The sequence below is a fragment of the Camelina sativa genome, chromosome 8 (genome assembly GCF_000633955.1).
Source record: "Camelina sativa cultivar DH55 chromosome 8, Cs, whole genome shotgun sequence".
Lineage (NCBI taxonomy): Eukaryota > Viridiplantae > Streptophyta > Magnoliopsida > Brassicales > Brassicaceae > Camelina > Camelina sativa.
Genome location: NC_025692.1, coordinates 16,947,299 through 17,091,477, shown reverse-complemented (window position 1 = coordinate 17,091,477; position 144,179 = coordinate 16,947,299). Strand labels below are relative to the sequence as shown.

At 37.4% G+C, this 144,179-nt stretch overlaps 9 protein-coding genes and 5 pseudogenes across 10 annotated transcripts in view; 5 read left to right on the top strand and 9 right to left on the bottom strand.

The window, feature by feature from the left end:
* Positions 1 to 3,233, bottom strand: part of LOC109125951 — a 9,118-nt gene extending 5,885 nt beyond the window's left edge. Inside the window, exons 1-3 of the mRNA XM_019228769.1 lie at positions 3,143 to 3,233; positions 2,402 to 2,591; positions 1,770 to 1,900 (exon numbers count right to left, since the gene is read on the bottom strand). Of these exons, the coding sequence (XP_019084314.1) occupies positions 1,770 to 1,900; positions 2,402 to 2,591; positions 3,143 to 3,233 (412 nt within the window). The remainder of the gene's footprint in view (positions 1 to 1,769; positions 1,901 to 2,401; positions 2,592 to 3,142) is intronic.
* LOC104709625 lies at positions 13,713 to 16,161 on the top strand (annotated as a pseudogene).
* Positions 18,134 to 22,083, top strand: LOC104709624 (annotated as a pseudogene).
* Positions 22,747 to 26,657, top strand: LOC109125185 (annotated as a pseudogene).
* LOC104707338 (subtilisin-like protease SBT3.10) lies at positions 27,596 to 30,801 on the bottom strand. The gene is made up of 10 exons (XM_010423665.2): positions 30,698 to 30,801; positions 30,501 to 30,592; positions 30,303 to 30,400; positions 30,060 to 30,215; positions 29,316 to 29,983; positions 29,137 to 29,207; positions 28,806 to 29,042; positions 28,616 to 28,730; positions 28,345 to 28,537; positions 27,596 to 28,254 (listed from the first exon to the last, which is right to left on the bottom strand). The coding sequence occupies exons 1-10, from the start codon at positions 30,779 to 30,781 to the stop codon at positions 27,683 to 27,685; spliced, it is 2,286 nt and encodes a 761-aa protein (XP_010421967.1). The 5' UTR covers positions 30,782 to 30,801; the 3' UTR covers positions 27,596 to 27,682.
* Positions 32,413 to 36,458, bottom strand: LOC104707339 (annotated as a pseudogene).
* On the bottom strand, positions 48,278 to 51,907 carry LOC104707340 (subtilisin-like protease SBT3.9). 2 transcript variants are annotated; one of them, XM_019228511.1, is made up of 11 exons: positions 51,748 to 51,907; positions 51,572 to 51,663; positions 51,085 to 51,182; positions 50,833 to 50,988; positions 50,393 to 50,761; positions 50,097 to 50,251; positions 49,933 to 50,003; positions 49,590 to 49,841; positions 49,377 to 49,491; positions 49,133 to 49,304; positions 48,460 to 49,031 (listed from the first exon to the last, which is right to left on the bottom strand). In XM_019228511.1, exons 1-11 carry the CDS (start codon positions 51,832 to 51,834, stop codon positions 48,460 to 48,462), a joined length of 2,139 nt encoding a protein of 712 aa, XP_019084056.1. In that variant the 5' UTR covers positions 51,835 to 51,907. The 2 variants fall into 2 exon arrangements, with proteins under 2 accessions (XP_010421968.1, XP_019084056.1); XM_010423666.2 differs by having other exon boundaries at positions 48,278 to 49,031; positions 50,097 to 50,761; positions 51,748 to 51,834.
* LOC104707337 (subtilisin-like protease SBT3.9) lies at positions 56,449 to 60,515 on the bottom strand. The gene is made up of 10 exons (XM_010423664.2): positions 60,405 to 60,515; positions 60,226 to 60,317; positions 60,030 to 60,127; positions 59,784 to 59,939; positions 59,024 to 59,685; positions 58,850 to 58,920; positions 58,536 to 58,781; positions 58,324 to 58,438; positions 57,204 to 57,396; positions 56,449 to 57,115 (listed from the first exon to the last, which is right to left on the bottom strand). Exons 1-10 carry the CDS (start codon positions 60,486 to 60,488, stop codon positions 56,544 to 56,546), a joined length of 2,289 nt encoding a protein of 762 aa, XP_010421966.1. The 5' UTR covers positions 60,489 to 60,515; the 3' UTR covers positions 56,449 to 56,543.
* LOC104709622 (subtilisin-like protease SBT3.8) lies at positions 98,142 to 101,914 on the bottom strand. Its single transcript, XM_010426203.1, has 3 exons — positions 101,891 to 101,914; positions 98,797 to 98,911; positions 98,142 to 98,718 (listed from the first exon to the last, which is right to left on the bottom strand). Exons 1-3 carry the CDS (start codon positions 101,912 to 101,914, stop codon positions 98,477 to 98,479), a joined length of 381 nt encoding a protein of 126 aa, XP_010424505.1. The 3' UTR covers positions 98,142 to 98,476.
* LOC109125950 lies at positions 104,189 to 106,137 on the top strand (annotated as a pseudogene).
* Positions 108,137 to 109,633, bottom strand: LOC104707336 (protein DMR6-LIKE OXYGENASE 1-like). The gene is made up of 3 exons (XM_010423663.1): positions 109,377 to 109,633; positions 108,678 to 109,247; positions 108,137 to 108,579 (listed from the first exon to the last, which is right to left on the bottom strand). The coding sequence occupies exons 1-3, from the start codon at positions 109,602 to 109,604 to the stop codon at positions 108,325 to 108,327; spliced, it is 1,053 nt and encodes a 350-aa protein (XP_010421965.1). The 5' UTR covers positions 109,605 to 109,633; the 3' UTR covers positions 108,137 to 108,324.
* Positions 115,899 to 116,312, bottom strand: LOC109126084 (RNA-directed DNA polymerase homolog; the record flags this gene model as incomplete). The annotated part of the gene is made up of 1 exon (XM_019229168.1): positions 115,899 to 116,312. A coding segment is annotated over one exon (414 nt), but the record flags the coding sequence as incomplete, so codon positions are not given.
* On the top strand, positions 136,522 to 137,808 carry LOC104707335 (nascent polypeptide-associated complex subunit alpha-like protein 4). The gene is made up of 4 exons (XM_010423661.2): positions 136,522 to 136,688; positions 136,797 to 136,884; positions 137,076 to 137,200; positions 137,277 to 137,808. Exons 1-4 carry the CDS (start codon positions 136,614 to 136,616, stop codon positions 137,625 to 137,627), a joined length of 639 nt encoding a protein of 212 aa, XP_010421963.1. The 5' UTR covers positions 136,522 to 136,613; the 3' UTR covers positions 137,628 to 137,808.
* The window catches only part of LOC104709620 (putative protease Do-like 11, mitochondrial), a 2,606-nt gene continuing 1,092 nt past the window's right edge, over positions 142,666 to 144,179 (bottom strand). Inside the window, exons 3-8 of the mRNA XM_019228768.1 lie at positions 144,169 to 144,179; positions 143,790 to 144,049; positions 143,585 to 143,712; positions 143,309 to 143,491; positions 143,034 to 143,084; positions 142,666 to 142,959 (exon numbers count right to left, since the gene is read on the bottom strand). The exon at positions 144,169 to 144,179 is cut by the window's right edge and continues 182 nt beyond it. Coding sequence (XP_019084313.1) covers positions 142,666 to 142,959; positions 143,034 to 143,084; positions 143,309 to 143,491; positions 143,585 to 143,712; positions 143,790 to 144,049; positions 144,169 to 144,179 — 927 coding nt within the window. The remainder of the gene's footprint in view (positions 142,960 to 143,033; positions 143,085 to 143,308; positions 143,492 to 143,584; positions 143,713 to 143,789; positions 144,050 to 144,168) is intronic.

The following is a 144,179-nucleotide window of genomic DNA, read 5'->3' as shown; positions in this document are numbered from 1 at the left end:
AAAACTTGATACACAGAGTTTTAAACCCTATTTTCCTACTGCAAGTGCACAGCAAAGAAGTAGTACTTAGGGGTCGAATCCCACGAAGACCAAGTTTTACTCTATGGTTCTATTGGTTCAATTTCAAGCTAAGACAATTCAAAGTTGGGTTTGTTTGGTAACAGTAACGCGATTAAAACGGTATAAAAAGGCAATAAGCAAAACACTAGATCAGGGGTAATTCTCGAGAATTTCAGAGATAGCAACTAAACAACTATTCAGGGCATAGATTAAGTACCAGTCTAGAACTCAAACATAAATATAAACTGATCCACTGTCGTGGTATCAATAACTCTATCTGATCGATTCTGTGCGGAAACGCGGAGCACGTGCTCAGACATCCGGAGCACATGCTCGGCGGTCCATAAACCCTAAACTGTCGTTTGAGCCCAGAATCGCAGACAAGCATTAAAGAACAGGAATGATAAGTTCACAAATCACCTACACATCAACTTTCGCAGGTCTAGGATAATTTGCCCACTAATGTCTTTTCTAGCAACCTATTACACTTTTGATGAATAGATAAACCTAGAATCATAGATTGGGTGATCAAATCAACCTAAGCATTAAGTCTAACAATAGTGAAGACAATCGATTATATAAAGCCCTATTTGTGTTCTGTTGCTAACCCATGAAACCCCTTTTGAAACCCCTAATCTAGCAAAGAAAACTACTCAGACATAGAGAAATGAATAACCAACATAGATGAGAAATTCAATAGCATAAAAATATAAAAATCACAAGGGTTCAGAATCGCTTCTCTAACGTAGCCGCTCTTCCTCTCCCTCACAAAACGTCGCTCCCCCAAAAACCAAAAGAAAAGGTAAGTATCTCTCCCCTAAAACCCTAGGTTAAATAGCATACAAGTAGAGAAAAATAAGGAAAGATTCCAAATTCAAATCTCCCTATTAAAAAGCGATCTCAGCCCTCTTTCTCTCACAAAGGATCGCCTAAAATAAGGGGAATTAGGCAGGGAATCGGCGCCTAGATGCTTGCCACGTGTCGTCATGAAACCATAGAGTTGGGAGCATGTGCTCGGAAATCGGGAGCATGTGCTCCTGGGTCTAAAATCAGCTTTTCTGCTCCAATTCAACTCCTTTCTGCTCCGATTGTTCCTGCTGTTCTAATCCTTGCTTTTAGCTTCCTAGCCTCTTATTATAACCTGAAAAGGACTCAAACAACTACAAAACTATCAAATAAACGGGGTCAAAGTGAGTCAAAACCGTAACATATCACGTAGGTCGAGAGGGAGATCTCGCGTTTTGAAGTTTCTGCATCACCTGCACATACCTCTTCTGCGTCAGACAGCTGCTCAAACTCCTCTGGTTCATCCGTTTCTCTGTGGGAGTCTAGCATATTCTTGTAAGAAGTGGTCTCCTCATTCAGGAACCCTTCTTCTCCATCCTTGGTTAGAGCAGTTTTGAGATGATCCTCCTCAGCTAGATCCTCCAACAACTCATCAGCCAACTTATCCATCTCTTCAATGTAGAAGACTTGTTCTCCTATTGTTGGCTTCTTCAAAGTATCCTTGATGTCAAATTTCATAATGAAGTCATCGCCCATGTTGAGATCAATCTTGTCATTTCTGACATCAATGATGGCTCCAGCAGTCACCAGGAACGGTCTTCCTAAGATCAGAGGATCTTTCGGTTCTTCATCCATCTCCAGAACCACGAAGTCGGTTGGCACGTCCACATCTCTGATCCTGACAGGAAAGTCCTCTAAAATACCATGTGGGAGTCTCACTGATCTATCTGCAAGGATGAGGGAGATGTCGCAACCCTTAAACCTTGTGAAACCCAACTTCTTAGCCACAGAGAATGGCATTAGATTAACTGAAGCGCCCAGATCACATAAGCACCTATCAAAAGACATAGGTCCAATGGAGCAGGGTAGAGTGAATGATCCGGGATCTTTGAGCTTCTTGGGTACAACCTTCCTCTAGATGATTGCACTGCACTCAAGACTTAGTACCACCATGCCTTGAACTTCTTTTGATCTCTCCATCACAAAGTCCTTGAGGAGTTTCTGGTAGTGAGGAACAAGTGCGAATGCATCCAGCAATGGCATCCTCAACTCAATCTCCTTGACTTGTTTTTCGAACAAGGCTTTGTACTTCTCAGTAAGCTGCTTCTTGAACCTCACTGGAAATGGTAGAGGAGGCTTGTACGGTGGAGGGATGAATCTCGCACATTTGTCATCAGGAATAGCAGGTTCCTTAACAGCTTCAGGTTCGGACTACTTCACTGGCTCGATTGGATCTTTGACTGCTTTGACTTGGTTCTCCATCTGAGCGCCATCCTGAGAAAAACCCTCCCTATCTAATTCTTCACTGTCTGCAGTGACGTCTGGAACTCATTGCCTGGGAGGCAATGCTTTCCCACTTCTCAGCGTAATGGCATTGGCGAACTCCTTGGGGTTCAGAACAGCCTTTCCTGGGAATTGTCCAGTTTTGGTGCAGAAGTAGAAGCGGATTAGCCTTCCATGTACCTTATCTTCGAATTCAGAGCTTCGAATTTGACGTTCAGGTCGTTGTAGGAACATTCCATCCTCTGAGTAAGGTCAGCAAACTTCTTAGCAGTATCCATAGAATCACTAGCTTGACCCTGAAGAAGTTGCTGCATCATTTGTTTCATTTCTTGATTTGGGGCTGGAGTAGGCTGAACTAGTTGAGGGCAGAATCCTGGTGGTGGTCCTGAGGGAGCCTGGTAACCTTGTTGGAATTGTTGTTTAGGAACGAATCCCCGATTGTAATGCATAAAAGGTTTTTGTTGACCTTTCTGTTGTTGTTGAGGCGGATACACCTGATCTTGTGGATTGGCAACATTGTTACTTTGGTAAGATAAATTTGGGTTTTCCTTGTATTGGTTGTAACCTCTGTTGTACCCACCCTGATTCTGGACATAGCTGATCTCCTCAGTCTACTCACCCTCCCCATCTGGAATTTGTAAAGGATCATCGTCAGATACAAAGTGGATGCTCCGCTGCTGGCTTAGCAAGATATGGTCAAGTTTCTCATTGACATTCTTGAGGTCCTTCTTGTACTTCTCCTCAGACCCAGCGTCGCCTCTAACTGTGCGGTCATAGTCTTCATTGTAGTTACCGTCAGACTGGGCGAGATTTTCAACCAGTTGCCAACCTTCATCTACGTCCTTGTTCAGGAAGTTACCGTTAGAAGCAGTGTCAAGCAACATATGTGATACTAGGATTTTTGTGTCTCTCCTAATCCTAGCAGGTTCAATTATCCTTATGCATTGTAGTACTTAAGGTGTCAATCCAAATGGGATTATGCTAATCACAAAAGATGCAATCAAGATAGTACAAGTTAAGCCAATTCAGAAATGGGGTGGTATTCTATCAACCTAATGAAACAGAAATGTAAAATGCAAAATGTAAAGTACTTAAACAGAAACTAAATGCAAGATAAATAAATGAAAGCAGTGCAAAATATAAAGAAGCAAGAGTAACAAAAAACAGTAAATAAACAGGATGAAAACTAAATTAAACAGGAAATAAACAAGAGCAAAATAGAAAAGAACAGAGCATAAATACGAAAATAAACTGGAGCTCGACCTAGCACTCGATCGAGCATGGTATGAACCAAGGTCGAGTGCATGGACGAGTGATGCAGAACAGAAGATTAAACTTAAAACTAAAAGCAGAAACAATAAAGCAGAAAAAGACAAGTAATTAAATGCAAGAAACAAAAGCAAACAAGTAGCAAATAGATCCTAAGGATGGGAATTATTGGTTGGTATTAAACTTAATCTAGCTAGGTTGCTTAACAAAACTCAATCAACAAAGAGCTAATCCTTAGATAATGATCTCAAGGGCTTACCAATCCACTCTCATGAAAGAGGTAATCAAGTTTAGTAACATCCTAACCCAACTCTCATTGGTGAAACCATACTAAACAAGCTTTAAGAATCAGATCATTAATGTCAAAATTCACTTTAAACATCTAATCTCTTAGCATGCTTCATGATAATCTCTAGACTTAGCCTTATCTAGCAACTTAGACATTGGTGTGATGCTAAGAAGCTTAAGATCTATCCTTACCTTCTCAGTATAAGAATAGCATAGAGCATATCTAATCTAGAAAGGATTTTATGGAATTCAAGCTTAAACAATCCTAAACAAACTAAGTTCTCTACCAACCTAACCCATCCTTAAGAATCTATCTCTACTCAGAATCTAATAAATGAGATGTAAGAACACAAACCCAGAAAATGATGAAACAGACATAATCATAAAGATGATGATAAAATAAGCAACTTTGTAGAAGAAATCAAATGAAAATACTTAAAGGATCAAAAGTTATGAAGATTACAATTTTTGGTGGCTAGACCTAAAAAAACGAGGTTGTTTTGTGGCCAGAGTTAAGAGACCTATTTATAGAAAAGAAGGGAAGCCCTAGTTAGCTAGGAGACAAAATAGAGAGGCAGCTCACAACTCGATCATGTGCTCGATAGAGTGCATGGTCGAGTGACCTTTTCTTCTGCTTTTTCCAACGGTCGAGTCCTCGATCTGGGATAATATCTGTTCAGTAAATTCCGGATAACTTTTGCATCATAACTCCGATCGGCCTGAGACCACCGGCATTGGAAATCTAACTCGGTTGTCTACAATTGACAACGGAAGATCTTTATTCGGGTCGATCTTTGAGGGACTTGTTTTGAATCCGACCGAGTGTGTGCTCTACTCCATTGTCGAGTGATTGCTTTCCTCCTCTTTTGAGCCTTATCCCTTGCTAGATGTCCCTTTTTGATCACAACTTCTCCTTTGTGCTTCCAAAATACGTAATTCACCTGTTTATGCACACAAATATGCAAATGCAATGCAAATTCTATCCAAATGCATAAACTGAGAATAAAAGACATAAATGTGCTAAAACTAACTCTAAACAATGCAAAACAGGAGATAAATGCATGCTAAAAGATGGTAAAATATAGAGTTATCAATACGTATCGTTGGTAGTACATCACGGTAGAGAGTGTTCAGCAGTGACTCGTTGCTGAATTCATGGTGCGGACACTAGTTATGGTAACCCTTGAAACGCTCCCAGACTTCACAGAATGATTCTGAGCTCTTCTGAGTAAAGATAGAAATCTCATTCCTGAGACGGGCTGTTCTGGAGTTGGAGAAGAATTTGGCCAAGAATGCTTTCTTGCAACCATCCCAAGTTGTGATTGATCCCTTGGGAAGGTTTTTCTCCCAGTGATGAGCTTTGTCTCCCAGGGAGAACGGGAAGAGGCGCAACTTGAAACCATCCTCACTCACGCCGTTGATCTTGGTGAGACTACACAGACGGTCGAACTCGTCCAAATGGTCTGGTGGATCCTCCATAGGTAACCTATGAAACTTGTTCCCCTGGATCATGGAGATCAGACTGCCTTTGATTTCGAAGTTTTTGTTCTGCACGGTGGGAGGGACGATACCAGCATGCTGAGTATGAGTATTGGGGCATCCCCAGCACTAATGTTTCGCGGTCTCGGATTTGGTTCATTCTGTTGTTCCATATTGACTGGTAAGGGATGATCAGTGAGTTGACGAGCTTGTCGTTGTCGTTGTAACCGATTGATGTCGTCGATAACAGGAAGGAGATTCTGATGCCCTCTTGATCTGGTGTCCATGTAAGGTTGCAATCAACAGGTTCCTGAGATGCAGAACAAACAAGCAGACAACCAAAACAAGTCAGTACTCAGAATGAGAAGTGTAACAGAACTTAATCTTGCAAGACTTGAAATCTTAAATGTAGCAAAACGAATCCCAAATGGCAATAACGCCAAATTGATACTAAGATTTTTGTGTGTCTATCCTAGCAGGTTCAATTAACCTTATGCAGTTGTAATACTTAAGGTGTCAATCCAGAAGTCAAGCCAATTCAAAGAGAGTGTTTGTCTAACAGTCCTAGAATGATGACAATACAAAACGAAAATGAGTCACAGAACGAGAAACGAGAATGCATGACAAGAAGCAAAAATGAATAAAAACATAAACGAGTCTAAGCAAGAACTAAAAAGGCAAGAAACGAAACAGTCTCAGGAATGTAATAAAAATCAGAAATAAAGAGGTCCTAAGGATGGGAGTAATTGATGTCGGCGGAGTATCCTAGTCTATAGAGTATTTAACATGTCACAAGAAAACCATCCCTAAACAATGAACATCACTTCTTAGCTAATCCAATCTCTTGACAGAAGCTACTCAAACTCAACCACTTCCAAACCTAGCTCTTGCTAGAGAAACATGATCAAGCATGGCATGAAAAACAAGTTCATTCACGTCAACAAACATCCTAGACAACTAATCTCTTAGGCTAGGAACGTAAGTTTCTAGCACTAGTTGGTCAGACATTTCATCGAACACCTTTTGGATGCGGAAATGTCTAAAACTCAGTTCCAATTGATCAGAGAGAAACTAGTATTTCTAACTCTAGCCCAGAAGGGAATCATACAATCAAAGCTTAAACACTCTACATCCTAAGATCCTCCTCCTAATCTATCCCTTCCTCAAGAACTACCACACTACTCAGATCCGAAAATCATCATCAAGGATGCAAACATAGAAAACATTGAAACAAGCATTATTAGGTAGATAAAAATAAGATGAACGACTTTGTAGAAGGAATCCAATGCAAAAATTGAATAATCTCAAAGATATCGGAATACAAAGTCTTAGAACGTATTTGGTGGCTAGGTTAACCTTAAGGAAAAGAAAACAATACGAGATAAAAGATGTCTTTGACAAAGACTTAACAAAATGTATTTATAGTAAAAACATGTGAACCCCTAAAACTCAAAACGACAAGATGGAGCGTCGGTTCGGAAATCTCCTGAAGCGTGTAAGATGGAGTGCCTTCCTGACATGCTTGATTTGGTCGGTGTACAACCAGTAGCTGGAGTGCGTGGCGAGTGAGAGTGGCTCGGTCGGACCGCTGGGGTGCATGGCGAGTGAGAGTGGCTAGGTCGGACCGCTGGGGTGCGTGGCGAGTGAGAGTGGCTCGGTCAGACCGTTGTGGTGCGTGGCGAGTGAGAGTGGCTTGGTCGGACCGCTGGGGTGCGTGGCGAGTGAGAGTGGCTCGGTCGGACCGCTAGGGTGTGTGGCGAGTGAGAGTGGCTCGGTTGGACCGCTGGAGTGTGTGGCGAGTGAGAGGTGCTCGGTCGGATGCGCTTCCAACGTCTCCTAAATACCTGAAATACTCGGAAATGCACAATGTATGCAAGAATGATGCAAGAACTACCTAGACATGCAAAGTGTATAGAAAAGACTAGAAAATGATGTAAACCAATGAGTTATCCTAGCTAAATGAATGATAAATATATGCTAAGGAGAGACAAAATATAGACATGATTACTTTAACATAGTTTGACTCAACAAAAGTTATCATATAAGAAAGAAAACAAAGTTTCAAAACCGATTCAAACACAATATATCATCTTTTAGCCATCATTGTAAATAAAAAACTTGAATAATGTTAAAGCTATTAAACACATTGAAAATGAATTTAAGAGAAACAATACTTGGAAGGAAAAAATCATATATAAACTTTTTGTGGTTAAAATGTTGGGAAAAGGTGTGTTGAGTACTTAATTTTTGGTCTAATTTGTTTTATATTTTATTGTAGTACTCTTAATCTGTCTCCAATTAATATATTAATCATGTTATCTTTGTCATCAATAAAAATGCCTACTTTTGGTAAACTTTTATCTCTTAGTTACAATTTTAAAATGAAATAAAATTTATGGGAGTTCTAATTTTCTAATTGTAGGGTTTAGAAGACAATCTTTGTGAAATGAACTTCATGATTGTTGGTACCAAACATAGTATCACTCCTATCCTAGTAGATGTAAATGCTGGAATCTCAATAGATGTTATATGTCAAGCTTTGACTTATAGAGGTGAAACACATGTTAAATTTATTTAAGTGATATATGATGGTTCATTGTATTAGCCTACTTCAAATAATAAGAGCTGATCAAGCAGTGTTAGAAAAGTGAATTAAGTACGGCATAAATGTGGTTTGTTAATTAGAAACACATCATATGATACAAATTCAGTTCGTGCGGAACGAGCTGTTCAAGATAATGTTGAATAGTGAAAAAAAACATACAGTGTGGTACAAATGTTTGAATCATGATTGTGTAAAAGTATGGTTTCATTATCTCTTTGTTGGTGTATTTGGTATTTTAAATAATATTTACTTTTCATTATATAATTAGTTAGTGAATGGTAACACCATTAAGTGCGGTATTCAAACAAAAAATAGAAAACCACTAATATGTCACCATTCACAATTTCATTTATCAATTTGCGTTTTGTTTCATTAAATAAATTGTACAGTGTGCGTTATGCATAATTACACCTAAAATATCAAAAACGCACTTCAATTTTTTAATGTAGACAATACCATGTGTTTTTAGCAAATCTGCACCCATAGTTAATAATATCATTTAATAATAATAAAACATGTATATAAAATTAAACATACAACACAAAAATATTATCATACACAATTTCTTTTATATCACTTAAAAAAGTTGGTGTTTTTTTTCCTTTTTTCATTCAAGTATCCATTATTATTTGAAAGTATTTTTTATAGTTGACTTATTATTATTATTAGTTCAAAAGATTATGAGTTTAAATGTGTAATTATGTAATTAAGTTATGTTTTAGCAAATAAATTTTATTTTTTGACAAGTTTTAGCAAATAACTAATAAATGCAATTTAATTATTTGAAACAAACAATGAATAGCTCATTAGATTAGATTTATAATTAATATTATTATTATGATTTTTCAGTAATATGTAAATTTTATCATAAATACAAAATTATGTGCAAATATAATCAATTTAGCAATATATCATGAGCCGCAATTACATTTTTTACCAGTCAAACATTCTATTGTAAACCATAAATAGTTTTTTTCACCAATCAATTTTTATTATGTACCGTTTATTTTGTATAAATCGCACTTGTTCCGCAAACCGCATGTACCGCAGTTGATCCGTACCGCACTCTAAAACCAGTTTCCCCGCACAATCAAATACGCAGTCACCATTCGGACCTTTAGTCCATTCTTTAAATAAACATTTTACTACTACTGAATTGTACCTAAAAATACATTAATTTTGAATTGATTATTTTAGTATTTTCCATTAATTTTCATTTAAACACTTTATAAATTATAGTGTAACTCCAATAATGAAATTATTTTAGAAACATAACATCACTTTTTATCTTATAAATAACTATTCTCACATTCTCCTAGCTTCCACCATATCTCCAATCTTAAAAAGATTTTTTTTTTCTTTCTAATGTACTTGCATAAAAACTCAATTAAGTTATCACTGTAAGAATTTTATTATATATATTGTTTGAAATATATGTTCGATTGCACTTCATATGATTTTATAGAAAATGTATTTAATTTGTTGCTTAAAAAGTAATTTGGATTTTTAATTGTTAAGTACTTTCGTTTATGTGTTAGTTTATATGAATTATGAACAACTCTTATTAAATGTTTAATAGCATAATTAATGAAAAAAAAAATTTATCATTAATAATGTTTCTTTACCCCGAATGCTCAAAAATATTAAAGAAAATTACTATAAAAGTAGAAGAGCCATTAGGAAGTTATGATTAAGTCGGTCGCGTTGGCTCTCCCAGCCCATGTTATGTCTTGTTATAAATTACCACAGGAGTTAACGTCTAAACTAACGAGTGTTATCTCAAGGTTTTGGTGGAAGTCTAACAATAAGACACGAGGATTGTACTGAGTAGCTTGGGATAAGATGTGCAAGAGCAAATGTGACGATGGTTTGGGTTTTTGTACATTGGATCAATTCAATGATGCAATGCTGGCTAAACAATTTTGGCGGCTATTCATTACCTGGATTCCCTAATGGCTCGGGTAATGCGAGGTAGATACTTTCGGAATAAACATCTTTTACATGCAAAGAAGCCTTATTCCCCTTCGTTTGCTTGGAGGAGTATTTATTCAACTAAAAGTTTGGTGGAACACGGTGCAAGGTGGGCGATAGGTTCGGGCTGTCATGTTTCGGTATGGCGGGACCCCTGGATTCCAGATATTCAGCCAAGACCCGTTAATGGCCGTGGGAGATTGTTACAGCCCAACTTGATGGTTAATCATTTGATTAATCCTAGTAATAAAGAGTGGCATATGCCAATTCTTCAGGAGTTTATGGACCCGGCAGATATCCAGATCATTCAAACTATGGAGATCAGTAAATTCAGCAAACCAGATAAGTTGATTTGGCACTATACTAAATCAGGAAAATACTCGGTCAAGTCGGGTTATCGGCTCGCATGGGAATTAATTACAGAAGTTGAATATGAACCATCTTGCACGGCCCTTAGGGCACAGGCCTGGAAACTTGAGGTCCCCTCGAAGGTTCAACATTTTTTCTGGCAGATTGCTTCTGGTTCCCTTCCGGTGATGGAACGACTTGCTCATCGGGGTGTTCGGTGCAATACCCTATGTAAACGCTGTGATTTGGAGGTTGAGACTATAAATCACGCACTTTTTGAGTGTTCCCATTCCCGTCGAATCTGGGACTTATCTTCCATTGACTTAAGTTCCGGGGGCTTTCCCTCTAGGTCCATATACACGAACCTTGATTTTCTTTTTTGGCGGGTGCCATCCCAAGCCGACGTCTCGAATATTCGTCTTCGTTTACCATGGATTTTCTGGTCAATTTGGAAGGATAGGAATAAAAAAGTTTTTCAGGGAATCGAGGTTATTAATCAGGCGGACAGTGATAAATTGTTATGGGAAGAGGCTAAATCCTTTTATTCGGCTACCCTAGATCCCTTGACTGTGGAAACTCGGGATTCTGCTCCCCGGTGTCAGGTTGACGGTTTTTGGAAGGCTTCAGATCCTCTTGTACGTTTGGGATGGTGGTTTTGTAATAGTGAGGATTCCACGCTGGAACACGGAGTCAACGTCGCAGTCCTTCCCTTCTACACTCGGAGTTTCAGGTTTTGATTTGGGCGATGGATTCCTTATTGGCGACTGGTGTGGACTGTCAGAGTTTTGAGACGGACAGCGCAGAATTAGTGGCGATGGTGCAGAATCCTAAGGAGTGGTCCGCCGGTTTGGGCAACCAATTTTGGAGTTATTTTCTAGATTAATGTTTGGTGGAAAAAAAAAAGTAGAAGAGTCAAAAAATACAAGAGAAATATATGTACAATTATATTTAAATAAATTACATATTTTGATATTGTATAATTGGAATAAATAAAAATATAAAAAATGATATTGATATTTAGAAATTTTATTTGTTCAATATTTTTTTATGATTGTTAAATAAATTAAATTTAATTAACAGAAATGGTTATACAACAACTGTTGTATATACACAGGCTATTACCTAGTGCTAAAATATAACAAGCGATTCTGGACATAAACTTTATTAAATGTTTTACAAACTGAAATGGACTAGTGAATTTTAATATAGTATTTATTTTTGATATTTAACTGATAAATAAATTATAAGCATGGGTACTAATTTTATAAGGCTGCACAAGAAAAATAGATGAATGATATTACTATAACATTAAAATTTAACATGTTAATTCGATGTGTAATTTAGGATAACAAGATTTTTATATATTATCTATGGTTCATAAATACAGAATTTATTAAAATGTGCAAATCATCTTCTAGTTATACTATTATACATATATATATATACTAGAATATGACCTGTGCTAGAGCACGGGTTGAAATTTTTTTTGTTTTTTTTGTAATTTTTATTCAAAACATCATATATGTACTTTTTCTTTTTAAGTGTTTTTTTGAATGGAATAATATGCCATAAAATCATATGCTGAACATGACTTATGAAATAACATCTTTTTGTAAGATCTATTCTAATAGATCTAGATATCGCGGGTTAAGTTGTGTGATAAAAAAAAAATTGTTTGTTAATTTTATTTGATTTGGTTAGTGTTTAAAATTATATATTGTATTTTGATTGTTAATTCTATGACTTAACCCATAGTTTACGACATATTAGTTTTGGGACCAAATATGTAATGTATGTTTGTGAAATTCATCTTGACCGAGAAAGACTACCAAACAACATTATTCCAAACTTTAATTTAAACCTGTGCTATAGCAAGAAAACATATTTCTTGAAATTTTTAATATTATAGTGACATTATTGATCTGTGCTATAACAAATCAAATTAGAGTGTTTATAATTTTTACCTTTTTGATCTATCATATATTTATGATATTCTTAAAGATATCAAATTAAACTATTTTAAAATATTTCAAATTAAATTATTTAAAAAGTTTATTAGAGTATAAAAAACTATACAATTCAACAATAGAAATATATGAAATTGAATTTAAATATTCAAATTTTGACCTGTTACTCAGTCAAAATTTTAGTTGAATAGATATTTTGTAAAAGAGAATAAATAAAATTCGGGAGATTTTATTTTATTTCTTTAATCGCCTAACAATATATATGGTTGTTTAAATATACTCTATTAGACGTGTTTAATAGAGAAAATTTTTGTTAAAGATTTGTTTATAGTGTTTCATTTGTTTCCATATTTTATTTCTCTAAGTTGTATTATTCTTTGGGATATCCTCTTTCAGTGTATTCATTGCAAGTAATTAATAATAATGCAGGTAAAGTAATTATTTTAATCCCTAAATCTCGGTATGACTAACGAAACCAATCTATATAACCTATTTTGTAACCAACTAATAAATCAAATAATAATTATAACTTTATAACCTATAACTATTATATAGTCTACCAAAAAGAAGTTGTGTACTTCAGAAATATTAAATTGGGGATGTTAAAGCTGTGAAAAGTAAAAAGGACATTGACATCATAAAATTTAAGACTGATAACATTCAACTGTTTTGGCAAAAAAAATATCTCTTCTATCAATTTACTTGATTGTGCATATGTCAGTCTGCTTTAATGTCAATTACCCCAAAAAATTCAATGCTGATAAAACTAAATTTATTGCTTCGGTAAAAAAAACAGATATCTTTCATATCAACTTTGAAAAGCTGATCGTTCAAATGCTTTAGCGAGAAGAAAATATCTCTCTCATCACTCGGATCATTTCTTTCAACATCTCTATGGATTTTGATTTGGAGTCGAAACTCATATCACTCATTACTCAACTATTATTCGAAACGCAAGTAGGTTGTGATGGGCATTGGTATTCCAAGGCAGCGTCAGTTACTACTCAAATAATCTCTTTAGTCAGCACAATGGATTTGCATTCACAGCCTAAGATGACGGAGTCCGAGCTGATTCCACTCATTACTCAAACAGTCTCTGTCTTCAACTCTATGGATTTAGATTCCCAGCCGAAGCCGCTAACGGAGTTCATATCACTCTATTCTCGGAAAATCTCTCTCCGTAACTCTACCGATCCGGATACAAGTAGTAAGCTGGATTTGGATCTCGTGGCACTCTGTGGTGAAATGGTGACTATCGAACCGGAGCCGGAACTCATGTCATCCATCTATAAGATATTCTCCTTCGTCATTTCTATGAACTCAAAGTCGGGGAAATTTATTTCTTTTTGTCCTGAGGTACAAGTAAGATTAGGAAAAGGTCAAATAAAATTTCACGTGTGTGAAGAAGCGTTTAGGGACCGTTAAGGCAAGTGGAGGTGTATCGGTGGAGAGTGGCTTAAAGTCAATATTTCAGGAGAAGAAGACGCTACTACTTATTTTTGCTGCAAAGGTTGCAAAGGCAAAAACCATGAAGAATATAAGAAAGCTCCGGTTGAGGTCAAACACTATCTTCATCGTAAACATTCTCTCCAGCTTGTGTTTTTAGTTGAGGACAGCGAGACCAGGAAGTGTTATTGTTGTGATGAGTATCTCGACGATGTATTTTATTATTGCATGTCTTGCGATTTTGCTATGAATATGGCTTGTGTGAAGAGACCACCGAGCCATTGGAACGTCGTCAAGTCTATGGACTCCGAGTCGGAGCTCATTTCACTCATTTCTCAACTATTATTTATCCCCTGGATTATTGGGACAAGTATATGGGATTCAGTTATGGACTCGAAAGCTATCTCAGTCATTAATCAAATACACATTCTGGTCAGCTCCATGGACTTGGATTCGCAGCCGAAGCCGGAGTCGAAGGTTATGTCACTCATTACTCAAACAATCTCTCTTGTCAGCTCAATGGATTTGAGTTCCCAGTCGGAGTCATTGTTAAAGCTCACACTACTCCTTCAAAACTCTATGGATTCGGATTCTATTACGGAGCTAAAGTCACTATTACCTAAGACATTGAGTCTCGAGCCGGAGCCTGAGCTCATCTCCCTCATCAATCAAGTAATCTCATGTATCATCTCTATGAAGTCAAATTCGAAGAAGTTTATTTCCCTGTGGCCTCAGGTAAACCTAAGCTTTGAGAATGGCAAATTTTATGCGTGTGAAACAAGTATGTGTAGTAACAATGTAAAGTGGGATTGTCTCCCTGGAAACTGGGTGAAATACAATTTCCCAGGAGAAGATGCTACTTATTTTCGCTGCTTAGGTTGTAATGGCAAGCATCATGAAGAATATAACAAGGCTCCAGTTGAGCTCAAACATCATCTTCATCGAAGACATTCTCTTCAGCTAGCCTCGTTGAGAGAGAACGTCGGAAGAACAAGGCAATGCTATTGTTGTGATAGATATCTCGACTGGACATTCTATTTTTGCTTGTCTTGCGATTTTACTATGAATATGGCTTGTGTGAAGAAACAGCCAGTCTTACATATAGACCGTGCAAGGTGGCATGAGCATACTCTTGCTTCGTTTCCAAGACATGCTTCCTTAACTTGCAACCTATGCGCCTTGGCTGATACGAGCTCCCCTATCTATATGTGTCCCCCTTGTGACTTTGTTGTCCATCTACGATGTATCAACTTACCTCGTGTTATAAGGATATCACGCCATCAACATCGTATCTCTTTTACAACTTCCTTTGACGACCAAGAAGATTTGTTTTGTGGCGTTTGTCGCAAAAGCATCATTAATGATTACGGATTCTATTTTTGCATCAAAAGTGGATGTTTGTATGCAGTTCATTCAAGATGTGCCACACAAGAAAATGTATGGGATTGTAAAGAACTTGAGGGAGAGCCGGAAGAGGATATTGAAGAGGTTGAGCCATTTGTCAAGATAAGCGATGGAATCATAAAGCATATCAGTCACGAAGAACATCATTTGAGACTTGATGATAACTCAAACAGAGACTACGACGAGAACAAGGAGTGTCGAGCATGTACCACGCCAATCTACTTTGGTAAGTTTTATTCCAGTATGCAATGTGATTTCATTCTCCACCAAGACTGTGCAAATCTTTCTCGGAAAATATATCACCCCATACATCCACATCTACTCACTCAACAATATTTCAATGCTTTGGAAGATCCTTTTCTATGTGAAGCTTGTTTCCGGTACTGGGTAGCCGGTTTCTTCTACGAGTGTGTCAAAAAAGAATGTAGTTTCCGTCTACACGTGCAGTGCGCTAAAATTACTGAACCATTAGTCCATGGAAGCCATAGGCATCCTTTGTTCCTAACATCTAAACCAAAAGAGCGAAGAATTTGTTCGATTTGCAAAGCTGCTGAACATGAGACATTCAACTGCATTGTCGAGTGTGACTTTGCTTTGTGTTTTAAATGTGCGACTTTACCTGAAAAGGTGAGGTATAAGCATGATAATCACACGCTCACTCTTTCTTATGGGGATGAAACAAGTACCACCGTGACGTATTGGTGCGAAGTTTGCGAGGGGAAGGTAGATCCCAAAGGACGGTTTTATGTGTGTGATGAGTACTGTTGTGTCACCTTACACATTGACTGTCTGCTTGGACGGGACTTATACATGAAGCCTGGTTCATCTTTGTTTCATTTTGGGGAATTCGAGGAAAAGGTACATGTTCTGCCTAACAACCTTGATATGGATCGATATATTTGCTCTTTTTGTGAGAACCGTTGTCCACACAAGATAGCTTTTCAATGGTCTGGGTCAGTATTTTGTTCCTTAGATTGCACACGTGATTCTAAAGAGCTTGATGGACACTCTGGTTGTGAGAACTAATAAACTTGTATTCGGTTGTATTGATTAACTCAAACACTGATATGTCCAATATTGTTTATGAGACACTTTATGGAAATTTTTACTCAATGAAGTATTTTGCTTTTTGAAACAAGATCAATCGAGCACACTGTCCCTTGATTTTGATTACGATAATAATGTCATGTGTGGTTGAAACCATTAAAAGATTGCAGGCGTTAGATTGAATAAACAAACCAGAATTGCTTCATAAAGAGTTCACATATATCCATGCAAATTCTACTCAAAGAATGAATTCTTTTTTTTTTTGTCCCCTTAAGGATATATCTAGAGAGCTAGACCCTTACCATCATTTCCCAAACCCTCTCCTAGGGATCCCTTTGTTCAGGAAGTAACATGACTTTTTCTCAAAGAATTCGAAACATATACAGGTCAGAAGAAGACTTTTCTGCAAATTGCGGTGAATAAAAAAGTGTAATATATGATTACTTGTTTTCCAAGGAAGCTAATTAGGGAAACAAATAAAAAGGTAATGGCATAGTTGTGTGATCCTCTCAAGAAGTCACATAGGACTAAGAAACCGTACCAGCGCCCGACCGCTTAATACAACATAACCGTATAACATTATCCTTTAAGCGTCCACTAGGATTACAAGCTCACGTTACCAAGCTCGGCGACAGATGATGCCTCTTCTCTGTATATATTTAGAACTAATGACGAGTGTAAAATAATTATCAATTGAAAATCAAGTTTTATATTAAATGTACTTCTAAACTTGATAATGAACCAAAGAAACAGTGTAGCTTCCAGTTTTTTTATTGAATTTTGTCCGCTCAAATCTGATGTAAAATTAAATCACATTCACTTTCATTCAATATAATATGTTAGTACAAACTCCACAACAAGATACAAATGGTTAGTATTTTGTTTTTTTGTTTGTTTAATTCTCATCTTAGTAGTAAGGCAGAATTTGCGTTCTCACAGACAAAGGAATGGTGACATTGTGCTCAGAGTCACTCCAAGTCAAGCTTCCAAAGTAGTAACCTGTGTTGATTTTGTGTGTGGTCGAAACTCTGAGTTTAAAAAAGCCCGTATGGTTGTAGAGTTGAACACCAGCGTCTCCGGGGTCACAGTCACTTGGATGCCCAATGGTGGTTCAACCATTACTTTATAAAAAAAGGAATGGTACAAGTTGTGTTCGGCTGAACTAGTCACATTAGACTCCGTAGCAGAGCTGGCTAGACGCATATCCATCGCCAGGCACACAACTACAACTAGAGAACTCGATTCCAGAACCCGACCACTTGAAACGAATTTACCGTACCAATACCCTTAAAGCCTCCACTCGGATTACGAGCTCACGTTACCAAGCTCGGCAACAGATCATGCCTCTTCTCTCTATATATGTAGCTCTGTTTTTTTGGGCGTCTTTCGATGTGGGACATGTATAAGTTTTTCATAGCACAATTAATTTCCCATTCATATTATATATTATACATTTAAATGGAACATGGTTACATATGGGACATGGATTTCTTTTGTTCATAAGTGACGGGAGCAGCCACGACAACATGATGAATCCTTGCTCGTTCAAAGTTTTATAATTTATTGGTGGACCGTGGATGGAGCCGCCAATATGCTCACTCCTGGTGCTGCTATATAAGGGGCTGCATTGCAACACTATGTAGGCTCAGTCCATTATGTATGTTCGTAAGCGTACAATTGGGTCATAAAAGCCCATTATAAATTTAATAAGTCAAGCCCAATAAACAACAAACATTCTGATTTCTGACAACGATTCATCTCTTCTTTTCTCACCGTCGTAGTTCCCATTATTTCCGGCGCTGAAATTCATCGGCCACCGAAGAAGACTCAAGTCTTGATCCTTTGTTTCTAGCTAAAGATTTTTTCTGATTTGTCAAGAAAGCTGATTATTGAAGAGAGCATTGTGAAGCTATGTTTTGGCTTGGAACACCAGAAACAGCATGAAACATACCAAGTAAAGCTCTAAAATTAGCCAAAGAAGCGACATTGAGCAAGAATCATACCCTAGGGGGAGGCTTACTTGTTCTGTTGTTGAGGTTAACCATCCATCTCATTTTCTCTGTTTGATTTGTTTATGCTTACATACATTGCAATAAACTATACTTTAGTTGACTTAGCCACACACAGACACATCCTGATATATTCTTTTAATTATAAACTATGATGAAACTTGGGAACAATTCCAAGAAAATGGAAACATTCTTGGCCTTAACACGTCTTTTAGGAGATATCTATATAAACGATTTATTCTCTGCTCCTTCATTAGAATTAACATCTCTCTTTGACTTTGTGATTTGGAATGAGGAATTACAGAACATCTATTGTTGTACTGAGTTTGGTAATATTTCTCAATGTGCAGAGAAATTTTGTGGCACAAGGCAGTGCTGAGAGGAAGGTAGTTGAGGATGATTAAAGATAGTTCTTTTCATCAGAGAACATATAAGAGGAGACCTAACATAGTTCTGTTTCTGATAATCAATAATAGGTTCATATAGTGCATTTGGGTGAGAAGCAGCATGATGATCCGGATTTTGTCACGGAAACTCACCATCAGATGTTATGGTCACTTCTGGGAAGGTATCTAAAGAAAGGGTAGTTTCTCTTTCTCTGGTATAATAATGTCTCAAACAGTTACTCAGATTTCTTGCATTTTGTTCGATGTGAACAGTAAAGAAGATGCACACGATTCAATGGTGTATAGTTACCGACATGGCTTCTCCGGTTTTGCGGCAAAGCTTACCAAGTCCCAAGCCAAGAAGATAGCAGGTACTCATTTTTATTCTCACATTTTGGCATTTCAAGAATCAGACACCTAGGACATAAACTATATGAGATATCAACCGTCTCAACCAGCCTGTCTGATTTTTTTTTTTTTTTTTTTTTTTTTTTTTTTTTTTNGTAACTAATTTGTCAGTCACGGGAACGCAACGCACTGTACTCTGCCACTTCACTGTGTGAGTAAAGTGAGTTTGGGCCTTGAGCTGGGCCGTTAGCAAATGAATATTCACAGCCGCGTGAGATTAGAACTTACCCTATCTATCTCTCTCTCTCTCTCGAAGAAATCGTCAGACTCCTATAAAATGGTCACTTGTTTCGTACGGCCTTTCTTTACTCCCTTTAGAGAGATAGAGAGAGAGAGTGCGTGCGATTATCTTCTCTTTCTTCTTTGATTTATTTTCCTTTTTTTTTTTCTCTTTTTTTTTTTTTTTTTTTTTTTTTTTTTTTCATTGCTGATGCTGTTTGGCAATAGATTTACCTGAAGTTGTTCATGTTATACCGGATAGTTTCTACAAGCTGAAAACAACTCGGACTTGGGATTACTTAGGCCTTTCTGCCGCCAATCCAAGGAATCTTCTAGATGAAACTAATATGGGTGCACAAAGTATCATTGGTGTTATCGACACAGGTATGAGCGTTTACTTGTATATTTCTTTAATCCCCGTGTTGGTTTTATGACTCCTCCTCTTAATGTCTCTATGACTAAAATGTTCTCTTTGGTTGCAGGAGTATGGCCTGAATCTGAAGTATTTAACGACTATGGGATTGGGCCGGTGCCAAGCCACTGGAAAGGAGGATGTGAATCAGGAGAAGCTTTCAACTCTTCTCACTGTAACAAAAAGCTCATAGGAGCCAAGAACTTTATCAATGGTTTTATAGCGGAAAACAAAAGCTTTAACTCCACAAAATCACTTGATTTCATTTCTCCTAGAGATCATGATGGTCATGGCACGCATGTTGCCACCATTGCAGGTGGCTCATACGTGCCCAACATAAGCTACAAGGGCTTAGCTGGAGGGACTGTGAGAGGTGGGGCACCTCGTGCTCGTATAGCAATGTACAAGACTTGTTGGTATCTGGATGATGAAGACATAATGAGTTGTTCATCAGCTGACATCTTAAAAGCTATAGACGAGGCTATGCATGATGGTGTTGATGTTCTGTCAATCTCTCTAGGCTCTGACGTTCCTATGTATGGCGAAACTGATATCCCCGATGGGATAACTACTGGAGCATTCCATGCAGTCTTAAAGGGTATAACTGTTGTTTGTGCCGGTGGTAACTCTGGCCCTGAGGCTCAGACCGTGACAAACACAGCTCCTTGGATTGTGACTGTGGCTGCAACTACTCTAGACCGTTCCTTTGCCACACCTATTACACTTGGCAATAATAAAGCCATATTGGTAACAACAAGATATTCACTCTTTATTAATTGTTCTACTCAGATTACAATTTGTGTCATATTGTGAGTTTGGCCACTATATTGTAGGGTCAAGCAATGTATACAGGTCCAGAAATTGGCTTCACCAGCTTGGTTTATCCAGAGAACCCAGGACAGAGCGACCATAGTTTTTCTGGGTAATGTTCAGTCAGTCTTTCAACATATCTTGTAATATGAATATGATAAATACTCTGACATCCTCTGGTTCTTGTAATGCAGTACTTGTGAGGAACTCTCCGTGAATTCTAATCTTACAATGGTCGGGAAAGTCGTGTTGTGTTTCACAACATCACCTTACAGTGCTTCTGCATCGAGTGCTGCACGTTCGGTGAAGACAGCCGGTGGTATCGGTGTAATCATCGCAAGACAACCAGGTTATGTTATCCGACCATGTCTAGATGATTTTCCTTGTGTTGCTGTTGACTGGGAGCTCGGAACTGATATAGTTCTCTACATACGGTCCAATGGGTATGATACTATATCTTCACCACTTAGAATTTGTAAGAATGTAAGCAACGCCGTATCTGAGACTATGCTTCACCTGAACTGTGGTTTGCAGATTGCCTGTTGTGAAGATACAACCTTCTAGAACACTCACAGGCAACCAGTGGGAACAAAGTTGGCAACGTTCTCATCAAGAGGACCTAATTCGATTGCAGCTGCGATCCTCAAAGTATGCTAGAATCATTCACATGCTCTTTTTTCTTTCATCAAACAATCATATTTTGGACTAATGTTGTATGTAATGCAGCCGGATATAGCAGCACCAGGAGTGAGCATATTGGCGGCTACAACCACTAATACCACTTTCAACGACCGAGGATTCAATATGATGTCAGGAACATCAATGGCGGCTCCTGCAATTTCAGGAGTTGTTGCGCTTCTTAAAGCTTTACACCGTGATTGGTCTCCTGCTGCCATTAGATCAGCCATTGTCACTACAGGTTCTTCTTATCTTCTTCATCTAATCTATCAAGTTACCTCCACAAGAACATACATATCTCAGTAAGCATTTATTTTCTACAGCTTGGAGAACAGATCCGTTTGGAGAGCAGATATTCGCTGAAGGGTCACCTCGGAAGCTAGCTGATCCGTTCGACTATGGTGGAGGTCTTATGAATCCTGAGAAAGCTGCAAAACCAGGTCTTGTATATGACTTGGGACTTGAAGACTATGTTCTCTACATGTGCTCTGCTGGTTACAACGAGTCATCGATCTCTCAGCTTGTCGGTAAAGGAACAGTCTGTTCAAATCCCAAACCATCTGTTCTTGATTTTAACTTGCCTTCCATCACAATCCCAAACCTCAAAGACGAAGTCACTCTCACCAGAACTCTCACTAACGTTGGACCACTCAAATCGGTCTATAGAGTAAAGGTTGAGCCACCATTGGGTTTTCAAGTGACCGTGACACTGAAGACACTAGTGTTTAACTCTAAGACCAAAAGGGTCTCTTTTAAAGTCAGAATCTCAACCACACACAAAATCAACACAGGTTACTACTTTGGAAGCTTGAGTTGGAGTGACAATGTGCATAAGGTTACAATTCCTGTATCTGTAAGGACGCAGATTCTGCAGAACTACTACGATGAAAATTGAACCTATAACAGTGACTAACCATTTGTGAGCTTTTTGTATTTAATACTGTATAATCCACATTTTTGGAGCTCTCTTAATATATTCTTTGAAAGTTACAAATACCATCTCGTGATTTGGTAATGATCAACACAAGATACACATGGATCTATCCCTTCAAGGCAAAGCTACATGTTCGAGACGACGTGACAGTCATGAATCTCATATTTGCTGAAAGCTGATTTAACAGAGCCGAGTTTTTATAGCTCACAAATCACCATTCTGAAACTGGTGATTGTTTCAGAGTTTGACCAAATCTGTATTTCAGTAGACATTTTTCTGATTTCTGTAGAGCTAACGAAACAGCATGAAGCATGGTTAACAACGCGTTTCTTTGGTCAAAATGCATACTAATTCTAGCATGCTTACACCTCAAGTTTAATTGTTTGAGCATGGACAAGAGAGTCAACCCAATCGGTTAATTAGCTGCCTATACCAAGTAAATTTTCTCATTGCTTGCTATATTTTACAATATCTTCATATGATTTGTGTGTTTGATCCATCATTACTTGACTAAGCAACACAGCTTGATATATTCTTTAGATTATCTGTGTAGGTTTTATATTCTGACTATATGATGAAACTTAGGAGATTCAAACAAGCAAAAGTCAGAACAATTCTAAGTAAGGGAAACATTCTTGGTCAAACTCTTCTTGAGTAGAGACATCTATATAAATGCTTCAGCTCCCTTGATATTTATTAGGCTTCAAGTAAAGTACATCTTTTTCTTTGACAACCCATTTCTTCTTGGAATGAAGAGTTCCAGAACCTTAAGTTTTGTGGTACCAAGCCTGGTAATAATTCTCAATGGGCAGAGCACTTTCGTAGCACAAGCCAATGCTGAGAGCAAGGTACTCGACAAATATATAATGTTTTTTCTTTTAGCCACTAAACTGACAAAGTTGGTTCTGTTTCAATAGGTTCATATAGTGTATTTAGGTGAGAAGCAATATGATGATCCTGAGTCTGTCACGGAATCTCATCATTAGATGTTGTGGTCACTTCTTGGAAGGTATGTCAGGAAAATTTATCTTTCTAAAGTTAAATAATAAAGTGTCTCAATTACTCAGATTTCGTTGGTGTGTTCCATGTTACAGTAAAGAGGATGCCCATAATTCTTTGGTGCACAGTTACCGACATGGCTTCTCCGGTTTGCAGCCAAGCTTACCAAGTCCCAAGCCAAGAAGATAGCAGGTTAAGAGTTTATCAAGTCTTTTATTTTCTTGGCGTTAACGGAAACAGAAACATAAGACATTTTTTTACATGATGCTCTTTGAAAACAGATTTTACCTGAAGTTGTTCATGTCACGCCGGATAGTTTCTATGAACTGGCAACAACTCGAACTAGGGACTACTTAGGCCTTTCCGCCGCTAATCCGAAAAATCTTCTAAATGACACTAATATGGGTGAAGACGTTATTATTGGTGTTGTAGACTCAGGTATTTGTGCATATTTGCTACACTGCTTTAAATCTCTTGTTGCTTTTGCTTACTTTATATCTTAGCATCTCAACTAATAAATCATTTTATGAGGTTGCAGGAGTTTGGCCAGAATCTGAAGTATTTAATGACAATGTCATTGGACCGATACCAAGCCACTGGAAAGGAGGCTGTGAAACAGGGGAGATGTTCAACGCCTCTCACTGCAATAAAAAGCTTATAGGAGCCAAGTACTTCATCAATGGTTTCCTTGCGATACACGAAAGCTTCAACTCCACTGAATCACTTGACTTCATTTCCCGTAGAGACCATAGCGGTCATGGCACGCATGTTGCCACCATAGCGGGTGGTTCATACGTCCCACATACAAGCTACAAGGGATTAGCTGGAGGGACTGTGAGAGGTGGGGCACAACGTGCCCGTATAGCAATGTACAAAGCTTGTTGGTATCTTGATGATTTAGACATAAATACTTGTTCATCTGCTGACCTCTTGAAAGCTATGGATGAAGCTATGCATGATGGTGTTGATGTTTTGTCCTTGTCTATCGGCTATCGTCTTCCTTACTACCCTGAAACTGATATTCGCGCTGCCATAGCTACGGGAGCATTCCTCGCCGTTTTAAAGGGTATCACAGTTGTTTGTTCAGGTGGTAACTCCGGACCAGCAGCTCAGACTGTAGGAAACACGGCTCCTTGGATTTTGACAGTGGCTGCAACGACTTTAGACCGGTCCTATCCCACACCTATTATACTTGGCAACAATAAAGCAGTACTGGTAACAACAAGATATACATCATGTATATCTCTACTTAGGTTTGATGTTTTCACAACATAGTATATGATTTTTATGTATCTTATTGTGACCATTGTATTGCAGGGTCAAGCAATGTACACTGGTCCAGAACTTGGCTTCACTAGCTTGGTTTACCCAGAGAATCCAGGGAATAGCAACGAAAGTTTTTTTGGGTAAGATCAAAGTTTTTTAGTATTAACCAAATCTTTCTATACAGAATACATCAGTTTTGTGACATCACACTCTTTGCAGTACCTGTGAGCTTCTATTCTTCAATTCCAATCGTACAATGGCCGGCAAAGTCGTGTTGTGCTTCACAACATCAACACGTTACACCACAGTATCAAGTGCCGTGTCTTATGTCAAGAAAGCTGGTGGTCTTGGCTTAATTGTTGCAAGAAACCCTGGCGACAATCTTTCACCATGTGTAGATGACTTCCCTTGTGTTGCTGTTGACTACGAGATCGGGACAAATATACTTTTCTACATACGTTCCACAACGTATGAAAATATGAACGATGAAAGCGCAACTCTCATTGTGAAGATACAACCTTAATGAACTTGTATACTTTGCAGATTGCCTGTTGTGAAGATACATCCCTCTAAAACACTTGTTGGACAACCAGTAGGTACAAAGGTTGCAGATTTCTCATCAAGAGGTCCTAATACGATCGAGCCTGCCATCCTCAAAGTATGTTCTGTTATTTTTTCAGACCCATTAGATTATTTTGCCTCAAGATGTTTTAAATCATATGAATGTTGCAATGTAGCCGGATATAGCAGCACCAGGAGTGAGCATATTAGCGGCTACATCCACCAATAGAACTTTCAACGACCAAGGATTCATTATATTGTCTGGAACATCAATGGCAGCTCCTGTAATATCAGGAGTTGTTGCACTTCTCAAAGCTCGGCACCGTGATTGGTCTCCTGCCGCCATTAGATCAGCCATTGTCACTACAGGTTCTTACCTTCTTCATCCAATAGTAGAAAAAGAGAGATAAAACACGAACATACTAATCTCCATACTCGTCTTTACTCTGCAGCTTGGAGAACAGATCCATTCCGTGAGCAGATTTTTGCTGAAGGGTCACCTAGGAAGCTAGCTGATCCGTTCGACTATGGTGGAGGTCTTGTGAATCCTGAGAAAGCTGCGAAACCAGGTCTGGTGTATGACCTTGGAATTGAAGACTATGTTCACTACATGTGCTCTGCTGGTTACAACGAGTCATCGATCTCTCAGCTTGTCGGAAAAGGAACAGTCTGTTCCATTCCCAAACCATCTGTTCTTGATTTTAACTTACTTTCCATCACAATCCCAAACCTCAAAGACGTAGTGACTCTCACCAGAACCCTCACTAACGTTGGACCACTAAACTCGATCTATAAAGTAATGGTTGAACCACCATTGGGCATCCAAGTGACTGTGACCCCGGAGACGCTAGTGTTCAACTCTACAACCAAACGGGCTTTTTAAAGTCAGAGTTTCGACCACACACAAAATCAACACGGGTTACTACTTTGGAAGCTTGACTTGGAGTGACTCTGAACATAATGTCACCATTCCTTTGTCTGTGAGAACGCAAACTCTGCCTTACTACTACGATGAGAACTAAACCAACAAAGTAACCATTTGTACACTGAATGAAAGTGAATTTGTGATTTAATTTTACATCAAATTTGAGCGGCCAAAATTCAATACAAAACTGGATCAAGCTACACATATTTTCTTTGGTTCAGTATAAAAATTAGAACTAAAATAAAACTTGATTTTCAAGTGAAAAGTTAATAATTATTTTGTCAATCGTCATTAATTCCCATATATGTAACCATTTCCATTTAAATACATATATATATAATGAATGGGGAAATTAATTTGGTTAATGAAAACTTATATATGTCCCACATCGAAAGAAGCAAAAGACGACACAACTACATATATACAGAGAAGAGGCATCATCTGTCGCCGAGCTTGGTAACGTGAGCTTGTAATCCTAGTGGAGGCTGAAAGGGTATTGTTACGGTAAATTCGGTTCAAGTGGTNTAAACTCGATCTATAAAGTAATGGTTGAACCACCATTGGGCATCCAAGTGACTGTGACCCCGGAGACGCTAGTGTTCAACTCTACAACCAAACGGGCTTTTTAAAGTCAGAGTTTCGACCACACACAAAATCAACACGGGTTACTACTTTGGAAGCTTGACTTGGAGTGACTCTGAACATAATGTCACCATTCCTTTGTCTGTGAGAACGCAAACTCTGCCTTACTACTACGATGAGAACTAAACCAACAAAGTAACCATTTGTACACTGAATGAAAGTGAATTTGTGATTTAATTTTACATCAAATTTGAGCGGCCAAAATTCAATACAAAACTGGATCAAGCTACACATATTTTCTTTGGTTCAGTATAAAAATTAGAACTAAAATAAAACTTGATTTTCAAGTGAAAAGTTAATAATTATTTTGTCAATCGTCATTAATTCCCATATATGTAACCATTTCCATTTAAATACATATATATATAATGAATGGGGAAATTAATTTGGTTAATGAAAACTTATATATGTCCCACATCGAAAGAAGCAAAAGACGACACAACTACATATATACAGAGAAGAGGCATCATCTGTCGCCGAGCTTGGTAACGTGAGCTTGTAATCCTAGTGGAGGCTGAAAGGGTATTGTTACGGTAAATTCGGTTCAAGTGGTCGGGTTCTTGAATAGAGTTCCCTAGTTGCGCTCCCTGCCAGTTGTGTTCTGGCGATGGTTGTGCTTCTGGTGTCAGCTCTTTCAGAATCTAATATGACTACTTCAGCCGAACACAACTTGTACCATAACATTTTTTTTGTATTTTTCATAATTAGCTTCCTTGGCAAGCAAGTAATCAGATATTACACTTTTTTATTCATTGCAGGTTGAAGTCTTCTTCTGATCTGTATATGTTTCTAATTGTTTGAGCTTGGATTTAATTACTGCAGAATTTATGTCACTTCCTGAATCAATAAATAACCTACTTTTAACCCTTTTTAAAAAGAAAAATATTAAACGAATAACTTCTGGGGAACTACTTCGATGAAAACTAAACGTTACTAACCATTCGTATATTTTTCTATGATTCAAAGTAGTTAACTTATGTAACTTCGATTACTAATGGTGAAGTTTCTACTTTGTATTCTTGTATTATTTCTTATCAGATTTTTTCATTAGTTATGTTTTTTTTTTTAATTTCTATTTATTTTCATGCAATCTTCCTTGATCAGTAGTGGTTCTTGATCACCTCATCCGTGAAAGATCTCATTTACCGATTTACTAACAACAAAACTTAGACAATGGTATTATTTATTTATCAATAGTATTCTTTACATATTCTTCAACACTGCAACAGTATTATTTATCAATAGTACTTGGTATTTGTCTTAGTTTTCATCGTAGTATCGTTGCAAGATCTGGGTTCTTACAGATACTGGAATGACTACATTGTGCAAATCGTTAGTCCAAGTCAAGCTTCCAAAATAGTAACCAGTGTTTACTTTGTGTGTGGTCGAGACTCGAACAGTGAAAGATAGCTTTGTATTTGTAGAGTCGAACACTAGTTCCGTTGGCGTTACAGTCACATTAACGCCCGTTGGAGGATCAATTACAACCTTGTATATTGATTTCAGAGGTCCAACGTTAGTGACAGTTCTTTTGAAAGTGACTTCTTCTCTAAGATTTGGGATTGTGATGGAAGGCAAGTTGAGATCAAGAACAGAAGGCTTGGGGTTAGGACAAACTGTTGCTTTCCCGAGGACTCGGGAAATAGAAACGTCACTATATTCAGCAGAGCACAGGTACAAGATGTAGTCATCTGTGGTCATGTCGTAGATGAGACCAGGTTTTACAGCTTTCTCTGGATTTATGAGGCCTCCTCCGTAATCAAACGGATCAGCTAGCTTGCGGCTTGACCCGTCTGCGAAAATTGGCTCTCCTGATGGATCTGTTTTCCAAGCTGCAACGTAAAAATATGTTCTCACGAATCAGTATGTTCTTATTAAATTCGTACTAGTCAATCTAATAACACGTTGAAGATAATAAGAACCTGTAGTGACAATAGCTGATTTAATAGCAGCAGGAGACCAATCAGGGTGTAATGATTTGAGGAGCACTACAACTCCTGAAACAACAGGAGTAGACATTGATGTTCCTGACATCATAGCAAATCCTCCGTCGTTTATAGAACTATTTGGAGAAATAGCTGCTAGTATGTTCACACCAGGTGCTGCTATATCCGGCTGCCATAACAGAGTAGCGGTTATAAAACAGAGAAGCTTTAAGTGGTTAAAAATGTATAGAAAATTGTCTGATGTTACCTTAAGAATCGCCGGAGAAACTGAATTGGGTCCCCTTGATGAGAAAGTTGCTACCTTGGTCGACACGGATCGTGCAACAAGTGTTCTTGAAGCGTCTATCTTTACAATGGGAGATCTAAAGAAAAACAAAACTCAAAATGTTAAGTTGAATATGTTTGTTAAAGAGATTGTGATCATTGCGAAAGTATACCTTGTGGAACGTATATAGAACAAAATGTCGGTCCCGAGCTCAAAGTCTACGGAAACATATGGAAAGTTACGAGTTGGGCTAAGCAAGTGTGTCGGATTTCTTGCAATGATTAACCCGAGGCCACCGGCGTTTCTTACAGCGGTTATAGCAGCATTGGTTGGTTTATTTGCTGCGAAACACAACACAACTTTGCCTTCCATTGCACTGTCGGGATTAGCAGAGAGGTTCTCACAGTCACTGCAAGTTGAAAGCTACATCAGGTCCAAATACGCAATCTCGCGGGTTTAACGTCTTGAACAATCAAAACATGATATATGTTACTCAATTTTACCCTGAAAGTGGTCTCTCTGGGTAAGTAAGACCAACGAAACCGAGTTCTGGACCGCCAAAGATCGCTTGACCCTACATTAAACAAAGAGGAAGTTTTCCGCACAAGTATTAAAACTATAGAAAACATTTTGACTTATAGTATATATTAAAAAAAAAAATAATAGCAGAACATATGTATACCAGTATTGTTATATTGTTCCCAAGTGTTATAGCTGTAGGAAAGGAACGGTCTTGAGTGGTTGCAGCCACCGTCAATATCCACGGAGCTACATTCGAAATAGTCTGAGCCGTGGGGCCAGCATTCCCAGCTGCAGCTACAACAGCAATTCCCTTTGAAACCGCATGGAATGCTCCCACAGAGGTCAGCTCCCTCATATCCGTTTCTGGAAACAAAGGAACACTAGATTGCAAAGAAAGTGACAAAATATCAACACCATCATGGATAGCTTCATCTATTGCTTTTAAGACATCAGCTCCTGTACATGTCCCTGTTTGAAGCCAGCATGCCTTATAAATAGCTATATGAACACCGGGAGCACCGCCTCTTGCAGTGCCTTGTCCGAGGCCTAAGTAGCTTACATTAGGAAGAAAAGAACCACCAATAGTCGAGGCAACATGCGTGCCATGACCGTTAAAGTCTCTCGGGGAAAGATACTCTGGGTTCTCTGTTCTATTCACGACTCCAGCCGCGGCTACAAGGCCATCAACGAAGTATTTGGCTCCTATTAGCTTTTTGTTGCAATGAATCGAGGCGTTGAATGATTCTCCAGATTCGCATCCGCCTTTCCAACGGCTTGGTATAGGTCCATAGCCTTTGTCGTTAAACATTTCAGACTCTGGCCACACTCCTGCATTTCATGGTTTCTATCAATAAACATGTCTCTGAGAGAATTAAAGGAATTGCTCTTGTTCATAGACTCAAACCTGAGTCGATGACTCCAACAATGACCGAATTTCCCATGTTGGCCTTATGTAGAAGACTCTTTGGTGTACCCGGAGACAGGCCCAAGTAATCCCAAGTTCTTGTTGTTGTCATTTCGTATAATGTATTTGGTATGACTTGTACTACTTCAGGCAGTTCTGTTCACGATAAGAGAAGAACAATAATAATGAATATTTGGTTTTAGTCATATCAAGAAACAGAGAAGAGTTCAGCTCTAAAACTACCTGAAATTTGTTGGGCTTGTGACTCTGTCAACTTGGCAGCGAAGCCTGAGAAACCGTGTCTATAACTGTACACTATTGAATCATGGACAGACTCTTTGCTGAAACATGACAATGACTCAAGTAAGTAAACTATCTTCGATCTTTCGACATATGTCTTCAGTCTTCCAAAAGTTGTTAAGTAGAAGTACTAAATCATACCTTCCAAGAAGTGACCACAAGATCTGATGGTGAGATTCAGTGACAGACTCAGGATTGTCATGTTCCTTCTCTCCCAAGTAAACTACATAAACCTATATGATCACAAAGCAAAAAACAATAGTCAGAAACCATACCATACCAAGAGAGATATGGTTATGTTGCCTGATCAAGAGAGATCTCTCATGAATACCATTTACCTTTCTCTCAGCAACGGCGAAACTGATCTGTACATTCAAAACTATAGACAGAAATAAAGCCAAGAGAATTATGGTTTGGCCCATTATTTCTCTTGAATGGAGAAAGAGAGATATATGATTCAATGTCTAAGATTATCAATGATGCAGAAGGCTTTATATAAGGTATAACATTTGAAGACTTCGTCTTCTACGAGGTATATTGTGACATTAGTTTACTCTGTTTTTTAATAGTTGACACCATGTGGTTGCTTGTTTTTTAGAGTCAAGGGTTCAATTTTGACATAGTTCAAATTAAAAAATCTATATTATCTCAAACATTTGATTTTCAATAATAATCAGCTCTGAATAGTTCTCTAATGAGATTAGAAGTGATCAAAATAAGAACACTAAAGTTGTATCTAAATTAAATTAGTTCAAATTTAGAATTCAATAATACTAAGCAACTTTGAATAATTCTCTACTGACATTAAAACTGATTAGGTTAAGAACACTAAATTAGCAATATAGGCAAAGTAACTTCAAATTTTGAATTTTAAAATATCAACTCTGAATGTTAGTTTTAGAACAATAGAGTTGTAAGTATTAAGCAACTCTACCAGAGAAGTATCTTGGCTAAATGACTATACGCGTAACATACCTAGATTAGGATTTGTCAGATTATGAAAACTAGACCAGTTTCTTTGCTAAATTACTTTATACATTCAAGTTATATTGATTTCCCTTTCGAGGAAGATGTAATTTTTTTTACCAGCTACTTTTGGCACAGTCATCATCATCGATACTTACTGTTTTGATTGGGTCTATCAAATTTTGATGTTTTTACATTTTCCAGAAAGAAGAAAAAAACACGAGAATAGTTCTTCATTGGGATTAAAATGATCATATTAAGACACTAGAGTTTTAAGTATTAATCAATGAAGTAGTTTCTTGGCTAGATTTCTTGTAATACAAAGAAACTCTAAATAATTCTCTACCATGGATAAAGAATACTCATATTAAGAAAGTCCAGAAAATACCATGTGAAAATAACTTTATACCAACTACATATTAGAATTGGTCATATTGAGAACAATAAAGTAGTTTTATATTAATATATAATGTCAAGAATTAGTTTCTTTGAGATGGAAACTTGTATATTTGAAAGTAAAAAAACAAATTTGGAAATTTGTATATGAAGAAACAGAGCCGACATCTGTTTTATAGGTTCTTTGTAAACGTGTCGGGCTTTTTAGTACTCATATACATTATTTTTGGCAGTGTAAACTTGTTTATGTGTATCTATTTTGGAACTAAGTTATATTCATAAACTTGGACGTTGTCTTTGGAAGTAAGGAATATTATAAGACAAGTAGTTGTTTTTTATTTTTATTTTTCCATCGACGAAATGGAGAAGCAGTCCTAGCGCTTTAGAAATGTTCAAACTTGCTCAAGAACGGTTGCAACTTAAACTTAACAACACATATTAATCTAAGCTCATTCAGGTAGACAGGTAGAGAACAAGATTGCACTTTGTATAAAAGTTAACATTATAGATTAATTTAGCCAAAAAGCTCTGTTAATGCATTAATGGTGAATAAGTGATAGAGATTAGGTCTCTGTTATCATCAGTTATAACTTTGAAAGCACTACTTGGAGTGAATCTATGTTGTGTCTAATATCATCAGTTACAACTTTGGACCTCGTGTGTGCCTATGACCATTCTATATACGGATAAATAACCAAGACAATAATCCACACAACATTATTATTCATCAGCATTATGCTTTACATATTATTCAACACAACAACATATATAGTACTTGAGCAGAAGATGGTTTTCCCTTATATCAGTTCTCATCGTGGTAACGTTCGAGGATTTGGGTTCTGACAGATACTGGGATGACCACATTGTGCAGATTGTCAGTCCATGTCAAGCTTCCAAAGTAATAGCCAGTATTTACTTTGTGCCTTGTCGAAACTCTCACTTTAAAGGAAACATTTTTGGTCGTAGAGTTAAACTCTAGCGTATCCGGTGTCACGGTCATACTAACGCCGATTGGAGGATCGATCATAACTTTGTATATCGAGTTGAGTGGTCCAACATTAGTGACGGTTCTAGTGAGACTAACTTCGTCTTTGAGGTTCGGTATTGTGATGGATGGCAAGTTTAGATCAAGAACAGAAGGCTTTGGATTAGGACATACTATTTTATTTCCGAGGACTTGGGAAATGGAGACGTCATTGTAATTATAGGTAGAGCATAAGTAGGAGACATAGTCATCAATGGTCATGTCGTATATGAGACCTGGTCTTGCAGCTTTCTCTGGATTTACGAGTCGTCCTCCATAATCAAACGGATCTGCTAGCTTGCGGTTTGACCCGTCTGCGAAAATAGGCTCGCCGGATGGATCAGTTTTCCACGCTGCAATGTAAAATGTGATCCCAAGATCAATATGATATTTTGATCATTCTGACAATGAGTTTGAAGAAGATAAGAACCTGTAGTGACAATAGCTGATTTGATAGCAGAAGGAGACCAATGAGGGTACAATGATTTAAGTAGCACTACAACTCCTGAGACAACAGGAGTAGCCATTGATGTCCCTGACATCATAGCAAATTCTCCGTCGTTTAAAGCACTATTTGGAGAAATAGCTGCTAGTATGTTCACGCCAGGTGCTGCTATATCCGGCTGTAGAAATTAGTTATCAAAAACTTTTAGAATCTATAACACAGGAAATTGGGGTATTGGTAACAGTATAATGTAGCGTTTAATGCCTTTCTGCTATGGTTGACAAACATCTCAGATTTAGATAGCGTTTTCTAAAAAGAAACGCAGTGTAGAAGTGTATATAATACATACCACTGGTAAATTTTGAAACGCAGTGCATATTTATTTTCCCGCTAAAATACTTTAATGAAAAAAAGAAGCGGCTCACAAATTTTCATTTTCCTTCCCACCTTTGTTACCCCTCTCACTACAATGTTGGATCAGTATGGAAAAAAATGATATACCTTAAGAATCGTTGGAGATATCGAATTGGGTCCTCTTGATGAAAAAGATGCTACTTTTGTAGCCACGGGGTGTGAAACAAATGTTCTTGGAGCATGTATCTTTACCATGGGAGATCTAGCAAAACAAAACCCAAAATGTGTGGTAATATATGTTTGGAACCATTATCCATGAAAGTCCACAAAGAAACAGACAAGTTTTGGTGATGATACATTGTGGAGCGTATGTAGAACAGAATGTCAGTTCCGAGCTCAAAGTCTACCATAACACATGGAAAGTTACGAGTTGGAATAAGCGAGTAGGTTGGATTTCTTGCAATAATTACCCCGAGACCACCAGCATTTTTAACTGCGATTCTAGCATTTGTTACAACCGTGGAGCGGGGATTTATATCTGCTGTGAAACATAACACAACTTTTCCTTCCATTGGATTAGCGGAGAGCTTCGCGCAATCACTGCAAGTTGAAGGCATCATGTTCTAAATGTTCAATCTCAGAGGAACATATAGTCAAAACATGAAATAGTGATTCAAAGTTACCCGGAATAAGTAAGACCAACAAAACTGAGTTCTGGACCAGCAAAGATTGCTTGACCCTAAATTAAGCAAAGAAGAAATCATCAGCATTGGGTTTAATTAGATCCTTAGGTAAAGAGTTTGTCTTATAGTTCTTTAATTGGTATGAATATACCAGAGTTGTTATATTGTTCCCAAGTGTGATGGCTGTGGGAAAATAACGGTCTAGAGTAGTTGCAGCGACCGTCAAGATCCAAGGAGTTACATTCGCAATGGTCTGAGCTCCAGGTCCGTCATTACCAGCTGAAGCTACGACATGAATGCCCTTTGCTACCGCATGGAATAATCCCATAGCAGAAAGCCTCACATTAGTTTCTGGTGATAAAGGAACTCTTGGTCCCAAAGAGAATGACAAAACATCAACACCATCATGAATAGCTTCATCAATTGCTTTTATGATATCTGCTCCTGAACATCCCCTTGTAGATCAGCACGCCTTATAAATAGCTATATGAACACCGGGAGCACCGCCTTTTGCAGTTCCTCTTCCAACGCCTAAGTAGCTCACATTAGGCAAAAAAGAACCACCGATGGTTGAGGCACAATGCGTGCCATGACCGTTAAAGTCCCTCGGAGAAATGTACTCACGCTTCTCTGGTTTGTTCAAGTCTCCATATTGGGCAACATAGCCATCAACATAGTATTTCGCTCCGATCAGCTTCTTGTTGCAGTGAATCGAGGCGTTGAATAATTCTCCAGATACACAGCCACCTTTCCAACGGCTAGGAATAGGTCCATAGCCTTTGTCATTAAACATTTCAGACTCTGGCCACACTCCTACATGCATTTGATGGTTTCTATCAATAAACATGTCTCTAAGAGTATTTAAGGTATTGCCTTCATAGACACAAACCTGAATCGATGACTCCAACAATGACCGAACTTCCCATGTTGGCCTTGTGTAGAAGACTCTTTGGAGTACCCGGAGACAGGCCCAAGTAATCCCAAGTTCGAGTTGTAGTCAGTTCGTATAACGTATTTGGTATGACATGTACTACTTCAGGTAGTTCTGTTCTCAAAGGGGAAATGGTATGTTTACTACTTGGGTTATTATGTTAATTAAAAAAAAAAACAGAAGAAGGGTTCGACCTTGCAAGTACCTGAAATTTGCTGGGCAGCAAAACCTGAGAAGCCATGTCGATAACTATACACTACTGAATCATGGACTGCTTTTTTGCTGAAAACAGGACAATTAAGAAACTAAAATACATATTACAAATTTTTTATTTTCAGAATATTTATATCTATCTTTTTACTTTCTTCTGAATATATATATATATAAATTATCTTTGAATGTCCTCGCACAAAATTAACTACTGACAACTATAAATCATAAGGATGATCAATTGACGGAGGTACAATAAAAGACTATATTATATTTGGTACTTTCACACAAATAGACTACTCCATCTGTTTCAATCTAGTTGTCGTTTTAGGTTTTTTTACACAAATTAAAAAAATAATTAAATTTTTCATTTTTCTCCTTTATAAATTATATTTTTTACTTTTATTTTTCAAGATGTTTCAGATAAAATTGGAATGTTTACCAAATATTTATATTAAAAATCTAAAATGATAACTATTATGAAATAAAAAAATAACACTAAAATGACAACTAAAATAAAATGGATGTAGTAATGCAATATCTAGCGTGCACTGAAGATTAATACATAACAATATTATAACCGATCACAAACATATATGAGAGAAACATAAATATATGTTAATTTTAAAAATATTTAATTATGAGGAATCAGTGATATTATTTTTGAATCCAATCCAAATTTTTAGTATTTAAGTTTACAAATCATCATCATTAACTGATAACAATATATTAAACACTTAAAAAGACTGTCTTTTTGGAACAATTTATTTTTTGAATATTTTGTATTAATTCTTGTCTTATGATGGGTTATCAGCTAGTATATATAATCTCATTTGTAGAATTACTTCTAAATCTCACCTTCCCAGAAGTGGCCTCAGTAACTGATGGTGAGATTCAGTGACAGACTCAGGATCATCATGTGTCTCATAAATGCTTAATGTTATATATGCATGGTTATGTTGCTTGATCAAGAAATATATCTCATAAATGCTACTATGCTAAGTACCTTGGTCTCATGAGCGAAGACGGAACTGATCAGAACTAAAGTTAGAACCATCGCGATAATATTTATTTGGCCCATCATATATCTTAAAAGGAGAGATACTGATTACTGAAGCAAATGCATGCCTTTATATACTAGAATGTTCCTTATTGGTTTGCATCATTGAGTGATTGGGTTTGGTCTGTCTTATCTTTTTGGACTTTTGTCTTTCATCTTTATTCTCACGTTTTGCTGGAGTCGATATGGTCAGTCAACCTTCGTATACTTTCCAAGAAACAGTAGTCTTTTTCGTTTTTTTTTTTCTTTTTTCTTTACAGCTCAAGAAAACCTAGTCGATATTATCAACCATTTAACCTTTTATGTCGATACTTAGTCATCAACCAGTTAAAGTTTTTTCTAATAATTAAAAGAGGGTGATCGAGATAAATTCTTACCTTCACCATACTAATCCCCTTAGATTGAGTGTGAGTGTACTTGTAGCCGTTAAGTAATTTGATAACTGGGTTTTCAAATGGATTTAACGTATGATAAAACTAGCTAAATTGGCTACAATGATTAACTCATATAGTACCTTTTTAACTCATATTTTTAACGGCTTTGAAAGCGTTTTATTGTCAATTCTTTATTTTTTTGCCAGAAACTTGTCGATTTCAGATGTTTTTCTGCCACAAAAGCTATATAAATAATTCAAAACAATTTGAAAATGAAATAAAATTTAGCTTTATTTTAAAAATAAATTAGTTAGTAATTTTCTTTTATAATTAATTAGAGAAAGAAATTTTTTTTTGAAAATTAATAATTATTTAAATATTTTTATCTAGTGGACGCGGACGTGGGCGTGGGAGGGGCAGAAGCTCAATGGTTAGTGATACCGTGGATCATAGTGTGACAGTAGAAGACGTCAGTGAGTCGCAGGACTTCCAAGAGGGGTCTGTGAGTGTGGCCGGTGGTGGTGCCGATAGGACCGTAGGCGCTGATGGAGTCTGTGTGGGCGGTGTCGGTGCTGGGTTGGCCAGTGGTGATGGAGTTCTGGGTGCGGGAGTTCCAGTAGGTGGAGCCCCTGGTGGAAGTATTGACCTGCCGGACTTGTTGACGCAGTTGTTGAAGTGGTTATCAGGAGTTGTACCAGCACATTCTCAGATGGTGCCGCCTGTGGTGGTGGAGGTGCAGCAGCCAATGGCTGCGGGTGTAGGAGTTCATTCTCGGTATGTCAGTATGCTGACGGAGATGGTGAGGATCGGTACGGTGCATTTCTTTGGTGGTACCGACCCTACTGCTGCGGATGCGTGGAGGACAAGAGTGGAACACAACTTCGAGTCTCTCAAGTGTCCAGAGGAGTATCAAGTGGACATAGGGGTCCACTACCTGGCAAATGATGCCCACTTGTGATGGAGGTCAATGGCTGCCATGAGAGTGCAGAGGGAGATGACTTGGGTTGATTTCGTGGAGAATTTCAACCGCAAGTACTTTCCCCGTGAGGCAATAGAACGGTTAGAGGTGCGGTTCTTGTAGTTATCTCACGGGACTCGGACAATGCGGGATTTGGACATGGAGTTTAGTCGGCTTATGATGTATGGGGGTATGGTGATGGAGTCCAAGGAAGCACAGGTCCAGACGTTCATGAGGGTCCTTCGTGATGACTTGAGGGTTCACTACAGAAGGCGGAGCTATGCATCAAGAGCAGAGCTGGCTGAGCCCGCAGCTGTGATTGAGGAGGATATCCGGGCACAGGAAGTGACGGTGAGTCCATCGGTCCAGCCTAGGAAGGCTCAGCATCCTGGAGGTTCTGGCAAAGGCGGCAACCCTGCGCATGGAACCAAGAGGAAGTGGGAGGCTACACAGAGGTCAAGTGGTGCCAAGTGCTACGGGTGCGGTAGCATGGACCACAAGGTGGCTAGCTGTCTCAAGAGGAGTGCTATGACGGCAGCGCAAGCAGCGGTTCGTTTCTGCTATCACTGTAGGGAGCCTAGGCACATCAAGCCCAAGTGTCTTAAGTTGCAGCGATGTAGCATAGAGTGCAGCACGGGGTGCAGCCGGTGGTGTAGTTCGAGCAGGCACTGCGGGTGTACACGACCGTAGAGATCGGAGGAACCAGTGTCGGGACGATCACATGTATAATTTATGAGACTCAGACTTTGCGAATTTCAGTAGATTCAGATTTGTGATTAAGTGTTAGGGTTCTTAGCACATGAGGTTTGTGTAGGAACCTTATTAGTGGGCGGGTTTAGGTCCCACGTCATGTTTGACTCTAGAGCAACCCATTGCTTCATTACCCAGAGTTCACTGAGAGCGCCAATATAAGAAGAGATCCCGAGCGAGCGGGAGTTGTCAGAGTTGTGGGAGGCAAGTTTCTGAGAAATCTTGGTCGGGCGAGGAAAGTTGATATTCAGATCGCAGGAGAGTCTAGGCCAGTGGACTTTCTTATCATTCTGGTGGAGTTGTATGATGTTATCCTGGGGATGGATTGGTTGTGTCATCATAGTGTTCATCTAGATTGTAATCGGGGTTAAGTGGAGTTTGATCGTCCATAAGGGACGTTGGTAGTTAAGGGAGTGATACTGACTTCAGGGAGTTTCGTGATCTCGGCCACAGGCCGGGAAGATGATCGAGAAGGGAAGTGAGGCTTACCTGGTTACAATTTCGATGCTGGAGTCAGTGAGGTAGTATATCGTTGGAGGTATAAGGGTTGTAGAGGAGTTTGAGGATGTGTTCCAGTCATTGCAAGGGTTACCACTATCTTGGTCTGATCCCTTCACGATTGAGCTGGAACCAGGGACAATGCCGTTATCAAACGCGCCTTATAGAATTACTCCAACAAAGATTGCAGCTGGAGGATATTTTGGGCAAGGGATTCATCTGTCCTAGCGTGTCACCGTGGGAAGCACTAGTGTTGTTCGTTAAGAAGAAGGACGGGAGTTTCCGCTTTTGCATTGATTACCGGGGTCTGAACCGGGTCACTGTGAATAATAAGTACCCTTTTCCCAGGATCGATGAGTTGTTAGATCAGTTGAGAGGTGCTACAAGATTGACCTGGCATCGAGTTACCATCAGATACCGATAGATGATGCAGATGTGAGGAAGACTGCATTCAGGATGAGGCGTGTTCCAGGAGTTTCTGGACGTGTCTGTTATCATTTTCATTGACGACATCCTGATATATTCTGATATGTATATATTTTACACTCTTTCATCATACATTTGTTATTCATTTTGTTCTCTTAACTCATTGTTTTGCATTGTTTTTAGTCTTTTTTGCATAATATTCATATCTAGGTAGTCTTTGCATTGGTCCTGCATACATCTTGCATATTGGAGTTAATTCAAGTGTTTAGGAGATGTCCAGACTATTGGAACCGAATGGAGGTTGAGACATGCAGCTCGACCAAGCATGCCCGGAATAGACGTCATGCGACTCGAGCGATGCTCTCGAGAGAGAAGCAATGTGACTCGACCGACATGCGACTTGGACGCGCTCCCAGGAAGAAGCACCATCATCCCACTCGATCCATCATGCCTGGAATGGATGTCATCCCGCTCGACCGACAACGCCAGTCATCCGACTTTTTCCACCTCTTTGATCGAGTCGAGTGAAGATTCTTTCTTGGGATACAGCCTTCGACGTCTTCATTAAAGTTGTAGGGAATCGAGTCATCTTTCCAACGCCATTTATTTCAAGCCAATCGGAGGTGTGATTCAAGAGTTATCATCGTTTTAGTGGATGTGTATACACCCAGCTCGAGCCAACACCACTCTGGGTCGAGCCAACATCACTCTGGGTCGAGCCAACACCACTCTAGGTCGAGCCAACACCACCCTGGGTCGAGCCAACACCACTCTGGGTCGAGCCAACACCAGTTGAACCACCAGTCGAGCCACCCAGTCGAACCACCAATCGAACCACCAGTCGAGCCACCCAGTCGAACCACCATTTGAGCCACGTCTCGAGCCACTCATCATGCGCATCACGTAACCTCGCTCGCTCCGCCCTGCTGCACCGACTCGATCGCACAAGTCAGGAAGACGCTCTGTCTCACACGCTTCAGGAGATTCCCAAACCGACTCTTTACCTTGTCGTTTTAAGTTTTAGGGATTTACATGTTTTTACTATAAATACATTTTGTTAAGTTTTGGCCTGAGATATATTTTATCTATTTTGTTCTTTTCCTTAAGGTTTTATCTAGCCACCTAAAACGTTCTCAGACTTTGTAATCCGATATCTTTTGAGTTTATTCAGTTTTTGTATTTGATTTCTTCTACAAAGTTGTTCTTCCCATTTTTATCTATCTAATGATGCTTGATTCAATCTTTTTTGAGTTTGTATCGTTGATGATGATTTCTAGATCCGAGTAGTGTTAGAGTTCTTGAGGATGAGATAAATTAAGTGGAGTATCTTACTATGTAGGGTGTTTAAGCTTAGATTCGTATGATTCCCTTCTGGACTAGAGTTAGAAACACTAGTTTCTCTCTGATCAATTGGAACTAGGTCTTAGACATTTCCACACCCAAAAGGTGGTTGATGAAATGTTTGATCAACTAGTGCCAAAGACTTACGTTCATAGCCTAAGAGATTAGTTGTCTAAGATGTTTGTTGACGTGAATGAACTTGTTTGTCATGCCTGCTTGATCATGTTTCTCTAGCGAGAGCTAGGTTTGGAAGTGGTTGAGTCTGAGTAGCTTCTGTCAAGAGATTGGATTAGCTAAGTTGTGATGTTCATTGTTTAGGGATAGTTTGCTTGTGGCATGTTAAACACTCTGTAGACTAGGATACTCCACCGACATCAATTACTCCCATCCTTAGGATTTCTATCTTTTGATTGATAATACATTCCTGAGACTGTTTCGGTTCTTTTTTCCTAGTTTATGTTTAGAATCGTTTTCGGTTTTACTTATTCTTGTTCGCTTCTTGTCATACATTTCCATTTCTAGTTCTGTGACTCATTTCCGTTTTGCATTATGATTACTCTAGGATTTTTAGACATAAAACAACTCTGGAATTGGCTTGACTTGTGATTTCTTGATTGCATCTTGATTGCTAGTAAAGTTTCCCAACTGGATTGAAACCTTAAGTATTACAACTGCATAAGGTTAATTGAACCTGCTAGGATAGACAAAAAAAAATCCTAGTATCATATTCTAAGAGTCTGAGGAGAATGCAGTGCATCTAAGAGCAATTATGGAGAAGCTGCGAGAGCAGAAGTTGTTTGCTAAGTTGAGCCAGTGTAGTTTCTGGCAGTGGGAGATCGGATTTCTAGATCACATTATGTCTCCAGACTGATCTGTGTTCCCAAGGATGAGGAGTTGATGCAGGAGATCATGAGGGAGGCTCATTCCAGCATGTTCTCTATTCATCCAAGAGTGACCAAGATGTACCTTGACCCCAAGCGGTACTATCACTGGGGTGGGATGAAGAAGGATGTAGCTAGTTGGGTCGCGAAGTGCGATGTCTGCTAGCTAGTGAAATCAGGTTTCGGGCGGCTTGTTGAAGAGTTTGCCCATTTTAGAGTAGAAGTGGGTCATGATCACGATAGACTTTGTGGTAGGATTTCCAATGTCTCGAATCTATGATGCGATTTGGGTCATTGTGGACCGGTTGACTAAGTCGGCACATTTTCTAGCCATCAAGAAGACCGATGGAGCAGCGGTTTTGGCTAAAAAGTATGTGAAGGAGATATTCAGGTTGCACGAGGTGCCAACGAGCATCATGTTTGACAGAGATTCTAAGTTCACTTCATTGGTTTGGAGGGTATTTCAAGCAGAGATGGGCACTAAGGTGCATATGAGTACAACTTACCACCCTCGGACAAATGGGCAGTCGAAGAGGGTAATTCAGAGGTTGGAGGGTTTGCTGAGGATGTGTGTGTTGGACTGAGGTGGCCATTAGGCGGATCACTTGAGCTTGGTAGAGTTTGCTTACAACAACAACTACCAGGCGAGTATGGGGATGGCTCCTTATGAGGCGTTGTATGGGAGGTCATGTCGTACATCGTTATACTGAACAAAGGTGGGGGAGAAGAGCATATATGGTTCGAGTTTTGTTCAGGAGACCTCGGAGATGATTCGGGTTCTAAAGCTGAACATGAAGGAGGCTCAGGATCGGCAGAGGAGTTATGCCGATAGGAGGAGGAGAGATCTTGAGTTTCAGGTGGGAGACAGAGTGTACGTCAAGATGGCCATGTTGCGGGGTCTGAACATGTGGTTGACAGAGGCTAAGTTAAATCTGAGATATATGGGTTCGTTCAGGGTAGTTGAACGGGTGGGACCAGTGACATATAGGCTGGATTTGCCTGATGTTATGCGCGGAAGTGTCTCCGCGAGGTCTTCCATGTGTCGATGCTACGGAAGTGTCTTCGCGAGGATGACCATTTGTTGGCTAAGATTCCTGAGGATCTTCAGCCTAATATGACTCTGGAGGCGAGACCGGTGAGGGTTTTCGAGAAGAGAGTCAAGGGACTTTGGAAGAAGAAGGTTCCTTTGATAAGAGTCATTTGGGACTGTGATGGCGTGTAGGAGCAGACTTGGGAGCCAAAGGCGAGGAAGAAGGCAAGGTTCAAGAAGTGGTTCGAGAAGCAGGCCGCAACTTGAGCTTGTCTAGCATGGTCCTAGTTAGGAGATAAGACTCATACGTGTTTAGAATTCTTTGCTCTAAGGGCAGTTGGTCCTGAATGACTCTTGGAGGACTTTATTTCTCCTAGTACCGTCATATTTTGAGACTTTGTGTCTGAGAGTATAGCTGGTATATCGGAAGACGATCCGAGGGCGCGTTGTAAGGTGGCAACCCGAGAGACGGATATTGGAATTTCCTTATACATTATGGCATGCGGACTTAGTCATGATGAGGAGCCAATATTATGGCATGCAGGCTAAGGCCTAATGAGGAGCCAATAAAAACTCAAGTTAAGACCTATGAGTAAAGGAAAGTCCAAAAGTCGAGAGCAAATAATGCTTGGAATGTAAGTCCACTGCATGAAGGTAACCTTCGTAGATCGGTCGGAGGAGGTGCGTGCCGTAGAGACGGTTGCACGGGAGTCCTTGGTTGATGGTTGTTCGAGATTCGAGAACAAATCTATATTGGTGGAGGAGAATAGTAACATCCGCAATCCGGTTTAGTTGGTTTACGGATGTGTGTCGATCGACAAAGTATGGGCATCGATCGACACAGCCTAAATCAGATGCAATCGGTTTGTTTTAATTGTCGGTTCGATGTGGTTTGGTTTAAGTGGAAATTAAGACGAAGTATTTAAGGCTGGGGACGACCTAGGTCGTGGAGGAGCAGCCTCATTGTTGTTTTTCTGAGAGAATTAGAGAGAAAGAAAGTTCTTGAGAGTTCTTGTGAGTTTTGGGTGATTTCTAGCTGTTCTTGAGAGATCTGAAGCTAAGATCGTGTTGGAAGCTTGCTAGGAGTGTGTATTCTTCCATTTTAGAGTCAGAATCTTCTTTTGTAAAGGTGAGTGCATTACAATGGCTGATCTAAGCTTGGGAATCTCTGTTTTTCGTGTTTATGTGTTATTTGGTTGATTTCTTGGTTTGTTGGAGTGTTTTCATGATACTTGAGGCCTTGTGAGAGTTCTTTGTGGCTTTGGATCGAGTTTGGTGCCTTTAGGGATGGAGATCTAGCGTGGAGCTTCGAGGAAGACGATTTCAATCGACGCAAGGCGTGTATCCATGGATGCATGTGCGAGGACAGCGCGAGAAACGTATGAGCATTGATCGATGCAATTAGGGATTGTGGGAGATATCGAGCATGTGTCGGTCGACGCAAGGTGCCTGCATCGATCGACATAGGGTGTACTGGTCGATGCAACCTTCGTCAGGTGGCCGTTTCGATCAACACCATGAAGGTTTCGGTCGACATAACCTTTTCAATACGTCACTGATGTCTATTTTCCCTGGTTTGATTGTTTATTGTTGTATGTTGGTTGGAGTTTATCAATTTCTTATGTGTATAGCCCAATAGATGGGAGGATTGCCTCACTGAGTGTTTATGACAATACTCATGCATCTCAATTTGTGTTTGCAGTGTAGTAAAGGCAAAGTGTGATCGTGGAATCAAGGCAATGAAAAGGATGATGTTATAGTGGATCGATTGGGTATTGTCTGGCTCCTGTTAGGTTGCTAGAGTTGAGTCATTAGAATGTTGTCTAGAATTGCTGGTTCTTGATTTATGTTGGATTGGTTTATTGGTTCAGTTGTTATGGAATTAATACTTTTTATTTGGTTATTGGTTAATTCACTGGTTTAATTTTTAGTTATTTCCGTTGTTTGCTTTAAATGTGGTTAGGTGATTAGTGAGTATGAGATCACTAAATTATTATTATTATACTAAAAAAAATAGGTCGAGTCGTTTCAGTCGAATTTCTTTTCCATCTTCAATTATAGTGGTGGCTAGAAGAGGAGTTCGAATTTAGAGATTTTCGGGCAACAGATCTTGATCTTGATCTGTCTTATTTCATGGTGGTGGTCAAATCTCCGTTGCGGCGAACTTTACTCTAGTCAGATCTAGATCTTGCTTTTCCACTGTCTCCTTTAAATTTTTTGGATTTGCTTGATTATCTTCCTCAATTACCCTTCAGCCTTTTTATGTCGTAATTTATGTTGTTGGTTTCTTTGATGTCTAGATGATTGAGGAGAAGAGGTGACGAAGAGGAGAAAGAAAAGAATAAAAAGGGGGAAATAATGATGTCTATTATATTTAATCTAATCAACGTTTCATGATAAGCTAAAAGACCAATCTATGTCCCTATGAACTAACCAATGGAAACTCAGTATCTTTTGGTTTATAAATTTTGTAATTTGGAGTATTATTTTGGTATATTATAGGTAGACAAAATATCTTAAAACATATTTTTAAATTCATTAATTTGCTTAACATTTGAATTAAACATATCTTGAACATATATCTAAATTCATAAATTTGCTTAACATTTGAATTAAACATATCTTGAACATATATCTAGATTCATTAATTTGCTTAGTTAAACATATTTAAAAAATAATTATATTCTTTTTGGTTAAATAGCTTTAAAGAATTTTGAATTTTTAAAAATTTTGAAAAGTTTTTTTTTTGTAAGTATTGGATTTAGGTTTACATGAAATTTCTAAGTATTGGACTTTAGAAAATATTTTTAATATTTGAATTTATGATTTAATTTCTAAATTTCAAAGTTTAAAAATTTAAGGTTTAGAATTTATGATTAGGATTTGTACTGGGTTTAAATTTTGGGGTTAATTTTTTTATTTTATGGTTTTTATGATTTAATTTCTATAATTAAACAGTCACAAAACAATCACAAAAGAGTCGTATATATAATTGGGATTTGAGGTTTAGAGATTTAAATTTATAAGTAAATATATAGTATTTTTAAAAGATTGATTCTATGTAAAGTAAAAATATATGTATATTATTTTAAATATTGATTTTATGTATATATAATGTTTAATTTTTGGTTTTATGGTTTATGATTTAATTTCTATGATTAGGATTTTTAAAAGTTTACACTTTAAAGTTTAGAGTTTTTGATTTAGGGTTTTGAGATAGGTTAAGGGTTTGGGGTATAGGATTTAGGATTTATGTTTGGGATGTGAAATTAATATTATTAAACTAACAAAACATAAAAATGTAAAAGTTACTTTTTCTTAATTTGTTTGAAAAAAATTAGAAATTTATTTGATAAACTTTATGAACACTCAAATGTATTTGAATTTTATAAATAGTTTTTTGAATTTTATTTCCTCAATTTGCAATAGATTTGCGATGACTCTCGCAAATTTGCTATGGATACTATCATCGAAAACCTTCGCAAATTTGCAATGGATGAAAACAGATCTGAAGAAGACTTCTCTACAATGAATGAAAAAGTGTAATATTTGATAACTTGCTTTCCAAGGAAGCTAATGAAGAAAAATAAAATAAAAAGGTAATTACAAAGTTGTGTTCGGCTGAAGAAGTCACATTAGGTTCGGTATCGATACCGAGCTCGACCACTTCACCGACCACCCCTGAGTATCAGTTTACCCTTAAAGCCTCCACTCGGATTACAAGCTCACGTTACCAAGCTCGGCAACAGATCATGCCTATCTATCTTAACATTTTTGAAGTACATTTTTGTATCATTCTCTCTTATCTTTGTATCCAAACAAGTCCCAACTAAATTCTCTACAATCCTTACAACCAAACACAATCAGTTCCTTATTTCATAATATTAATTTCCTAAAAACTATCTACCTAATTTAAATCAATATGTTAGTTTAAAATATAATTCTCCTTGCACTTTTATTTAATCTTATATTTAACTTTTTTAATTACTATTTAATACATAAAGTTAATAAAATTTTATATTTTTTTAAGCATATGATGTGATTTGAATTTTTATAAACGGATATATATTTTAAAAATTGTCTTAGGATATTTATAACCAAACAAGTATATCCACATATAGAGCTCGAAATACATTTTTGGAGTACAATAGGGTGCCATCACTTTTTGGTTTTTTGCCAACTTCAGGTCAATTTTTTACTAAAATTATAACCGATTCAATTATCCGGATCTTCCTTAAGATTATCGAATATTTTGAGCCGGTTTTTATTCCACAGCGTACTTATTTACATCTAATTAATGTCAATTAATGCCCATTGTATCTTAGGAAAGATTTAATTTGTATGCCAAATTTTTATGGCTGAGTTTGACAAAAAAAATTGATAACACAAATTCTGTAATCACATCCCTATAATATAACAAATAATTCAAGATGAATACATCTTAGGTAATATCTAATTTTCGTTTAATAAAAGATTACATATTTGGTAAGTTCTTATTAGCTTTAAATGTACACTATTAATCCAATAATATCAATTGAGAAACAAAATAAGAATATGTCATATCATTCATTCCTAAATCATAACTAACCAAATCATAAAATGTATATTCTCAACTTGCGAATCAAGTGTTTTTACAAAACCTACCTACAACCGTTAAAAGTATATATATAGATGCAATTCACCATCGACTATAAACACCACTAAACCATTACAGTATCATATCAACAAAATAATAGACTTGTGGTGAACCACGGGGTAAAACCTAGTTCTATATATATGTAGCTCTGTTTTTTTTTTTGCTTCTCTCGATGTGGGACATGTAAGTAAGTTAATTTTTAATCCCCTATATATTAATAGAGAAGCATTCTCAAGATAATGCTGATGTGTCGTCGTTAGAGAGCTCAAGACACCAATGAATTTATTGCCCTCATTTTTATGGATATTTACACATAATTACTTTTGAATGATTAAGGAATATTCCTTTACAATTAATTTAAAAAATTTAAACATTTCAACTTTAAAGTTTATTTTAATCATTTTATGACATATTTAATTATTAAAATATAAAATCATTAGATCTAAAACGTTTTCAAAACCGGAAATTACTCCCATATTAAAAAAATGATTACTATTCACATATTTAAAGTTTCCAAAATAAAATTATCACAATAATCATTATTATAGGGAATTGACTTATTTAATACCATTGGTATAATATTTCACGGGTGAAATATATTCTTACACAAAATAAATTAAAAAAAAATTAAAAATCTTGCATAGATTAACAAAAAAGCGGGTTATACATTTATTTCGTTGATACATAATAGTTTAAATAAAAAATATTTTCACGGGTTATAGATATATATTTTTAAAACAAATTTTAGATCCTAGAAAATAAATTTACACACAACTCTAATTTTATCTGTATATATTTATTCCGCACATAGTGTGAGTTGATACCTAGTTATACTTGTATTTGCAAATAAATAAGATAAAATAAATAGAGTTATTTTTAGAAAATAAAAGGTTCCGTACTTATTACTTATTAGTGCAAAATAATCGTACGCAAGGTTGTTTTGAAACCGTACCTGTATTGCAAAATAATCAGACCGATTAATATTCAGAGTGCTTATGACAATGTTATTTACGGATGAATTAACAACCGTTTACACAGAATAGTATTATTTATTCATCAGCATTATGCCTTACATACACATCAACACAACAATAAAGTATAGTACTTGTTTTCTCACAAATATGCATTTCGCTTACATCAGTTCTCATCGTAGTATCGCTGGAAGATCTGGGTTCTCACAGATACCGGGATGACCACATTGTGCACACTGTCAGTCCATGTCAAGCTTCCAAAGTAATAGCCAGTATTTACTTTGTGCCTAGTCGAAACTCTCACTTTAAAAGAAACTATTTTGGTCGTAGAGCTAAACTCTAGCGTATCAGGTGTCACGGTCATACTAACGCCGATTGGAGGATCGATCATAACTTTGTATATCGAGTTGAGTGGTCCAACATTAGTGACGGTTCTAGTGAGAGTGACCTCGTCTTTGAGGTTCGGTATTGTGATGGATGGCAAGTTTAGATCAAGAACAGAAGGCTTTGGGTTAGGACATACTGTTTTCTTTTCGAGGACTTGGGAAATGGAGACGTTATTGTAATAAGTAGAGCATAAGTACGAGACATAGTCAGCAATGGTCATGTCGTATATGAGACCTGGTCTTGCAGCTTTTTCTGGATTCACAAGGCCTCCTCCGTAATCAAACGGGTCTGCTAGCTTGCGGCTTGACCCGTCTGCGAAAATGGGCTCCCCGGATGGATCAGTTTTCCATGCTGAAATGTAAAATTGTGATTCCAAGCTCAATATGTTATTTTGATCATTCTAACAATGCATTTGAACAAAGAAAAACAATGCATTTGAAGATTATAGGAACCTGTGGTGACAATAGCTGATCTGACAGCAGCAGGAGACCAATGAGGGTATAATGATTTGAGTAGCACTACAACACCTGTAACAACAGGAGTAGCCATTGATGTTCCTGACCTCATAACAACTCCAGTTCTGTTTGCTGCTACTATGTTCACGCCAGGTGCTGCTATATCTGGCTGTAGTAGGCAGAAGATTAGTCATAAAAAACTTTAAGAATCTCAAGGGGTTGGATAAAATATGTGATATACCTTAAGAATGGCTGGAGATATTGAATTGGGTCCTCTTGATGAGAAAGTTGCTACCTTTGTCGCCACGTGGTGTGAAACAAGTGTTCTTGAAGCATGTATCTTTACAATGGGAGATCTGAGAAAACAAAACCCAAAAAATGTGGTAATATATGTTTGGATCCATGATCCATGAAACTATTGGTCGAAGAGAGGGTGAAAGTTTTGTATTGATACCTAGTGGAGCGTATGTAGAAAAGAATGTCAGTTCCGAGCTCAAAGTCTACCATAACACATGGAAAGTTAGGAGTTGGAATAAGCGAGTAGGTTGGATTTCTTGCAATAATTACCCCGAGACCACCTGCATTACTTACTGCGGTTACAGCATTTACTACAGCCATAGAGGTGGGATTTAAATCTGCTGTGAAACATAACACAACTTTTCCTTGCATTGTTTTATTGGGATTAGCCCGGAGCTCGGCGCAGTCACTGTAAGGTAAAGGCATCATGTTCGGATGTTCCAAATGCACAACTCTCAAGTTTATATAGTCAAAACATGAAAAAGATAATTTGAAGTTACCCGGAAAGTGGTCTCTCTGGGTCAGTAAGATCAACAAAACCGAGTTCTGGACCAGCAAAGATTGCTTGACCCTAAAGTAAGCAAAGACGAAATCTGTAACATTAGGGTTATAAATCTTTAGCAAAAGAGTTTATCTTGTAGTAATTCTTTAGTCATGAATATACCAGTGTTGTTATATTGTTTCCAAGTGTGATGGCTGTGGGAAAGGAACGGTCTAGAGTAGTTGCAGCCACCGTCAAGATCCAAGGAGATACATTGGCAATGGTCTGAGCCGCAGGGCCATTATTACCAGCTGAAGCTACGACATGAATGCCCTTTGCTACCGCGTGGAATAATCCCATAGCAAAAAGGTTCACATCAGTTTCTAGATTTAAAGGAATATTCGGGGATCCCAAAGAGAGTGACAAAACATCAACACCATCATGAATAGCTTGGTCGATTGCTTTTAAGAGATCAGCACCTGAACATCCTATTTGAGACCAGCACGCCTTATAAATAGCTAAATAAACACCCGGAGCACCACCTCTTGCAGTTCCTCTTCCGAGGCCTAAGTAGCTTACATTAGGAAGAAAAGAACCACCAACGGTTGAGGCAACATGCGTGCCATGACCGTTAAAGTCTCTCGGGGAAAGGTACTCTGGGTTCTCTGTTGTGTTCAAGACTCCAATTTCGGCAACAAGGCCATCAACAAAGTATTTTGCTCCTATCAGCTTTTTATTGCAATGAATCGAGGCGTTGAAGAGTTCTCCAGATACACAACCACCTTTCCAACGGCTAGGAATGGGTCCATAGCCTTTGTCATTAAACATTTCAGACTCTGGCCACACTCCTGCATGCATTTGATGGTTTCTATCAATAAATATGTCATTTAAGAGAATCAATAAGATGTTATGCACATACCTGTGTCAATGACTCCAACGATTACTTGGCTTCCCATGTTGGCCTTATGTAGAAGACTCTTTGAAGTGCCCGGAGACAAGCCCAAGTAATCCCAAGTTCTGGTTGTTGTCAGTTCGTATAGTGTATTTGGTATGACATGTACTACTTCAGGCAGTTCTGTTCTCAAAGGGGAAATGGTTTGTTTAGAAAAAATAACTTCTTGGGTTATTATGTCAAGTCAAAAAGCAGAGAAGGGTTCGATTTTGCAAGTACGTGAAATTTGCTGGGCTTGGGACTCTGTAAGCTTGGCAGCAAAACCTGAGAAGCCATGTCGATAACTATACACTACTGAATCATGGACTTCTTTTTTGCTGAAAAACATGACAATTGTAATTATCATCACAAAACTATATCAAACAAACCAGTAATATACAATTCATCATCATTATACAACTACTCCATGCGTTCAAAATATAAAATGTTTTGCAAGTTGTTATGTAATTTTAAATATATATATATATATATATATTTTTTTTTTTTTGACAGATTTTAAATATATTTATTATTTGAAAATTTGTGAACACTACATTATGCAGTTTTGTTCATGATTGGTTGATTTTTTAATTAAATATAAATGATACTTTAAAAAAAATAAGAACAATTAATCTAAATATGTTCTTACCTTAAACATCATATATTTAATTTGAGACGGAGAAAAAAAAAATATCATCTCATTTATAGAATTACTACTTAATCACACCTTCCAAGAAGTGGCCTCAACAACTGATGGTGGGATTCAGTGACAGACTCCGGATGATCATGTGTCTTCTTTCCCAGATAAACCACATAAACCTGTACGTTGGTCACGAGCAATATTACTCAAAGTTGAATATGGTTATGTTGCTTGATGAAATATCTCTCATAAATGCTAAGTACCTTGGTCTCATGAGCAAGGACAAAACTGATTTGCAGATTCAGAACTACAGTTAGAACCATCGTGATGATAATATTTAGCTGGCCCATCCTATATCTTTAAAGGATAGAGGGATACTGATTATAATGAAGCAAATACATGCCTTTATATACTAGAATGTGTAATGTTTCTTATTGGTTTGCGTCACTGAATTGCGTCCTTGGTTTGGTCTGTGTTATCTTAAATGATCCTCCTTCTCACGTTTTGCTAGAGTCAATATATATGGTCAACCTTTATACTATTCAAGAAAAAATAGTCTATATTATCAACCATTCAACCTTTATATTGATGTTTTTTTTTTTTTTTTTGAATAATCCGAGTTCTTACAACCATACTATTCTTTTTAGGTTGAGAATAGCTGTCGAGTAGCTCAATAACTAAGTTTTCAAATGAATTTTAGGATGGGTGATTTTTAAGGAAGTGATAATTTGAAAACAAAACACAGAAAAAAATCTCGTGATGATTTATAGGATAGGTAGAAAAGTATTTAAAACATTCCGGACATAGCGAATCAGCTTACAAATCAAAATGGATCCACGCATCAAAAGAAGACGTGGGGCTTATTAAGAAAATTAGTGGTAGGGAAGTTATAACAACCACAAAACGAAATTTGATAAAATCAAATCCTAATATCAGTTATATATTTAAAAATTATATTAAATAATAAATCGAGACGAAGTAACTTAAATTAAATAAAAATATTTATACTTATCAAGAAAAACTGGAAAAATAATGTTTTGCTTGAAAGAAAAATTTGGAAAAAAATTTCGTAAATAATTGCCAATTTTGATTATCTAGTTTCTAATAAATCCTAAAAAAAATAAAAGATTCAAAAGAAAAGAAATATATAAATGGTCTACTAACTGCCCAAAACAACGATGTGTGCCTAACATGTCACAAATTAACAAAATTTCCATGAGCCACTAATTTTTTTTAAAATTTTGTTTGTTTCGAGCATCAATCAACTAAACTTAACACCTTCAAACATAAACCTTTTTGAACGTTAAATACTACATTTATTCATTTTGTGAGTTCTGGATCAATTTTGAATATTTGTGTAATATGAAAAAGATATTTAGCATTCTTTATCTGATTTGCATGAAATACGATGAAGACATTTAAAAATATATATGTGACAGATAATTTTTGATATATTATTTTTTTATCAGTTTTAAGTCTTTGTTCTCTCTTATTTTATATTTTTTATTAAATCAAATCATGTTTTTGGAGTTTTTTAGTTTTTTTTTTATCTAGTCTTTTCAGGTATTAGGACATTTTGGAAGAAAATGAAAGAAAATGAATCATACTAAATACAAACAAGCATATGAGATGGATGTTAGTTCACGTGAAAACCCGCCAGTGTAAAAGACTCGCTTGGCTAAGCAACAAAGTCTAATTTGGCAAGTTCACGTTAAAATCCGCATGTAACGCCCCGACCGCCACTTTTTAGTGGACCCAATGTCCAATCTCAGTCCATGGGCCCACCATCTTTAATGGGCCTCACGTCCTCTCACTAGGCCCGTGAGCCCATCCATATTCGACGGTCGGCTTGCTACGTTCGGGAGGCTTTAAAGACTTGTTACCATCCCTACAAATCACCACATGATCTTTTCCTGTGTTTTGTCCTCACTCACACAGTTCCGATAGTCACTTCCCGGAAGGTCACCCATCCTGAGACTACTCCAGATCAAGCACGCTTAGCTCTGGAGTTCTCTCAGGACCCTTGACCGAAAAGATAAGTGCACTTTGGTGACATAGATGGTCAAATCAATTGTTTTAAACAGGGGTGTCACAATTCACTCCCACTAACAGATCACAACGTCCTCGTTGCGCACCAAAATCGTCACCCCCAATTGTGTGAGCCCACTTGACTCCACACTCGTCTGGGTTCGGCTCTAATACCACCTGTAACGTCCCGACCGCCACCTCTTAGTGGACCTCATGTCCAATTTCAGTCCATGGGCCCACCATCCTTAATAGGCCTCACATCCTCTCACTAGGCCCTTGAGCCCATCCATATCCGACGGTCGGTTTGCTACGTCCGGGAGGCTTTAAAGACTTGTTACCATCCCTACAAATCACCACATGATCTTTTCCTGTGTTTTGTCCTCACTCACACAGTTCTGACAGTCACTTCCCGGAAGGTCACCCATCTTGAGACTACTCCAGCTCAAGCACACTTAACTCTGGAGTTCTCTCAGGACCCTTGGCTGAAAAGATAAGTGCACTTTGGTGACATAGGTGGCCAAATCAATTCTTTTAAACCTCTCCGCAAATCTCTGAAAACGGGGTGTCACACCGCATATCTGAGAAACCTGTCTAGCTAAGTAACAAAGTCTAAACCAGCAAGTTTCACGTTAAAATCCGCCTATCTGAGAAACGCATTGGGCTAAGCAATGAAGTTTAAACTGACAAGGTTCACGTTAAAACCTGCCTATCTGAGAAACCTGCCTGACTGAGAAAAATAGAAGAAAATGAGCCATTGATATTATTTCTGCATTTTCATCATGTTTTTTTCATCTATGATTACTGCTAATTTTGCTATGTGTGAGTAGTTTTCCAACTGCGTTTTATGGTTCTAAGTAGGAGATTCAATGATTTTATGATTTAATTGGTTTATAGGGAATTCTATTTCTTGTAGTTCTTTGATTCATATGTTCTTAATGCTAGAATATAATTGATCACTTTGTTCTAGATTCTAGGTTTTTCTATGCATCAAAAGTGTTTGATATAATGCCTGAACTAATATGAATAGAGTAATATTTCTCTAACCTGCGAAATTTGATGTTAGAAGATATTGTGAACATAGTGGACTTATTTGATAATGCAAATTTGATTAGAAAATTACAAATGAAAAGTTTAGTAATTGAGTAGTCCAATTTAGTGACTAATTCCTTGAAAGAAGATTAGTCAGATTTTGTGTTCATGTTCAAGAACAGTTGTCAATTGTTGAATTTCTTGTTTCATGTTATCAATTACTCATTTATCTCTGAAATATCCTATGACCCAATGTTTTAATTTTATAAGTTTAATCGTTTTATTATTTGCATTTTTATTTACATGCAAACTTGAAAAATATACAATCTTTCGTTTGGTTTAGCTATTTACGACTCTCACAAATCATTAGTGTACCATGGTCTTTGTGAATTTGACTCTGTATATACTACCTTACGGTTAAGTGTATCGGATAATTACTCGAACAATCAAGTTGGCACCGTTATAAGGGACCAATTGTGTTATCTAGAGATTTATGATTAATTTATAGTCTAGAGCATTTTTATTTGGAAATAAATAAAATAAAATAAATAAGATAAAATAAAATAAAATCTATTATTATGACACAACTTATGTTCCGTAGTTATTAGTGCAAAATAATCGTACGCAAGGTTGTTTTGAAATCGTAATATTTCAAGGAATTAGCTGAAAGATCTCATTCAAAATAACTTCAGAGTGCTTATGATAAATTTATTTACGGATGAATTTAACAACCGATTTCACATAATAGTATTATTATCCCCTTTATAATAAAATGGAAGTACACAACATTGTTTTGTAAACTATATAATTTTAATAAGTTGGTTACAAATAGGTTATACATTAATTATTTGATAGATTAATTAGTTACAGATTAAATAGTGGGTACAACCTTAATTGTTTCCGAAAATATTACATAATATTCCAGATTGATAGATTAAATGGTTACAAGATTAATAGTCGGTTTAACAGAAGAATTATTTTCGGAAGCACTTTGTTTCCAAAAATCTTATAGAGAATAAACAAAATTATTTTTTTGGAAGCACATTGTTTCCAAAAATCTTAGAAAGAATATTTCAAATTTATTTTTGGCAGATTTTTTGCTAGACCATATTTTTAACCAACTTATTAAAGATAATAAAAATATACTATGAAGCATAAAAAGGGAATAAATTCTTCAATTAAAAAAAATTATTAATGAGAATCTTCCAAACTTTCAATATAAATCATCCAGTTCTCCTTTCACCATTATCCATATTGCTTATATTCATACCGAAAACAATCCAAAATAGAAATGACAATCGTTTCTCAGTTAACCATGACAATTATTATTATAATTCACCTCTCATCTTTATATATGAGTATATTTTTGTGAAACAAATAAATTATTATATTTTATATTATAATTAAAAAATAGTTTTAATTTCGGATATACCATAGGCTGTTTTTTTAAAAACAAATATAAATTGTTTAATCTATAAAATATTCAAGCTTTAGTAATATTATTCTTTTAAAATAATATCTATTGAATTAAAAATTTATTGAGTAACGGGTCAAAATTTGAATATTTAGATTCAATTTCATTTTTTTTGTTAAATTGTATACTTTTATATAATATAATAAACTTTAAAAATTTATTTTGAAATATTTTTAAAATATTGAAACTTGATATTTTTTATAAAATACAATTTAACCCGTGTTATAGCATGAGTACTTATCTAGAATCATTAACAATATAAAACTTACGAAATATGTGTTTTTTTCAAGTCATTATATTTAACATATGATTTTATTGTGTAATATTTTATCCAAAATAACTTTTAAAACAATCACATAAATTATATTTTATATAAAAATTACATAATAAATAAAAAGAATTTCAACCCGTGTTAGAGCACGGGTCGTAATCTAGTTATTATTATTAATTCATTAGCAATCTGCTTTACACCTCAACAAGACAATAAAGTATAGTACTTGTCTTTTCACAAATATGCTTTCCCTTACATCAGTTCTCATCGTGGTATCGTTCGAGGATCTGGGTTCTGACAGATACTGGGATGACCACACGGTGCACATTGTCAGTCCATGTCAAGCTTCCAAAGTAATAGCCAGTATTTACTTTGTGCGTTGTCGAAACTGTCACTGTAAAAGAAACTTTTTTGGTCCTAGGATTAAACCTTAGCATATTTGGTTTCACGGTCATTCTAACGCCGGATGGAGGATTGATCAAAACTTTGTATATTGAGTTGGGTGGTCCCACATTAGTGACAGTTCTGGTGAGAGTGACTTTGTCTTTTAGGTTTGGTATTGTGATAGATGGCAAGTTTAGATCAAGAACAGAAGGTTTCGGGTTAGGACATTCTGTTTTCTTTCCGACGACTTGGGAAATGGAGGTGTCATTGTAATCAGTAGAGCATAAGTACAAGACATAGTCATTAGTGTTGATATCGTATATGAGACCTGGTCTTGCAGCTTTATCCGGATTCACTAGGCCTCCTCCGTAATCAAAGGGATCTGCTAGCTTGCGGCCTGACCCGTCTGCGAAAATGGGCTCCCCGGATGGATCAGTTTTCCATGCTGCAATGTGAAATGTGATCCCAAGGTCAATATGTTATTCTTTAATTCTAAAAGTCTATGAAACAAAGATTTGGTCGATAATCATAACCTGTAGTGACAATAGCTGATTTGATAGCAGCAGGTGACCAATCAGGGTGTAATGCTTTGAGGAGGACTACAACTCCTGCAATAATAGGAGTGGCCATTGATGTACCTGACGTCATAGCAAATCCTCCATCACTGATAGAACTATTTAGAGAAGTAGCTGCTAGTATGTTCACACCAGGTGCTGCTATATCCGGCTGCATTACAGATGATTAGTCATCAAAAAAGTTTTTAAAGTATTTTAATAATATCTTTGATATAAATAAATCAGAGAATTATATTTTAAGCTGTAAAAGAATTAAATCAACCATAGACAAGTGAGATGGGATCATGGGAATAAGCTAGTGGTTTATGAGTAGGAGTTCCCATATGTCCAGAACTAGAAGTCAAGTCAAAACCACTAAAAAGACCTTTTATTTGCATTATACTATTTTAGGATCTATTATTCTTAAGTTATTATTAGATCTTCTTTTCTCTACAAAAGATACGAGATTTGACTTTAGAGCATATGCATTCCTAGCAACTGTATGAGCTTTCCAGATATATTATTTTAACAGATTTAATATAATATAATTTTTGTTTTATATTAAAAACTTAAAAGAAATAAAATAAAACAAAAAAAATAGTGTTATGTGTGAGATAAGTTTTCACCCAGTTTCTTATGTGAGAAACTATTTTGTCATTTCTTTCCATTTTTATATTATGTTTATTTTTGATTTTGCTGAAAAACTCCTAATGCAAATGCAGATGGTCTTATACGTCTTGAGTTGTTGTTCAGCTCATACATACTACTTTTTGACTATTATTCCCAAATCAAATGTTTTTATTATTTTGGTTTAATTATTTAATTTCATTATTAATACATTAGGTTTGGGTGTTTTGGTTTTTATATTTAAATTAAATCTAAGTTATATCATGGCCTATATAAATATAAATCCCAACAATTAACCTGAATCTCTAAGAGAAAATCAGGGTGAAGAGAGAGAGCTAAAAGCTTTCATATATTTCATAATTTTCAAGTAAAAGTCTTTCATAACAGAAAGATGATGTTTAATTTGATGTCTTTCTCTCTCACTTTCATTATTGTTCTTTCTAATGTTAAGATATAAAAGGGGTTGATATACCTTAAGAATCGCTGGAGAAATCGAATTGGGTCCTCTTGATGAGAAAGTTGGTACCTTGGTCGCCACGGGGTATGAAACAAGTGTTTTTGAAGCGTCTATCTTTACAATTGGAGATCTTGCAAAATAAAACCCAAAAAGTGTGGTCGGTCAGTAATATATATGTCTGAATCAATCATCCGTCAAAGAGACGGTGAAAGTTTGGTAAAAGTTACCTAGTGGAGCGTATGTAGAAAAGAATGTAAGTTCCGAGCTCAAAGTCTACCATAACACATGGAAAGTCACGAGATGGAATAAGCGAGTAGGTTGGATTTCTTGCAACGATTACCCCGAGACCACCTGCATTTTTTACTGCGAGTATACCATTAACTATAGCCCCAGCGTTTGAATCTGCTGTGAAACATAACACAACTTTTCCTTCCATTGTATGTTTGGGATTACCCGGGAGCTCGGCGCAGTCACTGCAATTAAGTTGAAGGCATGAGAGTCTGTATACAGTCAAAACATGAAATAGTTGATACAAAGTTACCTAGAAAATGGTTTATCTGGGATAGTAAGTTCAACAAAGCCGAGTGCTGGACCAGCAAAGATTGCTTGACCCTAAAGTAAGCAAAGAAGAAAGAAATCTATAACATAAGGGTTATAAATCTTTAGCAAAAGAGTTTCTCTTGTAGTAATTCTTTAGTCATGAATATATATATACCAGTATTGTTATATTGTTCCCAAGTGTGATGATTGTGGGAAAGGAACGGTCTTGAGTGGTTGCAGCCACCGTCAAGATCCAAGGAGCTACATTCGAAATGGTCTGAGCCCCAGGGCCATTATTACCAGCTGAAGCTACAACAGGAATGCCCTTTGCTACTGCATGGAATGCTCCCACAGAGAGCAGTTCCCTCATATCAGTTTCTTGATATAAAGGAACGTTCAATCCAAGAGAGAGTGACAAAACATCAACACCATCATTAATAGCTTCATCGATTGCCTTTAAGACATCTGCTCCTGAACATACTCCATGTAGCCAACACGCCTTATAAATTGCTATATGGACACGAGGAGCACCGCCTCTCACAGTTCCTCTTCCAAGGCCTAAGTAGCTCACATTAGCCACATAAGAACCACCAACGGTAGAGGAGACGTGAGTACCATGACCGTTAAAGTCTCTTGGGGAAATGTACTCAGGTTTCTGTGTTGTGTTCAAGACTTCAAATTCAGAAGAAAAGCCATCGATAAAGAATTTAGCTCCTATCAGCTTTCTGTTACAATTCGAGGGACTGAAGAGATCTCCATATTCACAGGCGCCTTTCCAACGGCTCGGTATAGGTCCATAGCCGTTGTCATTAAACATCTCAGATTCTGGCCACACTCCTGTGGCAGTGATTTGATTGATTCTTCTTTCAATCAATAAACATGTATTTTAAGGTAATCAAATCAAAGATGTTTTCTACAGGTAATTAGGCAAATACCTGTGTCAATGACCCCAACAATGACTGAACTTCCCATGTTGGTCTTATGTAGGAGACTCTGTGGAGTACCCGGAGACAGACCCAAGTAATCCCAAGTTCTAGTTGTTGTCAGTTCGTATATTGTATCCGGTATGACTTGTACTACTTCAGGAAGTTCTGTTCTCAATAGACAAGTCAAGAAAATAACTACTTGGTCCATATCAAGTCAAGTCAAGAAACAGAAAAGAGTTGAACTCTAAGAAGTACCTGAAATTTCTTGGGCTTGGGACTCAGTGAGCTTGGCTGCAAAGCCTGAGAAGCCGTGACGATAACTGTACACTATTGAATCATGGGCAGCCTCTATGCTGAAACATGACAATCAACTAAGTAATGTATCTTCGATCTTTCGACATTTGTATGTCTCCCTAAAGTTCCTATGTAGAGGTACGGTAGTAAATCATACCTTCCAAGAAGTGACCACAACATCTGATGGTGAGAGTCAGTGACAGACTTTATATTAGCATTCTCCTTCTCTCCCAGATAAACTACATAAACCTATTGAACACAAAGAAACGACAGTATTTGATCATATAGTATTATATATATGGCTATCAACAGAGATATCCCATAAATGTGGAGTACCTTGGTCTCAGCAACGACGAAACAGGTCTGCACAATAAGAGCTACAGTCAGAATTAATGGCATGAGAATTATGGTTTTGCACATTTTCTCTCTTGAAATGATAAAGAGATACATCAGTGAAAATTATCAGTGAAGCAAAAGGCTTTATATAAACTATTTTGCGTCTTTCTGTGTATCGGTGGATACCACGTTCTCCTTTTCCTCACGTTTAATGTTTCGAAAAAACAAAATTTTAATATTTGTTTCATGCAATGAATTTTAAATGTTTATTATTCTACTTTGAATTATTGAGATCTGACAAACTAAAATATACGATTTTAATCCACCTTCGCGGCATGGCAAATTTTTTATGCCCTTACAACTAAATCACTTTAATTTGACAAGTTCAACACGCTAACAAAAGAATAAAATGTTTAAATTTATATGAAGCTAGTCTAGAGAAAATTTAAACTTTTTACAAGTTCAAATGTCCATAATATTTTAATGTTTTATAAAATTTAAATAGATCAATAACTATATTTCAAACATTATAAACAATTTAAATTTTTAATCAAAATTTAACTTTATGTGCATGTTCTTGAAGAATCTGTCCTTGCGAGTGAAGATTTGAGGCAAGAAGCATGAGAGAAGCTTAATGTGGTATTGTTTTCATCATGGTTGAGTCAGAATCTTCTTATCTTAAAAGGTTAGTGCACAATCATGGTTTATTCAAGAGATTAAATCTATGTTATATGTTTTTTGTGACTTGGTTGATTGATTACTTGTCCTGTTTGTGTGCTTTCGTGATCCTTGTGGTGTTGCTTGGTTGATGTGGGAGTCATGGTCGAGTAAAAAAGAACAAAGGTTAATATTTATTTCAATCAATAAATTTTAAATGTTGAGCAACTTTGAGTCACCCGAACTAACAAATTAAGTAAATAATCCACTTTTACACATGATAATTATTTGAGATTTGTGACACCAGAACAAAAAAATTAAGTAATAATCCACTCTACACATGACAATTATATTATGCCATTACAAATAAAGCAACTTAGTATGATAAGTCTAATATTCTATTAAAATAATAAAATGATGATACAACACATGCTAATGATATTTTAAATTTATATTAATATTAATTAGAAAGACTCCAAATTGTGGTAGCCCAAGGTCCCAAACTAGAAAAAGAGTTTAAAGCAAGCTTTTACGATTTAAATTTTAGACGATCGTACGAGGCAATCTGTCTTTAGATTCGAAAAACGAGAAATCTTCGACAGGGTAAAGAGTGGAATTAGGACCGAAGCCATTGCAAATCATCTAGAATGTTAGAGAACGCCAGCCAGTCTTCTAGATCTTCGACAATCGCAAGTAATTTTGCACAGTCTGTCTCAAAACTTTGGCCCCACCAACAAGAATACTTTCTATGGCCCAAATCAGTGTTTCTAACTTCGGGTGAAAGGGAGATGGACTTCGTCGGAGGCATTTTGCTTCCAACAATAAGATCTGATAGTCACCGTTACAACACGACCAATTCATTCCCGAATTAAGGTGCACATTTTCCAAGAGCCATCTATTTGACAACAGGAAACTGAACCCTATGGGACATGGATCCACATATTCCGAGGAATCTAAGGTACCCGAGGAATCTGCAACAAGAAGTTTCGCCCTCTCCCATAGTATTTTATCACATAAAGATCAATGGGCTCTACTTGCGTACCTTGAAAAACTTTTTTATTCCTATCTTTCTAGAGCAACCATAAAATCTAGGGTAATTGATGATAATTATCCAGTTCGCCCGACTTAAACAACCCCCTTGAGAATATGAAATCCAAATTTGAATACACTGACTCATATAGAAAACCCTCTCGTAAAACCGAATTTGGAACCAAATCCCAAATTTGGCGCGAGCGAGGATATTCAAACAGAGCATGATTAATCGCCTCAATCGCGGTATCACATCTTTTGCACCGAATATCACACTGAACACCGTAGTGAGCTAAATGGTCCACCACATGGAGGGTACCAGAAGTTATTTGCCAAAAATTTTGGCTGCAACACGAAGTTTCCATGTAATGGCTTTTAAGACTGTGAAAGCTGGACCACAAACTACGTCTTTAACCATTTCTCGTGCAATCCCATACCCCGATTTAACCGAGCACTTACTGGATCTTGTATAGTGCCAGAACAACCGATGAGGCTTGTAAGACTTACTTATGGCCAAGCTAAGAATAATCTGAACGTGATCCATAAATTCCTGGAGGATAGGCAAATGTCACTCCTTAGTGACCGAATTTATTAAGTGATTAACCATAAGATTATAGTGCAGGATCCTCCCCCTCCCATTCGAAAGTCGTGGGTGGTGATCAGGGATCCATGGGTCTCTCCAAACTGAAATATTATACCCAGAGCCTAACGTCCACCGTTCTCCTAGTTCGACTAAACATTTTGTCAAAAAAATACTTCTCCAGCAAAATGATGAAGACGTAGACTTCTTAGTCAACAAAGGATGAGTATTCCAAAAATATCGACCCTTCAACACTCAAGCAAATAAGGAGTTCGGGTATTGAATTAACCGCCAATATTGTTTAGCTAGCATCACATCGTTGAATTTATCTAAGTCACGAAAACCCAACCTTCCGTCACGCTGTTGTCCCAAGCAACCCAATGTAAACTCTGATCTTTATCTTTAGAGCTCCGCCAAAAATTAGAAATAGTGCTTATAAGTTTAGAAGTCAAATCTTGGGGAAGTTTAAAACAAGACATAACATGGGTTGGAAGAGCGAATGCAACTGATTTAATCATAATATCTTTTCATCCTTATGTTAAATACTTTGCTGACCAACCATTCTCCCGGTCAGTTAGCATGTCATGGACATAACTAAAAACTTTATTCCTTGAACCCTCAATGCTTTCAGGTATACCCAAATAGGAGCCCATACCCCCTTCTTTAGAAATACCAATCACAGTTTTTAACTATTCCCAAGACTGGTTTGGTACTTTCTTCCCAAACAGGAAAGAAAATTTTTCTAGATTAACCTCTAGACCCAAAGCTTTTCCATAGTTACCAATAATATCCATGACTGCCTTACATTCAACCTCATCAACTTTAAAAAAGAAAAGGCTATCATCTGCAAATAACATATGCGAAATATGAGGGCAAGCACGCGCTAACTAAATACCCGTTAGTTTTTTCTCCCACTCAGCCTTTTTAATATTAACAATCAAAACCTCCGTACAAAGAATAAACAAGTACGGTGATAAAGGGTCCCCTTTTCGTAAACCCCGTGTTGGGAGAATAGAACCACGAGGCTGACCATTTAATAGGACTTGATAAGAAACCGAACTTACACACCACATAATCCATATAATCTATTTACCGTCAAACCAACTGGCTCAAAACCGCTTCCAAAGAACTCCATTCTACCTGATCATAAGTTTTTCTCATATCCGTCTTAAAAGCTAAGAAGTCTGATTTACAACACGGATTAGTTTTTAAACCAGGAAACAATTCATGAACAATGATAATATTATTCATAATTAACCGTCCTAAAACAAAAGCTGACTAGGTTTCCGAAATAAGGGATGGCAAAATTTTCTTTAGTCGGAAGCAAATAATCTTTGAGATAATTACAAAGCCTAATCGGCCTAAACCCTGCCATTCGTTGAGGTTTATCCACTTTCTAAATTAGACAAATATCTGTCTCATTTAATCTATTATCGAACTTACCAGAGCGAATTTTTTTTTTTTTTTTACCAAAACTACCAGATCTGCTTTTAAAGAGGACCAAAATCTCTGATAAAACATAGTCGTCACCCCATCGAGCCATGGTGTTTTTTTCTGGGTGCATAGACAATAATGCTTTTCGAATCTCTGACTCCGTGATCTCTTTCGTAAACTCCCTATTCATTCGTTCCGTAATGACATGATTTACTTCTTGAACCATCTCTCGGACACCACTCACATTGGTTTTTCTAAACAAATTTGTAAAATATGAATCATTCTATGCATTTTCTTATAAAAATGATATGTAAATTATAACAAATTTGATTTTACTTAATATTATAACAATTGAAAATTAATAAAGCACAACTAGCAAATAAATTATTATCTCACTTATTTGAACAACTAACAATATCTTAAATATATTTGTTTCATATAATGTAATATCATGCGTAATAATTCTACTACATGTCTAACCTACATTGTATTAAATTATACGAACATTATCACAATGAAATGAAAATTCATATAATTTCATTATTTCTTAGAATTAAAATAATTTCATATAATTCATGTAATTTCATTATTTAAACTAATTTATTTGGTCACTTATGTCACCAAACTGCAATTATATTTTTGGATAAAGGTCATGAGAGAACTCTACAGTTAAACTTGCTTATGTTGGAGTAGTTTCAGGATGGATGACTTTCGGAGAAGTGATTGTCAGAACTGTGCGAGTAAGGACAAAGCACAGAGTAAAATCAAGTGGTGTTCTGTAGGATCGGAAAACAAGTCTTTAAAACCTTATGGACGTAGCAAATCGACTGTTGAATATGGGTGGGCCCATGGGCCGGGGAGTGACTATCGAAATGTGCGAGTAAGAAGAAAGCACAAAGAAATGACATGTGGTGATCAATAGGATCAGTGAACAAATCTTTAAAACCTCTTGAATGTACCAAACTTTATACTACTTCAAAGGAATACATGAAAGTTAAAATAGTAAACAATTCTCTATTGAAAATTAAAACTATTCAAATCAAGAATACTATAATAGTTTTCTTTGATAGGTTACTTTAAATGATGTGATTCTCCCAAGGAATCGACGCTCTAAGGTTGGTAGACTGATAATCCTAGAACTTTGAAAGCTCGCGAAGTTGGATGATAAGGTGTGAGATGAACTCGAACATCCTTATGCCTCAAACTCTCTTAAAACAAACCAAACAAAGCAAGGCAGTGGAACTTTAGATAGAAGCTTCGCGGAGACAGATTACAAGGCGTGAGCTGAATCCCGAAAATCCTTGTTCCCTAGGCTCTCTTGTAACGACTCTTTAATGCTCATCTAATGAATGGCAACATCAAGTGCGGCAGAATCACTTGATATACCAAAAATCTTTGATGTAACCCACCAAGGAGAACTCTTTGATGTAACCCACCAAGGAGAAAGAACAAATTACAAAGGAACAAAAAAGTTTACCACTCTCAAATAAAACATAAAAGATTTCTTGATTCATTTTGTTGATCTCAAATGAGATTACATGTGATTATATAGTGATAAAAAACTTGGTAAGAAAGCCAATTATTTCTTGAAAATAAAAAGACAATAAAGATAGTAAGTTTAATGAAGACCCAACTCTTGGTGCATGTTTCCCTTCCCAAGGTGACTTGAACTCAATTTTCGTCATTCTTCTTTGACCACAAAATAAAATGATTATTTTGGGATTTTTCGGGCCTGTATTAGGCTCAAAGTGGACTGGACTTGATAGATATCATTCCCAATAAAATTTCTCATGTTCTCTCTGCTTCAAATATCTTTAAATATCAACTGAACAGCTCCAGCAACCTGTTTGGTCCTTACCCTTGTCATTGGTCCAACAGATATAAGTATAGTATCTTCATAAACAAGCTCTACTTCCACTTGATCTTCCTTGTTGTTTCTCATTATCATATCATTAAACATGTCAGATTAAATATTAACTCATTCAGATTCAGATTCAGAATTAAATGTCAACTCTGAATAATAAATATACGGAGTTCGGAACTGATTAAATTAAGAATACCGAAGTAGTCTCCTTGCTTATAGTTACTTCAAGCCTAGTTAAAACTTATAATATTAATATTAACGAATAGAAAATAGTTATTAACTTTTCACTTGAAAATCAAGTTTTATTTTAGTTTTAATTTTTATTTCAGTTTTGTTTGTTTAATTCTCATCGTAGTAGTAAGGCAGAATTTGCGTTCGGACAGACAAAGGAATGGTTACATTTATGCAGAGAGTCACTCCAAAGTAGTAACCTGTGTTGATTTTGTGTGTTGTCGAGACTCTTACTTTAAAAGAAGCCGTTTGGTTGTAGAGTTGAACACTAGCGTCTCCGGGGTCACAGTAACTTGGACGCCTAAGGGTGGCTCAACCCGTTACTTTATAGACCGAGTTTAGTGGTCCAACCTTAGTGAGGGTTCTGGTGAGAGTCACTACGTCTTTTAGGTTTGGGATTGTGATGGAAGGTAAGTTAAAATCAAGGACAGATGGTTTAGGATTTGAACAGATTGTTCCTTTACCGACAAGCTGGGAGATTGATGTCTCGTTGTAACCAACAGAGCACATGTAGAGAACATAGTCTTCAAATCCCAATTCATAAACAAGACCTGGATTTGCAGCTTTCTCAGGATTCACAAGACCTCCACCATACTTGTAAATCTCAGAGAAAATGTTGTGTTTCTTATTGATAGGTAAAGAGTATATATAGTTACAATAGGCTTGATGAACAAGTATAGAATACTGACTTAATGTATACAGAATAAGACATGGAAAATATCCTTTTCCCTAACACTCCCCCTCAAGGTGGAGCGTGTAAGTTAGGAACGCCCAACTTGGACCGTAAATACTTGAATTGATCACACCCGAGAGCTTTAGTGAAGATGTCAGCCGACTGTTCATCAGTAGAAATGTGAGCAGTAGTAATGGTACCGGAAGTGATCTCATCACGAATAAAATGACAATCACTTTCAATATGCTTTGTTCGTTCATAAAATACGAAATTTGCTGCGATCTGAAGAGCTGCTTGACTATCACTGAACAAACACATGGGCTAAGTATGTTCCACGCCAAGAAACTGCAAAATTTTCTTTAGCCACAAGAGCTCCGTACAAGTCATAGCCATGGCGCGGTATTCTGCTTTGGCCGAGGAAAGAGACACACGACTTTGCTTCTTTGTCTTGCAATTAAGTGGTGAATCGTCAAGCATAACTATATAACCAATAAGAGACCGCCTAGACGCAGGACATGTATTAAAATCAGAATCACAATATGCATTCACTTGAAGAGGAGCTGTGGAAGAAAGCACGACTCCTTGGTCGGGTGAAGACTTTAAGTAACGAACCAAACGCTGAGCAGCATCCCAATGATCCATAAGAGGTGTCTGCATGAACTGTGCAAGAATGTTCACAGCGTAACTTAGCTTAAGACGCGTATTAGTAAGGTAAACAAGACGCCCAACTAGTCGACGATATTGTGCCGGGTCTGGTACGGTTCATTGTTGGAAGTTAACAACTTATGATTTTTTCTCCAAAGGAGTATCAACCAGACAAGAGCCCGAAAAACCACACTCATCAATAATATCAAAGATAGTATTTCCGTTGCGAAAGAAAAATGCCATCATGTCCACGGGCAACCTCAATGCCGAGAAAATATTTCAACATGCCAAGATCCTTATCTTCAAACAGTGACATAAATAGGCGTTAAACAATTTGAGAACCGTAGAGTCAGCACCACAAACGATTACGTCACCCACGTAGACAAGAACGTGAAGAACAACAGCACCACGTCGATAGGTAAATAGAGAGTTGTCCTTGTGAGAACAAATAAATCCATAGTCAAGAAGAGCTGTAGATAACTTGGAAAACCAGCAAAGAGGAGCCTGCCGAAGACCATATATAGACTTTTTAAGTTTGCAGACAAGAGACAGATCAGCTGGAAGAAAACCTGGAGGTGGTTTCATGAAGATATCCTCGTCAATATCGCCATGTAAGAATGCATAGTGAACATCCAACTGATGGAGTTCCCAAATTTTAACCGAAACAAAACCAAGTAAAGTACGAACCGTTTGTAGTTTAGCAACTGGAGCAAATGTTTCAGAAAAATCAACCCCCTCTTTTTGGTGATTACCAAGAGCTACTAACTGCGCCTTATACCGTTCAAGTGTACCAGCCGATACACCCATTTAGAGCCAAGAGCTTTGACGCCAGGTGGTAGACGTTCAAGCTTCCAAGTCTCATTAAGTTCTAATGCGTCGATCTCTTTACGCATAGGATCACGCCATTCCAGTATTTGAACAGCTTGCTTATAAGTAACAGGTTCATCGACCATAGTCACGGCTACAAGAAACTTTTGATGGGCAGAGCTAAAGTTGTCACAGGAGACATAATGTGCTATAGGATAGAAACATGTACCTGAATATGCTGGAGAAGACGTAGGCTTGAGAGAGATGAGGGTTTCATCGCGACGTGCGGAGGAAGTAACATAAGGTTTAAGTCTAGTAGACGACAGATTCTATCGATGACCACGACCAAGCGGTTCGTTACCAACATCAAAGTCATCAGAACTCTCATCAGAGAGAGCAGAAAATTTAGGAAGTAGAACAGCTGGATCATTACTATGAGCCGGAGTAGAGTCAACAACGGTAGTAAGATTAGAATCAACAACCGTAGTAGGAATAGAATCAACAACTGTAGGATTATAGGGGGGGACAAGACTAAGGACTGTAAGGAGGAAGGCTTGGAAAGACTCCCCCTTTTTTCGAGAGTCGGAGGTGGAGTCTCTTCAACTGAGTCATTAGCAGAGATAAGCGTCATTGGCATATCTGGAGAAGCGACATGTTGATCTGAGCCACTAGGCGAACAATATGGAAAGACGTCTTCGTTGAAGATAACATTGCGAGAAACAAAGATATCATGGGTCTCCATGTCATAAACTCGCCAACCCTTTTGGTTATGAGGATAACCGAGAAATATACATTTTTGGCCTCTTTCTTAAAAGTTATCACGGCGAGAGGAAAATCGTTTGGCAAAACACAAGCAACCAAAGACCCGAAGCTGTGCAAAATTCAGAGGAGTGGAATGAAGAAGCTCATGCGGATTTTTGCCTTGCATAAGTGGAGTAGGAGTGCGATTGATGAGATACGCAGCAGTGAGTACACTCTCACCCCAAAACTGAATCGATAAGTTAGCTTGAAAGAGGAAAGAACGTGCCATGTTGAGAATGTGGCGATGTTTGCGCTCAAATCTCCCACTTTGTTGCGGGGTATAAATGCAAGAAGTTTGATGGAGGATGCAATGATCTTTGAAGAAATATCGGAGACCAAGAAACTCACTCCCATTGTCACTACGAATAACTTTGATCTTTTTTCCAAATTGTTGATGAGCCATAACCACAAAGTGTTTGAGATGAGTAGCAACTTCGCTTTGGGCAAGAAGAAGATAGGTCCACACGGCCCGAGAATGGTCATCTACAATAGTAAGAAAATAGTGTGCTCCACACGTAGAAGCAATTTTGTATGGTCTCCAGATATCACAGTGGATCAACGAAAATCATGTGCCGCTTTATTAGTACTTTCAGGAAAAACCAATCGCATTTGATTAGCTTGAATACAAACTTCGCAAAAATCATTATTATCGCTACTATGGTGTGCGCAATCCGGTAAAGTAGATAAAAAAAACTAGAGAAAATCTTCGTAGATGGATGCCTCAAACTCTCATGCCAAAGAGTTCTTGTGGATTTCTTGACATTGTTAACGCATGTTGAAACCGCTCCACGAAAGTGATAAACTCCATCTCTCTCTTCACCTACGTCAATCAGCAACTTGGAAGTGCGGTCCTGTATAACACATAATGTATCAGTGAATAAAGTGTAGCAAGACAGCTCACGACAAAGTCTAGCGAGAGAGATGAGAGTGCAAGAGAGATCAGGAACGTAGAGAACACGATTCAGTGTAACGTGATCTCCAAGAATCAATGTCCCTTCTTTAGTAGCAAAGTGTGTTTCCCATTGGGGAGAACAACAATACTGCAAGGAATGTCATGCGCATTCACAAGGAGATCATCATCACCAGTCATATGATGAGACGCTTCAGAGTCAAGTAAAAACTCAACATAAGAATGCTTACCGGAGAGCTTATCGGGAGTGGATGTTTTGTCAGTTTTTAACAAACTCACAATTGACGACCATGTTGATTTACTGACACCAGGTAAGTCCGGGAGTTCATGTAACATCCGCGAAGATGCAAGGCCGGTCAGGTGTGGACGAGTATAAATTAAACGCAGTGTTTTGGGTTAGGGATAACCCTTAACACGAGATTTTGTCTCATTAGTCGTGTTTATCCGCTTTTGAGAGAAAGAAAAGAGAGAAAAGGTGTTCCTAAGTGTTCTTGAGTGTTCTTGAGGATTTTGGGTGATTTGAGAAGGTTTCGGTAGAGATCTGTAGCTGAGATCGTTGTAGGAGCTTCCTAGGAGCGTTTTCTTGCTTGTTTGTGGTTCAGAATCGTCTAGGCAAAGGTAAGTGCATGACCATGGCTTATCTAAGCTGGAGATTTCTCTGATCTGCTTGTTTATGTGTTGTGTGGTTGTTAGAATGTTATTCGGGACGTTAGGAAGCTTTCTTGTGGCTTGGGATCGAGTTTTTTGGTTGTAGGAACGAAGATCCGGCGAGAAGCTTTGGGGGAAAACGGTGCTCGGCATGTGCATCTATCGGTGCACTTTGTGAGTCGGTCGATGCAAGTGCGAGTACGGTGCGTAAAACTTTAGGGTTTTTTTGCTATGTCGAGCATGCGTCGGTCGATGCAAGTGAACCTTGCGTCGGTCGATGCAACCCCAATTGGTGTCGGTCGATGCAGAGTCCTGGTTTGTTATTGTTGATTGTTGATTGTTGGTTGATGGTTAGAGGTGTCTCTATTGCTTGTGTGTATAGCCCAGTAGATGGGAGGATTGCCTTACTGAGTGTTTATAAAATACTCATGCATTGCAATTTGTGTTTGTGGTACAGGTAAAGGTAAAGTGTGATCGTGGAATCAAGGCAATGAAGAGGAGGATGTTCTAGGGACTCGATTGGTTGTTATCTGGCATTGCTAGGTTACTAGAGTAGGGTCATTAGAAGCATTGCTAGGTTGCTGGTTCTATGATTCATGTTGGTTGGTTTTTTTGGATATTGTTTATGTTATAATTACTCGGTTATTATTGTATATTAATTTGATATTAGTATTGGTTTTTCCTCTGTTGGTTGTGATTGTGGTTAGGTGGCTAGTGGATATGGGACCACTAGTTGTAGTTTATTTATCATTATTATTATTATTATTTATTTATTTAAAAAAAACGGGACGGGTCGTTTCAGTTCATCTTCAGTGGCGACTTAAGCATTGTTTGCAAGATAGGAAGTAGGAGAGGAACTCCCACGACCGCGTCCTCTGTAAGAGCCACGACATCTACCTCGAGTATAATCTGATTGTGATCCTCCTCTAGTATCACCATGTTTCTTGATCCACCAATCGGCCAAGCCATTAAGTTCGAAACATGTATCGAATGAGTGATTGGTACGACCACGGTGAGTACATGGTCCTTAAGTAAGACGTGTAGCGGATGCAATAGCATTGACACCAGCTTTCACAGCAAAGCCAACAGCATCAATACAGTCTTCTTTCGATTTAGCAACAATAAAGTGTCTTTCTTCAGCAATAACTTCAGAATAAACATGATCAAGCATCATGTCGGTGTCGCGGTTCAGAAGACTAAGAATATTGGTATGTATAGTACCAAACCAAGAAGCATTAAGACCCATGAGAAATTGATGAATACGCTCAAGATCTCGACGTGCTTGCTGCTTGAGACGTTGAGGAAAAGACGAAGAATTACAACAACAATCAATAAAGGGCTCGGAGTCATCAAGATCATCCCACATCACCTTGAGTTGGCCGAAATAATGGCCATCTTGAGCGCATCGAGCAATAGAAAACTTGATTTGGTGAACACGAGAAGCATTACCAATAGAGAAACGAACACGCAAATTGTCCCATAGGACCTTTGCATTGTCAACGAAGGAGATTAATTTTTGTACTTGAGGATCTAAGCTTGCATAGAGCCAGCCACATAACATCAAGTTGAATTGAATCCATCGTTGGTAATCCGGAGAATCAGTAGAAGGTTTGAGAAGGGTGCCATAGACAAGACCAAGTTTATGCTTGGCTGCGAGATGGTTACATGCAATCTTAGCCCACTTCTCATAATTTTCACCAGTGAGGAGAAACGGAGTAAGAACTTGATGCGGCTGATCATTGGAGGATATATGGTAAGGAGAAGACGTAATCAATTCCTTAGCAGTAGTAGTAGAAAGAGCAGAAGTTGTAGACATTGTGTAGTTAGGAAGAGATTTGATAGAAAAATAGATTTAGAAAAACCTGTGTTCTTGAAAAAAAGAAACACAAGAAACGGCGGAGAACATCTTTTTTTAGGAATTTAGGGTTTTGTTTCCTGGCTCTGATACCATGTAAAACTCAGAGAAAGTGTTGTGTTTCTTATTGATAGGTAAAGAGTATATATAGTTACAATAGGCTTGATGAACAAGTATAGAATATTATTGACTTAAGATATACATAATAAGACATGGAAAATATCCTTTTCCCTAACAATAGTTGAAGGGATCAGCTAGCTTCCGAGTTGACCCTTCTGTGAATATCTGCTCTCCAAATGGATCTGTTCTCCAAGATGCAGAGTAAAGATGATACCAAGATCAGTGTATGTTTCTCTTTTGTCATATGTACAATGGCTGATGATATGGCAGTGTATGGAAAAAGACAAGAACCTGTAGTAACAATGGCTGATCTTATGGCAGCAGGAGACCAATGGTAGGAGTCGCCATTGATGTCCCTGACAAGAAAATGAATTCTCGGTCGTTGAAAGTGGTATTGGTGGTTGTAGCCGCCAATATGCTCACTCCTGGTGCTGCTATACCCGGCTGCATTCATTTGGTTGACAACATATGAGGTAAGATAATTTGATGAGTTTAAACAAAACAGAACATGTAAGGAGGCCTATTGAACATGGCAAAGTGAAAGAGCCAGGATCCTCCAATTTCTCATTGATCCTCAGTTCAGAGTCTAAACACACTCCACTCCTCAGGATCGCATTCCCAATTTCTTTAACAGCTTCCTTCACTTCAATCTCCAGCTGAGCTGTTTCTTTGACGATTTCCTCTCGAAGAGCGTGTGGAGGCAAGAGTTTAGGAGGTGGGGCTTTTGGTTTGGACATACGCTCTGCAAGCGCCTCTAATTGGATATCAAGAGCTGCTCTGAATCTTTCCTCCAATTGCCCTTCTTCAGCTTCAGGAACTTGTGATTGATCCGTCATCTGAACGTCTACCCGATGGATCGTCCGATCACCATCATCAGGTATGTCATCGGGTTCAGCCTCGAGTGGTACGTCGGTTAGCGAATCTTGAACAAGTGCTCGATCATCAACTCGATCAGTCTCCTTGAGTGAGGGATCGGGTTAATACTCGGATAAGTAGTATTGGTGCTCATACATCCCACTGTGGTCCATAACCTCCCCATCTTGAACATCTCTGTCCTTAGTGACGTAGTCATCAACATCTTCAAGAAAGATGGCCTGGGCAGTAACATAGTCTTTTGGGTTCAAGTCGGGTAGTTCCTCGGTCAGACTGTTCTTCTTGCACGATCACTCTTTCGGGTACATACTCGGATTTTACCTCATTCTTCCCTATTTTGGGCTCTAAAGCACATGTTTTCATCCAAAATACACAAATGCAACAATGCAGCACCCAAAATGGCCTAAATGCAAATTCTTAAAGTTAAGGACCTAAAAATGCTAAGGTTAGGGTATATATAATGCAAAATATGGATAAAAAGGGTGTCTAACACATGTAAATTAGAGAGTTATTAATATGTCTATATTTTTTGTCTTCCTAGCATATATTTATCATGCATTTAGGTAAGATAACTCATTGTTTTGAATCATTTTCTAGTCCTTTCTATACACTTTGCATGTCAAGGTAGTTCTTGCATCATCCTTTCATACATTGTGCATTTTGGAGCATTTCAGGTATCTAGGAGACGTCGGGAATGCATCATTCGAACCACTCTCCAACCTATCGTTCGAGCCACTCTCCAACCTATCGTTCGAGCCACTCTCCAACCTGTCGTTCGAGCCACTCTCCAACCTGTCGTTCGAGCCACCCTGTTCGAACCGTTCCACTCGAGTGGGATTTAGATTTTGACGTCTTCATCAAAGTTGTAGGGGATTGAGTCATCTTTCCAATACCATTTATTTCAAGTCAATCGAAGGCGTGAATCAAGAGTTATCACCGTTTTTTTGGAGACATATACACCCAACTCGAGTCGCATCACCTCCACTCGACCCAGCTCGAGTCGTATCACCTCCACTCGACCCACCTCGAGTCGTATAACCTCGACTCGATCCGTTCCACTCGACCGCACCCCAGGGAGATACGACACGCGACTCGACCGCATATGTTATGAAGAAAGACGTTTGGTTTCACATGCTTCAGGAGATTCCCGAACCGGCGCTCTATCTTGTCGTTTTAAGTTTTAGGGATTCACATGTTTTTACTATATATTCATTTTATTAAGTCTTTGCAGAGACATCTTATCTTTTATCTCGTTTTCTTTTCTAAGGTTTGACCTAGCCACCAAAAAACGCTCTGAGACTTGTAATTTGACATCTCCGAGTTTATTCAGTTTTTGCACTTGATTTCTTCTACAAAGTTGTTCTTCTCATTTCTATCTATCTACTATGCTTTGTTCAATGTTTTCTGAATTTGTATCTTTGGTGATGATTTTCGGATCTGAGTAGTGTTAAGGTTCTTGGGGATGGGATAGACTAGGTGGAGGATCTTAGGATGTAGGGTGTTTAAGCTTTGATTTGTATGATTCCCTTCTGGACTAGTGTTAGAATTACTAGTTTCTCTCTGATCAATTGGAACTAGGTTCGAGACATTTCCACACTCAAAAGGTTTTTGATGAAATGTCTGACCAACTAGTGCCAGAGACTTACGTTTCTAGCCTAAGAGATTAGTTGTCTAGGATGTTTGTTGACGTGAATGAACTTGTTTGTCATGCCTGCTCGACCATGTTTCTCTAGCGAGAGCTAGGTATGGAAGTGGTTGAGTCTGAGTAGCTTTTGCCAAGAGATTGGATTAGCTAAGTTGAGATGTTCATTGTTTAGGGATAGTTTGCTTGTCGTATGTTAAACACTCTGTAGACTAGGATACTCCACCGACATAAATTACTCCCATCCATAGGACTTTTATCTTTTTGATTGATATTACATTCCTGAGACTATTTCGTTTCTTCATGCTTAGAATCGTTTTCGTTTTTTACTTTTGTATACTTCTTGCCATACATTTTCGATTCCAGTTCTGTAGTTCATTTCCGTTTTGCATTTTCATCATTCTAGGATTGTTAGATAAAAACACTCTCTTTGAATTGGCTTGACTTGTGAAATCCTGATTGCATCTTGAGTGGTAGCAACATCCCATTTGGATTGACACCTTAAGTACTACAACTACATAAGGTTAATTGAACCTGCTAGGACACACAAAAAATCTAGTATCAATTTGGCGCCGTTGCCATTTGGGATTCGTTTTGCTACATTTAAGATTTCAAGTCTTGCAAGATTAAGTTCTGTTACACGTATCATTCTGAGTACTGACTTGTTTTGGTTGTCTACTTGTTTGTTTTGCATCTCAGGAACCTGTTGATTGCAACCTTGAATGCACACCAGATCAAGAGGGCATCAGAATCTCCTTCCTGTTATCGATGACATCAATCGGTTACAACGACCACGACAAGCTCGTCAACTCACTGATCATCCCGCACCAGTCAATAATGAACAACAAAATGAACCAAATCCGAGACCGCGAAACATTAGTGTTGGGGATGCCCCAAATACTCATACTCAGCATGTTGGTATCCTCCCTCCTGCCGTGCAGAACAACAACTTCGAAATCAATGGCAGTCTGATCTCCATGATCCAGGGGAACAAGTTTCATGGGTTGCCTATGGAGGATCCACTGGACCATTTGGACGAGTTCGATCGTCTGTGTAGTCTCACCCAGATCAACGGCGTGAGTGAGGACAGTTTCAAGTTGCGCCTCTTCCCGTTCTCCCTAGGAGACAAAGCCTATCAATGGGAGAAAAAATTTCCCAAGGGATCAATCCCCACCTGAGATGGTTGCAAGAAAGCATTCTTGGCCAAGTTCTTCTCCAATTCCAGAACAACACGTCTAAGGAATGAGATTTCTAGCTTCACTCAGAAGAACTCATAATCATTCTGTGAAGCCTGGGAGCGTTTGAAGGGTTACCACAGCCAGTGTCCACACCATGGTTTTAGCAACGAGTCACTGCTGAGCACTCTTCACTGTGGTGTACTACCAAAGATACGTATGCTGCTTGACATTGCTTCTAACGGTAATTTCTTGAACAAAGATGTTGAGGAAGGATGGAAACTGGTGGAGAATCTGACGGTAATTACAATGAGGACTATGACCGCATAGTTCGCGGCGACGCTGGGTCTGAAGAGAAGTACAAGAAAGACCTCAAAAATGTCAATGAGAAGCTTGACCGTATCTTGCTAAGCCAACAGAGGAGCGTCCATTTCATATATGAGGATGACCCTTTCCAAGTTCAAGATGGGGAGGGCGAGCAGACTGAGGAGATCAACTATGTTCAGAATCAGGGTGGATACAACAAAGGTTACAACCCCGACAAGACGAACCCCAATTTGTCTTACCGAAGTAGCAATGTTGCTAATCCACAAGATCAGGTGTACCCGCCTCAACAATAACAGCAAGGTCAACAAAAACCTTTTGTGCCTTACAATCCGGGATTCGTTCCTAAACAACAGTTCCAGCAGGGTTATCAGACTCCCTCAGGACCACCGTCAGGATTCCGCCCTCAACAAGTTCAGCCTACTACAACTCCAAATTAAGAAATGAAGCAAATGATGCAACAACTTCTTCAGGGTCAAGCTAGCGGTTCTATGGATACTGCTAAGAAGTTTGCTGACCTTAGTCAGAGGATGGAATGCTCCTACAATGATCTGAACGTCAAATTTGAAGCCCAGAGTTCGAAGATAAGGTATATGGAAGGCCAATCTGCTTCTACTTCTTCACCAAAGCCTGGCCAATTCCCAAGGAAGGCTGTTCAGAACCCCAAGGAGTTTGCAAACGCAATCACGCTGCGAAGTGGGAAAACATTGCCTCCCAGGCAAGGAGTACCAGACTACACTGAGGACAGTGAGGAATTAGATGGGGAGGATTTTGTTCAGGATGAGGCTCAGATGGAGAACCCAGTCGAAGCAGTCAAGGACCCAGTTGAACCAGTGAAGAAGTCCGAACCTGAAGCTGTTAAGGAATAGGTTCAAGAAGCAGCTTACTGTGAGATTCATCCCTCCACCATACAAGCCTCCTCTACCATTCCCAGTGAGGTTCAAGAAGCAGCTTACTGAGAAATACAAAGCCTTGTTCGAAAAACAAGTCAAGGAGATTGAATTGAGGATGCCATTGCTGGATGCATTCGCACTTGTTCCTCACTACCAGAAATTCCTCGAGGACCTAGTAATGGAGAGATCAAAAGAGGTTCAAGGCATGGTGGTACTGAGTCTCCAATGCAGTGCAATATTTCATAAGAAGATTGTACCCAAGAAGCTCAAAGATCCTGGATCATTCACTCTATCTTGCTCCCTTGGACCTATGTCTTTTGATAGGTGTCTATGTGATCTAGGCGCTTCAGTTAATCTGATTTCCACTCTCTGTTGCTACGAGGTTGGGTTTTACAAGGTTCAAGGGTTGTGACATCTCTCTCATCCTTGCAGATAGATCAGTGAGACTTCCAAATGGTATTTTAGGAGACTTACTCGTCAGGATCAGAGACGTGGAAGTGCCAACCGACTTTGTGGTTCTGCAGATGGATGAAGAACCAAAAGATCCTCTGATCTTAGGAAGACCGTTCCTGGTGACTGCTGGAGCTATCATTGATGTCAGAAATGGCAAGATTGATCTCAATCTGGGCGACGACTTCATTATGAAGTTTGACATCAAGGATACCTTGAAGAAGCCAACGATAGGAGGAAAAGTCTTCTACATTGAAGAGATGGATAAATTGGCTGATGAGTTGTTGGAGGAATTAGCTGAGGAGGATCATCTCAAGACTTCTTTGACCAAGAGTGGAGAAGAAGGGTTCCTGCATGAGGAGACCACTTGTTATAAGAACCTGCATAGAGAAACGGATGGACCAGAGGAATTCGAGCAGCTATTTGACGCAGAGGAGGTATGTGCAGTTGAGACAGAGAGTTCAGAACGTGATATCTCCCACTCGACCAACATCAAGACCCGACTCGAGACACCGACATCCCGCTCGATGGAGTCGCACCCCTCCCACTCGACCGTGATCATTCCAGACTCCCATGCTGACGACTAGTCGGAACTGAAAGCTCCAAAGGTAGAACTCAAAACTCTCCCTTCCGGACTCAGGTACGTTTTTTTGGGAACCAATTCTACTTATCCTGTCATAGTGAATGCTAGGTTGAGTGATGATGAATTGGGGTTGCTAGTGACTGAGCTAAAGAAGTATAGAAAGGCTATAGGGTATTCATTAGATGATATCAAGGGTATTTCGCTTAGCCTTTGCATGCATAGAATAAATCTTGAAAATGAATCTTATGCTAGTATTGAANCACTGAGGACAGTGAGGAATTAGATGGGGAGGATTTTGTTCAGGATGAGGCTCAGATGGAGAACCCAGTCGAAGCAGTCAAGGACCCAGTTGAACCAGTGAAGAAGTCCGAACCTGAAGCTGTTAAGGAATAGGTTCAAGAAGCAGCTTACTGTGAGATTCATCCCTCCACCATACAAGCCTCCTCTACCATTCCCAGTGAGGTTCAAGAAGCAGCTTACTGAGAAATACAAAGCCTTGTTCGAAAAACAAGTCAAGGAGATTGAATTGAGGATGCCATTGCTGGATGCATTCGCACTTGTTCCTCACTACCAGAAATTCCTCGAGGACCTAGTAATGGAGAGATCAAAAGAGGTTCAAGGCATGGTGGTACTGAGTCTCCAATGCAGTGCAATATTTCATAAGAAGATTGTACCCAAGAAGCTCAAAGATCCTGGATCATTCACTCTATCTTGCTCCCTTGGACCTATGTCTTTTGATAGGTGTCTATGTGATCTAGGCGCTTCAGTTAATCTGATTTCCACTCTCTGTTGCTACGAGGTTGGGTTTTACAAGGTTCAAGGGTTGTGACATCTCTCTCATCCTTGCAGATAGATCAGTGAGACTTCCAAATGGTATTTTAGGAGACTTACTCGTCAGGATCAGAGACGTGGAAGTGCCAACCGACTTTGTGGTTCTGCAGATGGATGAAGAACCAAAAGATCCTCTGATCTTAGGAAGACCGTTCCTGGTGACTGCTGGAGCTATCATTGATGTCAGAAATGGCAAGATTGATCTCAATCTGGGCGACGACTTCATTATGAAGTTTGACATCAAGGATACCTTGAAGAAGCCAACGATAGGAGGAAAAGTCTTCTACATTGAAGAGATGGATAAATTGGCTGATGAGTTGTTGGAGGAATTAGCTGAGGAGGATCATCTCAAGACTTCTTTGACCAAGAGTGGAGAAGAAGGGTTCCTGCATGAGGAGACCACTTGTTATAAGAACCTGCATAGAGAAACGGATGGACCAGAGGAATTCGAGCAGCTATTTGACGCAGAGGAGGTATGTGCAGTTGAGACAGAGAGTTCAGAACGTGATATCTCCCACTCGACCAACATCAAGACCCGACTCGAGACACCGACATCCCGCTCGATGGAGTCGCACCCCTCCCACTCGACCGTGATCATTCCAGACTCCCATGCTGACGACTAGTCGGAACTGAAAGCTCCAAAGGTAGAACTCAAAACTCTCCCTTCCGGACTCAGGTACGTTTTTTTGGGAACCAATTCTACTTATCCTGTCATAGTGAATGCTAGGTTGAGTGATGATGAATTGGGGTTGCTAGTGACTGAGCTAAAGAAGTATAGAAAGGCTATAGGGTATTCATTAGATGATATCAAGGGTATTTCGCTTAGCCTTTGCATGCATAGAATAAATCTTGAAAATGAATCTTATGCTAGTATTGAACCCCAAAGAAGATTGAACCTTAATCTGAAAGAGGTAGTGAAGAAGAAAATCCTAAAATTGCTTGATGCTGGAGTTATCTATCCTATCTCTGATAGTACTTGGCTATCTCCATTGCACTGTGTACCTAAAAAAGGAGGCATAACTGTGATCAAAAATGAAAGAAATTATNTTGAAGAGATGGATAAATTGGCTGATGAGTTGTTGGAGGAATTAGCTGAGGAGGATCATCTCAAGACTTCTTTGACCAAGAGTGGAGAAGAAGGGTTCCTGCATGAGGAGACCACTTGTTATAAGAACCTGCATAGAGAAACGGATGGACCAGAGGAATTCGAGCAGCTATTTGACGCAGAGGAGGTATGTGCAGTTGAGACAGAGAGTTCAGAACGTGATATCTCCCACTCGACCAACATCAAGACCCGACTCGAGACACCGACATCCCGCTCGATGGAGTCGCACCCCTCCCACTCGACCGTGATCATTCCAGACTCCCATGCTGACGACTAGTCGGAACTGAAAGCTCCAAAGGTAGAACTCAAAACTCTCCCTTCCGGACTCAGGTACGTTTTTTTGGGAACCAATTCTACTTATCCTGTCATAGTGAATGCTAGGTTGAGTGATGATGAATTGGGGTTGCTAGTGACTGAGCTAAAGAAGTATAGAAAGGCTATAGGGTATTCATTAGATGATATCAAGGGTATTTCGCTTAGCCTTTGCATGCATAGAATAAATCTTGAAAATGAATCTTATGCTAGTATTGAACCCCAAAGAAGATTGAACCTTAATCTGAAAGAGGTAGTGAAGAAGAAAATCCTAAAATTGCTTGATGCTGGAGTTATCTATCCTATCTCTGATAGTACTTGGCTATCTCCATTGCACTGTGTACCTAAAAAAGGAGGCATAACTGTGATCAAAAATGAAAGAAATTATTTAATCCCAACTAGGACCATCACAGGACATAGGATGTGCATTGATTATAGGAAGTTGAATGATGTATCTAGGAAGGATCATTTTCCTCTACCTTTCATTGATTAAATGTTGGAAAGATTAGCTAGTCACCCCTATTATTCTTCCAAATCCCTATCCACCCAAATGATCAGGAAAAGACAACTTTCACTTGTCCTTATGACACTTTTGCCTACAGACGCATGCCATTTGATNTGCAGTTGAGACAGAGAGTTCAGAACGTGATATCTCCCACTCGACCAACATCAAGACCCGACTCGAGACACCGACATCCCGCTCGATGGAGTCGCACCCCTCCCACTCGACCGTGATCATTCCAGACTCCCATGCTGACGACTAGTCGGAACTGAAAGCTCCAAAGGTAGAACTCAAAACTCTCCCTTCCGGACTCAGGTACGTTTTTTTGGGAACCAATTCTACTTATCCTGTCATAGTGAATGCTAGGTTGAGTGATGATGAATTGGGGTTGCTAGTGACTGAGCTAAAGAAGTATAGAAAGGCTATAGGGTATTCATTAGATGATATCAAGGGTATTTCGCTTAGCCTTTGCATGCATAGAATAAATCTTGAAAATGAATCTTATGCTAGTATTGAACCCCAAAGAAGATTGAACCTTAATCTGAAAGAGGTAGTGAAGAAGAAAATCCTAAAATTGCTTGATGCTGGAGTTATCTATCCTATCTCTGATAGTACTTGGCTATCTCCATTGCACTGTGTACCTAAAAAAGGAGGCATAACTGTGATCAAAAATGAAAGAAATTATTTAATCCCAACTAGGACCATCACAGGACATAGGATGTGCATTGATTATAGGAAGTTGAATGATGTATCTAGGAAGGATCATTTTCCTCTACCTTTCATTGATTAAATGTTGGAAAGATTAGCTAGTCACCCCTATTATTCTTCCAAATCCCTATCCACCCAAATGATCAGGAAAAGACAACTTTCACTTGTCCTTATGACACTTTTGCCTACAGACGCATGCCATTTGATTTGTGCAATGCTCCTGCCACCTTTCAAAGGTGCATGACATCAATTTTTTCGGATCTGATTGAGGAGTCAGTGGAAGTGTTTATGGATGATTTCTCTGTATACGGTTCCACTTTCTCCTCCTGTTTGTTGAATCGTTGCAGGGTATTGACGCGATGTGAGGAGACGAACCTGGTGCTGAACTGGGAGAAGTGCCACTTCATGGTTGAAGAAGGGATCGTTCTGGGACACAAGATTTCTGAAAGAGGAATTGAGGTTGACAAAGCAAAAATTGAGGTCATGGTTCAGCTTCAACCGCCAAGGACAGTGAAGGACATCAGAAGTTTTCTGGGACATGCTGGGTTTTACAGAAGATTCATCAAGGACTTCTCAAAAATTGCAAGACCATTAACAAGGTTGCTGTGCAAGGAGGTTGAGTTCGAATTCGATGCAACATGTCTGGAAGCTTTCAGCAAGATCAAGGAGGCGTTGGTTTCAGCACCCATAGTACAACCTCCAAATTGGGATCACCCTTTTGAGATCATGTGTGATGCTTCAGACTTCGCAGTTGGAGCAGTTCTGGGGCAGCGAATTGAATAAATGCTTCATGTAATCTACCACGCCAGTCGCACCTTGGACGAAACTCAAGGAAGATATGCAACCACAGAGAAGGAACTCCTAGCAGTTGTGTTTGCATTCGAAAAATTCAGGGGTTACCTTGTGGGTTCGAAGGTCATAGTGTATACCGACCATGCTGCTCTGAGACACATCTATTCGAAGAAGGATACCAAGTCGAGACTGTTGAGATGGATTCTGCTACTTCAGGAGTTCGACATGGAGATTGGTGACAAGAAAGGCATAGAAAATGGAGTTGCGGACCACCTGTCAAGAATGAGGATTGAAGATGTTGTTCCCATAGATGATTTAATGCCTGAGGAACAACTTCTGGTCGCCCAGGTTTGTGAGCAGATGCATGACACAGAGCTTGACAACCTCATAATAAGATGCATGGCGGTCACTTCTGAGACTGCACCATGGTATGCAGATGTCGTGAATTACAAGGTCTGTGGAGAAGTTCCTGATGATATGGATCCTTACAGGAAGAAGAAGCTTTTTAGAGAGGTCAACCACTACTTCTGGGATGAACCCTATCTGTACAAGAGGGGTTCTGACGGTCTGTTTAGAAGATGCATAGCAGAAGGGGAAGTACAAGGAGTGCTTGAGCACTGTCATGGCTCCACTTATGGAGGTCACTTTGCCATGTTCAAGACAGCTCAGAAAGTTCTTCAAGCGGGTCTCTGGTGGCCAAACTTGTTCAAGGACCCTCACAGTTTCATCACCAAGTGTAATGCTCGTCAGATGATGGGCAACATCACAAGGAGGAACAAGATGCCTCAGAATTTGATGTTTGGGGTATAGATTTCATGGGACCTTTCAACCCTCCATCGAATGGTAATGTCTATATTCTGGTGGTAGTCGATTACGTTTCTAAGTGGGTCGAAGCCATTGCCAGTCCTACCAATGATCACAAGGTTGTTCTGAAACTGTTTAAAAGCATAATTTTTCCAAGGTATGGGATACCCAGAGCAGTGATCAGTGATGGTGGAACTCACTTCGTCAACAAGGTGTTTGAAAGCATGGTTAAGAAATATGGTGTGAAGCACAAGGTGTCTACTGCGTATCACCCTCAGACCAGCGGGCAGGTTGAAGTTTCGAACAAACAAATCAAGGGTATTCTGTCAAGGATTGTTGGAGTTTCGAAGAAAGACTGGTCTGTGAAGTTGGACGAGACTCTCTGGGCGTACAGAACAGCGTTCAAGACGCCAATAGGACGAACACCATTTCAGTTGACCTATGGTAAAGCATGTCATCTCCTTGTTGAGGTTGAGTACAAGGCGTTTTGGGCTATCAAGTTGCTGAACTTGGATATTGATACAGCTCAGGCTAAGAGGACTCTTGATCTACATGAGTTGGAAGAGATCAGACTTGATGCCTATGAGAGTTCCAAGATTTATAAGGAAAGGACAAAGAATTTTCATGACAAGAAGATTATTGTCAACGAGCTCAAGGCTGGGGATCAGGTTTTGCTATTCAATTCCAGACTCAAGTTATTTCCTGGAAAGCTTAAATCTAGGTGGTCTAGACCTTTTACAGTCAAAGATGTTCTGCCATTTGGAGCCATCACTCTTCTGAACAAGGATGGCAGCGAATTTACTGTAAATGGCCAAGGAGTGTTGGTCATGTGGGAGAAGAGTCAGACAAGGAGTGTTGGTCATGTGGGAGAAGAGTCAGACAAGGAATGTTGGTCATGTGGGAGAAGCAGAGTGAAAAGGAGTGTGAGGGAAAGTTTTTTNAAAAAAAAAAAAAAAAAAAAAAAAAAAAAAAAAAAAAAAAAAAAAAAAAAAAAGAGAAAAGGAGTAGATATTCGATCTCTCCTCTCCACGTGAATTTTCAGCTCCCATCACTTCACCTCCCATCTCTCTTTCTCCCTCTCCCAAAACACATCACCCTTTTGTCACCTCACCACCACTCACCCATCACTCTCTCTCTCTCTTTGTTGCTCATGCTCGACACTCCATTCCCCCTTTACCATCTCCATCGCTCATTATTTAATAAACACTTTCTCCCCTTTTTCCTCTCACCTACCAAAACAAATCGATTACTCCCTCATCTTTCTTCCTCCAACTTGTTCGAGTTTACGAAGCTTACCAGAGGAGTCCTGCGATTTATTCACCAGCGATTCCACCAAAGTCCTTTGCTCAGTCCGAGACCTGTTGCCACTCGACCACCACCGAAGCACCACGTTCGAGTCACCCTCCTCTCACTCGACCACCAGCATCCGTGTCCATTCGATCTGTGTCCCCACTCGACACACGAACCAACATCCGCTCGAGTCGACCCACTTCAACTCGACCTGTCCCGCTCGAGTCGCCGTCGAAGTTTCGATCAAGCCAATCACCATCGTAGTCTCGCCGTTGCATCACTATCTCTCCACTGCCAAGATCTAGGCGACTCGATCTGACTCAAACGAGCCAAACACGACGTCAACTCGATACGCGATGTTGCTGAACCGTCGAGCCGACATACGTCCGCTCTCTGCCAACTTTCCACTCGACCCGTCATATCTCTCTCGCTCGAGCCGACACCGTTCGACTCGACCTGATGCGTTTGAGCCTTAGTCAAAACCAGAACCGAGAAGTTCATCACGCCCACTCGATCGGTTTCATCTTCCCTTTGCACTCTCAAGTTCTAAGTTTATTAATTGCTCTTGTTACCTGTTCAGTAACATATTAACGTTTAGCTTTGAGTTTATTATGTCTCAAAGAAGCAGGAAGAGCACCGAGCTCATACATGAGATGGGAGAGGCGTATGGTTGTGTTGCTGGAGAACCCTCATCCCCTGAATCCATGGCGAAATGTTTCCTGAAAATGAAGAACATGGTTGATGAAGTTGTTGGGGGATCAGAACAAGCAGCGGGGTCGAGCAGACCAGATAAACCGCTCTCTAAGAGCAAGAGTCGCGGGAAGAGACCGGCACAAGCTTCCCACTCCAGAGACGAAGGCAATGATTACAAACAGGAGGAACCTGCGTCGCGTTCAGAACAAGAGCCAAGGAAATATGTATGACGACGAGCATCTGAGACAAGGTTGACTCCCAAGGAGTACTACGAGCTGTTGCAACAATGTGAGATCAGTGGAACAAGATATCCACATCCTGAGACGATGGAGCTACTAGGGATTGGGGAGGATTTTTAGTGTCTATTTTGGCGGTGCCATGTGGAGAGAATTATGAACACCCCCAAGAGTGGATACAGAGAAAAGATAATTCATTTCCTTTCCACTCTGGAGATGCACTTGTATGCAGATGAGCCAGGCATGATGTCTGATGGAGGTCTGTGCTATATTACATTTCGCGTTCATGGCCAGTTCTACACGCTTACTTACAGAACCATCGAAGAGATCTTTGGATTCCCCAGCGAAACGGGGACTACGTCGCAGTTTGATAGAAACGAAGTATCCGCACTCTGGGCAACGATCGGAAGCGGCCCGACATTTACGTCATCGATAAAAAAGGCGATGAACCTGAGAAGCCCAATGTTGCGTTACTTCCAGAAGGCAGTTGCCAATGCATTTTACGCCAAGGAGATTAACAGATACATTACGTACGGCGAGCTTGAGATGATCGATCTGGCACTAAAGGGACTCTCGTTCACTGCCATGGATTGCACCGCGCTGCAAAGTGACACGTCCAACACTTCCGTCTCGCTCTACCTTCTCAACTACATAATGTCATACAAGACCTGGGTCTCGAGACTCAACAGCAACCGCACTCCTGGAGTCATGTGCATGGGAGGCGTAGTGACTTGGTTTCTTGAGGCTGCAGGTGTTCCCCTACAATCCGAGTCGTACCCACCACGCTGGATAGACTTCAAAAACTTGCGGCAGCTACGCACTTTGGACTGGGGATTGAGGAATGGACGATTTCTATACAAGTTTGTGCATCATGCGCGCGGAACCTCGAGATTACTCCTCCCTTGCGTCGAGTTGACTACAATCTTGGGGGGTGAGCATATTGAGTTCATCCCTCCTGCGGATACATTATACAATTCTGATGTTGAGGAGCAACATGTCGACGTCGCGAAAGCAGGAGCTGATCCGATGGAAGAATACGCAGTTGAGTACCGCCCTGAGCAGTTCCACTTTGAGGAGTACTCAGAACAAAGAATGGCCAAAGGGGTCAGAGCAGCTCATGAACGCCTCAATAAACTTCAGCGATGGGGGAAGGCAAGAGACAAGGCGTTCAGCAGCTTCACCAAGACCTTCAGGAACTTCATGCGTAAGTTCAGCTGCTCGACTTCCACCACCGCCATCCCTAGGTCTGTCCCCGAGGACACCAGACCCACGCAGGGTCGTGCTTCCGCGAGCCTCGAGCGAACTCACCAACGAACACCTTCTCCAGTCCATTCTCCAGCTCGCCAATCTTCCTATATATCTCAGCAGCGTCAGCTTACACTCGTCCTTTCATGCCACTCGTCACATGAATCTCGGGAGAGAAGGAGACAAGGTTCGCGTAGTTCCAGAGCCTCCTCCAGTCGTTGTTCAGCGCGTCGTTCCCCAGCTCAAGGTGAGCAAGAGGTTGAGCAGCAGGTCGAACATCAAGGCGATTATCCGCCTACCGAGGTAGTTGTGCTAGAATCAGACCATGGAGAGTCCAGATTCGACGACATGCAGTGCGACGAGCAGCCGAACACTTATCAGAACACGCAAGCGGTTGAGCAGCAAGTCGACCAACCAGCAGAAGCCTTTCCCGCAGATCCCGAACAAGGTGAAGGACAGAGTCAGTGTCACGCACCAACTCCTTGGGCGAGCTTCGACTCCTTCTTATACTACTGAGGTACTCCGACCTTTCCTTTGTACATACCATTTCATTCCTGCATTGTTTCTGTTGTGATTCTTAAATCCTCCTGCAAATCTTTCTTACACAGGAGACTGTGTAATTTAAGTTGGGGGGAGGGTTTGAGATGATGTATCTGATGTTGTTATCTGTTATTCTTATTTCAATTTTTTTTCATCATATCATGTTTGAGTTTTCATCCATCTATTTGCATAGAAAACCCAAAACAATTTGACAAAAAAAAATCGAAAATTTCCACAAAAACAGAGTGTTCATGTAGTTTGCACTTGCATATTAGGATTGAGTCTAGGTTTATTCATATAGGGTTGTTGCATTTAGCATAGGGGTTGATGATGATTGTAACCTTGTTAGCATGTTGGATTCAATAGGATAGGATCAAGGCCCTTGTTATTAGTTCTTTGATGCTTTTGATTGAACTTGAAATTGTAAGATTGAAGCATGTTTTGAATTGATATCATTCCCTATTTACCTGAACCTAATCCTGACTTGCAATTATCCTGTTATGCACTGAAATTGAACTCATGGATACCACATACATACTTGGATTATCTTTCTCCTTTTCACCACCCTTGTTAATCCAAGTAGTTGATTCCCATCTTTGGAACAGTTCTCCGCACCCTTAACCAACCCTTCTTTCAAGCCAATTGTATTCTTGAGTGTTAGGCCTTTTTCCGAGTTGAGCTTGTTAGAAAGTGTTAGGTTCTAACCAACAAGAGTAGGATGCTGTGTATTTCTAGTTTGCGTTATCCGGACTAGTAGGACTAGGTGAGAACTCGATTTTGGGCATTGGGTATGGATTTGTGCAGAAAAGTGAAGAGTAAAAAGAAAGTAAAGGGTAGAAAGTCTTTAGGAGGGGGATGTGTTTTCAAAGTTTACAAGTCTAGTAAAGGATTTGGGTTGAGCAAAATAATGAGTTATTGGTTCTGAGCATAAAATGAAAAGATTAGGCAAAGAAAAGAAAGTAAAATGTTTAAGATGTCTAGAGTCCTTAGAAGAAAAGAAAAACAGAAACTTACTGATAATAAAGATTTCCCAATCCGCTAGAATGATAAGAAGTGAAATCCTCCTAAGACCAAGTCTTAAGAATGAAAGAATGGGTTTGAGATGAAGTTTCTTATGAAGGGTAGAGATAGGACCAACTTCGGTTTGGAATGTTCTTTGGGTAGACAAGGCTCTGCTCTTATATGTATCAGTTGGTTTCAACCTTTAGCCTTCTCTTAAGCTCAACTCTTTTCATGAGAGAAACTTGTTATGTACTGATGGAACCACTTGAGAAGGAGACCACATTTGTCTCTAAACCTTTTACCTTAGCCAAATGAGTTTGACGACATTGCATAGTTTGATTCACNGAGTTGAGCTTGTTAGAAAGTGTTAGGTTCTAACCAACAAGAGTAGGATGCTGTGTATTTCTAGTTTGCGTTATCCGGACTAGTAGGACTAGGTGAGAACTCGATTTTGGGCATTGGGTATGGATTTGTGCAGAAAAGTGAAGAGTAAAAAGAAAGTAAAGGGTAGAAAGTCTTTAGGAGGGGGATGTGTTTTCAAAGTTTACAAGTCTAGTAAAGGATTTGGGTTGAGCAAAATAATGAGTTATTGGTTCTGAGCATAAAATGAAAAGATTAGGCAAAGAAAAGAAAGTAAAATGTTTAAGATGTCTAGAGTCCTTAGAAGAAAAGAAAAACAGAAACTTACTGATAATAAAGATTTCCCAATCCGCTAGAATGATAAGAAGTGAAATCCTCCTAAGACCAAGTCTTAAGAATGAAAGAATGGGTTTGAGATGAAGTTTCTTATGAAGGGTAGAGATAGGACCAACTTCGGTTTGGAATGTTCTTTGGGTAGACAAGGCTCTGCTCTTATATGTATCAGTTGGTTTCAACCTTTAGCCTTCTCTTAAGCTCAACTCTTTTCATGAGAGAAACTTGTTATGTACTGATGGAACCACTTGAGAAGGAGACCACATTTGTCTCTAAACCTTTTACCTTAGCCAAATGAGTTTGACGACATTGCATAGTTTGATTCACGGTTCTCTGTTAATAAATGTTAAAGGGGGTGATTGATAGGATTGCATGTGTAGATTAAATAAATAAATTTCCTTCACCATGCATCACAGAACTAAGAACAAGGACCTTGATTCTAACTACTCTATTCAGCATGTTTTAGGTTCTGAGACCCCATCTTCACACCTCTCTTCCATACTTTGTTCTTGATCGTTTGCTTGAGGGCAAGCAAAGACAAAGTTTGGGGGAGTTGATATGTCTATATTTTGTGTCTTCCTATCATATATTTATCATGCATTTAGCTAGTATAACTCATTATTTTGCATCATTTTCTAGTCATTTCTATAAATTTTGCATGTCTAGGTAGTTCATGCATCATCCTTGCATACATTGTGTATTTTGGAGTATTTCAGGTATCTAGGAGACGTCAGGAATGCATCGTTCGAACCACTCTCCAGCCTGTCGTTCGAGCCACTCTCCAACCTGACGTTCGAGCCACTCTCCAACCTTCGTTCGAGCCACCCCGTTCGAAACGTTCCACTCGAGTGGGATTTAGCTTTTGACGTCTTCATAAAAGTTGTAGAAAATTGAGTCATCTTTCCAATACCATTTATTTCAAGTCAATCGGAGGCGTAGTTCAAGAGTTATCACTGTTTTAGTGGATACATATACACCCAGCTCGAGTTGCATCACCTCCACTCGAGCCAGCTCGAGTCGCATCACCTCCACTCGAGCCAGCTCGAGTCGCATCACCTCCACTCGACCCACCTCGAATCGTATGACCTCGACTCGATCCGTTCCACTCGACCGCACCCCAGGGAGATACGACACGCGACTCGACCGCACATGTCAGGAAGAAAGACGTTTGGTTTCACACGCTTCAGGAGATTCCCGAACCGACGCTCTATCTTGTCGTTTTAAGTTTTAGGGATTCACATGTTTTTACTATATATTCATTTTGTTAAGTCTCTGCAGAGACATCTTATATTTTATCTCGTTTTGTTTTCGAAGGTTTGACCTAGCCACCAAAAAACGCTCTAAGACTTGTAATCCGACATCTCCGAGTTTATTCAGTTTTTGCACTTGATTTCTTCTACAAAGTTGTTCTTCTCATTTCTATCTATCTACTATCCTTTGTTCAATGTTTTCTGGATTTGTATCTTTGGTGATGATTTTCGGATCTGAGTAGTGTTAAGGTTCTTGGGGATGGGATAGACTAGGTGGAGGATCTTAGGATGTAGGGTGTTTAAGCTTTGATTTGTATGATTCCCTTCTGGACTAGTGTTAAAATTACTAGTTTCTCTCTGATCAATTGGAACTAGGTTCGAGACATTTCCACACTCAAAAGGTTTTTGATGAAATGTCTGACCAACTAGTGCAGAGACTTACGTTTCTAGCCTAAGAGATTAGTTGTCTAGGATGTTTGTTGACGTGAATGAACTTGTTTGTCATGCCTGCTCGACCATGTTTCTCTAGCGAGAGCTAGGTATGGAAGTGGTTGAGTCTGAGTAGCTTTTGCCAAGAGATTGGATTAGCTAAGTTGAGATGTTCATTGTTTAGGGATAGTTTGCTTGTCGTATGTTAAACACTCTGTAGACTAGGATACTCCACCGACATAAATTACTCCCATCCTTAGGACTTTTATCTTTTTGATTGATATTACATTCCTGAGACTATTTCGTTTCTACATGCTTAGAATCGTTTTTGTTTTTTACTTTTGTTTACTTCTTGCCATACATTTTCGTTTCTAGTTCTGTAGTTCATTTCCGTTTTGCATTTTCATCATTCTAGGAATGTTAGATAAAAACACTCTCTTTGAATTGGCTTGGCTTGTAAAATCCTGATTGCATCTTGAGTGGTAGCAACATCTCATTTGGATTGACACCTTAAGTACTACAACTACATAAGGTTAATTGAACCTGCTAGGACACATAAAAAACCTAGTATCAGTTATCGTTGGTACTCTCCCTATGATGGACCGGCTTGCTCAGTGGGGAGTCAAATATGATGTTATGTGTAAACGGTGTGGTTCAGGGGTGGAGACTATTAATCATGCTCTCTTTGAATGTCCCCACTCTCGGCAGGTTTGGAAATCGTCTCCGGTTTTGTTAATCCCGGATGGGTTCCCCTACGGCTCAGTATACTCAAATTTGGACTTTATTTTTTGGTGGGCATCCTCCCAGTCCGGGATTTCGGACATAAATTACCGCCTGCACTGGATCTTTTAGTGAATTTGGAAGGACAGGAATTAAAAAAAAAAAAATCAGGGAATAGAGGCAGAGCCAACTGATATTTTAAATCAGGCGGGAAATAACAAAGCACTGTGGGAGGAGGCCAAGTCTTTCTCTGCGAGATACTTAGATCCACCGCCAACTTTGGAGGTACGGAATCCTTCTCTCTAATGTCAGGTTGATGGTTCCTGGAAAGGTTTAGATCCTTTTGTGGGTCTGGGGTGGTGGTATTGTAGCAGTGAAGATACGTCACTACTTCTAGGAGCACAGAGTCTTAGGCGCAGCCCTACACCATTACACTCGGAGTTACAAGCATTGATTTGGGCTATGGAGTCTCTCCTGGCGTCTGGTATTGATTGTCAACTTTTTTAGACGGATTGTTCAGAGTTAGTTGCGATGGTGCAGTTTCCCGATGATTGGTCCGACTTCTCGAATTTGTTGGACGATTTAATTCCCTCAGATTGTCCTTTCCCTCTTTCACTCTTATCCAGATTCCGCGGACGTCAAATGTGAGGGCCAATTTTTTTGCTCATTCTTCAAGATCTTTAGTTTCTGAAATCTCCTTTGTAAACTTTTACCCTCGGGTTTGGACAACTAATCTTGGAGTCATCTTTTAATTTAATGGTTGATTGAAAAAAAAACAAAATCTGGAATATATCTTATATGATTATGTCTTTTTATAAAATTGCATCTATTCATCTAGAATTTTGTCTTCTCATCATATTTTGTTAGTATTTTTTAATCACAACTTTTCATTCCAATAGCTGTATTTTACGAACAATTGTGTCTGTTTAAATGTTTATATCTCTATATTTGTCAATCTTCTTAGATGACTATAATACTTAGCAAAAGGGACTCTATTTATCAAGAGTTTTATGTATTAAATATTTATGTAATTTTAGCCACAACTTTTTTCTCTTTTTAGAAAATTAAATTTTATTGTAAGAGTAAAGTTTTAAACTGAAAAATATCATTGCAAATGTATAATTTACTTAAAAACTTTAATTGTTTAAAAGTTTTTGGAATATTCCCCCGGCGACATCATGTAGAGGTATGAGTCCTAGTATCAATAATATTTCAACTGAATGCATCAGTGTTAAGAACACTAGAATAGGCTTATTTAAGCCAAAACCCAGTATACAAGGTTGTAATTGATTCTCCACTGATAGCCAAACACCAAGTACTATACTATATTGTTCTGTTGAAAGAATATGTAAAGAATAAAAAAATACCATTTTCTAAGTTTTATTGTCAGTAAATCCGTAAATGAAATCTTTATATATACTCATGGATGAGGTTATTAGCATGATTCGTCTGAGCAGGGCCTTAGTTAAAACAAATCTGGTAGCTTTTTAGGTCACTTCTAAAAACTACTACTGATCAAGGAAGATTGCATGAAAATAAATAGAAACTAAAAAAAATCATATACCTAATGAAAAAAAAAAAACTGAAAGTATAGGCTTGGAGAAGATTTGGGAATAAGAAATATACAAAGGAGAAACTTCACCATTATTAATCAAAGTTACATAAGTTAAATTAATAGTTTAAATTATAGATATAAAAGTAGGTTAATTATTTGTATATTCAGGAAGTGACCTATACCACCTCCAAACAGATGAAACCTATACAAGTCAGAAGAAGACTTCTCCTGCAATGAATTAAAAAGTGTAATATCGGATTACTTGTTTTCCAAGGAAGCTAATTAGGGAAAAAAATAAAAAGGTATTGGGCCTAATTGATCCTCTTAAGAAGTCACATAGGAATCAGAAAGATAGACCGTCGTAAACAACCCACAGCCAGAAACCGACTTGAATTGGGCAGGGTCAATCAATCCCGAGCCCGACCCCTTAGCACCTCAACCGTGCCATTACCCTTTAAGCCTCGGCTAGGATTACAAGCTCACGTTACCAAGCTCGGCCACAGATGATGCCTCCTCTCTGTATATATGTAGATGTGTCATCTTTTGCTTATTCGATGTGGGACATGTATATAAGTTTTTATTAACCCTATTAATTTCCCGTTCATCCCCTTTATAATAAAACGGAAGTATACAACATTGTTTTATAAACTATATAATTTTAATAAGTGGGTTACAAATAGGTTATAGATTAATTGGTTACGGGTTAAATAGTTGGTGCAATCTTAATTTATTTTCGGAAGATTTTATTACTAGAGCACGTTGTTTTCAAAAATCTTAAAGAGAATATTCTAATGAGTCATTTTATATCATCTAACTTACCATATTAATTCCCCTTATTAAATTATTCATCAAATAAAACATTGAATTAATCTAAAAGTTACATAAAAACTTGAAAACATCCTATATTATGAAACGAATGGAGTATATGTTTTCTTTTTATCAACAACATTCCATATATCCCCTATATAATAAAACGGAAGTACACAACATTGTTTTGTAGACTATATAATTTTAATAAGTTGGTTACAAATAGGTTATATATTAAGTTTTATATTATTTGTATAGTCTCGATTTACACTTTCCAAAAATCTTTAAGATAATATTCTAAAGAATCATTTGATATCATCTAACTTACCATATTAATTTCCTTTATTAAATTATTCATCAAATAAAATCCTTTGTATATCTAACTTAACATATTAATTTGTTAATTATCATTATATTTCACCTCTCATTTTTATATATGATTCTATTTTGTGAAACAAATAAATTATCAGATTATTTCTTATAATTAAAAATATTTTTATTTCCGGATATACCATAAGTTGAATTTTTTTAAACAAATATAAATTGTTCAATCTATAAAATATTCAAGATTTAGTAATATTATTCTTCAAAAATAATTTCTATTGAATTAAAAAATTTACTGAGTAATGGGTCAAAATTTGGATATTAAAATTCAATTTCAAATTTTTTTGATGAATTTTATAATTTTATATTATATAATAAATTTTAAATAATTTATTTTGAAATATTTTAAAATATTGAAACCTGATATAAAAGTTAGAAACTATAAACACTCTAAATTGATTTGTTATAGCAATGTCAATAAATTGTCACTATAATATGAAAGAATTTCAAGAAACCAAGTATATTAAAAAAATTATAACAATATATTAAATTACTCATAATATAATAACTCGCTTTTTAAAAACTAAATTTATAAAATTATGTTTTATAATGACATTCAAGTCATGATGTAGAATATACATTGTTGAAATAAATTCACATACATAAACTAATACAACATATTAAAATTTTATTTTAAAATATAAAATATACAAAATTTTGCATAAAAAAAAATTTAACCAGTGTTATAGCACGAGTACTTATCTAGAATCATTAACAATATAAAATTTACAAAATATGAGTCTTTTTTCAAGCTCACGTTATCCTAAAAACTTTTAAAACAATCATAAATTATATTTTATATAAAAATTATAATATAAATAAAATAAATTTCAACATGTGCCCTAACACGGATCTTAATCTACTATTAATATATTATACTAGATAAGGGCTTGCAAGATGTACGGGTTTAAAAATTGTTGAAGAAAATAAATTCTAAATATTAAACAAATTTTTAAAAATATATATAAAAAAGTATTTCTTTAATTAAATATATAAATAAATTTTGTTAGAGAAAAAATCATATGTGTAGTTAACTTACACTTATTTATATTTATATATTTTTAATATATTATAACAACTATTACAATAATTTAAAGCTAAATTATATCCCACAAAAACTTTTGCCAAATACTCATCATTATGAATATTATTATTGTCAAATTTTTAAAAAGTTATACAACTTATTCACAAATTATTTTACATGCAAAGAGTTTATTAAAGCAACATCTAATTAGTAATTAGTAAGCATGTACAATTTTACTCTATGTTTTATCATTAAAAATATGTTCTTACACCAAAAATTATTTTATTGTTAAAATATGCTATTTATCACCACCTATAAAATATAAGAATTTGTTAGAAATACTCTTTTTCAAAAATAATCCCTTTTTTGGTCATTTTTATTTCTGTCTTCCGCTAACTTTTAATGACCATTTTACCCTTATATTAAAAATATTTTAATCAATAAAATGAAAAATAAAATTTTCCCGCCAAAAATATTTTCCAAAAATTTTCTCGCCAAAAAAATTTTGACAAAAAATTTCGACAAAAAAATTTCCGCTAAATATTTTCCCGCCAAAAAAAACTTACAAGAATTTTATAAGGTTTTAAACGGTTTAAAACCTTGTAAAAGCCTTATAAAACCTTGTAAAAGCCTTATAAAACCTTGTAAAAACTTTGTAAATGTTTTATAAAAAAACCTTTTAAAAACCTTGTAAAAGCGTTTACAAGGTTTTTATAAGGTTTTTAAAAGTTTTTAAAAGCGTTTAGAAGACTTTTAAAAGGTTTTTTAAAGGTATAAATTTCAAAAAATTTGGCGGGAAAATTCAATTTTGTAATTTTGGCGGGAATTTTTTTCATTTTTTGGCGGAATTTTTTTTCGATTTTGGTGACTGTACATTCTTGTAGTCACTCAAAAAAGGATAATTTGGTCATTTGTACATAAAAAAAGGATATGCAAAAAAGGGGTATTTTTTGAGAATGCCCCTATTATATATTTTAACAAATTAAACAAATTTTATGTTGCTTTACTTTCATTTTGGCATAATTATAGTTCTTATAATTACTAAAATTATTCTGTGACATAATGTTTTTAACCATGAAGTTTTTTTTACTCCAAAAATATTTTGGATGAACAACTGGTGAAAATTATCTAGTCTATTATAATGATTTTATGACTAACCTAATAAAAGTTGAGAAACTGAGAAAAAATTAATATAACATAATAAAAATAAAAGTTTGAAAATTATAATTTTGATGGTATATATAAGTCTTAGATAATTCAAATATGCAAAATAGGAACTTTATAAACAATCCAAAACATGACATATGTCATAGTCACGTTAAGGATCGACGACCTATTTACTCCTCAGAAGTATTGCATTGTACCAAAACTACTTAAAACTATGACCTTGTCTCAAATACTCTCGAATCGTAAATTCTCAACTTATTTCTACCCGAATCAAAAGTTCTCATATATTTCTCCATATAGCTGGGTTTAAACGATTTACGAACCAAATCTGATAGAAAACCACGTAAATCCGGTTGGAAACAAATCTTAAAATGGTTTACCATTCCAACTTCCCAAATTTGAAAATTGCTTTTCAATTACTCGATCAAGCAGCTATTGTTTCTGTACCAGAATCATCAACATTATTCAGAAGAGAAAAATCTAGATTTTAACCAGAAACATCAATCACCGACTAATCTTCCAAACATATAATGTTACTAACTGTAGAATCACTTTTGGAACCTCCATCAGTATCTCCATCCTCAATTAAATTAGCGGGATTTATATACTTTGATTTCATTTTATTGCATATGATAGTTTCCATTGGAACCTGCACGAATCAAAGACCCACGCAATAGATCGACAAAATTATATCGGAAAAAAAAATCAAAGATTTGTCAATAATTGGGACACAACAGCTGGTTCATTAGCCAAATCCCTACATTCGTAGAGAGCAAGACTCGATCCCAGGTGTGATGGTGCTACAACTGGATTTTACCAATAGCCACTGCTGTCCTATTACATTTCAAAAATAATAATTATTTTGACATAACTTATGCTATTTTTTAAAAATATTTTATTTACTATTTGTTGATTAATAATAATGTAGATGCTTAATAAATTATTTTTTTGTTTATACATGTCAAAATCTAATTGAGAAAAAATGTATAATATAATTAGCCTCCAATGGAAAATAGATTAGTTTTGTTAATTTTCCTTTATGATTTAGGAAATTTTAAAGATATAAATATGTAAATTTTATGTAGATTTAATGTTATTCTCTTAATTAGTTGTTTTGAAAATAATAATTTTTGACACTTGTCAACATCTCATTAGTATACTTGTCACGTGTCATGATTCCGTTAATGGCTAATATTGAAAACTCAACTTTATATAATACGATTTATTTAAACGGAACGTAACATGGTTATATTTGGGAACTAATGACGATTGACGAATACAAAACAATTATCAATTTAAAATCAAGTTTTATATTAAATGTACTTCTAAATTTTGTAATGAACCAAAGAAAATGTGTAGCTTCCTGTTTTTATTGAATTTTGTCCGCTCAAATCTGATGTAAAATTAAATCACATTCACTTTCATTCAATATAATATGTTATTACAAACTCCACAACAAGTTACAAATGGTTAGTATTATGTTTTTTGTTTGTTTAATTCTCATCGTAGTAGTAAGGCACAATTTGCGTTCGCACAGACAAAGGAATGGTTACATTATGCAGAGGCCAGATTGCCATTCCAAGTCAAGCTTCCAAAGTAGTAACCTGTGTTAAAAGAAGCATGATAAGAAATTTAGGAATGTAGAGACATAGCGTCTCCGGGATCACAGTTACTTGGATGCCCAATGGCGGCTCTACCGTTACTTTATAGACCGACTCAAGTGGTCCAACGTTAGTGAGGGTTCTGGTGAGAGTAACTTCATCTTTGAGGTTGGGGATTGTGATGGAAGCTAAGTTGAAATCAAGAACAACTTGTTTGGGATTTGAACAGACTGTTCCTTTACCGACAAGCTGTTCAAACCAACAGAGCACATGTAGAGTACATAGTCTTCGAGTCCCAAGTCGTATACCAGACCAGGTTTTGTAGCTTTCTCTGGATTCACAAGGCCTCCACCGTAGTCGAATGGATCAGCTAGCTTCCGAGGCGACCCTTCTGCAATAATCTGCTCTCCAAATGGATCTGTTCTCCAAGCTGAAGTGTAAAGATGATACCACGATCAGTATGTTTCTCTTTTCTCATATGTACATTGTATGAAAAAATATTAAGAACCTGTAGTAACAATGGCTGATCTTATGGCAGCAGGAGACCAATTACGGTGTAGAGCTTTGAGAAGCGCAACAAATCCTGAAATGGTAGGTGTCGGTGGGAAATGTGTTTTAACTCTCTACTCATGAACCACATTTTAGTAATGGGTCCACTTGGGCTTTGTTTTTTAACTCGTTAATCATAATTAAGTCATTTGTCGGCAAATTATTTTCACGTCAGCTACAAATTATTCCTTAAATGTATACAAATTTTTCTTGAATGTAGTAGAGTTTATCACAAGCGCTCAAACAGTTTGTGATCAATTGCATGAGTACAAAAATGATTATTAAAGAAGAGATTGTTAAAAGAACAGTCGCACGCGCCTTTTGCATGAAGAGTCTCAAGAGATGGTTTAGGTGCGCGTTGGTATTTTCGAGTTTTGCTTATTGTACTCTCGTACTGTTACATTACACCTCTAGAAAAGAGAATCATAGACAAATTTTGAGCAGTTGGGTGAATATTTAATAGTGGTGCACTTAGTTTAGTTAGAACAATAACAAATTGTAAAAAATTGATAAGAGAATGACACTGTTTCAACTTTAGTGACAATCTATTCTTTGAATAGTAAAAGAAAACAAATAATAACAGTTTAGTTGGTGAGAGAGGGATTTGGTGGTGACGTGGTCTGTCAATTTCCTCTAACAAAAGAGTATTGACTTAATTATATGAAAGGTTGTCTATGTTAGCAGTCAACAGTAAAAAATCCACCGTTGGATCATCAATGATCACAAATGATTTGCGACATATTTAATGTATTGTCTAACCTGTTCTTCACTTTCCACTACCTAAAAAAGAAACAGCCTAAAAGACTCTAAGCTGAAGAACAAGTAAGTAAAGAAACTGTTTGCTTCTCCGATTCACACTCTTGCCTCTGTTCCGTTTTGCTGGGAAGAACAACCAGGCAAGCCCAAGAACCCTCTGAAAATCTGATGGCTTTTTAGGACACTTCTAAACCGCAGAAACAAACCCCTGAAATCTTCCTCAATGGTTAATAGATGATGAGCCACTACTGATCAAGGAAGATTGCATGAAAATAAATAGAAACTAAAAAAAACATATACCTAATGAAAAAAATCTGAAAGTATGGGCTTGGACATTTGGAGATAAGAAATATACAAAGTAGAAACTTCACCATTATTAATCAAACTTACATAGAGGTCAGAAGTAGGTTTAAATTATAGAAATAAAAGTAGGTTATTTGTATATTGAGGAAGTGGCCTATACCACCTCCAAACAGATGAAACCTCTAGAGGTCAGAAGAAGACTTCTCTGCAATGAATAAAAGTGTAATATCTGATTACTTGTTTTCCAAGGAACCTAATTAGGGGAAAAAATTGAAAAGCTAATGGCCTAGTTGTGATCGTGGATTTCATCCTCCAAACAGATGAAACCTATAGAGGTCAGAAGAAGACTTCTCTGCAATGAATAAAAAAGTGTAATATCTGATTACTTGTTTTCCAAGGAAGCTAATTAGGGAAAAAAATGAAAAGCTAATGGCCTAGTTGTGATCCTCTCAAGAAGTCACGTAGAACTCGGAATCTAGACCGTAAACAATCAACCGCCACAAGCCGAGTCGAATTGGGCGGGTCAATCAATCCCTAGCCCCGACCCCTTAATACCACATTACCATACCATTACCCTTAAAAGCCTCCTCTTGGATTACAAGCTCACGTTACCAAGCTCGGCCACAGATGATGCCTCTTTCGATGTGGGACATATATAAGTTTTCATTAACCAAATTAATCTCCTCATTCATATTAATATTATATGTATCTTATATAATATGAGAAGGTTTTCTCCTAATTTTGCATAATACGACGACATTTGGTAACATATATTTTGAACACCTGTCCTCACTTCTCAATAATTTTTTTTTATTTTTTTTTTAAATGTACATACATTATTTTTCATATTTATTAAATTTAAATGATATTTCTGTATTAAAAAATACATTGACATTTATGCAATGTCCTTTTAGTAATTATATATAGATATCATTTATCCATATTTTATATAATTAACATAACATTATAATTTCACATAGGTATCATTTATCAATATTTTATATAATTACCATAACATTCTAATTTTGCAAATAAGAAAAAAATAAATATTAATATCATAATTTTGGAAAATATAATGTGATGGTTATTTAATTTTTTTACTAATGTTGACAAAAAATGTATAATATTTGTTTCACAGTTTTTGTGCCTGAAGATCAAATCAATTTATTCTAAAATAATTTCAAGATATAAAACAATCTGATATTTTATATTTCTTTAATAGTAATCATTATCACAATTTATTGCATATTAATTCTTTAAAATGTAACTCCCATGATGTTTGAAAATTAAAAACAAATCTTTCATCATATGAATACACTTTAATGTATTAATTGCAATACAATTATTTTTTTACAAAAAAAAAAAAAATACAGACAAAGCCTATGGTATATTTATTTTTTGAAATGTAACAATAATAAAAAAAAACTGAAAAACCTCTCATACTACTACAAATTAATCTATAAATAGGTAGACAAAATCTTCATCACAAATCATACTCTACCTCTCACATAATTTTCTAAATTTTGCAATATTTTACTTTTTTTTATGTGACATTTGTAGGTTTTAAAATTAATAAATTGAGTCCAAATTTTGGAGCATATATAGAAGTGAACATGTGAAATATGGTTATTTATTAGAAAGAGTTAGATGAAGAAGGTATTAGGCACATAACACATTCTCACTTGTAAATGTTGGTAAATGTTGTTACGAATGCCTATTTTGTATATCAATGTTGTAATTTGTTTTTCTTTTGATCCATTTGATAAAATTTTAATATAAAAATTTTAGTTTTTGATCATAATTCTTAAACCCTAATAGATTTTATATCTTAGTCATAATATTTATGCTACTTATTACCCATGCTATATTTTATACAAGTGTGTTTGTATGTATTACCCATGAAAATGAGTTTAAACAAATATTAACTGTTTCAAATAATACTACTTTAAATTTGTTCCTTAACGTTACAACTGTGTTTGTATGTATTCACTAACTTTGTTTCCGATAACCATTTCCATAGTCCTTTATTTTATTTATAGGTTATGACTTCTGATGAGAAAGGTTTTGCGATGGTTTAGGATTTAGAGTCGAGGAAGATTTGGACGTCTAGGTGATATATAACTCATGATATGGGTTTCCAAAGTCATGTGATTTTTCCATATTCAGTTTTTATTTTCTTACACAATTTAGTCTTAATTATTTTCTTAAAATATAAAACATCTAATTTCTTTTCACAACATTATTGTTTGGGTTATACTATGTATGCACTTTTTTCTCTTCCCATATGTTCCATTATTTTTCCTAGCCATGATCGATTGTTGATGATGTGATGATAGTGCTTACCCGCAAGCAAAGTGAAACTACGATTTTTGTGTCTCCTAGTAGGTCTCACTTAACCTTATGTAGTTGTAGGTATTAAGGTATCAATCCAGTTGGGAAACAATTGAGATGCAATCAAGAAATCACAAGTCAAGCCAATTTCAAGAGAGTGGGTTTATATCTAACAATCCTAGAATGATCAGAATATAAAACGGAAATGAACTACAGAAATAGAAACGAAAATGCATGACAAGAAGCGAACATGAATAAGTAAAAGCAAAAACGATTCTAAGCATGAATTAGATAGCAAGAATAGAAACGTCTCAGGAATGCAATAAAAATCAGAAGGATAAGAGTCCTAAGGATGGGAGTAATTGATGTCAGTGGAGTCTCCTAGTCTATAGAGTGTTTAACATGCCACAAGCAAACTATCCCTAGACAATGAACATCACCACTTACCTAATCCAATCTCTTGACAGAAGCTACTCAGACTCAACCACTTCCAAACCTAGCTCTCGCTAGATAAACATGGTCGAGCAGGCATGACAAACCAGTTCATTCACGTCAACGAACACCCTAGACAACTAATCTCTTAGGCTAGGAATGCAAGTCTCTGGCACTAGTTGGTCAGACATTTCATCACACATCTTTTGGGTGTGGAAATGTCTAAGACCTAGTTCCAGTTGATCAGAGAGAAACTAGTATTTCTTATTCTAGTTCAGAAGGGAATCACACGAATCTAAACTTAAACACCCTACATACTAAAAACCCTTGGCGTACCGCGGGTACTATCCTAGTAATAATAATAACAAAAGGCATGTGTTAATTTCTTGGTTCCAAAGTAAATAAAATCTAAGGTTTTTTGTGAACATTTAAGTGTATACACTAGGCAAAAATAAAGGTGTTTTTTTTTTTTGAAAAAAGGTAAAGTTAAATGCTCAAATTGCAGTTGGCCCATGCGGTCAGACAAAACAGTTCTGAATCCAGAGTCATCGCAATATGAACCGAAGAAGAAGTAAACTTAAGTCACAACCCCTGAACCTTGTGTTTGGTTATATATTTCTAATTGACTGCTCTCTGATCTGAAGGATGTATTGGTTTCTCTGAAGTAGTGTCTGTGTGATTCAAGACGTGATACATGATTGTTGGTGTTTTATGTACGTGAGAAGTTTCTAGATGGTTTGAGAAGGCAATATTGAATGATGGTTTGTGGATGAATTGAAGAGAAAAACTATTATTTCTTTGGTTGATTAAATTGGAGTTTTACAAGGAAAAGGAAAATAGCAAAAAGAAAAAAGTCATTTTTCTTATGAAATTTGGAAATCTTCTCCTATGGTGATTAGGAAGTCTTGATGGATATATAAGTAGGTGTTGGGCACGTTCTAGAGAGGCAAGTGAGCTGAGACATAAAGGTTAGAACCCTAGAGAGTTTTCTATTTGTGTGCGGCTTAGTTTCGCGGTTTGGTGTTTGTGTTGTTCAAGCTTCTTTGTTCGTCGGTGTGACGTGTGTGTGAAGGTTACTACAGAGATTTGAAGATCTGAAGTCTAGGCTCAGGGGGAGTTTAGCCCAAGGTTAGGTTATCTTGGTTTGAATCTAGGCTCGGTGTGAGTTTAGTTAAGGGTAGAGATTTATCCTTAAGATTTCATGTTATAGAACAGAGCGGTGAATTAAGAGGGTTGTGCTTGATTTACGCGTTTGCGAATAGATTGTATTTGCTTTCTTGTTCTAGTGGAATCGAAATCTGGACGTGGTCCCAGGAGTAGGAGAAACCGAACCTCGTTAACAAAGCTCTTATGTTATTTACTTTCTGCACTTTATTATTTGCACCTCATCCGCATTTACAAGTGGTATCAGAGCGGGTTCTCGATAGAGATTTAGTCTAGTTTTGGGTGGATCAAGGGTGAGGGTAGTTCAGGAAGTAAGGCAAAGCTTTGAATCAGTTTTGATGAATTCATACAGAGAAGGCACGTCTATGTCAAGACCATTGTTGCTTGATTCAACGAATTACGGATATTGGAAGGTTCGTATGCAAGCGTTTATTAGTAACCTTGATGAAGATTGTTGGAATTCGATTGAGCTTGGTTGGGAGCCTCCTAAATTTTTGGATGATAAAGGAGTTGAGAGTCTTAAGCCAAGACATAAGTGGAATGTTGCAGAGAAAAAGCTATCAAGTTGTAATTCAACGGCCAAGACAGCGATTTATAATGTCATTGATTCAAGCCACTTCAAGTTAATTTCTCAATGTGTATCAGCTCAGAAAGCGTGGAAGTCATTGGAGAATATGTTTGAGGGTACTTCAAGTGTTAAGAGAACAAAGCTGGATATGTTGGCATCACAATTTGAGAATCTAAGGATGGAAGAAAAAGAAATTATGGCTGAGTTCAGTGCTAAGTTATGTGATATATCTAATGAGGCTTTTGCTCTTGGAAAGCAGTACAAAGACAAAAAGCTTGTGAAGAAGCTAAAGCGATCATTGCCTACAAAATTTGAGTCAAAAATTTCTGCAGTTGAAGAAGCTCATAATTTAGATGAGATGACTTTTGATGAGTTTGTCAGGATTCTTAAGGCTTTTGAATTAAGCAAAGCATATGAAGCTGAAGGAGTAAAGAAGAAAGATGATCAAGTTAAGGAAGCAATAAAGAAGGCAGTTGACATTGGAGTAGCTCTTAAGGTATCAGCTTGTGAAGATTCAATGGTTATGTTATCAAGACAATTTGCTAAATTTCTGAAGCGTAAGGGCGAAGAGAAGCAAAATAGAATGGGTGAAGAGATGAAGACTTCATCAAAGAATGTTCAATGTTTTGAACGCAAAGGATACGGTCATTTATGGTCTGATTGTGCCAATCTACAAAAGCATAAGAAGAAGGCTATGAATGTTGTTACTAGTGATTCTGAAGTTGATTCAGATGAAGAAGAAGAACTAAAGAATTTTGTGGCGTTTACAACTTTTGAAGATAGTTCTGAATCAGTGTTTGCATCAGCGTCTGCATTAGTGTCTGCAACTGCTTCTAAACCTGCAGCAAAACCTACAACTGCATCTGAACATGAATCTGATAATGATAGTGATGCAGAGGATATGAGTTATGAAGAACTTAGTAAGAGTTATGAGAAGTTGTATGCACATCGGCTTAAGGTAGTTGAAGAAAATTCAGTTTTGATTAAGGAGAAGCTCGAGTTAGAGGCTAAAGTCGTTAAAGCAGAGAAACATGCAACAAAGAAGAGAGAGAAGAAGCATTACAAGCTAAAGTGCAACTTGAAGAAACTCAAAAGAATTTGAGAATGCTTAATAATGGTACAAAGAAGTTGGATCACATTCTGAGTATAGGCAAGACTGATAAGTGTGGCCTTGGATATAGAGGAAAAGTTTCAAAATCGGATATGGTGTTTGTTTCAAGTGAAAAAATCACGTATGCATCATGAACTGTGCTAGAGACTGTTTCAAAGACTGCTACAAAGAGTGGTTCAGAGACTGTGTTTTTGAAAGAGCATGGTCAAAGAATTTCTGAATTGGAGAATGCACCTAGACAAGTGTTTCGACCTGTTTGCCATCATTGTGGTTGTGTTGGGCATATTAGGCCAAGATATTTCAGATTGTTGAGAGAAAGGAGCCGCATGGAGAATGCTTTTGATGTGAGGTTTCAAGGTTCTACATGTTATCATTGTGGAGTTCAAGGACATATTAAGAGGAATTGCTTCAGGTTCATTCAAGAGGTTAAATATGGAGGTCTAAGGCACAACAAGATATGGGCTAGAAAAGATGAATTCTATGGAAGTGGTGTACTAGGATATCAACCGCGTATTGCAAAGCGGGGAGAATTTTCCAGTTAGTTTTTGACTATGTTGTGACTCATTCAGAGGGAGAATGAAGATGTGTCTGGTGATGTTGTTTAACTGTTTGAACTGATGAATTCACAAGCATAGTCAAAAAGGGGGAGAATGAAGATGTATTGGTTTCTCTGAAGTAGTGTCTGTGTGATTCAAAACGTGATACATGATTGTTGGTGTTTTCTGTGCGTGAGAAGTTTCTAGAAGGTTTGAGAAGGAAATATTGAAGGATGATTTGAGGATGAATTGAAGAGGAAAACTATTATTTATTTGGTTGATTAAATTGGAGTTTTACAAGGAAAAGGAAAATAGCAAAAAGGAAAAAGTCTTTTTTCTTATGAAATTTGGAAATCTTCTCCTATGGTGATTATGAAGTCTTGATGGATATATAAGGAGGTGTTGGGCACGTTCTAGAGAGGCAAGTGAGCTGAGGCATAAAGGTTAGAACCCTAGAGAGTTTTCTATTTGTGTGCGGCTTAGTTTCGCGGTTTGGTGCTTATGTTGTTCAAGCTTCTTTGTTCGTCGGTGTGACGTGTGTGTGAAGGTTGCTACAGAGATTTGAAGATCTGAAGTCTAGGCTCAGGGGGAGTTTAGCCCAAGGTTAGGTTATCTTGGTTTGAATCTAGGCTCGGTGTGAGTTTAGTTAAGGGTAGAGATTTATCCTTAAGATTTCATGTTATAGAACAGAGCGGTGAATTAAGAGGGTTCTGCTTGATTTACACGTTTGCGAATAGGTTGTATTTGCTTTCTTGTTCTAGTAGAATCGAAATCTGGACGTGGTCCTGGAGAGTAGGAAAAACCAAACCTCGTTAACAAAGCTCTTGTGTTATTTACTTTCTGTGCACCTCATCCGCATTTACATAATCACACTTGGCATCATCAGTCTGAAGCTGGAATCTACAAAGAGGACAGGTGTTTGTTGTGCTTAACCATTGCACAATAAAATTCTCATGATAATTGTATCTACATGGAAGCTTCTTCCCGATTTCGATCCATCACCATTGCATCTAGACACACATTACAAAACATCCCACGTGCTTTTTTCCCCTTATAGGAGACAAAGCAAACATTTCAGGCTTTTTGTAAAATTGTTTTGAACTATAATTCCTCTATTTCCCAAGTAAAATTAAATATACTCAAACATGAAAAATTATAACATACAGATGAGACAAAACAAACATGAAAAATTAATGCTAAATCTTGTTTCCCAAGGAAGTGAAAAAAATAGAGCTTAGCAAACAAGTTAATGCTCCAATTGCGATTTACCTCATGAGGTCACGCAATGCAACTCCGGAGAACAAAAAAGTTAATGCTCCAACATAAGCCGAACCAATCATCTACACCACTTCTTTGCCCCCACTTTTGGTCCCAAGCTCACGTAACCTATCTTTGACAAATCTTATTTGTTAATATCTTTGGCAAATCTTTTTTTTTTTTTTTTTGAACAAAGGAAGGACTATCTTTGGCAAATCTTATGCATTCAATTAACTCTTTANAAAAAAAAAAAAAAAAAAAGAACCTTCCGTCATCCCACTGATTCCAACGTACGACCTTCGACAGAATGATTTTGGCCAACCCAATTATAAATATGGTTGTTACGAACTTGTGGTGGGGCCAAAACCCGTGGACTTCAACGGGCCACTTGTGTAAAAACAATTTTATGAGCATATAAAGCTTTGTGAAAAGCTGTGGAACAACTCAACAAAGGCTTTTTATAAATTTAGAAGATAAGATTCTATCGTACATTTATATATAGTTTAAAAAGATATGTCTAGTGGTGATAGTTTTGTCTTAATGTATATTTTAAAGAACATTTGCTAACATTCATAAGAAACAAACTTATCTTGCACCGTCCCTATTAAATGAGTTTTGAGCGAGTAAAACCTGGAAGCCTGTCATTTTTTGCAGCTTAACCCTCTATCTCTAAAAAATGCTATTTATTTCTACGAAATAAAAAATAATATGCAATATAACATGTTTCTTTACTGTAAATTTTAAAAATATTAGCACATAATACATCAAATTAAAGTCCTCGAGGAGTGGAACTCTATATTTAGAATTTTAATAATCTAATGTATGTGACTGTGAAAACATGTAAAAGATATGTATAAGGCTTATATTGCGTATTACTTTTGATTTTATATGATTGATTTGCATTTTCTGCAGGTGGAATGTAAAGTTGCACAAATTGGCCATCTGGAAATTTTTTTTGTACAAAACCCTTATTAAAGAGATCGAATAGAGAGGATTTTATTTTTTGATTTCATACAAAGTAGACTTTCTTTAGGTTGATGAAGCTTTGAAGGCGTCAAGACAGCTCGCAGTAGCGAGTGATCTCTTCCAAAACTTGTCCCAATACTCTACAAATGGAAAGGTTCTGTAAACAGCAAGAGATTCTTGTTCATTGATCAGCTCGTTTGCTGGACCAATCACTGCATCTGTCGAAGGGAAATAGAATGTTGGAATCGATAATCGCTCCCTCTCGGTGTTTACAACGGCTCTGTGGAGCACACTCTTGTATTTGTCATTACTTATAACCTTATACGAGGAGACACAACCACTTAAAACAGAAGAATTTTAACCAAAAAAATTATTAAAAATTAAACAAAATTTTTGATTTGTTTTGATTACCAAACCTGCATTTGGTCGCCGATGTTGACAGTGAAAGTGTTGGGAATTGGATTAACAGAGAACCACTTATCATCCTTAAAGACTTGCAAACCAGAGACGTGGTCTTGAAGAAGGACCGTGATAACGGTTGGGTCTTTATGTCCGGGAAGTCCGTAAGTAAGCTCGGGCTCGGGACATGGCGGATAGTAGTTAAAGGCCATGTGTTGAGCATGTTGGCGTAATATATTGCTTATATGGTCGCTTTCAAGGCCTAAGCTCTCTGAGATGGCCTCAAGAAGTGTCAAGATCAAAGCTCTTACGCTCGTGGCATATTCAGCTGTGACTTCTTTGAAGGAATTGGGACTAGAAGGCCATTCTTCTATGAAATCTTTAATGGGAAAGCAATGAAGTCTAAGGAAGTCTCTCCAGTTCAAGACCTTGTCTGCGCTGACATTAAAACTGGTGGACACTCTCGTCGTCTTTGTTGAGTCTGCGGAATAATGTTTGACTCTTTCGCTCTCCGGTTGATGGAAAAAATCTCTAGCAACGGTTAGCATTTTATCTATTGTTTTATCCGATACTCCGTGATTCTTGATCTGTTACATAATCAACACGAAAATTTTGAAACAGAGTAAAGATAGTGTACTGCAATGAAAACCAAGTAACTTAGTGAATTTTAAGGACAACACATAGTAAAAATGAAACAAAACAATACTAAATGAGACCTGGAAGAAACCATAAGTAGAACATGCGTTAGCAAGTTGATGGACAATCTCGGCTCGATTAGGTCCATGGAGCTCCTGGAGATCGATCAGAGGGATTGAATCGCCGGAACTCTCAACATCCAACAAGTTCGGACGGTCCGAGATGGGTCGGACGTAGTTTGGAGGGACATGACTAATGGAAGAGGCAAAATCAGACACTAAGAGCTTAGATGTTGCAGAAACTGCCATGGTGAGGCAGTTTGGTAATGTCAATCTTACATAATATAAACAATGGTAACGTTTAATGTGTATATGGGTACAGATATATAGTGTAAGTAATCTAGGAACATTGAGGTGTGACGTCGGCCATGGTGACGTCATTCTCGTATATTTTTAGCTGTTAATACTTACGGCAACATTTGTAAAGTAACACTTGCGTAATTGTATTATTTAGTTGTAATGAAGAGGTGTACAAGTGTCGTAATATCTAAACAAAAACTAAATTGTCAATGGTTTGTATGAGTGAGTGTAAATGAATAAACATGAAAAAATAATGACTGTATATGATTTTCTGATTTTTTTTAAATTGATTTGAAGTCTTATCTAAACATGAGAAAATATACAACGTTTACAGCACGGTTGATTGGTTGACCTGCCAATTGAGCTGTTAAATCATTATGCCCCCTACAGAGGTCAAAGCAAATATATATATATACTTAACGAAAATGTGATCAAAATTCGTTTTTAAAAATATAGAATTTGTGATCCATCTTCCTTCATCTTTAAATTTCACAAAATTTATATATTAATATAATAATAGTGTTTTTTAGGATATGTGTTAATTTTTTTTTGTCATCGTTAAATCTACAAGAGCTCGACTCATAGTCATTGCAATAATAACAAAAGAGAAGGACTTTTTTGGCTTAATTAGACTAAACCAAGTTTCTCTAAACCAAAACTAATTAAACCATTGTATGGTTAATTAATAACTCGACTACATAGTAAACCAGTGACAACCCGTTTAGTGAACCCCACTTGTCCCCCACTAGATTGTTTCCATAGGCTCCAAACTGGTTTTGCAGGGCATCGATTCTAACCCCTCACTGTGGATATACAGCTCAATTGGTGACAGCTTGTACTGTGGGAAGGTTGTTAAAGGGTGGAGACCAGGGTTCGAGGAACGGTGCACCAATAACCTACTGGTGGATTTGGATATCCATGGTGAGGGGTTAGGATTGATGCCCTGCAGGGCCAGCTTGGGGCCTATGGGGGCAAGCTAGCGGTGGGGCTAATGGGATCTACGGGACGAGTTGTCACATAAAAATCAGCTTAATTGGTGACAGCTTGTCCTGTGGGAATGTTGTTAAAGGATGGGGACCAGGGTTCGAGGTTCGTCTGGCGCACCAATAATCTACTGGTGGATTTGGATATCCACGGTGAGGGGTTAGGATCGATGCCCTATAGGGCAAGCTTGGGGCCTATTGGGGCAAGCTAGCGAAGGCTAGTGGGGTCCACGGGACGGATTGTCACAAAACCAACCAAAATTAGACCAAATTCACTCTAATTCCCGATAAAATCTCAAATCTTCCTTTTTTTTGGTACACGGGCATTACAAGACAACACCAGCATCAACGCCGAGCTCACAAGCCCCATCAATACCACAACCAGCCAAGCCCTCCCGGATGAGCCTGCAACTCTGCCACCTCCTCACTGCCCATACTCTAGGCTACACTCAAACTAGACTCGGGAACCTATCTCTGACCACGACCACGACCACAACCTTGACCAGCACCTCTAATCATATGTACCACTAAGAACAGAAGGCTAAGCAAACAAACTAAACCATACTACTCAAGAAAACACAACTTACCGCGGAATTTTATTGAAAGCTCAAAGAGGATGTTCTATGATCCCATGCCACATATAATTGACTAACTCACATAATCAACCAAGGCATGCAATCCAAACATCGACACACAAAGCACACAGCGAACCCGTACCTAGAACCGTGAGGACTCTTATACCAAACTGAAAAAATCCGATCCGTTTTTTTCTTTAATACCTTAATATCTAGTGATCACATACTCACTAACAACCTATCATCATTCAACACAACCAGCAGATAACATTTAACAACATAAACTATTATCATGAAACGAATAAATTGAATAAACGAATAATTAATAACAATCCAATAATACCAAAAGCATAAAACAATGTCATAGAACCATCAATCTAACATCTGTTAGAGACACAACGTTCCACTCTAGGAACCTAATAAACACTACAAAAAAATGAGTGTGTTGTATCACTGAACTGTATCACAAAACTAAGTGATGCAATTTTGAATTACTCATTGACAACTGAAGTAACTATATACCACTTAGCATCAATTAATTTAAATGGTATTATAATTATCTAATTTGATATCAACTAGTTAAAATTGATTAAGTTTCTGTTATATTGTATCACTTTTGAAAAATAGATTTAAAAATATAAATTTACATCATTTAGATAATTGATGTATCTATATTATGTTTGGTATAAAATCATTGTTTTAAACGATACAAAATTTACATTAATTAAAATTGATGTTAAATAAATTATATTAATATTATTTAAAAATTACATATATATATATATATATATACAAAGAATTAACGTAATTAGAAGATAAATATTGAAAAAAGTTCGGCGATAAAACATTATATAGCAGATCATTAGCTGAACAAAGCAAACCTAACTGTTTTTCTTTTTTACTTGTATTATTAAGGATCCTTTGTTCTTGATCATTGACCGTATGATTTATTTTGGTTGTAATAATATTTTTTCGTTTCCGTTTGTAAAGAAGTTCTAATAGGAAATCTGGCCTATGTTTATTCCATAAATCAAGTTAGTTTATGTTTATACATAATTTTTGGCTGAATTAAAATGTTTAAAATTGAAATGATCCGACCCATTTTTTTAAAATAAATAAATCATAAATAAATAATAATAAATAATAATAAATAATAATAAATAATAATAAATAATAATAAATAATAATAAATAATAATAAATAATAATAATAATAATAATAATAATAATAATAATAATAATAATAATAATAATAATAATAATAATAATAATAATAATAATAATATAAATAAATAAATAAACTACAACTAGTGGTCTCATACCCACTAGCCACCTAACTACAATCACAACTAACAGCGAAAATAACCAATACCAATATCCAATAAATATCCAATAATAAGAATAATATTATAACATAAACGATATCTAATATTCAACCAACAGGAAACAAAGAACCAGCAACCTAGCAATATTTCTAAAGAAACAAAACACTCGAGTTAAGGGTTTTCCTAACCCAAAACGCAGCGTTTAACTTAAACTCGTCCGCACAAAACCGGCTATGCATCGACCGATGCACATAGTGAATCGACCGATGCAATTCCTAAATCGAGATTTCGGTTTGCGGATGTTACAAAAATCTCTTTTAACACTTTCGAAATTTATGTGGTCGAACGAGATCACATGTACGTTACTTCAATTGGTAATTATGGAAAAAAAACAGAATAACTCAAAAAAGTACTTCTAAGTGGTATCCATAAGGAAAATGTTGTTAAAGAATCGAAAGTAGACTTAGGCTCCTCAACATACCTAAGTCTACATGCCATAATGTTGGCTCCTCATCGGGCCTAAGCCTGCATGCCATATATATAAGGAAATCCAATATTCGTCTCTCGGATTGTCACCCTACAACGCGCCCCCGGATCGTCATCCGAAGTCGATATACCAACCATATTCCCAAGCCACAAAGTCTCCAAATATAGTAGTACTTGGAGAACAAAAGTCTCCCAAGAGTCGCAAGCAAACAATTCTGAACACGTCTGAGCCCTATCCCTATCCAGGTTTCCTCCCCGTGGCTCGCGTAAAACAACACAATGTCCTACCAACCACACATCCCCTCACTGAATACTTTATGACCACACATGGATCATCTCTCTGCCACTAGGGCCACCACAAATGCCAAACAAATGTCCTAAACAGGACCGCCACAAAGGCCAACAATTGTCCTAAATAGGACCGCCACCAAGGCCAAACAAATGTCCTAAACAGGACCGCCACAAAGGCCAAACAAATTTCCTAAACAGGACCGCCACCAAGGCCACTTGTCCCGAACGACCGTCACAAAGACCACTCGTCCCTTAGGACCGTCATGAAGACCACTTGTCCCGAAGGTCCGTCACGAAGACCATACATCCCGAAGGATCGCCTCAACATGCCACACGTCCCGAAGGACCGTCACGAAGACCATACATCCCGAAGGACCGCCTAAACAGGCACATTGGCTAAATAGTCCGCCACAAAGGCCACGCAATTGGCTAAACAACCCACCACAAAGGCCACACAATTGGCTAAACAGCCCACCACAAAGGCCACACAATGTCTCAAAAGACTGCCACACACAGGCACAATGACTCAAAAGTCTGCCACGAAGGCCACACAAGCTCCTCCAAGGCCCACAACCACTAAAAATGATCAAATTTTAACTCACATAAAACTTACCATTTTTAGAACTTTCCAATTTTGAAAACTTTCCACTCTTGGAAATTCCAAAGGACTCTCATCAAAGGAACCTTCTTCCTCCGAAGTTCCTTGATCCTCCTCTCGAAAACCCTCACTGGTCTCGCCTCCAAAGTAATGTTAGGCTGAAGATCCTCAGGAATCTTAGCTAACAACTAATCATCCTCATAGAGACACTTCCGCAACATCAAAACATGGAAAACCTTGTGGAACGCACGCATAACCTCGGGTAACTCCAGTCTATAAGCCACTGGTCCAACTCGCTCAATCACTCTGAACGGACCCATAAACCTCAGACTCAACTTAGTCTCAGTCAATGACCTGTTCGGATCCCGCAACATGGCCATCTTGAGGTACACTCTATCTCCAACCTGAAACTCAAGATCTCTCCTCCTCCTATCGGCATAACTCCTCTGCCGATCCTGAGCTTCCTTCATGTTCAACTTGAGAACCCGAATCTTCTCTGAGGTCTCCTGAACAAAATCTGCTCCGTACATGCTCCTCTCCCCCACCTGAGTCCAGCATAACGGTGTACGGCACGACCTCCCATACAAAGCCTCAAAAGGAGTCATGCCAATACTTGCCTGGTAACTGTTGTTATAAGCAAACTCTACCAAGCTCAAATGATCTGCCCAATGGCCACCCCAATCCAATTCACACATCTTAGTTAAGACCGCTGCTCCATCAGTCTTCTTAATGGCCAAAAAATGTGCCGACTTAGTCAACCGGTCCACAATGACCCAAATAGCATCAAACGTCCTGGACAATGGTAAACAACCACGAAGTCCATAGTAATCATATCCCACTTCCACTCTGGAATGGGAAGACTCTTCAACAAAACACATGGTACCTGATGCTCAGCCTTCACTAGCTGACATACATCGCACCTCGCAACCCAACTAGCCACGTCCTTCTTTATCCCGACCCAGTGATAGTACCTCTTGAGATCTCGGTACATCTTAGTCGCTCCTAGATGAATAGAGAACATGCTAGCATGAGCCTCTCTCAGAATCTCCTGCCTCAACTCCTCATCCTTAGGCACCCAGATCCGCCCATGCACCAGAATAGTACCATTAGCCGAAACCTGATACTCAAAATCAACATCCTTTGAGGCATTCACCAGCCCCAAATATTTCTCCTGTGCCAACCGCACTCTGCTCAACAGATCTGCTCTATTAGCTGCAACCACACCCAACGGCTCCTGAGAAACCGCACACAAGCTCAACGCATTGATCTCCCTACAAGAGACTCCATATCCTGCTCCTGCGCCGAAGCCGCCCGCTTCCGACTCAAGGCATCTACAACCAAGTTAGCCTTACCAGGATGATAGGCTATCTCCAAATCATAATCCGCCACCATCTCCATCCACCGCCTCTGCCTCAAGTTCAGCTTGGGCTGAGTGAATGTGTACTTCATGCTCTTATGATCGGTAAACACATGTACCTTTGCACCATAAAGATAAGATCTCCAAATCTTCAGGGCAAAAACTACAGCACCCATCTCCAAGTCATGAGTAGGATAGTTGTCCTCATGCTTCCGCAACTGCCGCGAAGCATAGACAATCACCTTCCCATGCTACATCATCACACCAACCAAACCAACTCTGGATGCATCTGTATACACCACATAGGGTTCTCCCTGCTCAGGCAAAGCCAACACCGGAGTAGTAGTCAACATCTCCTTCTGGCTTGCAAAGCCCTCCTCGCACTCATGTGACCAGACAAAAGGAACATCCTTCCCCGTCAACTTCGTCATAGGACGTGCTCTGCTCGCAAACCCCTGCACGAATCTCCTGTAATACCAAGCCAACCCAAGAAAACTCCTGATCTCCTTGGCATTCTGCGGTCTAGGCCAATCCCTGATAGCCTGAATCTTCCCCGGATCTACAGAAACTCCATCTACAGACACAATGTGACCCAGAAAACCCATCTCCCGCTGCCAGAAACTACACTTGCTCAACTTAGCAAACAACTTCTGATCCCGCAGCTTCTCCAGAACTGACCTCAAATGCACTGCATGCTCCTCAGGACTCTTAGAATAAACCAGGATGTCGTCGATGAAAATGATGACAGACACGTACAAAAACTCCTGAAACACGCTGTTCATCAATCTCATAAACGCAGCTGGTGCGTTAGTCAACCCAAAAGGCATCACCACAAACTCATAATGCCCATACCTCGTCCTGAAAGCAGTCTTCCTCACATCTGCCTCATCTATCGGGATCTGATGATAACCCGACGCCAGATCTACCTTGGAGAACCAAGTAGCACCTCTCAACTGATCCAACAGCTCATCGATCCTCGGAAGAGGGTACTTGTTCTTCACAGTGACCTGGTTCAAACCCCTGTAATCAATACACAACCAGAAACTCCCATCCTTCTTCTTAACGAATAACACCGGCGCTCCCCACGGTGATACACTAGAACGGATGAATCCCTTGCTCAACAAATCCTCTAACTGCTTCTTCAGTTCTACCATCTCTGCTGGATCCATCCTGTAAGGAGCCTTAGATAACGGTGTCGTCCCTTGTTGCAGTTCAATCGTAAAAGGATCAGACCGAGATGGTGGTAACCCCTGCAACGACTGGAACACTTCCTCAAACTCCTCTACAACCGGAATACCGCTAACCATAGACTTCCCCACTGACTCTGGCATAGATATAGTAACCAAATAAGCCTCACGGCCCTTCTCGATCATCTTCCCAGCCTGAATGGCCGAGATCACGAGACTCCCCGAAGTCGGTCTAATCCCCTGATAAACCAACTTCCCTCCTGAGCGCTCAAACTCCACTCTACCCCGATGACAATCCAGATGAACCATATGCCAATGCAACCAGTCCATCCCCAAGATAACATCATACAACTCCACTAGGCTGATAAGCAAATCCGCAGGCCACGACTCCCCTGCGATCTGAATATCAATTCCTCTGGCTCGTCCAATAACCCTCAGGAACTTGCCTCCTGCAACTCTGACAACTCCTGTACGCTCCCCAGAATCCCCCCTGAATCTCGGGCTATCTGCATACTTTGGAGTAATGAAGCTATGCGAAGCTCCAGAATCAAACATAACATGGGACTTAAACCCTCCCACCAACAAGGTCCCTACACCAACCTCATGTGTTGAGAACCTAACACTTTATCACAGGACAACATAAAATCTGAAGTTACTAAGAATTCACAAAGATTAGGTACCAGAAATTATACATGTGATCGCCCCGGCACTGGTTCCACCAGTCTCTACAGTCGTGTAAACCCGTGGCGCTTGCTCAATCCGTGCCACCTGCTGCCCTCCCGGCTGCACCTACTGCAACACTGTCACTACTACCAGCTGCAACTTGGGACAATAGGGCCTGATGTGCCCTGGCTCCCTGCAATGATAGCACACACGATCTGCTGCCGTCGGAGCACTCCTCTTGGGACAGCTAGCAACCTTGTGATCCTTGCCTCCACACCCGAAGCAACTCGGACCACCCGGCCTCTGCGTAGCCTCCCATCTCCTCTTGGTTCCCTGCATAGGCTTGCCACCCCTGCTAGAACCTCCCTGATGCTGATCCTTGCTAGGCTGAACTGCTGGGCTAGCCGCCACTGATTGTGCCCGGATATCCTCCTCAATCCCTGCTGCAGTCTCAACCAGCTCTGCACGCATAGCATTGCTCCGCCCTCTACAGTGAACCTTCAAATCTTCACGTAGGGCCCTCAAAAACCTCCTGATCTGAGCCTCCTCAGACTCCATATCCCGACCCCCAAACCTCAGAAGTCGACTGAACTCCAAGTCAAGCTTTTTCACTGACCGAGTTCCATGAGCTAGCTCAAGGAACTGCACCTCCAACCTATCCAATGCCTCTCTCGGGAAATACTTGCGGTTGAACTCCAAGATGAAGTCAGCCCAAGACATCTCCCTCTGCACTCTCCTGGCTGCCACAGAACTCCACCACAACTGAGCATCACCAGTCAAATGGTGGACCCCAATGTCCACCGAAAACTCCTCAGGACATCTCAGAGTATGGAAGTTACGTTCCACACTCGTCCTCCACGCCTCCGCAACGGTAGGATCTGTACCTCCCGAAAACCGCTCAGTACGAATACGACCCATCTCTGTCAGCATACTGATATAACGAGAATGGACCCCCACATCCGCAGCCACTGGCTGCCGCTCCTCCGCCACCACTGGTGGCACTACCTGAGCCTAAGCCGGTGCCACTGGCGGCAACCGCTCTAACAACTGTGCCAGCAAACCCGCAAGGTCGACGCCCGGGACTCCAACCACTGGGACACCCGCACTTGGGGCCCTGACATCACCGGCTACTGGAGCACCAACACCGTCCCCTCCGGCCACACTCACGGAATCCCCCTGGACACCCTGCGACTCGCCAACACCCTCTGTTGTCACACTCTGGTCCTCGGCCTCACTAACCACTGGGACTCTGTCCCTACCACAACCACGTCCGCGTCCACGACCACGACCAGCAACAACACCACCTCTAACCATCTGCACTACCATGAAAAAAAGGCTAAGCACACAATTATACATATCACAGAAACATAAACTCATCGTGGAATCATACAGTAGGCTCGAAGAGGATGTTCTAGGACTCCATGCCACACACAATTGACTAACTCACATAATCAATCAAAGCATGAAATTCCCAAACATCTATAGCACAAAGCCTAGTGAACCCAAACCTAGAACCGTAAGGGCTTTGATACCAAACTGAAACGACCTGACCCGTTTTTTTTTTTTAATAATAAATAATAATGATAATAATAAACTACAACTTGTGGTACCATACCCATTAGCCACCTAACCACAAGCACAACCAACAGCGGAAATAACAGATACCAATAACCAAACAATAATCCAATAACTAATAACCAATAATCAAATATAACAATACTCCAATATCAAACAACAAGAAACAAGGAACCAGCAACCTAGCAAGTTCTAAAGACCCAACTCTAGCAAACTAGCAATGCTAGACAACATCCAATCGAGTCCCTAGAACATCCTCCTCTTCATCGCCTTGATTCCACGATCATACTTTGCCTTTACCTGCACTACAAACACATATTGCAATGCATGAGTATATTATAAACACTCAGTAAGGCAATCCTCCCATCTACTAGGCTATACACACAAGCAATAGAGACATCTCTAACCATCAATAAACAATCGACAATCAACAATAACAAACCAGGACTCAACATCGACCGACACCAACATGCATCGCCGACACCAGTTGGAGGTTGCGTCGACCGACGCAAGATCTGCATTGACCGATGCAAGGTAAACGTGCATCGACCGATGCTCCCATTGCATCGACCGACGCATGCTCTTCAAAGCACAAAAACCCTAGAGTTTACATGCTGTCCTCGCATTTGCATCGACCGACGCACAGAGTGCATCGACCGATGCAATGCCGAGCATCGTTTTCCCCCGAAGCTTCTCGCCGGATTTTTGTTCCTGTAACCGCAAAACACAATCCCAAGCCACAAGAAAGCTTCCAATCGTCCCAAATACCAATCTATCAAGTCTAACAACACATAACACGCAAATTAGAGAGATCTCTAGCTTAGATAAGCCATGGTCCTGCACTTACCTTTGCCAAGACGAAACTGAACCTCAAACAAGCAAAACAACGATCCTAGGAAGCTCCTACAACGATCCTAGCTACAGATCTCTAGAGAAACCGCCTCAAATCTCTAGGAAAACTCCAAGAACACCAAGAACACTCTTTCTCTCTTTTCTCTCTCTCAAAAACGGCCAAAACAACTAATGAGACCAAAGAAACGACTTAAACTCGTCCGCAGAAAACAACCTTGCATCGACAGATGCACATAGTACATCGACCGATGCAATCCCTAAACCGGGATTTCGTTTAGGCAGATACATTCTACGGTCTAGGCCAATCTCTGATCGCTTGAATCTTCTCTGGATCTACAACACCCCCTCTGCAGAACACAANCAACAATAACAAACCAGGACTCAACATCGACCGACACCAACATGCATCGCCGACACCAGTTGGAGGTTGCGTCGACCGACGCAAGATCTGCATTGACCGATGCAAGGTAAACGTGCATCGACCGATGCTCCCATTGCATCGACCGACGCATGCTCTTCAAAGCACAAAAACCCTAGAGTTTACATGCTGTCCTCGCATTTGCATCGACCGACGCACAGAGTGCATCGACCGATGCAATGCCGAGCATCGTTTTCCCCCGAAGCTTCTCGCCGGATTTTTGTTCCTGTAACCGCAAAACACAATCCCAAGCCACAAGAAAGCTTCCAATCGTCCCAAATACCAATCTATCAAGTCTAACAACACATAACACGCAAATTAGAGAGATCTCTAGCTTAGATAAGCCATGGTCCTGCACTTACCTTTGCCAAGACGAAACTGAACCTCAAACAAGCAAAACAACGATCCTAGGAAGCTCCTACAACGATCCTAGCTACAGATCTCTAGAGAAACCGCCTCAAATCTCTAGGAAAACTCCAAGAACACCAAGAACACTCTTTCTCTCTTTTCTCTCTCTCAAAAACGGCCAAAACAACTAATGAGACCAAAGAAACGACTTAAACTCGTCCGCAGAAAACAACCTTGCATCGACAGATGCACATAGTACATCGACCGATGCAATCCCTAAACCGGGATTTCGTTTAGGCAGATACATTCTACGGTCTAGGCCAATCTCTGATCGCTTGAATCTTCTCTGGATCTACAACACCCCCTCTGCAGAACACAATGTGACCCAGAAAACCCATCTCAAGCTGCCAAAAACTGCACTTGCTCAACTTAGCAAACAATCTCTGTTCCCGCAGCTTCTCCACAACTGCCCTCAAATGCACTGCATGTTCTTCAGGACTCTTAGAATAAACCAGGATGTCGTCGATGAAAATGATGATAGACACGTCCAGAAACTCCTGAAACACGCTGCTCATCAATCTCATAAACGCTGCTGGCACGTTAGTCAACCCAAAAAGCATTACCACAAACTCATAAACCCCCTACCTCGACCTTCTACTTGACGAACAACACTGACAAATGAATCCCCTGCTCAACAAATCATCTGGTCACTTCCGACACCAACTCACCACCACCCGAATATCAACCCCACTTGCCTGTCCAAGAGCCTCTAGTAACTGGTTCTTAAGGAAACTTCCACAAGATAGCTTATTCCAAAAATAGCTTTTCCGCTTGGCAATTCTCCGCAGCAAATCATTAATACGAGCGTAATAAAACAAATAAGTACCATACGTTCGCATATTCTGATTCACCGCATCAAATGCATTTCAGGTCGCTAACTCAAACCACTTGACTTATTCCCTCCAACAAGCTTACCAAAACCTTGAATCTTGCAACCTTGTCCATCTCCAATGAACTTCATCCAACATCTTCGCAACGATTAGATTTTCCTGCCATGAAGGCTTCTCGTGAACTTATGTATCTGGCAAACATGCCTTTCCCGGCTCATACCTGCTGCAACTCCCCTTCCCGGGACTCCAGCACTCCCGGCCGCACAATCCTGGTGCAACAGCCACACATTCATTACCGCTCCGGTCAGAAAACCCTGACCCACTGGTCAACACATCCAAAACCCAAGATTAAACCACCAGTATTCTCTCGAGATCTACATTCAGTTGTTACGTTTATACTCACGTCCTAGGCACTGCTTGCTTCCAACTCTTCCACCCTTAGGTCGCAACCTTCGAGCCATACTGATCTCACTCTCAGACCATCGTCTTCGAGTTATACCGTCTCACTCTTGGACCATAATCCTCAAGATCTTGGTATCAGAGGAACTAATCATCCCCTCTGCCACTCTAGGAGCCCACAGCCCCTCGAGCTATCGGTATTCTGGGAAAACCACCATCCCCTCAGGAGCAACAATCCTTAAAGACTATAAACATCTTTCGACAAAAGGTACTTCCCGTGGTACGAGTATAACATTACAATGTTACACCTACCCACTCAACTTCTAATATCCAACTGAATTACCCACCAAACTGAGAAATATCTACCCAATTACATATGTCCATCTATCCGCCTCTCTAGGCTCGATACCTCTCGCGAAGAATCTCGCACCGGTCAGCCACACATTCATTACCGCTCCAACAGTACGCCAACAGATCCGCCAAGCAATCATCTCGACCTTGGGCTCCACCTGCTGTAATCCCACACATGGGTTCCCAGCACCCCCGGCACGCTCACCGGCTAACCACCTCTGGTCCCTCCTGATACGCTTGCGAACCTTTGACGTACCTCCTCGTGGAACTCTGGACCACACACTCGCTGGCCTCGGGACCCGCCCGACCATGACCACAACCACGTCCCCGTCCACGAGCAACAACTCAAACACCTTTAGCCACTGCACTTCCAAGAACAGAGGCTAACAAGCAATCTTAACATAATACAAAAACAAAAAAAACCAAAAATCATCGTGGAATCACACTGTAAGCTCGAAGATGATGTTCTAGGACACCATGCCACACACAATTGACTAACTCACATAATCAATCAAAGCATGCAATCCCAACATCAACAACAGAAACGTAATGAACCCAAACCTAGAACCGTAAGGGCTCTGATACCAAACTGAAACTACATGACCCGTTTATTTTTAAATAATTAAATAATAATAATAATAATAATAATAATAATAATAAAAAATATATATAAATAAATAAATAAACTACAACTAGTGGTCCCATATCCACTAGTCACCTAACCACAATCATAACCAACAGCGAAAATAACCAATACCAATATCCAATAAATATCCAATAATAAGACCAATATTATAACATAAACAATATTCAATATTCAACCAATAGGAAACATAGAACCATCAACCTAGCAATGTTTCTAATGACCCAACTCTAGCAACCTAACAATGCCAGACAACAACCAAACGAGTCCCTAGAACATCCTCATCTTCATTGCCTTGATTCCACGATCACACTTTGCCTTTACCTGCACCACAAACACAAATTACAATGCATTAGTCTTTTATAAACACTCAGTAAGGCAATCCTCCCATCTATTGGGCTATACACACAAGCAATAAAGACATCTCTAACCATCAACCAACAATCAACAATCAACAATCAACAATCAACAATCAACAATAACTAACCAGGACTCTGTATTGACCAACACCAAGCATGCATCGACCGACACCAGTACGGGGTTGCGTCGGTCGATGCATGAATCGACCGATACTCCCATTGCATCGACCAACGCATGCTCGACATAGCACGAAAACTCTAAGGTTTTACGCACTGTCCTCGCACTTGTATCGACTGATGCACATGCCGAACATCGTTTTCTCCCGAAGCTTCTTGCCGGATCTTTGTCCCTACAACCACAAAACTCGATCCCAAGCCACAAGAAAGATTCCCAACGTCCCAAATAACATTTTAACAAGCCAAACAACACATAAACCAGCAGATCAGAGAAATTTCCAGCTTAGATAAGCCATGGTCATGCACTTACCTTTGCCAAGACGATTCTGAACCTTAAACAAGAAAGAAAACCCTTCCAGGAAGCTCCTACAACGATCCCAGCTACAGATCTCTACAGGAACAGCTTCAAACTCCCAAAATCTCACCAAGAACACTTAGAACTCTTTTGCACTCTTCTTTTCTCTCAGAAACGGCTAAACTCGTCGAATGAGACAAAACACTCGAGTTAAGGGTTTTCCCTAACCCATAACGCAGCGTTTAACTTAAACTTGTCCGTACTAAACCGGCTATGCATCAACCGATACACATAGTGCATCGACCGATGTAATCCCTAAATTGGGATTTCGGTTCGCGGATGTTACAAAAATCTCTTTTAATACTTTAGAAATTTATGTGGTCAAACGAGATCACATGTATGTTACTTCAACTGGTAATTATGGAAAAAAAACAAACAGAATAACTCAAAAAAGTACTTCTAAGTGGTATCCATAAGGAAAATGTTGTTAAGAATAGAAACAAGCAATTTGGAATTGTATTTTAAGTAATAATTTTTAATTTATTTAGTTTTCAACTTCTCAATTAATTAATTTTTTTCTAATTAATTTAGAATTTAGTTAAGAATTTTTTTGCTAAAATTAAACAGAGGATTATGCCTATATGGTATGTTAATGTATATTTTTATGTGTATTTAATTTTTTTTTTGGAATATTAAGAATGTGTTATAGTATGTGTAATATTTTGTAGTTCATATACTAAATAATTTATAAGTGAATTTTTCAAACTATGATTACAAATCTAATAGTTTTAGTGTTAGTTCTATAGTCCAAATCCGCCATGCTAGGCGGGTCACGCAACATGTTCAAAAAATTTAATCCGCAAAAACTCATCATACGAAACCCGTGAAAGTAAAAATAGTATGTGAAGCTAAAATTCACTTTTTATCAAATCAATTTTTCAAATTTTTATCAAGTAAAAATATAACTTTTACAACTAAATGATTTATTAAAATCTATATCTTATTTGATACATGAGAGATCAAATAAAATAACAAAAAGACTCATTACTATTTTCATGATTTTGGTACTTTATATATAATAATTATATCTATATAACCTGATATTTTTGGATTTTCACCAATATATCACATTAATATATACATACATACTTCAATAGTTGCTGATCCGTTTTTCACCAATATATCAGATTAATATATACATACAGACTACAATCTATATATACATAATTAAAGACAAAAATATGAATTGAGTATTATAAGAAGATATGGCATTAAAACAAAATTATAGAAAACAATTTAGATTTTTATAGAGTTTTCTTAAAAATAATTATATTCATAATACATTATCATTTTGCTTCAATTTCGAGATTTTAGCTATCACATTAACTATATTTTGTTATAAATCATCTAATTTGGAAACTAAGAAATTATAACCATAAAAGATTTTAAGTGTAATTACCGATTTTGTTTTAGTTAGATATGTTTCTTATTATCAAAAAATTCAATTGTATTTTTAATATAGATAAAGAATTATAGTTATTATCAAAAAAATATAACATAATTTGCATGAATTAAGAAAAAACAGAAAAAAGTTTAAAAACGAAAACTAAAACTTCTCTATTTTTTATTATTCATCTTGTTCATGTTGATGAAGATATATTTTATACAAACCAAACTATTTGTGAAACTAAAATCATTAAACATAAAATAAACAATAATTTTTTTTGATAAAGTAAAATAAAAACTAATGACTTAACTGTATAACAAAACCTTATATGTGAGAACTGAAATGAAAACCATCACAAAAAAAAGAATAACTATATTCTAAAATTTCAAGTATATGATATTACAAAATCTTGATAGTGCTCTTTAACCAAAATATATATATATATATATACAATAACCACTCGATTGTTTCTCCATCATTATCTTTTTTCTTATAAAGATTTCCAAGATTTGGAGACAGATCTAAAAATCAAGAACGAAAAAGTGTTTAATGGTTTTTAAGGGTTATATAATTATGATTGCTGATATATAATCGAGGTTTAGGTGTATAGTATTTATAGGGTGAATATGGTAGGGATATGATATCTTTTGGAAGCAAACTGATTAATAATGCCGGCTCGATTGGGTCCATGGAGGTCTTTGAGATCGATTAAAGGGATAGAATCGCCGGAAGTTGCAACGTCGGACATGTTTGGACGGTCAGAGACTGGTCGGACGTAGTTTGAAGGGAGGTGGTCAACGATGGAGGCGATGTCGGTTACGAGGAGCTTTGGTGTTTGAGAGGCAGCCATGATTGGTGTGAAATCTAAAGCGAGGGGATAGAGAAAGAGAGTTAGAGAGAGATATGTTATCACTTATTTTACATAAAGTTACAACGTTTATTTTGTTGGGGCCAATTCTAATGTTTACCTTTATGTGTACCATGTATTATTTATTACTACTAAAAGGTAAAAGTAAGATATCAAGTTTTGCATGCTAATAATAATTATAACTATATATATATATATATATGTGAAATAAGTAGTTGATGGTAGTATATGAAAGAGTTATTAAATTAAATGATTTATATATTTATTTTTCATTTAATAATTTAAAATACGATAATAGTTAATAAAAAATTATGAATTTAAAATTTAAATATGTTAAAATATGGTAATGTTTGCATCAATTTTGGATTGTTTATTTTGCAGAAATTTTTCAAACCGTTGTGATTAGATCGTTGGAAAGTAAATAAAATGTTAAAGAATGAAAGATCAAGGTTCCGAAAAAGATCGAAGTTGCTTTTTGAAAATAATTTAACAATACATATTCAGCAATTATTTAAAAAAAATAGCTAGGATAAGTGTATAAGATTATGTTGGCAAAAAAGTAGAGTTTTTCCCATAAGATGTGAGTTTAGACGTGATTTGATACGAATATCCAAATAAATGACGTCTAAATTTAAAATTTATTATAATATTAAATTATGAGTTAGTTATTATGTGGAAAGTTTCCAAAATTACCGTAATATGGTCGTTGGAAGATATATAGAAAAGTACCAAAAAACAAACTTTTAGGGTTCCGAAAAATACGTGCAGATGTTTTTCAAAAAAATTAATGTTTAAGTGAGATGACTAGACAAGAAACAAAAAGATAAATAAAATAAATGCATAAAATTATGTCGGTGTAAGAATATAAAATAATTATAAATAATTTTTAGTATAAAATAAGTTTAAAAAAATCAGAGTTGAAATAACATTAAGTTAAAAATTTGAATAAATGATGTTTAAATCTTTTTATTTATTAGAATATTCAATTGTGGGTTGGTGTCCAAAATTTTTCTTAAATTGTAGTGATTCAAAATTGTCACAAATTTAGGGCTCCAGAAAATATACCAAAAATTTAATGCTCTTCTTTGACTAGAAATTTAACAAATTAATTAGTTTATCGTCCACGGTACACCGCGCAGGTAAGTTTTTTTTTTAATATAGTATTTTAATACTAATTTTGCTAATATACTCTTTTGTTAATTATAGTGATTTAGTATATAATATGTGGTATACCACACAATAATTTTTGTTTAATACAATCTTACTTAAATGAGTTTGATTCGACATATTTAATATTGTGTTGTTAAAATAGTAAAATGAAGACTTAATTCATATTAAAATATTATATTTATGATAGTTTATTTTTTAGTATTATCAGTTTAATCTTGTAATGTCATATAACCTGTCATGTAATATAACTCGTTTATGTTATTTTGAAAATTTAATATGTTTAAATATTCATAATTTTAAACTTTTTATTAAGTTTAGATATATCAGTTATAGATTATAAATTTTTTCAAATTTTATAATTTACTACATACTCAAATTTACTATATATGTAGGTTGAACACACACTTTTTATATTAATTGAGTAATATATGTTTGTTTAAAAAATTCAAATCACAATATATGAAGGAAAAATATACATTTTTATCAACTTTATGTATTATACGATGATTCACTACATTTAAAATTTAAAATATAAAAGAGATGATAGGAGAATAATTTTTTAAAAAATCTGGAATAAACCTTCTAAATATCTATATTAATTATAGAACATTATATATTTGGATATTTAAACTATTTTAATTTTTTTTGGTTATAAGGATAGTACATAGAGTTAACTAAACTTGTTTGGATATGAATATAAGCATTAAATAGCTTTAAATGGTAAATATTTCCGTAAACATATTTTTGAGCAAAAACTGCTGCAAAAATACTAGTATAAATATGCATAAATATTCTAAAAACTGTTGTTATTGTATTCATGCGCGAAACTCCTAATGCAATTGTAGTATCGTTGATCAGTTTGTTTTGTTTTTAAATAAATTTTCAAATCTACGAAAAAGATAAGATTCAAATGAACAAATGTTTTTTTTTTAAAAACATTTCTACAATCATTTCTCTACAAAATAACGGTTTGACCATTTTCATAATTAGTCACTTTTTAAACTAAAAAACTTGAATTGACAGAGATTTTTGCATTTTTTTTATTTCTAAAAATGGCTTCATGTCCATATCGCTTGCTACCCAAGATGTGATGCAAATCTTTCTCTTCATTCTTTGAAGATGTCTATGATTTTATAAATCTAACTACCTTTCTCTTCATTCCTAATGCTTGGCAGTTAGTTTATAAATTGAATCGTCAACCTTTCTTATTTATTGGACAACATCGCTAGCATGTAATGCTATCGTTGATTTTCTCAAAGACCTTCATATGATAATGATGGAGTCTTCTTGAGACTGTTGGCAATCTAGTTGCTATGATAACAGATGATTCTCTTGTATGGAGGATAAAAAGGCTTCATTGAAGGTAGGAAAAATTGGCAGTTTAATTTCAACTGTTGAAGGATGAAAAGAAAAAAAATTTACTCACATTATTATCAAAAAGATATCTTATTATATTTTTGGTACATAATTGCCCTGTTTCAAAAATCTCCGCCTAGCACCGATTACACCCATAAAATCACTATACCTACTTTCTCTGTTTCGATTAATGACTAATTTTTGCCTAGCATCGATTATCTAATTATGTCTGTCTAATTTGATTATAATCGTATTTCCAATTACTTTCTGCTTAATTTTTTGTTTACCGATTATTTTTGGAATCAAATATAAATTAAATATATTTTTTTTGTTATTTAGATATTTAAATTAAGAGTTTGTGATGTTTTAAAACAGGATTTAATTGTTAACTGCTTTATTATCGTGGTAAAAATGTCATTGATTTAAATCAAACAATCCTAATAATTTGTTTGTATCGACTGACACAATCCTACGTATCATCCACAATGTTATAGTCCATCTCTAAATCTTCAAAAAATTATAAGTAAATAGGATTTGCTGAATTTTTTTAGACCACCGATTAAAAGACGTTATTAATATGTATAATTTAAGTAATAAAATAAGAAACCGCCTTAAGAAAATAAACAAAAATACCAAATATGGTCAAGGGATGAGTATCAAGCATATATATCAAGAGATGGCGTCACCCACTTGACGTCAGGCGAGTAATATCATGCTTTAACTTATATTCCAGATTCACATTATCATGGTAAATAGTATAACAGATTTTGTTTTGTTGTGATTTTGACGTCAACGATCAAATTGGGGTGATCACATCACATCCACCGAACAACGCATCGGAGTTGACATGTAGGGTACCGATTAAGGAAGTGTGTAAATTATATACTATCTAAAATAAAATATCTAATATTCAAACATTTACCATATACCAGAGCATAAGATAATAATTTTTTTTATTGTATTAGACAACTTAAAAACTAAATAATAGTTTTGAAAGTGTTACAAGAATAATTAAACTTTTATTAAAAGTTGTCTTTATTGTAAACTATATTATAAATTTAGAGTTAACAAGTACTTTATTATAATGATAATCAAAAGCAGAACAGATCTAGAAGATAAGTGTATAGATTTAAAAAAAAATTAGAGAGAAGCTAGAAAGAAAATTTAGAGAGATTGTAAAACTTTTTAATACTACATTTTTTTTCTACATAACTCCTATTTATAGAGGGAAGAGACAAAAATAAGGATAGAGAGGTTGGTGACAATTGATGTACAAGTGAACAAGTGTTATATGCATTGTATGAAGGGAGACACTTGTTGTGATAGTTTGCATGAAGAGGGACACTTGTGGTGATATATACTCACACTAATTTTATAACTCTTCCCCTTGAGTATTCATCACCAGTGATGAGTTATATATTGCCTCATTAAAAACCTCATCATGGAACCCCAGTGAGATAAATACCATAACAAAGAAAAAAAGAGTACAATAGTGTAAACTCCCCCTAAAAAAAACTTCACAGATCTCGTAAACGTTGCATTCCAATACTATGAATGTGTTTTCTGAATGTTGAAGTAGGAAGTACCTTTGTAAATATATATGCTGCATTGTCACTTGAGCGGATATATTGGATATCAATTTCCTTCTTTTGCTCGAGTTTTTGAATATAGGAGAAAAATCTTAGAGGTATATGCTTTATTCTGTCGCTTTTGATATAACCTTCTTTGATTTGGGCGACACAAGCAGCATTGTCTTTAATGTTGTTGGCTCTTTACTGGTGACTATTCCACTCGATTCTTGTATGTGGTTAGTCATTGATCTGAGCCATACACATTCCCTCGATGCTTCATGAAGGGCAATTATTTCTGCATAATTTGAGGAAGTAGCAACCAAAGTCTGTTTCTGTGAGCTCCATGAGATTGCAGTTCCTCTAATTGTGAAAACATATCCAGTTTGGGATCGAGATTTATGTGGATCTGATAAATATCATGCATCTGCAAAACCAACTAAACCAACCGAAGAGTTTCTAGGATAGAATAATATCAAGTCAATCGTACCTTGAAGATAACAGAGAATATGTTTTATCCCATTCCAATGCATGTGGGTAGGGGATGAGTTATATCTTGTAAGTAGATTAGTAGCGAATGCAATATCTGGTCTAGTGTAATTTGCAAGATACATGAGTCTATCAATAGCACTCATATAAGGTGCTTTGGGACCAAGTATCTTCTCGTTATTTTCACAAGGTCTAAATGGATCACTATCGACATTCAGAGATCTATTGACCATTTGAGTACTCAAAGGATTTACTTTATCCATATTAAAGCGCTTTAAATCTTTTTCGTATAATTTAATTGATGCACAAATATTCTATCTTGGAAATGTTTTATTTGAAGCCCGAGACAGAATTTTGCTTTTCCAAGATCTTTCATTTCAAACTCTTCTTTCATATGAGTTCTTGCATCATCAATCTTCTTTTGAGTTCCAATTATATTCAGATCATCAACATACACATCAATGATTACAAATCCCGATGGAGATTTCTTTATAAAGACGCATGGGCATCATTATTAACATACCCTTTCTTCAATATGTATTCGCTTAAGCGATTATACCATAGACACCCGGATTGTTTTAATCCGTAAAGTGATCGCTGTAATTTAATCGCACAAATTTTATTAGACTTAGAGTCTAATGCCTTAGGAATCTTAAATCATTCTGGGATTTTCATGTATATATCATTATCCTATGATCCATATAAATATGTTGTCACTACATCCATAAGGTACATTTCAAATGTCTTAAAAGCCGTTAGACTCATTAAATACCTGAATGTAATTGCATCCATGATTGGAGAATATGTTTCTTCATAATCAACTCCAGGTCTTTGAGAAAAACCTTGTGCAACAAGTCGGGCTTTATATCGTGTGATTTCATCTTTCTCATTTCTTTTTCGCACAAATACTCACTTGCAACCAACATGTTTTTTACATCTTTAGATGAAGTGACAAGAGGTCCAAATACACTTCTTTTATTGAGGGAGAGAAACTCAAATTGCATAGCCTTTTTCCATTTCTCCCACTCAGGCCTATGTTGGCATTCTGATACAGACCTTGGATCTGGATCATTTTTTTCATGATCAATCTCTTTAGATGCAGAAAAAGAGAATATTCTATTATCGTTATCTATTTCATCTCTATACCATAATATTCCACTTTGGGCGTAGTTAATAGAAATCTCATATTTTTATGTATCATCCTGATGACTTTTCTCTTTATTTGGTTCTTCTTGAACCTTTTCATCTCTCATTTTCTTTTTCTTTCGGGAAATTTTATCTTTAAAGCCCATTGGCCTCCCCCGTTTCAATTGAACCTTAGGCTCATTAGCTTTGCTTCCATCGAATTCCTCTCTAGGAATTTCAACTCTTTATGGTGCATTTGCAGCGGGGATATATGACTTTGTCACCATTTTTGTATCTATGAACGCATCTGGTAATTAATTTGCCATATTTTGTAAATGTACAATTTTCTGAATTCCAGTTCACGTTGATTTGTAGGAGGATCAAGATATATCAAAGATGGTGTATACCATGTAATATCTTTTGGTACTTGTTTAATTCCTCCCCGTAACGCTGGAAATTCATCTTCATTAAAATAGCGATCGGCAAAACGTGCCGTAAATGTATCACCAGTTTGCGGTTCAAGATATCGAATTATACTCGGTGATGCCTAATCAACATATATACCCAATCTCCTTTGTGGTCCCATTTTGTTTTTTTGTTGCGGTGGGGCTATAGGAACATAAACCGCACATCCAAAAATATGGAGATATGATATGTTTGACTCTTGACCAGATGCTAATTGTACAGGGAATATTTATTATATGTGCTTGGTCGTATTTGGGCTAATGTCGCAGCATGCAATATAACATGACCCCATACATAAATTGAGAGCTTTGTTCTCAATATTAACGGTCTAGCAATGAGTTGTAACCGTTTAATTAAAGATTCAGCCATGCCATTTTGTGTATGAACATGAGGAACCGGATGCTCAACATCGATTCCTATTGACATACAATAATCATTGAAAGCTTGTGAAGTGAATTTACCAGTGTTATCAAGTCTGACTTTCTTTATGGTATAATCAGGGAATTGAGCTTTCAACCTGATTATTTGGGCAATAAATTTTGCGAAGGCCGTGTTTCGTGTTGTTAATAGAAACACATTTGACCATCTACTAGATATGTCAATCATTACCATAAAATAACGAAACGGCCCGCATGAAGGGTGGATAGGTCCACAAATATCACCATGTATTCTCTCTAAGAATAATGGTGATTCATTCCCAATTTTGGCTGGCGATGGCCAAATATGAGTTTTCCTTGAGAACATGCATCACATGAACACTCATCATATCTAAAAATCTTTTGGTTCTTCAATGGATGACCATTAGAATTTTGCACAATTTTTCGCATAATGACTGAACCAAGATGTCCAAGTCTTTCATGCCATATCTTAAATATACTAGTAAACTTAGAGATTACTGTAACATAAGATGCAAAATTATTTATTTTTGTGCAATACAATCTAGAGGATAACATTGACAATTTTTCCAATATATGTTTCTCCTTAGATGTTATGCAAATATATTCAATGCCATTCTTATTCAGATTCTCTATATGATGTCCATTTCTTTGGATATCTCTGAAACTAATCAAGTTGCTATGAGACTTATAATGCATCAATTTCAAATTTTGTCCCTTTTGGCATTGAAAAGTTGGCTTTTTCAGAGCCTATAATAATCTTTACATTACCACATATAGTGCTCACGCTTCTAGCAGTTTATTTTGAGAGAGGAGAAATTTTTTTTCTCTTTAAGTATTGAGTGCGTTGTAGCATTGTCTGCTAGACACATATCTCCATCCCCAATCTCAAAATTTGATATTTTCTGAGATAAAATATTTATAAAATAAACATTAATAAATAACATAAAGTCTTACAAAAAAGGCTTATTATATATTACAATAAAACTATTATTCAAAAAGACATTTGTTAAAACATAAAGTACATATCAAACTATGACAAAGCATATTATGGCATATGGGCCTTATTCGTATGATTTTCCGTTTTCATAATCAACGAGAAAATCTGCTATATCAAGATGGGGTTCATCGTTTAGGCCATGGAAAAAAGGTCCAACTTCATTAGAGATGACGTTGGTCTCAACATCCCTTTCTTTTGCCTGTTGAGATGCTTGATACAGATCGGCCAAATGTTTTGAAATACGACAGGTTTGATACCAATGTCCTTTCATGCCGCATCTATAACAAGTACGTTTACCTTGTTTCTTTAAAATGCGACCAACATTATTGATTTGAAGATGATTGTTGGTTTTTCTTGCGTTGAAGTCATTAGGAGAGAGACCTCTTACTTTTCCTCTTCCATGACCTCCTCCACGACCGTGACCACGGCCTCGACTGCGTCCGCATCTGTGTCCTCTTCCTTGCCAATTATTATAGCTGGATGTAGCAACATTCACTTCTGAAAGTGGATCTGATCCAGTTGGACGAGTTTCATGATTTATCATCACGAGCTCATTATTTTGTTCAGCATCATGAAGAACTTGCATTAATTCAGAATATCGAGTATACCCTCATTCTCAATATTGTTGATGCATGAGTACATTTGAAAGATGAAAAGTTTGAAATATTTTCTCGATCATATCATAATCGGAAACTTCTTCTCCGCATAGAGCCATCCTTGAAGTGATTCCGAACAAAGAGAAATTGTACTCACATACACTTTTGTAATCCTGAAACCGCAGGTTTAGCCATTCATGTTTGACTTTTGGTAAGATCACATACTTTTGGTGATCAAACCTATCTTTGAGAGCGATCCAGAGATCTGCAGGATTTTATCTCATTATGTATTCATTTTTTAAACCATCGTGGAGATAGTGACACAAGAACATCATGGTTTTTGCTTTTTCCTCTTCTAGCCCCGTTTCTGACGGATAAAAATTTAATATAAATTATATAAAAAAAATTTAAGCTATATAATATATTCATAAATTAAAACAATCATTTTAGGAGGTATAGCCTTCCATATAATTAAAATATATAGATCAAGGAGGCAGAGCCTACCATTAAGATTAAGAAGTATGAATAGTCTTTATTCTATAAATAATACATATAGTAATATGCATATAAACTAATTAAATTTAGACAAATTTAACATAAGCTAAATGTTACCTCAAACTGATGATGGATGGAGAGCTGATCGTGCTGATAATATGTTGTGAACTATATTATAAGTTTGGAGGTAACAAGTACTTTATTATGAGGACAATTAAAAGCAGAAAAGATCTGGAAGATGAGTGTATGGATTTAAGAGAGAAAACTAGAGAGAAGCTAGAGAGAAACTTAGAGATATGGTAAGACTTCTCACTACTACATGTTTCTCTTCTACATGACTCCTATTTATAGAGGAAGGAAACAAAAACAAGGATAGAGAAGTTGGTGACAAATGGTGTGCAAGTGAACAAGTGTTATATGCATTGCATGAAGAAAGACACTTATTGTGATTGTTTGCATGAAGAAAGACACATGTGGTGATGTATACTCACACTAATTTTATAACAGTTTTTGAATTTTATTGTATCAAACAATATTGTTGTGTTGTGTTTTAAAACTATCAAATTCCCAACTAAATTTATACTCCTGCCTTCTCTAATTCACTGTTGACTTAAAAATTGGTATACAAAAAGATAGGACATCATGCCAAGATCGCAAAGTATAACGTCCATTTGCCTAATTATTCCCGCCTCACGTGATATGATATGAACAAGGTCTCCGTTTCCACCTTTCTAGGATATTCAACACAAGTACATAACGATCGAAACCAATTTTTTTTACATGAAACTAAACGACTAGAAAACAAATGATGGTAAAAAGGAAAATATATACATACATAAAAATGGCGGAGGCTAAGCTTTCATTGATGACGAGATTGTAATCATTGAATCTAAAGAATTTTACCACAAGTAGAAGTCTTGCACTGAACAATGTCTTACCAAAACAAGAATAAGCATATATCGGATATGAACTGTGACTGTGAGTGGAGAAGATGTACAAATTAAAGGTAGAAAAGCAAACCTTTTCTTGATCTTCACTCTAATTATTGACAGTTGGACCTCACATGACTAAATTATAGTTGACGTTTGATAAATCAAGTGATAGAAAACTGATGTGAAATGTAGTGACTGATTTAGTAGATGTTTTCATATGTTGATATTATCATTGTCAAATTTTAGTTTCAACCAACCAACGCCTAATAATTCATTTGAAAAAGAAAAAAAAAAGAAGAAGAAAAAAACACTTTGTTTATGTTGAAATCATCATCATATGACATATGGTTGGTGTAGCCGTGTAGGGTACATGTCTGAGACACAATAGAGATCATAGTACATGTGTCATGTGTTGTCATGTGTCAAGGAGAGAAGATGCGTACGGTTAGGTCTAGGCAAAATATTCAGATCCGAAAATATGATCCGAATCCGATCCAAAAAATCCGATCCGATCTCATATTTGAAATTATAAAATATCCGAATGGGTTCTAAATCTCTAAATCCAAAAACTTGAACCCGAATCCGATCCAAACCGAAATTCGGACAGATATCCGAATATATCCACATTATTAATATATAGAAGTATTATATTAGTAATATTTATTATTTTAATAATATAAGTGTTTAAAATATTCAAAATTTTAAACATTTTCAAGTATTTAAACTATATTTTAGTAAATTTGGGTAAAAATTATTCTAAATTTTTAAATAGATTGGGTATTTTTGAATAATTTAGATTAAATTAGTTATTAAAATTTTGAGTTTTGTGAACTTCGGAGTAATTCGAATCCAAATCTGACCCAAACTCGAAGTCTAAAAATATTCGAACGAGTCCTATATTTCTAAATCCAAAAATCCAAAATACTCGATCCGAACCTGAAAGGGTATCCAAACGCCCAGACCTAATTGTTACATACATTTTTTTTTTTATGTTGTCAACTTTGTACATACATCTTTAAATCATACTTTTTGAGCATGATTTTCTCCAATCCGAATTATATGGGCTAATGTATCTTAGTCCAGTGGGCTAATGGATAAAACACAAACGGGCTATATTAAGGCCCAATAAATTATAGGGTAAGCCCGAAGCACTTTATTTATATACATCGCCACTGAAACTGAGAAAAGGGTTAGTTTCGCTGCGCTGTTTTAAGGGTTTTCGTTTTTTTTCTTTTTTTTTTTTGTTTCTCCTCCGAAGAAGATAAGAAGAAGAAGAAGAAGATGCCAGGTCCAGTGATTGAGGAAGTGAACGAGGAGGAGCTTATGGATTCCATCAAAGAGCAGATGAAGCTCCAGGTTTCATTTTGTTTTCTCTCTCTCTCTTTTATGTATTTTTGAGCGAGTCGAAGGTTTGTTTCGATTTGATGATTTGTTTTTTTGGGATTGTGTTGTTGTGGAGAGCAGAAGGAGAACGATGTTGTTGTTGAGGATGTGAAAGATGGAGATGAAGACGACGATGATGTTGATGACGACGACGACGAGGTTGCAGATGGTATGTTGTTTTCTCTCGATTTGATTGTTTTCTTTAATAGACTTAAAGAGATAGAGATGTTTTCTTGGAGTCATATTTGTGGATTTGTTGTGATTGAATCTGATGCAATGTTTCATTAAGCTTTCTGGATTTTGTTTGTAGTTACGATGTTGTGGTTTTCATATTGTTGTTGTTGTTTATGTAATGTGAAGGAGCTGGTGAGAATGAGAGTTCTAAGCAAAGTAGAAGCGAGAAGAAGAGCCGAAAGGCTATGCTGAAACTGGGGATGAAACCAGTCACAGATGTTAGCAGAGTGACTATCAAGAGATCAAAGAATGTAAGAAACCATTCACTAATCTTGTAATCGATGTTTCATTCTTGTATTGATTCTGTATGTTATTTGTATTGGTTAGGTGTTGTTTGTGATCTCGAAGCCGGATGTTTTCAAGTCTCCTAATTCTGAGACTTATGTGATATTCGGTGAGGCTAAGATTGATGACATGAGCTCTCAGCTACAAGCACAAGCTGCTCAGAGGTTCAAGATGCCAGACGTTGCTTCCATGATCCCCAACACTGATGCTTCTGAATCCTCTTCTGTTCCACAAGAGGAGGATGACGATGAAGATGTTGATGAGACTGGTGTTGAAGCCAAGGACATTGATCTCGTCATGACTCAAGCTGGTGTCTCGAAGGCTAAGGCTGTTAAGGCTCTTAAAGCCAATGACGGAGATATTGTTTCCGCCATTATGGAACTCACTACATAGGTTTTGGGTTGCTGAGACTGTGATGGTTCTTTCTTGTTGCTTCATTTCTGATTCGGTTAGCAAACATTATCTGTGTTTCTCCACTTTTTAAGGCTATTTTTGCCCTCCTCTGAGCTATAAACAATGTTGTTTCACATCTATAATTTGAAACATTTATGTCTGATGAAATCAGATTCTAGTCTTTCCACCTTCTCTGACATAGAGAAACTCATCTTTAGTTTTGAACAAAAAGGAACAAAAACAGGGGCCAAAGGATCAAGCTGGGCTGTTTATAGCCTTCTGGAACTCATTGCTAATATCTAACATACTCAGTGTTGTAAAGAGATACTTAACCCAAACTTTCATTTGCATCACAGAAGTCTTTCATCTTTGCAAAGGAAGTAGTGGTTATGCTGAACTCTCTTCCCATAGAGACTTTTGCAAAGAAGAAAAGAAGAGATATTTTCTTCAAGTTCTCTTTGCTATTCTTGTTTAGCTTCTTCTTAGTATTGGTTGGTATAAATTGAGATACCAAAGGATTCAATCCATATAGAACAACTCTCGAACTCCATAAAGACTTTCACCTGTTAAGACTGTACCAAATTTTGTTTGTTCTTTCCTCTTCAATAAAGCTGGGACTTTAGCTTGTTCTAATGAATTCCGGAGAAAGTCCAGCAAGTTTTAGGATTCCACACGACAGCTTGAACTCGTAAAATCTTGGTATCTCTTTCTTGTCCATTCTTTCTTTGCATGTTAAAAGTATTATAAGAACAACATATGCATGTTCTATGTGATTGATCTCCATCTATTAAACTACAATCTGACTTAATTCTGTAAAACTCCCTGCCATCTTTGTCCCTATTGTTATAAACTCACATAGAAATCAAGAAATAGATCAAACTGATTGGTTTAATTTCAAACCATAAAAAATGATCCTCCCTTTTTCTTCTTTCAAAAACTCCATTTATCTATGAGAGAATTATATTTGGTCCATACATCGTTGTCAACAAGTCGAGAAATACCCTGTCGAAAAATGAAAACTCTAGTTACATTTTACAAGACTTGTTGTAGTGCCATACTGCACCACCTTTTGAGGATGGTAAGACTAAGGGTTCTACCGATAACCATTAGAGGAACAAAAGTAAAATGAATAAAAAAACAATGAGGAACGGAATAAACAATTTTTGAGGAATGAAAGGAAAAGATACAAAGAAAGAACAAAATAATAACTGGTAACCAAATAATAACAATATTTTTAAAAATATATTAAATATTAAATAAATCAGTCAATAAAATACTAATACTACTTTTAATGTATATAAAATAAATTTTACATTTGATTTTAAAATAAAATATTTCTAGTTTTTATTTACAGTATACACATTTTTTAATTTTATTTTACTATTCATACAATTTTCAGATAAAGCTTTCAAATTAATTTAATATGAAATTTTGTATAAAGTATATTTAACTGCCAATATACTGTGAAAAATATGAATATTATTGTATTATAAAATTAAAATATTATTAATAAACATAATTTTTATTTATTTTAAAATAAAAAACGAAATTTAATATTTATTCTTTTTTTTTTTGTTCTATTTGTTCCTCGTCAATTTTGGGGAGGAACATTTTTGGTCTAGTGTTCCTCATTTTATGAGGAATGTAGAAGAATGATGAGGAAATAATATTCTTTGTAAATGGTAAAAATTTTGAGGAATGAAGAGGAATATCGTATTCTTCCTCGTTCTTTTCCTAAATTTTGGTTACCAGTTGGAGCCTAAAAAGTCAAAAGAGAATGTAACTGTGCACAAAAATTAGAAAACAACTACCTCTTTCTTTTACTTAAAAAAAAAAAAAAATCTTTAACTTTCAACCTAATCTTGGCATTCGGATATTCTGTTTGGTACTATTCGGTTTTGGATCATTTGGATCCTAAGTTTAAGATCATTCAGTTTTTTAGAATATCAGTTCAAGTTGTTGTATAAAAGGTGTAACTCCGGATCGTAACGTACGATGAACTTGAATTATGATTGCATCATACATGAGAACACTTTCGTTAAAGAGTATTTTGACCTTTATCAAAAGTCTTGGGTTATACAAAATCTCTCGCATGGTACGATAATCAAAGTTTCTCTTTTGTTTTAGGCTAAAATACAAATTTCTCTTTTGTTTTAGGCTAAAATACAAGTGAAACAAATAGAGTTTCAATTTCTCAATGTTTTGTTTTATTCTTTCACCAAAGAGTTTATCAAGCTTTGGTTTTTGGGAATCTGTTTTTCTTATCTCTTTCTCTACCATTTTTTGGTGTCGAAAGACAGAGTTTCATAATGGCCAATGAGTGTGACAAACGTTTGCAACCGTTTGTTGAATAAGTGTGACCATTCACTCAAGAGTTTGCAACCGGTAGGTTATTGGGGCACCAGGCGTTCCTCGAACCCTGGTCCCCACCCTTTAACAACCTTTCCACAGGACAAGCTGTCACCAATTGATCGGATTGATGCCCTGCAGGGCCATCAATTGGTGACAGCTTGTCCTGTGGGAAGGTTGTTAAAGGGTGGGGACCAGGGTTCGAGGAACGCCTGACGCACCAATAACCTACTGTGGATTTGGATATCCACAGTGATGGGTTAGGATCGATGCCCTGCAGGGCCAGCTTGGAATCCGTTTGGGCGGCTAACAGTGGGCTAGTGAGATCCACGGACGGTCCGTTGGGGCAGCTAGCGGTGGGCTTGTGAGGTCCGCGGGACGGGTTGTCACAGATAGAATGCATGAATGAGTGTGAATTGAACAATCTATTTCTAGCCTGCGAAAGTTGATATTAGGACGCATTGTGAACTAACTGAACCTTATTGTAATGCAAACTTGGCTAGGAGGTTGCAAATGAATGTTTACCAAACTAATAGTCAAATTTAGTTTCTAATGCCTTAAAAGAGGGTTAGTCTATTCTTTTTTTCATGTTCTAGAACGGTTCTTAATTATTGAATTCCATATTTGATTTTCTCATTAGTCATATATCTCTGAAGTATCCCATGACCCAATGTTTTAATCTTATAAGTTTAATTGTTTCATTTCTTGCATTTATATTTACAATTTCTGAAACCAAAGAAACAAACATTCGTCCGCTTTAGCTATTTACGACTCTCGCAAATTTTTAGTGTACCATTGGTCCTTGTGGATTCGTCCCCGTATATATTGCCTTACGGTTAATTATATCGGGCAATTACTCGAGCAATCAATACACATGAAAATGTGAATCATTTACAAGATTCTGGCCTTAATGAGTAATTTGTCCTTGGTCCTTAGACCCTTACCTGAACTGTTTTGTCCTGTTCTATCCTTATCCTTTGCACGTTTAAGGTGACCCGGCTTGTTACAAAACCAACAAACGCTCGTAAGCTTTTTGTTAGGCCCACTGTAAGTGTTGTCACTAAAGGGATGTTTCTTCCCTTTATTCTTCATCTTAGAATTCCCACCTTCTTCCATCATATTGATTGAAGAAGGTTCAGCCTCTTTGGATTTTCCACCCTCTTGCACCCTTAGAGATTCCTCTATGGGCAAATGGATACCAAGTTGTACAAGAGACAACTCTTTTTTGTGTGTGTTTCACACGTGCCTAAAATCCTTCCATGATGGCGACAACTTGTCGATGATACTCGACACTGAGATGGATTCATCCATCTTCATCTTGTGTTGAGCGAATTTCCCGAGGATGCGAAGCAATTCATTGTATTGCTCCATAACAGGACTTGAATCAGACATCTTGTAATTATTAAAATTACTCACAAGGAACTTCTTACTAGAAGCATCCTCAGCCATGTACTTTGATTCCAAAGCATCCCACAGTTCCTTTGCGGATTCGACATTTTGATAGACGTCAAAGAGAGGATCAGACATACCGCTAAGAATGTGGCCACGGCATATGTAGTCATCGTTCTCCCACTTAAGTTGCTTCTTTGTCTCCTCGAACTCCTTCTCAGCATCTTCCGTCACGGTAGGCATTGGCATGCTTAGAACATACACCACATTGAGTGTGGTGAGAAGGAAATGCATCTTCTTCTGTCATCTTCGAAAGTCCACTCCCTCGAACTTATCCAACTTGCCAAACTTTGAAGTCATCTCACGGACCGATGAACTCGTCATAGTTCACCAGAGAATACTCTTTAAGAATGTTGTATAAATGATGTAACTTCGGATCGTAACGTACAGTGAACTTGGATAATGATTGAATCGCGCACGAGAACACTTTCTTTAAAGAGTATTTCAGCCCTTATCAAAAACCTTGGGTTACACAAAATCTCTCGGAGGATATGACAATCAAAGTTTCTCTCTTATTCTAGGCTAAGATACAAGAGAAACAAATAGAATTTCAATGTTTTGTTTTGTGTTTTAACCAAAGAGTTTATCAAACTTTGGTTTTTGGGAATCTGTTTTTCTTATCTCTTTATAATGGCCAATGCGTGTGACAAACGTTTGCAACCATTAGTTGAATAAGTGTGACCATTCACTCAAGAGTTGCATTGGTTAGTGAATAACTGCTAAATTAACACGTAAACTTCCAATAAGAGTTTCGGTTCCTTTCAGTTTTAGATCTTGAATGAGAAGCCGTTCTAAAACCAAATTAATTTCGGGTTTTTTTTTTTTGGTTTTGGCTGTTACCGATTTTTTTTGGGTATTTGGGTATTTTTAGTTTTTTGTTAGGTTATTCGGATATTTTCATATTCTCGAATCTCGAGTAATGTTTAGTTAATCAGTCTAAAAATAACTAATATTTTTAGGTATAAATTGTAGTGCAGACATCTATTCCGTTCTCGATCCAGTTTTGGTTCGGTTTCAGTTTAGTACAAATTTGGTTTCAGATTGTTTCGGTTCTATAGTGTAGTATCCGTTCGATTTTTACATCAAATTCAGTTCGGTTTTGGTTCCTCTCGGTTTCGGTTCAGTACATACGGATTTGGTTTTTTATTTCCAAGACTATTTGAACATATACATATATGGTCTTCCTTCTTTTATTCTCCATGGGATATAGTTAGTCATATATTAGTAACTGTTTTTGAAATCAATCCTTGTGTACTAGATCAAACATAGGAAGAATACTCCAAGGAAGTAGGTTGATCCTATTGTCTTTGAACGGATTATCTAGCAACATAGGAAGACAAATGTCCTTAGATATGACCGACTTTATTTTGTGACGTTCCATGATCTTCAACGTTGCCTTTTTAGCAGATTCAGTGTTGAGGACCATAACCTTATCATCTTCTAAGACCAACCTCAAATATTTGGTGCTACATTTCTCTACTAGCTCGCATAGATGCTTCAAATTCTTAACTTTCACTCTGTTCACTTTCTTCACCTGTTTCCACCACGACTATTATTTTTCCCTAGAAATGATAATTAATTGCATAAAACAAGTAACAAATATTTTACCTGCAAATCATCTAATCTTTGATATCCTTTGTTGATGTCATCTTCTAATATCTACAGAAAGAAACAACTTCTCTATGAACATTGTATTCAAAAAAAAAAGAGAAGACATTATTAAGTTTAACTCGAAATACTTAATATGCTTTTATTGTTAAAAAAAATAGCATCCTAGTAGCTCAACATATATTATTCTCTCTACCAAACTCAGATTCAAATTGACAAGATTGAATTAAAAAAAAAAAATGGTATCGTGGACAAAGAAAAAAACAGAAGCAAACCTTGGAAATTATGACTAGTTGATGTTCACCAGCCTTTCTGTACGTATCATATAATGCACATTTACACCCACTAAGGCTCAAATTATCACTATATGCTTTAGTGAGAGGCACAAAAACAAAACCCCCAAATATGTAATAACTTGGAAGATTATAAAATTGTTGCACTTTAACGTTTGGTTTCACCTGTGCAGTACAATACAAAGTAGTTCGGAAAAAAATGTGAATGATCGAGCAGAGCCAAACAATTTAGAAAGTGTTAATAAATGATGGTTTTACCGGTTTAAGAGTGATATTGTACTCATGCTCTTTTCCCTTTCGTAAAATTTTAACTAAGGCCTTTTCACCTGGTTTCTTTAAAGAAACCAGGTGGGAGAAATTTATACGATTTTTGTTTTGGAAAGGAACTGCATCAAACAAAAACTCACTTCACAAGTAAACAACATAGGAGAACATTAAGCAACATCTAGTACAATTATTTTACCTTTCTCATCATTTCCTATCGGAACACCATCAATTGCAAGAATGATGTCATATTTTCTCAAAATCTTGTGTGCCCCCCACGACGAATATACTTTGTTTATAAGAATTCCTGTCATTTCAGGGCTCATCTTAAAATGATTACGGATGTGAACGTTTTCAAGAGATTGATATGATAGATCCAATGAGCCGAAACCAGAATATTGTCTGCTTTCTTGAACACCAGTTATAAAATGCTTAATTATTGGAGTTGGGATCACAAAACTGCATGTAGAAACCAGAAAGATTTTTTTTTTAAAGAGTTTCACTCACCTCTTGATACAAATGTATGCAAATCAATTATCAAAGATTTACAGTTTAAGAGCTTTCAGCTTTTAACTTACCCTGAGTTCTT

Coding starts and splice junctions, on each gene's coding strand:
- LOC104707338 (XM_010423665.2), bottom strand. CDS start 30,781: ATGGGCCAAACCATAATTCTCTTGGCTTTATTTCTGTCTATAGTTTTG. Junction 28,538..28,615: donor TTTCTCCGGCGATTCTTAAG/GTAACATCAGAC, acceptor CTGTTATGGCAG/CCGGATATAGCAGCACCTGG. Junction 28,255..28,344: donor ATCAGCTATTGTCACTACAG/GTTCTTATTATC, acceptor TTTACGTTGCAG/CTTGGAAAACAGATCCATCA.
- LOC104707336 (XM_010423663.1), bottom strand. CDS start 109,604: ATGGCAGTTTCTGCAACATCTAAGCTCTTAGTGTCTGATTTTGCCTCT. Junction 109,248..109,376: donor CTACTTATGGTTTCTTCCAG/GTCTCATTTAGT, acceptor ATTATGTAACAG/ATCAAGAATCACGGAGTATC. Junction 108,580..108,677: donor ACATCGGCGACCAAATGCAG/GTTTGGTAATCA, acceptor TCCTCGTATAAG/GTTATAAGTAATGACAAATA.
- LOC104707335 (XM_010423661.2), top strand. CDS start 136,614: ATGCCAGGTCCAGTGATTGAGGAAGTGAACGAGGAGGAGCTTATGGAT. Junction 136,885..137,075: donor CGACGACGAGGTTGCAGATG/GTATGTTGTTTT, acceptor TGTAATGTGAAG/GAGCTGGTGAGAATGAGAGT. Junction 137,201..137,276: donor CTATCAAGAGATCAAAGAAT/GTAAGAAACCAT, acceptor TGTATTGGTTAG/GTGTTGTTTGTGATCTCGAA.
- LOC104709622 (XM_010426203.1), bottom strand. CDS start 101,914: ATGGAAATGGTTATCGGAAACAAA. Junction 98,912..101,890: donor AAATGGTTATCGGAAACAAA/GTTAGTGAATAC, acceptor GTTCATGAGTAG/AGAGTTAAAACACATTTCCC. Junction 98,719..98,796: donor ATCAGCCATTGTTACTACAG/GTTCTTAATATT, acceptor TTTACACTTCAG/CTTGGAGAACAGATCCATTT.
- LOC104707337 (XM_010423664.2), bottom strand. CDS start 60,488: ATGTGCAAAACCATAATTCTCATGCCATTAATTCTGACTGTAGCTCTT. Junction 59,940..60,029: donor CCAAGCCCAAGAAATTTCAG/GTACTTCTTAGA, acceptor TATTGAGAACAG/AACTTCCTGAAGTAGTACAA. Junction 58,439..58,535: donor TTCTACATACGCTCCACTAG/GTAACTTTTACC, acceptor TTATTTTGCAAG/ATCTCCAATTGTAAAGATAG.
- LOC104707340 (XM_010423666.2), bottom strand. CDS start 51,834: ATGGGCCAGCTAAATATTATCATCACGATGGTTCTAACTGTAGTTCTG. Junction 50,762..50,832: donor CGTTGGAGTCATTGACACAG/GTATGTGCATAA, acceptor AAATGCATGCAG/GAGTGTGGCCAGAGTCTGAA. Junction 49,305..49,376: donor TATCTCCAGCCATTCTTAAG/GTATATCACATA, acceptor TGCCTACTACAG/CCAGATATAGCAGCACCTGG.